This window comes from Buteo buteo, chromosome 13 (assembly GCF_964188355.1).
Source record: "Buteo buteo chromosome 13, bButBut1.hap1.1, whole genome shotgun sequence".
Lineage (NCBI taxonomy): Eukaryota > Metazoa > Chordata > Aves > Accipitriformes > Accipitridae > Buteo > Buteo buteo.
The window spans coordinates 26,746,176-26,889,328 of NC_134183.1; the positions used below are offsets into that span (position 1 = coordinate 26,746,176).

Consider the following 143,153-nt stretch of genomic DNA (forward strand, 5'->3'; position numbering starts at 1 on the left):
GCAAGCATCCAAAATTTTGGATTTCAAGCATTAACTGCTACTTTGGGTCTAAACTCTGTTGATCCAGCCCCTGTATTAAAGACAGAAAGGTACATAGTAAGACTGGTACTTCAATAGCAAGGAGTTAAAAATGCAAGTGTCCTCTACTTTTTAAAAACTAATAGATAAAAAAAGATTTATTCCAAGCAGCCTTGTCTTTAGAAAAACATTCTATTTATGGTTAGTCTTTGTTTTCTGCCCTGAAGCCAATCTGCAATCTAATGAACCAGAAATTTTTTTATTTCAGGACTCCACACCTTTGACATTAACCCTTAGTGTGCGATTCACCTGTCTTACAGATTTTAGAATTCAAAGTCTACCTTCAGGAGCCAGAAACTAGAAGCATAACCTAGTAAACTAGAATACTGCAAGTACTCTTGTTAACTAGTCCTATTGAAGTTTGTTCTCATGAGGAAAGAAGGTACAAATGCTAGGAAGGAAGATCTGGCTTCTACCTTATATTCCCAGCCTGCCTAACTTTATCTGAGTGATTTCATAGTAGTGTCATTACTTGACTAACCAAGTTTGCAGAACCACAAAGTATCTGGAAGCCTTACAGGAACTCACTCACCAGAGATCTTTTTGACACCACTGTAACACAGCAATGTTTTCTTCCGGTAGTTCATCTCGTCTATCTCTACAGTGATTATGAAAGGCAAACAAGATCATTCTTATCTTCAACTGGTGGGTTTTTATGGCAGTGTCACAGTGCTGATGGCAAAGTAAATCCAAACACAGTCAGGAGCAGCCATGTAATCATCTTTCAATGGCAGATTTGTTTGGGTTTTTTTCCCCAGTGTTACTGTATTTAACAACATATAATTAATTTCATAAACATACCTCCATGGAATTTAGCATTGTCAAATTGTGCTTATTCTTGATGGCACAGTAAGATTAAGGGTATTTATTAATCTTTTAAACATTTGTTGTCTATACAGAAGGGAAGCTACAGAAGCACCCGATAGTCCAACATGGCAAGACCGTACAAAGGACTAGTGCTACATGCCTGGGTTGCAAGTTATCATATTACAGGCTAACTTGGAACATAGCATGACACCATATAATTGTTATAAAAGAGGCTCTACAGGAGGTAAAGAGACATATTAGGTTGTGAAAAAGCCAAATACCTTTTCTATATACTGACTGCAGGTTTATGTAGCATTATGGGACAGTCAGTAAAGCCTAGCAGGGACATCAAGGGATAAGACAGACAGTATATAAAATAACTTTTTTTTTTTTGAAGGCAGCAAACAGATACAGTGCTGAGACTCTCCCAGACTACATATGAAAGACTTGATCCTGCTCCACTTGCAAGTTATTTTACTTCCTTCTACCAAAAAACCAACCAAAACCCAAACATAAAACACCATCAAGTCAGAGCAGTAATGTTCCATTACCATGTTGCCTTGATATAAGGTCTTTGCAGCCTACAACATAGATTAAAAAGTTTGATCCTTTGGTCTTTTTTGCTGTATTTTATTCCAGCCAAGCTCAAAAACCACCAAACAAAAAAACCTCAACAAACAAAAAAATGCCACAATGGAGTAATAGCTTGCATAGAACAGACAGAAAAGACCTGATATAAAATTGTTCTCTCTGGTGGAGAAATTTGATTTTTGTGCAATAAAGTCTCAAGACATGCTGATCCATCCACTTAACCAACAGGTTTTCAGTGCAGAGAAAATATCAAGATTTTCCACAATATGAAAAGAGTGCAAGTACCTAGTTCAACATATTTATTATAACCAATATAGGCTTATAGTGAGTTACATGACAGATTACAGCTAGATTTCTAAATATACAACAACAAAAACTCAAGACATGCTTTTATGTTTATTTAGATTTTAGAAGTAATGTCACCCTTAAGGCAATAGCAAAATATTTCCTTTTAATTATGTAAGACTTTAATATGGTCATATATAATAATGTATGTTCTGATGAAAATAGGTTAGTTTTACACCAGATAGTGCTACTTTGTTTACATAATGAAAACTAGGATTTTTCTATAAATAAAGGTTTAATAACAAAATTATCTGTTGATTTATTTTTAGAGAGAAGAACTGATGTGATCACCAACTCCTTTATTTCTAGTTATGCATACACCACCAATTTTAAACATACTGAATGGGTCTTCAGGAAATACCAGCTCCTGTTCAATTTGTTTTCTTACAGTGTTAACAAAATACAACCCATTTTCTACATGACAGCTGCCCTACCACTATCTTTTCTGGGCAGGTATGGACCAATGAATGCATGAACTCAATTTAATAGCAGATGAATGAGGATCTGTTCTTTAAAACAACTTGGCCACTTTATGCTTCCTCAACAGTATACAGGATTTAGCTTCTTTAAAATCTCTATCTTAACTAGGCTGTTGGAATAAATCTGACATTAGAAGACACAAATATGAAAGACTTAAAAAAAGCTAAATGTACATCTAGCTCATGCTAATTTTAAAATATATTAAAATTTGGCATGCATTGTAATTCAAGAGTAAGGATCTAGCAAGACATGGATATTAGATTTCTCTTACGGTTGCAGAACATTATGATCAGCTGTTGACTGTTACAGAAAGTAACATTCTCTCTTCCTCTTTGGCCCTCAAAGATGAAATGGGGGTGGTGGTGTGTTGAATGCATACAGAAACATAGAGCTACCTTTCATGTTTTAAGTTCTCTAGTATACTCACAAAAGGCAACCTAACAATTCAGCAAAGCCAGCAGTCTAGATTTTGGAAGTATCACAAGCCACAAGCAGAATCACACAAGTTAAAAGATTTTCCAGCTAGATGTTTTTTTTAAATGGAAAAAAGTTCGTAATGGATCTTATGCCTAGAGCAAGGAGAGAGTTCCACTGAATTCCAGCAGAACTGGTGCCGATATAGCAGCAATTTAAACACTTGTATTTAGTTAACCCCATGACAGCAAGCAGATTTCCTAAGTTTCTGCACTGGTAGTCATTCAGCATTTAGAGCTGGGGAACAGTTGTCAGTGATTGGGTAAAAGAAAACCCTAGCTCCACTTCAGCAGTTTTGTCATATCACTTAATAGAAAGATGAATACAAACTAAGTAATAAACCATAGTTTGGGTAGGGCTAAATATTTATGCCTATTATTTAAATATTTATGAAGTGCTGGAACTCTGCAAGACACTGTTTCTATTTAATATTCTCCTGCAAGTTTTCACAATATTGTTTAAGTTTTTGTCCTTCACATGGCTGTATCACTTAAACCATACATTTTATTTAAAACATATGCAAGAAAAAATAAATTTCATCTAAAAAAAGTCTTGAAATCAAGGAGCCACAAAGACAAGCACGATATCCCTTGAAGTCCCATGTAGTTACTGTTACAGATAGTTAAGAGAGGGGGTGATCTTAGATATGTTTAGTTTAAAATGCAATAGTAGTCATGCAAAATCAACACACAGTTGTGAGCATATTGGAGCACCACTTGAAGTTAACTGGTACGTATTATTAGCTCTGTTGTAGTAATACATGTCAGTCACACTAGTGCATGTATGGAAGGGAGGCAGCCCAGTAATTGGGAGAAATGTCTGTTTTTCTAAGCCTCATTCAAGAGTGTGTATGTTTGCAAAACCTCAATTTTTAGCTACAAAAGCATTATCACAGCAAGGCAGAAGTTTCACTGGGTTTTGCAGACTCAGGTAAATATATTACGTTACACCATCAAAAAACATTAAAAAAAAACAAAAAACCAAAGCACAGCTCAGTAGATTTATGCATTAGGCTGCAAGCCATCTAAAAAACAGGTCCTAAGTTATATTAGAGGTTACACGATCCTACTTAGCAATTCAGGTTAGCCCACGTAAAAAGTGCAAACCTGTGATATCTTCCAATTAAGTCAACTTCTGCATGTCTTGAGGGGAGAAAAAGACAGAGACCAAAACCCCAGACAATCCATACTGACTTCCAATCCCATCCTACAAGACAACTTTGTGAGGTTTTTGGAACACAGCTAGGAAGCCGTCTACGGTGACAAATTACAGTTGCTACTACAACACTACCATGACAGAGCATTTTAAGGATAATTTACAATAACTCCTTCAGAAGCTATTGAGCAAAGAACACCAAAGCTTGCACTGACCTCTTTATAATTCAAGTACTCTCCCTGCTCCATGATAAAGAGGCTTTAGAGAATATGAAAGCACAGTCCAGGAGGTCCTCGTAAGACAGAGCAGATTCCGGCATCCTCTCAATTTCCTATATCTCAACAGTTGCAGAAGTGCCGTTTGTGTAGCCACCTTTAGACTTCATGTGGTCCTGAATTGATACAGCCTAGAAAAAAAGTTTATTAGAACATGCATCTTATAAAGTCTAGTTGCCAGAACAATTATTAAAAGCATCAATTTGAAGAGGCAGGTGAGCCATATGTTTACACTGTTGGGTCCCAACAGTAGTAGGGAGAAATAACAGCTAAACCCAGGATTGTTAAGGACTATTTTCAGTCAGTGCATGAGATGGGTCCTGCTTTTCAAAATCCACTTATCGTTACATCCTTCACCCTGGCACAGCTTTGACTTCAAGGTGATCTGTTATCTGGACCTAGTATCAAATGTATCCACAGAATCCTTATCCAAAAGGATCTCATCATACGTAAAGATACTGGGGAAATGAGCAGTTCCTGCTGCCTATATCTTCCACAGTATCTTATGTTTACAAACCAAAAGAGAGTTCTGTTCTGATGCTATTCTATTGATGGGGGAGGTGGGGGGGAAGTCAGATTTTTCTCTCTCTTACAGTTATCTAGTACTTTTTTAGCTACCTGCTCTACACGTTACTGAGTGGAGATTTTTGCTTATCAAAGAGGTGCACACTTACTGATGAATAGTCACTACTCATCTCTCTTGCCCCAATATGCGCAGTGTGTACAAAGTTCATTGGTTCTCCTATCATATTCCGGTCCAGTCTCCGACGCCTCTTCTATAAGAGAGAAGATACCTTAGGTCTCTATTCAGAAAACATGAGCAACTTTCAGACAGAAACAAGCAGCTGAGATAAAAGACAGTCAGTACTGACCCCTAATAACTCCTCATGGCAACCAGGCTGAAGTTTCAGACTGTTTGCAATAAGAGAGGGTCAAAGTCACTTTTATTACAGCTCATTGAATTATTGCAAAAACTGTCTTTAATGTTGGAAAGTCAAGGCCTGAGAACTGCAAAGTCACATGGCCAAAGTTTCTGGCAAAACACACATAGCTTAACATGCCCCCTTTTAGCTTTTGCATTACTTAGCCCAAACTAATCAAAACAACATGACAATGGAAGTGTTTTCCACATAAGTGAAAGACAAAATTTCAAATCTGACAAAGGATGGCAGTTGTGCATCTACCTACCGGCTGGGGCTGTTCACCATTGCACCAATTAAAACAAACCAGGAACTCAGTCATTCTATTTTTCAGCAGGTAATAAGGTCTTGCTAAGCGTAATTATTTCTCTGGGAGTTAAAGCAATACGAGGACCAACATGCAGTTCCTAAGGTGAGTTTAGGAAGGAATTGCTTGTGCAGATTCACTGGTAAAGATCATAGAAAGCATCTGATGAGTATACCTGCAAAGAGATTATTATTTAAATTTATACTAAAATATATCAAAGTCTTGTAACAGTTATTGAGCAACAGACATTTCGGAAGACTAAAACAAGACTGTAAAATTCTTAAACACACCTGGACTGAAAAGTAGCATCAATTTGAAATCAGTATGTTTATATCAGAAGTCAGCGTTAAGAACTCTGCACATTTACACCCAGACAGCCAGTAGTATAAGTTCTGGTTTCCTTACAGAAGCGTAATAAAAGAAACGCTAGAATTAAGTTAGGTCTTGTTTAACAGTCTGTGATCTGGTTGTAAGCAGAGCTAGCCAATACTCATGAACTATTTAGTATTTTGAAAGAAAATAGCTTTGAAGCACAACAGATTGAATGCTTAACATTTACAAACTGGTGCAAAAGAAAGTTTCCTTCTTACATCTGACATAGTTACTCTTCTTAGACATAGAAAAGCTCAAAGTAAAGACTATTCTACAACTCCAGAAAGCCCTTAAAAGAGAGGGGGGAAAAAAGCTTTGTATACCAGCAACAGAAACCATTCATCAGAGCCTAGAGCTTCCCAGAATGTATAAAATTATTAACATAGCACTCCTGAACTAGAGACTCAACCAGGAAACTCACTAACTTTAAGTGCCCTGAAGCTATGATAAAAAACAACTTTTTAGTGGTTACCACTCCCCCCCCTTTTTTCCTTTTGTATATCTTCCTTCAAATCAAACCCAGGACTATAGAGTAGCCTTTCATATAAACTTTTTCATACATGAAGTTATTAAAACAATATTATAATGTGTTAATTTATAAAAAAAGGTTTGGGGTTTTTTTTAAAGCTTACAGCTTAACAGAAGTTCCAGCTTCATCAATTCAGTCTTTCTAAGCTTCCACTGAAGTCTACGCAACCAAACAACTAAGATTCCCCCTTCACAGGCATTTCTTATGTAGTCCCACAATTATGTAATTAGCACATCTATTTCTTTCACCTTTGTGGTTTTCTTACACTTCATCACTTCTCACACTTCAAGCAGATTTTTAAAATTTCTGCCATTTATCTTTCAAAGCATTTGTTACATTTGCCTCTTAGCTTTAGGTGGCCTATGTGATACTTATTGCAGAATGTGTCATGTATTATTCCATTTTATCCTGGGTAGTTTTAATACAACTCATTATCTGGCTCAATTACCATTTTTCACCTCACTTTATCTTCTCACAACGGTCTTTATCACCACTGATACCTTGTTTGAGTGCAGCAAAGAAGGGACAGTGGCCCATGCAGCCCTAAGAACACGTAGAAGCCGAAGCTTTTGCCTACACTTCACATTAGTTGCAGAATTTGGGGGTTTATTTCATGTTAAGGAGACAGTATCAAAGCTAAGATTTTCTTAAAAATCGTAAAGTGTGTCGCTGTACGCTAATAGCCTATTTTGAAAGCAGACTGAGATGAGCATCAAATTAGATAGAGAAACAGTCCCATCCCAAAATAATGGTCGAACGCCTACTCTCCTCCTGCCGCACCCCCCAGCATTTGGCCATCTACCTCCGTGGGGCTCCACGCGTACCTGGGTGTTACCTGCTGCTCCCAGGGAGTCCTGACGGGATGGTACGTCCTCATGCAAGCGCTGGCACACAGCCAGCTCCTGTCTTGGCAACTGCAGCGCGTTTACAGTTCATATTCCCGGGTTATAATTAATCCTGATTGCTAAGCAAGAATGCTTCACTGAGATCCCGTACCCTGCGATGGTTCCTTCACTCTGTAAGGTGCTGCAGAATTCTGTTGTGCACTTTGCGCTTACCTACAGGTGTCAGAAAAGCAGAACGGAAACCACAAATAGCACCCTAGTTTGGCGTCAGCTTTGTGCAGCCGTGCAGTTTTCTCAGCACTATCCATACAGCCTGTGGCTCACTTCCACCCCTGCGGCAGCTCTGCAGGTGTCCTCCTGGCACACAGCAGCACTGGACGTCTTCCTGTTGTGTTTTACAACAGAACTCTTCTTTTCCTCTGCGTGAGTCAGAGTATCATCCTCCAGGACAGGAATGTCTGTGCTGGGGCATGGGACACCACCTTCCTCCCACAGACTCAAGGTTTCCACGCTAACTGGAAGAATTTTAAAAACATCTTAATGTGTTCAGGCTCACCCAGAGCTAATAAAAGCTAACAAGAATCCCCAAACCGAGGAGAAAACAACATTTTGTCAGTGTTGGCACGCAGACCAGAATTGGACAATATCCTGTTGTTCTTTCTCTCTATTTTTCACCATAGCAGCAGTATCATCGAGGAGAGAAAGACAAAGGGCCAGGGAAATGGCTAGCACACGCAGACACAGATGTTGAATGCGATGGGCAGGATGCACAGCCATTCTGGAGGCCGTAGCCTTAAAGCACCCGAGAGCTTTATGAATGTTTAGATATACTTTACTGAGCATAACATTCAATTTGTTCTACCATTGCCATGTATTAAACAGTATTCAAAATATTCTTGTATTTTACTTACAGAATATCCATTCTATATGAGTGGAAAAAGTTTGCCTGAATCAAAACAAAAGAGTTCTCTCTTTCCATGGACATGAGAGATGCACTATAATCTTGACAAATAACATCCACTAAATGTATCTGTTCTTCAGAATTGGCCTTTAGACTCGAGGTCTGATCATGACAAATCTTTGACTCTGAGCTATTAGCAAAGGACAATGAGTGTAAAGTTAGCATATATTTTCACACATCGGGTGCAGGCTACCATCACCCTGCCTCAACCAAGCTGCTAAATTGTGGTAACTTCTGAGTCCAGCCACTGTCATTTTCATTCCAGCTCTATCAGTACTGAGTTGAGGTGAGAGCAGCATACTTCAGCCTAATTGCCTTTCTAAAAATCACTGTGCTTCTAATTTGTTCATTATCCTTACTGTGCTCGTTTGGTATTTACAGCATGTTAAAATACGGAAACAGTTGTATGTTTACATATTTGAATGGCAAGGTATGGTAAAAAACAGTGGAACTTGAATTTCCAGATCAAAAATTAGTTTTGAGCATGAAAGTTGAACAGTACATCTTGCTTGGTGAAAGGTGAAGAGTAAAAAAAAAAAAAAAATTCACCAAAACTTTGGAAGAACCTTGGAGCCAAACAGCTGAATTCCTGCTGTAGAGTGAGCTTAACTGCTTTAAAGTAGCATCTGATTTTATTAATACATGTACAGATTACAAATTAAGTTTGAGATGTAGTCCTCAAACTACATAATAACACTAATATGTAGTTTGATTATATATTGGCCTTCTACCATCCTGAAGCTTCATAGGAAGTTGAGAATGGGGTTTTACTTGAGACCTCCATTAATCTAGGTGCATTGGCATTGTTAATCTAAGGAATTTGGGTGTCATCTGAGGAGATGTGAACCTTCTCCATTTAAAAGCTAAAGTAGACACACACATTTAAAAAAAACCCACCCCCAAAAAACCCCAAACCCACCCCCAGATCCTCTACTGCAGATCAGAAATGAGCTCAGTCACAAAGCGGAAAAAAAAAATGCATTTTTAACTAACTGTTCCCCCCTCAAAAAAGAAGAGCCAAGAGACCAAATTATGTGTTCTGTTTGCAAGTTAAAAATAACTCTGAGAGAAATCACCTGAGATTCGGCTGGAGCCTGACCAGAAGAAAATCAGTGAAACTCACAAAAAGATGAGAAAGAAGCTGAATGGTTGGCAACACACCGACCACTGGTATTGTAAACATGCTGAATTGAGTTAGTAGCTTGTAAATGATGGAATTCAACGTTACCAAGAATAAATGCAAACTAGGTAAAAAAAAAAAAAAGCCACGACCATAGATTTTATTTCTTCATAGAAGGGAAAAAAGCCTTAACAAGAAGAGTTAAAGTCCCTCAGGCGTAGCAGATTTTTCCAGCGCTGTGGTTTTCTACCGTTTGCAGGAGTCCAAGCGCCGGCAGCCGAGGGACAAACACCACGGCCAAGGAAACACGTGTGCTCCTCCAGTTGAAGGAGTAGGGAACTGCCCTTCTTTCGAGACCTGGGGCTGCAGGAGACAAACCCTCCACGCTAAGTTTCCCAGTTCAACTTTCTACGCGCCTCTTAGAACTCCCTAATTTCACGGCTCAAGGACAAATTTCGACCTTGAACGCCGACGATGCTTGCCCGACGGCTGGCGCGTTTCCCGCTGGAGACCTGCAGGGGTCACCCTGCCACAGAGCAAACGGCGCCGCTCGCGGGATTCCTCCCCGCCTTTTCCCGCTCCGAGCAGCCCTGCCGTACCGAGTCTCGCCACCCTCCCGCGGCCTTTCCCCTTCCCCGCACGGCGGCGCGGTCGGGCGGGCTGGCCCCGCCAGCGCGGGGAGGCGCTGGGGGCGAGCGCAGCTCCTCGCTACCGGAAGCCAGGCCGCTCTGCGGAGCGGAGGGCCTGTCAGAGACGGGCACTAACGGCTCGGCGAGGTGGAGAACCGCCTCCAGCGTAACGAGGCTAAGGGCACAGCCCGGCGGGGGGCCGCCCGCCGCCTCACCCCGCCCCACGCGGAGGGCAGCGCCGCCTGAAGAGGAGCCGCCACAACCGACACCTGCTCCACCCTCCTCGGGGCGCGGAGCTCCACCTCGCCCCTCCTCAGGCGGAGCCCCCGCTCGGCGGCCCCTCGCTACCACCGCGCAGGAGCCCGACGGCGCCGAGCCGCCCGCCGAGCCCCCCCGGCGGAGCTGTCGCGGCCGTAGCGGGGCCGAGCGCCCGCCCGCTCCCGGCCTCGCGGGGCCTGAGGGGAGCGCGCGGGCCTCGCCGCACAGCGCTGCCGCTGCCGTCGCCGGAACCCGCCCCCTCCGGCGCGCGGCGCCCCTGCCATTGGCGCAGCCGCCCTCCCCCAGCGCGGCGGCCAATGAGCGCCGTCGGGCGGCCGCGCTGTAACCATTTCGGGCGTGAGTGAACGCGCCCTACCCAATAGCTGTGAGGCGTCCGCGTTGCGCGCGCCCCATTGGCTGCGGCGGCGGTGGCAGCTGCCCAATGGGCGCGCAGGAGCGTGAGGGGAAGCCCCATGCGGCGGGTGCTGGCCTCCCTTTGCGGAGCGCTCTGGTGCGGCGCGGGCTAGCTCTGCTGCTGCTCCCTCCTCCTCCGACCATGGCGTTGCCCGGCAGTTGACGTTGGGTTTCTCCCCTTTCTACCTTCTCCTCTTTCTCCAGCCCCTCTCTTCCCCCTTTCCCCGGGTCCCGGCTCAGGCACGTAGGCGGCCGGTACCGGAGACGCCGGGTCCCCATACCCGTTCCCCCCCCCCCGCCCCTCAGGAACAGGCCGTAGGAATCGGGCCGTGCGGCTGCCGGACGCGCCATGAACATCATCATCGGCATCGGCGGGTGAGAACAACGGGCCGGGCCGGGGGGAGGCGGCTCGGGGGAGGGGGCGCCCGCCGGGCTGCGGGGGGGGGGGGGTCCGGGGCCCATCCGAGGCGCGGCCTGGGCACGCATCCCCACCCCCCCCTTGGTGCCGCTGCCGCAGTGGCGCGAGCGCGGGGGACGGGGCGGGGGAGGGGAAGGCGGCAGGGCGCGCGCGCGCACGTGTCCCGCGGCGCTTCCCGACGGCCGGGCCCCTCTCGCTGCAGGGTCACCAACGGGGGCAAGACCACCCTCACCCGCAAGCTGATGCAGGCCCTGCCCAACTGCAGCGTGGTGCACCAGGATGACTTCTTCAAGGTGAGGCGGGCGCCCGCCGGCCCGGCCCGGCCCGGCCCGCCGACGGGCGGCGGAGGGCGAGGGGTGACCCCCGCCTGCTTCCGCCCTGCTCTGCGCGGCGGCCGGCCCAGGGCCCGCGGCGTCCCCCTGCCCTCGGCCGCGGCTCCTCTGCAGCGTTGGCTGCGCTGGGCTGGGCTGGCCGTGCCGCCGGCCCGTGCTGTCGCATGTCCCGATGACTTTCCGTTTTCTCTGGGTGCCGTACGGTGGGAAGATAGAGGAGCAGGCTACTTTATCTTAGCCTCGTTACTCCTTCTTTTTATCGCACGCCAAGAAACCTGGTGGAGGGTTAAGATTCCTCTTTGTAGCTTCAGGGTTCGGATCTTGAATCTTGCTTTGAAATGGGTGAGCTTCCCAGCAGGTGTGCTGACCAAGCAGTTTTTTTCTTATCACTGTTTCAGCCCCAAGATGAAATAGAAGTTGAAGACGGGTTTAAACAGTACGATGGTAAGCTTTTGCTACGCTGTTACCAAAGTGCAACTCAAAAACTTGGATTATTTTGATCCTTTATATGTGCTTTTTTTTGTACTGACTCTATTACTAGATGATACTTGATTACTGCTTAATGCTAGTTGTCTTGATTTGTCTTAGTGATTAGTGCATTAGATATGGAAGCTATGATGAGTACCATAAACGCTTGGATAAAAAACCCAGTCAAATTTGAACGTTCTCACGGGATCAACAACACTCTGGACGTCCCAATCTTACAAGATAAGGAGGGAGGAGACAAAACAATCCACATTCTTATTGTTGAAGGCTTCCTACTTTACACCTACAGGTAATTGAGTGTGACTTCACATATTTTGATTTTTACGTTGTAGGCAAACCTCCAAGGGAATAAAAAGACCTGTTCTAAACCAAGAGTTAGCAGCTAGTATTGACTGCTGGCGAGTTCAGGTGTCAGAAGTCTGAAGATAGCTCTAGATACAGGAAATTAATGTAATTTTACTTTTCCATTTCTTGCTACTAATCAAACAGTCTAGCTGCAACCAAACGTGTATCTTTTTCAGGCCACTGATTGATGTATTCCACCATCGATTTTTTCTTTCCATTCCATATGAAGAGTGTAAAAGGAGAAGAAGGTAAGTTTTATCTTTTGAAGTTCCCTTGCTAGCCCAGTAACATCTTACTCCGTTCAAGACTTTGTTTCTCTAAAGCTTTTAGATAAGAAAGGATAAACACTAATGTAGCTGTTGTTAGTAGACTGTAGCTTCCTTCACCAAACCAACCCAGAAGCTTCCTGCCAAGCTGTTGTGTATGTGAGACTGATGCTCAGTTTCAGCACAGAACTTTCAATAGACTTTTTTCCCCTTCTGGTTTTCCAATGATATGGTTCCCAGATCTCAAACTATCCCGGGGTTTTATATTTGGCTGTATTGTTGTACATGTACACTGTTCTGAACGCAAATGAAACATGTTACACTTGAAAAAGTTGCGTTTCCGAGGAATAAGCAGTCAACTGTTTTACCCAAGTTCTGCTAAAGCTTTAAGAGAAGGCTGTTTGTCACTGTTAAGATCAGTCCGTCTTAGGAATCCTTTCTGCATCTTGAACACTTTGGACCCGCACATCAAATTGCAACTTCTTGGGGGTATCTTTATGCTTGCAGCTTATGCTGAATACTGACTTTTGGTAAGCTCAGAAACTGCATTGGAGGCAACAGGCTCAGGCTAGTATGTAGAGAAACTGAATGAACTGTCATTTCCCTAAACTGTAATTAGGCTACTCTTGAATAACAGTGTCGTAATTTATAGTTCAAGGAATTACACTGTACCGGATCCACCTGGATTGTTTGATGGCCACGTTTGGCCTATGTATGTAAAGCACAGGAAGATAATGGAAGATCTTGGAGTTGATGTGGGTAAGTCTTTAATGACAAAAGCACTTCCGAAAGATTGCTTTATGAGAGTGCTTTTCAAACCTGGGATATACATACTGGTTAAGTGCATGAGAGGAGTTGAAGCAGGTGGATGGAGTATATTTCTCTGATACCAGTCAAGTTCGTGCTCTTTAAATTGGAATCTGGCAGGCTTACAGAAACATTCAATTATAGCTCTCTTATTTTACTTTCTTACTTTAAGTGCACTTGAATGGAACAAAATCAAAGGAGGAGCTGTTTAATGATGTGTATGGACAGATCCAGAATAAGATTGAAGAATTACTTGACATGCAGGTACGTGTTCATGCTTAACTGCAACTCAAAGGCAACCCTTTTAAAGGCTATGTTTAACAAGCATGAAGCTGTAACTTGAAATATGTTCCTGTATATCTTTCTGTTTAGAAATAAGCTGCTGCTGGTGATTCTTGTCAGTGAAGATGATTCCTGTTTGCTCTGTGCTGCCTGCCTGACTGCCACTAAAGTTCCAGCTTCTGTGAAGACTCTAAACTCTTATATTTGACTTTGTTCATATGGTCATAATTAAAAAGCACTTCCCCCTTGTCTGTCATCTTAATTTGTGCTTCAGCCTAGTATGTGACCTCAGATGATCTCAAGTGTTCTCCCACTCTCCAGTCTATGGGGAATTCTTTTCACTATGTTCTTAACCTGTGAGAGTAAAACACTATAGCAGAACTGAAGCAGCATAACTAGCTTATGTACATATACTGCTTTGGGTTCTTTCAATAACTTGCTTGAATTTCTATAATCTAATTAGGCAGTAAGTATGCTTCTTGATGCAGAAATTAGGATTGATTTTGCTTTTCAAAAAATGAGAGAACAATAGGAGCTTTTCAGGCCATTTTACTAGCATTGAATTATTCTGTTATATCCAGTGCACGCATTGATTATGGATGTAGACAATTCAGTTTAGAGTCAGAGAGAAAATTTTACATATACAACAGCTTTAAAATTATTGATTTCTCTAGAAGATTTCGGTAGTGTTCTGTAGCTTAATGCACATTCAAACTCCTGTGTATGTACAGAAGTGGTTAAAGGCCTTGGTTTACATAGAAGAGCAGTGAAAGAGCATATGAAGGCTTAATGACTCATAAAAAAATAAAAGTGAATTTAGAAGAAAAGATTGATTTAAAAAAAAAAATCAGTACTATGTGGTCCAACAGGGAAGATACGCATGGATCCAGTGTGAGACCAGTCCTTTTTCTTCAAAAGGGTTTGACCAACACTGAGAACCAGTAGTTACTTCAAGCCCAGATGCATTAGCTTCCTGACAGGAGCTGGTCCTCCCCAGTATCCCCTAGAAATGGAAAGAAGTTGTTGCATCAAGTTTTCTGTATGTACTATTAAAGTAGGGTTTTAGGGGAGCGTTTTCGTCTTACTCCCATAAGAGACCATACTTGCTAAGAGATGAATGTTAGGGGTTTGTTTTGGAAAATCATCTTTGCTTCAGTGAGGTTTTCAATAGGGCAAGGGCTGCTCTTCTGTGCAATTCAACTCTATTCTGGTTGAACAAATGAACCCCTGTTAATAGCAAAGTGCCCCAAATCCTCAGAAAGTCCAGGTCTTATAGTCATGACTAAGGATGCGCTTCCTTTGCTCCTACTCATATTAAGGAACTAAGCCAGAACAGGTGTCTCTACCTGGCTTTTTTCTGAATGATCACAGCAGCTCTGCCTGCTCAGAATTTAAATACTTACTTAAGTAGCGCGTTCCAATAGAGAAAAGGCATCATATCAGCTTTCATATGGTACATGGTTACTCTCTCCTTGCTCTGGTCAATGGGAAAGGTCTCCAAAGGCTGAGCATTGTAGTCAAATTCTGCCAGAATCACCTTGTTGTAGCCTGTTACTAGTGGGCAGGAAGTATATCCATCATACTGCAATGAAGAATACCCCCTTTTCATTAATCTGAATAAGGTGTAAATGCTGAGGTATTACAAGCCATATTGTTAATATTCATGTTTCAAAATAAGTTACTGGGAGGTTTCTGTGTTTATAGCATTAATACCAGGGAGTGTGGAAGGCTGCTAAGCCAATTACGGTTTAATAAGCATAATACTAAGCCATTTTATTTCAAACAGACTGTAGATTTGGTTAACAATGCTTAAATTAGAACTAACCTAGAACAATAGGGCTTTGTGTCATTAATTGCTGGTTATTATTGTAACCAGCAGAATAGGTGATCAGTAGATAAGGATGAGAGCTGATGCTGGCTTTAACAGTCAGTATATAAATGGGATCTTGAATCTAGTTGTGAGAATTTCCAGAGGATTGCAGCAGTATGGATGATGATACTCAGGTTAGTAGCCCAAGGAATATTAGTTCAGAAGCCATATGTAAAATGAAAGCCAAGTCCCAAAGAGAAATCTGAACGTAGCTATAGGCTTAACATCTTCTGTAGTACAAAAACTTCAATTTAACTCCTTAAAAGATCGTGTTCTGTACAGAGGAGGCATGTTTAACATTGTACAGGTCTATCAAGTTGGCAAGGGTTTTCCTGGAGTAGGGATTATACTAGTCAATGGTTTTACTGTAAATAAGTCACCTGCATTAGTGAAGAACCCAGACTCATCAGCCTTTAAACTTCTTTCAACTCAGATGTCAGGGAATTAAATAGATAGTATTTTTAATGGCAGTATCGAGAATATGAATTGTGCAACAAAATTACTATCATGATATACAGTATTTAGCCACTTAGCACCCCAACTGCTGATGCAAAGTCCTTCCTGCCTTCCAGTTCACACGGTTTAGCTGCTTGCAAGACATCCTGCATAACAATGCAGAAAACATTCAAGGTAACTTTTCCCTAAGATAAGATCTGTAGGTACCTTTTTAGTTGGCAACTGGTTCTTCATTACGAGGGAAATAGTTTTATCAAGCACTCCAGACTGGGCAGCTACATAAGAAAGAAAAAAAAAAAAAGAAAGAAAGAAAAAAAAAAAAAAGAAAAAACGTGTATTAAGGCTTTGTTTTAGGCAGCAATTATTGTCATCACTAGAGCAAACACTAGTAGCCAGGCATTTTGTTGGACAATTCACCTGTAATTGAAGTTACAATGTCAAATCAGTTTGGGAAGTTTACAGTCCCAGCTAAGGAAAAAAAAAAAAAAAAGGAATAATGCTTTAGCCTCACTGTTTCCAACATGCTAAAGCTTAATGAAACTTGAGCTGTATGTTTTTAGCTTATGCCCACTCTCCTATCCTAAATTATACTTGCTCAGTCTTCCCAAACACTAAGATTCTGGGACAGTGAAGTTTTGTTTCATTTTGAGTGCTGTACGGAAAGTATGCTAGACCCATTTGCTGAATAGTTGACTATACCGTTCAAGTTACACCAATAACATACTGTATAGCCTTTCTTTTTTTCCACACTCTTAGTTGCTTTTTTTTCAGTTGTGAGACCATATGCCTAAAGTGGTTTTATATTGGACCCTATGCCTACAAGTACAGAACATGTGATCCTTCAGTAGTGACTTATCAGTTAGCTGACACATACGCATGAGCTGCTGAGATAGAGCAGAAAGTTTTGTTACTGAATGATGACAGAATGCAAGAGTATTACACTCATTTTATGCCATTCTGTGAACACAGAAAATAGCATTAGCTCATCTGTGAGGCATTTGGAACAAGAGAGCTGTGAGTTAATGGCATCAGCGTGGTCTGTAGCTAATTAGTTGGCCCAGGAGACTTACATCTTTTTGAAAGCTGGAAATAATTGAAGTCAAGACCTCAGAAGTAACAAACTAAACAAGAAGCTTACTGTCACTCTCAAACTTTTCATTACACACACAAACACACACGTGCAAGTTTACCTACGGCTGCAGCAGTTTTTGATGTTGGAAGGTTGGTGCAGTCTCCAATACCAAATACATTAGGATACTTTTTGTGTTGTAGAGTTTCCTTATCTACATCCACCCAGCCCACTTCATCTGAGACAGGACTGTTGATGAGTACATCAGGTGGCCCCATTGGGGGTGTGACATGAAGCATTTCATACTAGACAGAAAGAAAAGGCACTCAATGGCTAGTTTATCAGAGCAAGTCATACCCGTGTTGATATAAGGCAACAAGCACAGTGTGGAGAGGGGTTTTCTTGGTTGGTTTGGTGGTTGTGTTTAAAACAAAACAAAACAAAACAAAAACAAGTATATAGAATGAAAATTTGCTCTCAGATTTGAAGTGTATCCTTCTATTAACATGAACCTTATCAGATACCTCCATTTAGACTGGCATAAAAGCAATTTGCCTTCCTGCGTGTACATTGGAGACATTCCCAAATTACACTAACGAGGCATACAGGACTCTAGGCATGGTTTATGAAATACTTTTTTCCTTCTCTCCACCTTAGTTTCAAACTTTTTAACCTTCTGCTAAAGTTAGAGGTGGTACTCTCAGGAGGAAACGGCAGTATACAACGAAGCTAACTTTATGTTATTGTAGTGTGGCAGTTATGTTACAGTATACGAGGAAAAGAAATAAAACCAAACTAGAGGTATGAAAGCTCCTGACCTGATGAACTTCAGTCACTCCAGGTTTGTCCAAGTTTTCAAACACAGCTTCCTGCTTGTCTGCTCGAACTTCTACAAGGTTGCGCTTATAGTTAACAGTAATATTCCTTTCCTTTATTATTTCAAGCAATGCATCAGCGTACTTCTTAACACCAAAAATGACACCAAGTGAAGTGTTGAACATTATGTTTGCTTTGGAACGTTTTCCTGTCTGCACAGAGAGATCAAATTAGCCTTTTCTACTAAGAAACTGTGACAAGCTAGCAGAGACAAGAGAACTATGCTGCACTACTGAAGAGTTGATAGAACTATTAATGCAGTTCAACTATTAATGAAGTATTAACACTAGAACTCTTGATGTACAGCTATTTCACACCATGTTAGATGCTAGACAAGATAATCTTTGCCCTTTCTGAGTGAGGTACTGAAGACACCCCACACAAATTGCTAGGGAGAAGAGGTGGCTGCAATTCGCTGAGGAACTGCTGTATGCAGGTTAAGCACTTATAGCAGCTTAGCATTATATAGCTTTCTGAAACCCTCACTTCTATGCATTATTCAGATACTGGCCTAGTAGATAGCTCATGATACTTAAACACATATGAAGCCTGACACTTCCACTTGAAGTTGTCTTTTGTTTCCACTAAGCTTGCCTTAACAGCCTGGCTGAGACCCCTCCTCATGCCGAGAAAGTGCACCACAAGGGGGAAGCATAGGCACTTTTCAGAATAGCAGAAAGACAAATGGCAACAGGTATTAAGTACTTAAAGCAACAAGAATTACTTAATTCCAGCCAGCGTTATTTTAGCATACCACCTAAAGTTATAAATTAGGCTGAGAACAGTTGGATCTGTAGCTCACCAGAAGCAGGGTAAGCAGTTGTTTCCTTATGAATTCTGAATTCTACAAGTTTCTCCAGTATTGAATACATGCTAAATATTTATGTACAATTCAGTTAGCTTCACTTATTATACATTAATAATAGAAAAAGCAACTCGGTCACTTTAATTTAATAATCCTGAGTCACATTCCTCTCCTGTGGTTTTTGTTCTAAAGAGAATATGAACGCCTTAGAACAAGCTTTCTTTCCAACTGTGGGAACAAGCACTGGCAGAGAGAGTAGAATACTTACTTTCCTCCAGTAGGCCTCTGATAAATACATGATCTTCTGAGGAGCCCCTGCACACTTCACTGGTGTATTGGGAAAAGTGAAGATAGCATTTCCTTCGTTGAAATCTTGTAAAGCTTTCCATGTTTTCTCTACCGTATGAACTGAATAATTGGAACCTATTTTAGGGTGATGAAAACCCTCAGGCAAGCCTTTGATCTAAGAAAATGAAATTAAAGTACAGATGGCAAAAATTTTGTCATCATCACCAAGTATTAAATGTAGACTTGAAAAATAGCTATTTAAGAAGACTCTAGCAAAAAGAAAGCCCATACATACTTGCTAGTTGGCATTTTTGAAAATAAGCCTAGTAATCAAACATATTTCCATTAGAATTTAGTAGATAATTTAGTAGATGTAACATTTACTGAAATGATTCTGGTCTGCAACATCTGTCGCATAAGTGTTCAGTGCAGACCTAGATCCAAGTTTTTGTAGACTAGTGCATGAAATTCAGGGTAAGAATATATAAAGTCACTGCCACATCATCATAAGTAAAAATCATGTTAAAAAAAAAAAGGTGTTATGAACATTTATAAGCTGAATGAAACTCTTCAGTAGTCGGATTACAGATACCTGTACTTCCTAGGGTTATTTTGTTTTAACTCAACTGTCTCCAATAATTATTTCCCTACTACACCTGAGCATCTGCTTTTGAGAAAGGGAGTTGTCCCCATTTCAGAATAACAGATTGCAGAAGTTCTGTGAGAAAACAGACTCATGTTACATGCACTGCAATGTGTTTGGGACATTACAGTCCATACCAGGAAGTATACTGTTGGTGAAGTCAAATAAGAGAAACCATCTCTCTTTTCAAACTGGCCACTTTCATTTTAAAGCCATATGAATCTGTTACTATGAATTTTATTCACTACAGAGTAATAGTGATTAACTGTATCACATGGCTTCTACTTACTGAATACTGAATTTAGTTTTATCAGGTTGTACTGAAGAGAGATATATGAAGACTGAGAGGGTCACTGAACACAATGCAACTCTTCATTCCACAGACCTAACCACCAGAGTTTATCTGGTGTGACTATAGTTAACTAAGATGAGTTCTTGCTTTCCAGATACCTTGGAAGCTTTTCAAAGAGATACTCAAATATATTATCAGGTACTACTACATCATATACAGGTCAGGTTAAAACCACAAGAACCAAATCACTCAAACATCTTGCCTTTATGTTTTCCTCCTCCTACGTATCACTAGGGTCATTCTGCAGGACAGATTTTACTGACTGCTGTGTATTCCTCACTTCTGTTTACATTAGAGATGCTCTGGACTACATCCAGCATACCTTATTATTTTGTTATTACAGACTGCCTTTAAGTTCTGGATTTAACTTGCTGCCCCATCTTCTGATACTGCCACAGAGATGGAACAAAGCTGTCTTAAAAGACCTTCCCAAGGGTAATTTGGGTTATTACATAGAGATCTGTGGAAGGAATAAAGTCATTAGGCTGTCTTCTGGCTCTTTAATTCGTATTAGCGTTCAATATCTTGCAGTAAAAAAAGTGTACTGAAAAGCCATTTACTTTAGTGAATCACAAGGGTACGTAATGCCATTAAAACTAGTAAAAACATGATAACTGTAAAACAAATACCTTTTCATAATGCAGACTAATCCCAAGAGCAATTATCAGATACTTGTAAGATACCTGTTGTGTAAGGGAAAAAAGTATTTTAGACAAAACCCAAATCCCAAAATTACCTCAAAGCAAATTTAAGTTGCCTGACAGCTACAGAGTCATAAGGGAAGGACATGGAGGGTGCATTAGTAACGTAAATGTTAAGCTCTAAGAATAATTTATAGTTAAAATGCTAACTGCATTATGAGTTATACACACAGCCTTGCTATACATAAAACCAAGTGTCTGGAGCAAGATATTCTATCTTTTGTGTTCAGTTCACTATAAACAGGGAAAAGACTTATGATAACGATATTTTAAGTTGATGTTATTCTAACCTAGTTATCTACAACAAATTTTTATTAGGAACAGATTTTAGGATCAAGTACTTCTCATAAGACTAGGGGAATTTCCTGGCCTCCTAGATGCTGGAGGGAGGTCTTGCTCAATAGGCATTTCCAATGGGCTCTGCAGGAAATGGACAGACAACTCATGACATAGGATAAGAAACTAATAAGAATAACTTTTGTTTTGTTTGTTTGTTTTTTACATTATTACCTTAATATCATTCTCCAGCCAGACGCAGTTCTTATCTGGATCCAATGCTGTAACTCGAGATTTGATCCACTCAACACCTTTAGGCATTACACTTCCTGTTGGACGAGCAGAAGTTGCCAGCTGCTTTGCACCACCGCCAACGAGGGTCCACAGTGGCTGATAGTAATGAGTCTGAAAGAAACGTTCAAATGGATGTTTAAGAACTGTTTAAAGGGACTTTAAGATGAAGGCACATCACTCCAAATAGGAAGCAATGTGCTCTTAACATTGTATTATTCTTAACAAAAGAAGCTGCATAAATAAGAATTTTGCATGACAAAGCTGGAGGGATGCATGCATCTCTATCATGGAGCAACAAATTTCTTGCAAAGCCTTCTAAAAGATGGCTAGTTGGCTTCCTCTCCACACTTAAAAACACGTGGGGTTGGAAAAGGGTGAGAATCAGACCAATCTGGTCACACCTGTAAAACGCTTATTCTTTTCAACGCTTTACAGTCAAGGAAGACTTACCTTACTCGGCTCAACAACAGCCACGTTTCCTGCCCCCACTTTCCTCTTCATCCGAGCACTCATGGTGATTCCACCAGCGCCTCCACCCAACACAAGTACTTCATAATAATCCTTGGCAGCACACCTGGCTGCTGTGTGTAAGCTGAAGGAGCTCATCTTCTGCATTCCCGGTTTCCGCAGCCGTACACCAGTACGGAGACAGGAACAGGAAGACACTACTCCAATTGCTGACATCTTTCAGTAAGTGGGAAGCTATAAGATAAGGAAAGGCACCAGTAACAATTACAGAATGTAGAATTTATATTTATTTATATGCCTGGATGAGTATTCAGGGCAAGAATTAGAACACTAAACCTTTGTTGCAGCTAAACCACTAATTTACAAATGCATTGTAATCAATTTGGGGGGGGTATATCATGGCCTCCACCAGGAAACTGAAATTTCATAGAAACAAATGAATTCTAACAAAACATAAGAACATTTTCTGGTTATTGTGGCAGGAACGTGTATCTGATCCTGTAGCACAGGCAATGCATATCCTGTAACTCCAGCTATAATACTACAATCCTGGAGAGGAGTGCCACAAAAAGGAACAAGAATTTGCTAGGCGTTGTAGATCACTGAAATACTGAACAAGGTAGTTGTGAACATACTGAGTGCCTTTCCACTAACTGTAATGTGTCAGCCAAACACATCATTATATTTGTATTTTAATGTTAGGATGTACCAGCACAAACGCACACATCAGACATACCCCTTCTTGCTGCCTCCCAGGGATGCAAGCCATTAGGGTAAGCATGCCAAGTTCTATGGTACTTTGAGCAAGGGCATGTGTATTAGTCTATTCTTGCAGGAGAAGTAGTGAGCCCTAAGCTTGATAGGAAAACAAAGTTCCATGAAACAAGAGATTACATCTTCCTAGATGTGGGATCTTTGAGTATAGCCAAAACACTTAGTTCTCTATCCATGGTCACCTCTTAGCTTTTACATCAGCAAAGTAGCTGGAAACAAAGGTCAGAAACCTACTTATCCTTGCTACAGCTGCACCCTATCGCCTGACAAGCGAAAGCCAGAACACTAAAGCGTGATATATCTCAACAACTGTAGCACTGGATGTGCAATTGTGTTACCTAGAAGACAGTCAGGGCGAACCCACATTTCCCTCCCTCTGCTGGAGTGAACAAGAGCTTCTCCTGTTTTAAATCCATTGGTTTGCACATGCTGAATATCAGTTTTTAGCTTTTCAATGATAAAACAGGTACAAACTCATTTTAGTTCAGTTCCTTATTGCCACGTTGCCAATAAAGAATGAGTAAGCATTATAACAGCAACTTATGACAAGACTTTCCTGTGTTCTATACCTGTTCCCTTTTGTTTGATTTCTTGAGTCATCAGGCAAGAACTCCAGCTTTTTCACTTTAAAAGGGTAGAACTTATTTATGGTATTTACAGGCGGGAGTTTGAAAACTAAACTAGAAACCTTCAATATTTTAAAGAAAATCTTCCAAGGTCAGCTTCAAAAATTCTCCAATTGAGATTCATTCTGCACCTTCATGTGCTATCCTCATCGCCGTGTACCCCAAATTCTTTATGAAGTCCCATTATTAATCCCTACAGTACAATTAATTTGGGACAGAGAGGGAAAATCTCAGAGGTGTCCACTGTAGAAACAATCATTTTGTTTTACAGGAAGTTTCCAAGATGCAGACATATTCTTCCCATCCCCTTTCCCATTCAAAATAAAAACACCCAACTCTAGAATAAGTTAGTTTCAAATAACTTAGTTTCACTTTAGAAGGCTGTTTATCATCTGTCTAGTGCAGGCAGTTATTTAAAGATGTGGAAAGACCACTCAAGCAAGGGGAGGAAGTTGTTCTAGCCCTAGAAATAAAAGTTACCCGACGGAGATGTGTCCTGCTTTCTCCAAGTCAGAGAGAGATGAATGGTGAAGAGTAAGTTTTGCAACTTCTGTTTGCGAAACAGTTTTAAGAGGGACATCCTGTTTCCGGAAGTTCATGAATGCAGGATATTGCTTTGGGTTTTATTAAACACACAGAACAGGCACAGCGGCCTACTGGTTGACAACACACAGCATGTCTGGACCAAGAGAACAAGACTTCATTTTTGTAATGCTAACTAAGGAACAATTATCCTCTCTAACAAAACAGATTTTGAAGTAAGCATGCTTATAAGCACACACAAGATGTGTCTTAACTAACAGCAGCCTAACTGATGAGAATGCAGTATTATGTTGCTTCGAAGTTGCTTCAAAGTATACAGAAACGAACAATCTGAAGTGTCATTTGTAGACAGCTGTTTTAAAAAGAACAGCAAAATTCTTCATATTAAACTCTCAAGTTAGCAGCTGTACGACTGAGTCAGTCAACAACACATCAGCCCTCTACTTTGGACACTGGAGATAAAGGAACAGAGGAATTACAGAACAAAAATGAAGGTAAAGGGGAATATTTGTAATTAGCCTCCTGAACTGAGCTGAAATTTTAAGCTTATATCCGCTTAAGAGATTGAGAAAACAAACCATAAAGAACTATCTTCATTAAGCTGTACAAATAAGTGACATTTCTACAAGCATCATTGAGAAAATGAATTGGTTACCAACTTTTTTTTAAAACTTTTCTTTAAAGAAGCACCTTGCTGAAAATAGGCTTATTAGGTAATGCATTACAATTTGATATTTTTGTGTATTCTAACCAATTCCAATCTCTATCCAAGAAAATAGCAGATTCAACAGAATAAGCGTGCCTCAGCCAGTTCTGTGCAGAACCCAAACCAGAGCAGCTGAAATCCACCTAACTGCATTCATTACACTTTTTGCTATAACCTACCATCCAGCCTATAAACAGGCTCAAAGTGTAAAAGTTATCTTTGGCTACAGTTCTCCACGTATTAATGGCCACAAGTAACTAAAATCAACCTCTATGCAATAAATACACGGACAACAAAATTACAATGCTGAAAAATCACAAGAGAGTGGTTAATTACAAGCACCAAAATTCAACCTCTTCTCACATGCACTTATTAGGTCCACCAGCTGATCTAACATGGAAGGCACTTAGTCACAATTAATTCTGCAGTATTACCCACATAGAGGAGGTATCACAGAACAGGTACATCCTCAGACCCAAGGGAGACACGCAGAATACCAAGAGCTACAAGCCATTCTCTTGTCAGGTCTATAGATTCACATCCAGTAAACAAGCCTTAAGACACACAACTAGTGCCTAGAAGAAACATTTAACTGAAGTGTGCCACAGAGGCACTGCAGACGACTACACGTTCTTCCTTTCTGGAGTATCTATCGTATGCTTAGCTCCCAAGACTGACTACTTCACTGAGCCTGTTTGTGAACCATCTGTTGCAGGGAGTTAGAACAAATGAAGTCGGAGAAGTCTTACTAGCAAGAGTAAAGATCATTGCAACTATCCCCTTAACAGTTGGCCACGGATTAACAGTTCAAATACTCCACCCATGCACAAACGCTCGGCAGCTCCAGTGTGCTAACAGGGCAGGCAGCAGTTTTTCACCCCGATGCAAAGCCTGCGGGCCGTGCCTATCGACCTCACGACAGCCAAACTGCTCCGGCCTCCGAGCCAGCCGCCCAGCGGGTCGAGGCGCACGGGTCTGGCTGTCGCCCGACTCGGACGCCCCGCGGCACCAGGGGCAGCAAACACAGCCCTGGCAGGTGCTGCCTTTCGGTAAACCCAGCTCCGCACCCAAGGTGAGGTACTGCGCACCTCGGCGCCTGCTGCTGCCGGGGTCGCCCCAGTTCTCAACGGCAATGGCTGTGGGTGCCGCAAAGGACGCGCGAGGCCCCTGCCGCACCCCGCTTCTCCTCGCCCATCCCCGAGGCCCCCCGTCCTGCAGGAAACCCCAAAGCAGGGGTGCTTCCCTCGGCCGCGCTCAGCCACGCCACCGCTGCCGCCGCAGAGCCCGAAGCCCGCAGGCTGCCCCGCCGGGCACGGCCGGGCAGGGCCCTCCCGCCCCGGGGCCGAGGGCCGCCTCCCCCTTCGGCCCGCCCGCCTCGGGCGGCCTCGGCCCGGCTCGCCAGGGCGAACCCTGGACCTCCGCTCCCTCACGGCTGGGCTGACCCCTCGGCCCCGAGCGCCAGGGCGGCTCCCCGTCCTCCCCTCTCACGCCAGGGCGGCTCCCCGTCCTCCCCTCTCACGCCAGGGCGGGCGGGCGGGCCGGCCCCGAGCTGCGGCCCCCCACACTTGCCTGCCTGTTGCGCCGAGCGCTGAGGAGAAGGGCGGGGGAAAAGGACCGCGCCGCCGCCCCGTGCGCGATAAGCGCCGGGTCCTGTCAGCGGGAGCGGCGGGGCGGAGCTCGGCGGCGCCGGGCGCTGGCCGGCCGGCGGGAAAAGGCCGGGGTCCGGCCGGAGGGCAGGCGAGACCCGGCCCGGCCCGGCCCGGGCGCAGCAGGCGGTGGTCGTGAAGCTTGTTCGCGCTGCGCCTCCGCGAGGTGCCGTGCCAGCCGGTGCTGCCAACTTTCAGTCGGATATCTGATCTCACTTCAAGATCCAAAACCCGTTACCGCAGCTGCCAGCACTCAAAGGAAAGCTGAGCAGACTTCAGCATCACAGCAGCTTTGCCTGCGGGTTCGCGTTAATCTTTTTTCCCCTAAATGTCCTTCCGTCTTCAAACCAATTGCTCTTGCAGCTTGCCGTCTCAAAAATCAGACCTGAGCCTGGAATCCCATCACGTTAAAAAAAATACATGAAATATTAAGAAACAAAGGTAAGTCAAACTATTAGAGTCCTAAGCTGAAATCAGGGTGCAACTCACCTGCATGCATGGAGAAAGAGGATCCTTCCAGCTGAAGTACAAGCAGAGAGCAGGGCTGCCATCTCTTGTTTCTATCCAGCTAACTGCAGCCCACTGCTGAGCCAAGCTTTAAAATGTTTTTCCCTGAAAACTTTATAGGGCCTTTTGATTTACGGCATGGTGACAGCGTGAAGTAATAACAGCTGTTAATCCACTAAGCCATGTTTGTCAAGCCAAAAAAAGTCATGCGAGATCAGCATGGAAAGTAACATACACAGACAAAATTACTTGTGCCAACTCATATGCATCAAGCAACCAACAGCTCCAAACCATGTGTCAGGCCATTTCCTTCTCAGGCTCAACCTTCCTCTCTTGGCACAAAGCTTCTGCACAGGCAAAACTACTCAGCTGATACACAGCCAACTATGGAAAGCTATAAAGAACGGGGGAAAGGCATTCAGGAGTTAAATGGGAAGATACCACAAGGCTCTTCCATTGTCTGCATGCACCTGAGAAGCAGAAGGGAACAAGACATTCTGCAGGGTGCCCATCTAAAAAGTAGTACCTGTGTCAGTCCCCTGGCACATCCAGGCACGCACACTGCAATCATGTCCTGTGCTTCCGAACAAGAACAGTTTCTCTGTCCCAGCTCCACAGCTGTCATTCGTTCAGCACAAGTGGATTACCACTCCTCATGGCCAGCCAGTGGCAAGCTGGCTAATACTCTTAGCTTGCTGTGCCACTTGCCCTATGCTTTGTGTTACTTTGAGCTTCTAGTTATAGAAAAGAACCTTCAGTTGCTTTTCTCAGCTTACGGCTGAAGGCCAATAATCGTAAAGTCGAGCCTGACAATTTACCTCTGTTCTCACAGACGCTCCCTGCCAGGTACAGAGGTTGCTGGAGATGAGGCCACAGTACCTAACATCTGAATTAGAACAACTCATTTTGCCTGCTTGTAAAAACCCACACTATCAGTGACTGTTCTCACAAAAAATACACAAAGAAGCAGGTTTAGCCAAAAGATATCATTAATTTTGACAGGATACAAGTTACCCTTTCAGAGGAACTTCTCAGTATTTAGTAGTCCCATACAGGTATGTGAGGTTTCTGTAAATGCTTTCCACAGCTACATAGAACCAGCTACACCAGGCTAAAGTGTGTAAACATAAAAGAAAGCAAGCCCAAAGTCAAAAGGCCTCTGAAACAAACTATTTTTTTCCTGTTGCTTGCATAAGACTTGGCACATCTAATAGTAGTTCCACAGAAGATCTGCACAACATTCTACACAAAAGCACTGTCACATAAATAAACCCTCCCTCCCAATTTTTGTCAAATGCCTTCACTTTTCTCACTTCTGAGTGCATCTGAAAACAAAACCCCAATACATGTGCTTCTGTAAGTTTTGAAACAAACTTTGACTCCAATCCTAAATCTGGACCCCTGCCAACCCCCGATCTAAACTCAGCTGCATATTTGGCTGGCACCAGCCTAGAAGTCCCACCTAGATCCACTTGGCATAGGTCACTCACTTCAGGCTGACCTAAACCAAAATCACAACAACTACAGTACCTGTAACCTAATGACCACCAATACTTCGATATCTGAAGTTTATCGGGTTACCTATAAGCAACAACCCTAAACCTTAATCCAGTGGTCCTTTTCTATAGACAGAAAAATAGCAAAATAATTAAATTTGAATTAAAAAACCCCAAACACTTACTAGATCAATAATTAATAATAAATAAATGACCTCTGATAACAGTGCATTCCCATGTAGAGGCAAAGGCTCTTTTTTCAGAGCTGCTGAACACCTACATTTTCACAGATTTTAATGGACAGAAAATATACTGGGAGAAGACACAATCCGTGTCTTTAAAAATACGACACAGAGATTAGACATCTTTGTTAATAAGAGTGACTTCTTGTAAGAGAAAAAAACCCACAGTTTACAGTCACATGTTTTAAAACACCCAGACTGCTCATTTTTCTAATTTCTAAGAACTTCCTGACTTCCTGTTCCCAGCTGCCCTGGTACAGTCAAAGTACAGCCTTTTTTTCCACATTTTTTGTTCTAAGAGACAGCCTAATTTTTTTTTTTTAAACATATATATTTAGGATTGTCTTCAATTATTAAAATACTTTCTTTATGCTCCCGTGCATATTTCCCCACAGACTTCTTACAGAGATAGTCTGCAATTTTAATAAAGAAATTACTTAAATGAATACCTTAACTTCGAAACAGAACACATAAACCAAACATGAAGAAACTACTTGCCTGTAGCACAGAGCCCTCCTGCAGCTGCAGAGAGTGCTCCCTAACCCTCCTGCAACAGCAAAGTCCAGGTAGGACAAGGGAGTGGAAGCTGCTCTGCGAGGGCTGGGCACATGCTGCCTGGTTGCACACCTCCTCAGAGCCACCAGCACCCCACGGGGGCTGTGTGGAAGCTATGGGTAACACTCCCTGCTCACCAGGCAACTGGGCTTTCCTGGGAAGCCCGGAGCATGCACCTCCTGGCCTGTTAATTATACTGACCCCTCCACAGGACAACATCTCCACGTCTGTCTATGCTTAGACTGCGAGTTCTCCAGGATGGGGATTATTCTTCTGCGGAAAGTGCCTACCTGACAGTGAGCACAATCTCAAATGAATTCTAGTAACACTGGGTGATATAGAAGAAAAGCAGTAATTTCCTCACATCATATTTGATTTTTTTTCTTGGAGATATTCTTCTTCTGGCATACCTCTAAATCATAGCATCTATAAGGCTAACAAAAAATAAGCAGTAGCAAAAGCAAAAAAAAGTAGAAGCAAAACAGAGTAAGAAATACATTCTCATGCATAATTTACCAAAATTCTACACAATTTTAAAGACTGGAAAACTAGCAACTTCAGTTGAGCGCTGAAGGGTTGAAACATTGGTTTCAGGTAGCGGGGTGGCAAAGAGTTCATATTAACTGTTCTATTATTACTCTGGCAGGCTGTATTTACATGGGAGGATATTACTCTTTACATGAGTTCCAGGTGACAGAAGAAAAGTCTTGCTTATCAAGGCAATAAACTTTATTGCTAATTTACAGATACAGTGCTTTCCTGACCAGTACATGTAGAGATGGTCCTGCTTTCACAGTAGCGCTGGGATGTATTTTCACTGCAACACATGAAACAAAATAGATCGGCCTTATCTTTTGTCTTACATCTCGGTGTGAATGACAGTGCAAAATTCATTACTTCTGCGAATTACTGCTTTAGAGACTACTGCCTTTGCATGGGTATAAATTTTGAAATTATTCTTCATCAAGCTTTAAATTATCTGCTTCATTAAGTTGCAAGTCTGTCAAAGCTTAATAAATTTGTTGCAGCTTTTCCAGTTGCCATGCAGGGTGTTCCATTTCAACCCCATGGCTTGACATCACCGACATAAACAGATAGACAGGAGCAAAACCAAGAAGGAAATATTGAGTTATCAGGTATGGCCGACATCTGTGCTTTAAAGCTATGCAAGACTTCATGATTATGGACTTGAGTTAATCATAACCTCCCAGATCTGCAGTTGCCAACAGTTACTGCCTGGAGGAAAACTTAAAATTCTCCACACCAGCACTGTTGTGACACTGTCAGGTACCAATAACAGAGCTGTTCTTTCCATCAGTTTTAGTTTGATCACCTACATAGAGAATATTTGAGAAAACTAAACTCATCACACCATAAGAGTTCTTGGCTGCGCTGGTATCACAAAGGGATGGTTTGAAGACATAAATTGGTGATGGTGGGGATGTGACTGTCCAGTTTTGGTGCCCATTTTTCTACAAATCACTTTGCCAAGGACTGAGAAAAGTAAAGTAAGTACAAGTGTACTTCAAATTACTGGAAAGCAACAATATTTGTGCCAAAACCAATTGTTTACTTCAACTTAAGCTTACACTTTGATTTAAAAATAAATAAATGAATAAATAAATAAATCAAATCATCTTTGCTACCTTCACATGCTTCCTTACTAAGAAACTTAGTGCATACTCTTTTGCCTAGCATGAATAGCCGTATTAATATTTATGCTGCTACAGTCTGTATTCTTAGAGATTTACATCACTAACTCCAAGTCCTGCAAAAGTTTTAGCAGTAATTTAGTTATATTCATACAACTAATCCAACAAAGATCAAATAACCAATCAGATTTAATGAGACTTAAAAAAAATTGACCCCTGCAAGGTAAAGCATTAAAGCGCCAAGCTCAGAATTAAAATAAAGAACAGCCAACAGTGTTGCAAAGCAAGCAGTAGGTAGCAGAAGTGTCTACTGAAGCATAATTTGGAATAAACCAGCCAGAGAACTCTCTCAGCTGCTAGAATCTCAACAGAACAGCTATAGAAACAACCTTTACATTATTATTTACGCTATTATCACTTAGATTACAGCACACAGACTAAAACAAGATAAAATAATTCTGTAGCCATTTTGCAAAAGGAAACAGATATTTGTCTTATGAGCATGGCAAAACTACCACTATTAGTGAAAAAGCCAGATTTCACTGGATTAAAAATCAGCTCACATAAAGCTGTATGGCTATAGGTGGGGGAACCCAAATTAAGCATCCAAGTTAACAGCAGCAAAGATAAAAGCATGGGAAACCAAGATTCCCCAGTTAGCAGTGGTAATTCCTAAATTTGTAGAATCTTACAAAATAAAAATTCAAAGAGTTATTGCACAGTTAAGCATCTTACTTCTGCTGCTATAACTTGATAGTTTAAAAACAAGTGAGTACACTGGGTATGAAACAGTAAAAAAAATACTGTTTTAAAGCTGTCATTTTATCTATTTCTAAAACAGATGCAGCTAGCCGCACCTCCATGTGGATGGAATAAAAAGTAAGAAAATGTCTAACGCTACCACATTTATCTACTTGATCAGGAATTCTTTATAAAATCAAGCAAGACTAAACGCATACAGTAATAGAATTACTCTAGCTGTGCATATTAATGCAAACATACAATTTTAGATGCCAGTATCATTAAATTAATCCAATGCAGCATTTACTTTTTATGCATTAAGATGCAAGAGGAGTATTTGGAAGAACAACATCCTATGGAGATAATGAATTGTAGTTGTGACTGAAATAAGTTAAGAGCTTATTAATTAAAAAAAAAAAGTTATATAAACTGACCAAACTTCCCCCTATATATGTTAATTAATTTTTTCCCCTTTATAACAGAAAGGTCATTTAGTAAAATTGGTTCCTTATTCATACAAAACCAAGATTTTAATACAATTTTATGGGAAAAGTTATAATTACATTTTTACATACGTCTATGTGATTCCTCAGGCAAGCACTGCAAGCTTTTATTCATTTGATCAGAAATTATTCCAAAGAAACACTGAAATATGCAATTGCAAAAGCATCAATTTCTAAGCATAGAATTCTGTATTTTCAGTAAAAGTAGCCATGATTTTTGAAGCAAAACAAAAAAAAAACAACCACAGTTCTCCACAGAAACAGACCACAACTTGAAACTCTACACTGGATTCTAGATGAGGGAACACAAATCAAGAAATACCACAGGAATTTAATCCTGATTTGGATACTGAGGCATCTAGTTTCATGCTATACTTTAATAAGAACTGTTTAAATTCCCAGAATCTAATTTTGCGATTACATTACAAAATAAAATATTTAAACAAAATCTAGTTATGTACATTCTGCTCCAAAAATGGACTGTGGAAATTCTTTACATTTCTCTTAGAAATACATACAAACCACAGCACAGGTCAACAATCCACCGGCAATTAACAGGCACAAGTCAACTTAAAGGAAAAATACCTGTGGAAAGTTTTTATCTATTACTGCTTCAGTAACAGCATTTCAGTGTCTTTTCAGACTACTTCAAGTAGTTTGTTCTCCTTGCCCCAAAACATTATTATCCCAGTTTACCTTGCATGTTGGATGATTACTCATTAGAGTACATCTTTCACAGAAAAAGATGACAAATATTAAGAACAGGAAAGTAGTTCAGAAAATTACAATACAGAAGAGCCCAGGCAGGTGCACACTGTGTAAGTCATCTAAAATGGAAGAAAAAGTAAAAATGATTGTGCCCCTCTGATACCTTACCATACATATTTTATGGAAAACTTTACATTGCTTACCCTTCATCTTACTTCAAAACACACCACTTACATTACTACTTAAAAAATAACATAGATATAAAATAACTAGTTTGTTAAAGCTCTTTTACCAGTCTAGACAACATGTACATTCATTTGAATGGGAGTTCACACCAAGTGCTGCAAGAAAGCATTTACATTCAGAGAAATGGATATCAACCTCCATTCCACATTTATCATCAGTATACACTAATAATCATCAATTTGGGTGAGGATAGCACAACAAAAATTCTCTTACATAACCCCAAAGTGCAAATGAATCATTTGTTAAGGAAAAAAATGTAGTAGTTTTTCCTACAGGTAACTGGATTTGACATGAAGGGGAAATTGTTTAGTTTTGGTTGTGTTTTATTTTGTCACACAAAATGAAGAAACTACAACTTCTAATTCCACAGAAATCTGCTTTGACCACACAGTCTTCCTGCTGGACCATTACAGGAGCAACAGTTCCCTCATTTGACTCAAATATTTGGGGAAGTACAAATTCATTAGTCTTTGCACTGTGCACACATCAATTTTGAGAATCTTTAGTGTTCTGCTTCCCCCCTGGAACCAATTCAGCTGGGAACTTATTCGGAAGTTACATTAAAACTGTTGTTAAAGTTACTTGATGACAAATAAATAAGACTGCTGCAATAAAGTGAGCTTTCAGGCAAATACACTGGAAGTTTCTTCAGTTCATTAGAGATGGACCAAACTAAGGCTGCACAAAAAGTCAGTATTTATGAACCACGCCATCAAAAAAAGATCCCAACTGCCTGAATCAAAGCAGTTTCAGTGAAATAGGTGGCCACTGAAGTCCAGTGATGAGAACTGAACTTCTAACTAGTATTCTGTATTTTGTCTGAAAAACATGTATGCCAGTCACCAAATATCTCTCAGAATTCTAAACACCAAAAGAACAGATGAAAAAAATGGATAGGTATTTAAAACTGTGATGCCTAAGTTCTCCTATATACATATATATAAAATTTAACTTACATTGTAATAATATCAAACTGCATAGCATTACAAAAGAAGGCAACTTGAATGGCTGAAATGAAAAAATTTGAACGTTACCAACGCTATTATTACCATTTTGGAATTTACAGTATCAGAGAGTAGACTGTTGCTAGTAAAAGCTATAGCCTAGTTTAAGCAAAGTCTGCCTTAATCCCAGAGAATGCAGGCAGGAATGATTAATTCGGACAAGTTGTTGCATGCTCTGCTTTCACGTCCTCCTAGCAGGTTTTGCTGTTAACTGCTTCTCTCTTTCAAGTTCCTTCTCACGTTGCTGTTCTCGTTCTAGTTCTTCCTTCTGCCTCTTTTGTTGCAGCTTAAGTGCTCTTTTCTAAAAAGACAAGAAAATAAGGAAGTTTTATAGCTGCTTTTAAGTTGGAGCTACCAACAAAATCCCTCCCATTCTCTTATCTTCTCCAATTCACCCTGCTTATGACTGAATGCTGCATAAACTGTTCATTTTTTCTTCTTCCCTCCCACTTGCATCTTACCATTCAGAAATGGCAAGTCTGTGATCTACACAGGGGAAATACAAACTGGATTCCCTTCAGTCTCACTAAAACTCATCCTTTGCATGTACCAGACAAGGTGCATACTATGCGATTTATTGCCTCCAAGAGAAAATCCTTTTGTTGAACATACTGAAGGACTGGTCTTGCCAGAATGCAACCAGAGACTGCCTATATAGCACGAAGTCAGTGAACGTATGCCACTGTTTATATTACATTAAATAGAAGAAATGCTTACATTTATGACAATCTAGTTTTCATTAAAAAGGCACAGAAACTGAAACAACAGAGAGAACTAGTTGGAATGGAGTGGATTAAGCGACAGAAGAAAGCATGATTCTTATAGCACCTAAACATGATGATGACACTGAGATTTACTAGTAGTTCAGATGCGTAAGTTGCTTGAGCACAGATAGGAGTAAGTGGAAGTTTGAAAACATACATGGCTTGGTGCTACTGAAAACATCCATTTAAGATAAGGATTGAAGAGTCTATTTTAATCAGAACTTCCAGCATGCATCCAAAATAAAAGTTGGAAGTCAATAATACATAATTAAATATCTATGTTGGAAAGTAAAAATATTTATCCCACTCACTTTTAACTTTGATGTCTTCTCATGGAGCATCATCATTTCATTTCTAATATTCACTAACTTGTTGTGATAGTGTTTAGCTTCTGAAAACTTAAAAAACATAACTGTTAAAGCAGCAACTGTCAAGTTTGAACAGTTGTTTTCTACAGCTACACAACAAAACAGCCATCAAAAACAGTGATTACCGGAACAGTTTGATAATGGATTAAACACGTTCAACATATTACATGTATTAATATAGAACACTAACATATCTCAACAGATACACCCAGTAATCTACTGAATTATGATTTATTAAACAGAATAAAAATATTACCATTTTATGCACCATATATCAGTGTTTGACGCACCCTTCCTGCTAGCCTGGATAAGGTGCACACAGCTCACGTTGGAGCCTCAGTCCTGCCGAAAAATGGCATACATTTGCTTTAGCTACCGGTTTTGAACAACTAGGCTTACTACCACTGAGCCTGCTGTTTTTTCCCAGTGCCTTTCCTATTTAAGGGAAATATGCTGGTTCCGCACCCTCTCCAGCAACAATTTGTCCTGAATATCTGAACTGGTTGGTTCTCTTTCTGTAGGTTATTGAGAACAAGGAAAAAACTCTACACTAATAGAGATTTAAGAAAGCATTATTAGTACTTACCAAAGCATTGATATCAAGAATGGAGTTACACTCTTTGAATTTTGAAATTTCTTGTTCTAATGTTTCTAATAATACCACTTGGTTCTGCCTGAAACAAAAAAAGATGCATAAAACCAAAGTAATGCAGCACATATGCTTTTCAACCAGCCCTTTATATAAATACTACTTTTGATTGTAACAATATACATACACGCTTCCCAATATCAGATTCCTCTTATGCATTGCTAGGTGATTTCAATAAAGACACAAGTAAATTGTTTTAGAAAAATCCCAGCTGAGTACACACAAATTCAGCATGCATCATACAGCATGAATATTCAGGATGACTATCCAAAAACCCTGAACAGGCATTCTGCAGGCTGCAGTGAGTAAACACCCCAGGTTGAATGAAGGGGCAAACAATTAGCTCTTGACTTTCCACTCAGGTGCCTCTACGTCACACTGCAGGACTAAGTTATTTCTGTATAGAACTTGCATGGATCCTTGGTGCTTATTAAGGATCCTCCATCCCACACAAATCAGCTAAAGCCTTTCCAGACACAGGCTGTCCTTGGCAGCAGCGTGACCATATCATGCATCGTGAAACCCAAACCAATGTACCCTGCAAAACCTGAGATGGATCTGTGTAAAGCCCTTTCCAGTATCTCTGCATCCACGGCAGATCCAGCCTGCATTTGAAATAAACTATTCTCAGTTATCAGTGAGATGCCAATGTACAAAGAATTCTTATCTGTTTACCTCCTTAATTATATTTTCCGAGTGTTATCTTTCACAACACAATTTAGAGACTGGACAACAAACTACAAGCTGCCCTGAATGTGAACTGCATCTCTGCAAGCAAAATAACTCCAGCTTTCAGCAGACTTTCCACTACAGAAGTGAACAAGCATTTAAGAAATCTATATGTCTTCTGCTATACCTGGCTTAGGGGATTTTAGTGTTCTAGTGTTATACATTCTTCAGTCAAAGTTCCGATAGGCTACATCACAGCTTATACACCCCCAAGTACTCCTGCAAATCACTTAGCTATTCAGGGTGCTATAGTCAGAACACAGAAATGCTACAATAAACTATATTCCAGTTAAGGGTAACTAGAACATTATCCTGAAAGAAGTGGCAAAGCATGCACACATAAGAAGTTGGGGTTAAAAATTTACTTACGTAAGTTCCTGGAGTGCTGATTTTGATCGCTGAAGATCAGGCAGATAATGAGAAATCAATCCTTCAGTTAGCTGCTCCACAGCTTTCTCATCTATTAAAGGCAGATCTTCTACTACTCCTTCGTCTGGAGATGCATCACTAGGACCTACACGAAAGAATAGCAAGGTTGGATGTGACAGGTCAGCACGCACTTCAGGTTTCACCTAGGGCAACTATACTTTCCCGTGTAAAAACTAAAAGCATTTCAACAATGAAATTATAATTCTTTGCACTTTATTAACTAAACAGCACTTCCTTTTTCTTTCCCCTTTTTATCCCTCCCTTATTCCCAGTCCTGTATCATGAGCTTCCTGGTGGAACAGTTTTATCTGAACACAAGCACAACAGAGAGCGGGAACTAGAGTAGTCTAAAGACACCTTATAAAAAAAAGAAAATTCCACGTACTCCAGTCTATTGAGGAAAAAAAAGGGGCAATATCAGTTGTTCTGGCTATGCATCAAGAATACCTGAACATTAACACACTCCCACCCTTTGGTTTCAAAGTTCGAGAAAAAAACTAGGCCCACCAAATAAAGGTCTTAGCCTGTCACCCAAAACATATGAAAAACTCATTAAAACAGCACACGCTGAACTCTGAAAGTTTGCAAGAGTTAGTTAACAGCTACTGTAAATTTCATACGGGCAAGCTGTGATTATTTATTGCGCGCAGAGCTCTCGGAAAACAGAAGACTTTAATCTACAAGCCACACCGCGTGGGAGAAAACGGCGACAGCGGCTCGCATTTCGTTTCCGAGCGAACCCAGCCGTAACACTTTTGACTGCCCTCCCCGGGGACGGGCGCCGGGGCCAAAGCCCGGTCCCACGGCGGCGTGCCCCGCTCCCCGCGGGCGCTCAGCTCTGACCGGGGCCGGGGGCGGCCGCCTGCGGCCCCGGCTCCAGCCCCAGCCCCCTCCTCGGGCCTCGCTGCACCCGCCTTCCGCCCAGCCCGGCCGCCCCTCACGTACCAAGCCAGCGCTCGGGGCTGGCCGCGGCCGCCGCCGCCGCCGTCTCCCTCTCCTCGGGCCGCTCCGCGACGCTCATCGCTGCCGCTCCCCGCGCCGCCCCTCTCGCAGGGTAGGAGGCCGCCCGGGGCGGAGTCCGGGACCGCGGCGGAAGGCGGCGGGGGCCCAGCTGCCCTCACCGAGCGGGGCGGCACGGCACCGGCCGCCCCAGGCCCCAGCGTCTCACCATAGAGCCGCCTCAGCGCCCACCTGGCTAGAAGGGCCGCCGCGCCGGATGCGGAAAGCACGTAGTGAGTGACGTTCCCAGCCCCAGCGGCGGGGCGGTGTCGCCGATCGGGGCGGCGGTCTGCTTCGCTCCGCTCCCCTCCGCGGGCTCAGGGCCACCCCCGAATGCCCCGGGGCGGCGCGACAGGCCGCGTGGTCCCGGAAGGAGCCGCCGGGGCCGGGGCCCGGGCCCAGCAACACGGGCGGCCGTCTGTGCTGCGGCTAGAGCCGATACGGGGGGGCGAGGCGGGAGGCGGTGGGGGGTACGGGACAGCGGGGCCCAGGGCGGAATTCGGCCGCGGAGGCAGGGTTAGCTGGTGGTACCGGGCGGGAGCGGCGGCGGGCGGACGGGCGGGCAGCTGGGGGGTTCGGCTCTCTGCGAAGGCTGGCTCCCCGGCTGCTTGGGTGCGAGGGACCTGACAAAGGCGGAGGTAATAGCGGCAAGGAGTAATTCGGTCAGCAGCGGGCAATGCGTTCACGGTACTGGGAGTTCTGTCTCCAAGGGAAAACAAACAAACAGCTAAAATCACTGCAGGGTGGTCTTTCTATGGGACATGCTTTCTCCTGTACTTAATAAATCTGTATTTTATTCTCCAGAAATCATGCAGGTTATTCACAACTTGTAGCTTTTGTTCCGTAGGAAATAAGGTTCTGAGGGCTAGTTTATGGGTATGTATCTGTCTCTGCATCTCCTAAGAGTAATAATAACTTGCAAGTGTATATTTTTTAATTTTTTAATGAAAAAACACCTTTATATGGTATGGTAGGATTTACAGGTCTTTTTCTCTTTTATCTGTAAAGGTCTTTTCAGGAAAGGCAGGCACAACTATGGAATGAAACTAATGAAGGAAGTACTCTGAAAGTGTTTGAAACCAATATTTCCGTAAAACCCCAAACATTCCAGATTGAATTAAATTCAGGTAGTCCCACTAATGCTTTTCAGAAAGAGTCTGAGGCAAAAACCAGACTTTTGAGATCACGGAATCATAGAATGGTTTGGGTTGGAAGGGACGTTAAAGATCATCTAGTTCCAACCCCCCTGCCATGGGCAGGGACACCTTCCACTAGACCAGGTTGCTCAAAGCCCCATCCAACCTGGCCTTGAACACTTCCAGGGATGGGGCATCCACAGCCTCTCTGGGCAACCTGTTCCAGTGCCTCACCGCCCTCTGTCATTGTTAAAATTGACATTTTTGGCAAGATTGTTGCAAATTTGTTTATATTTTCTTTTTAAGTATATTCTAATTATTGATCACAATTATGTCACGGTTTTGTCATCGGATTAAAAACTTATCTGTTTTTCTTTCTTTTTCTGCTTTTGCTTTAAAAAAGAAGCATCAAAGGCCTGGTCTGAAGCTGGACTGCAGCAACACGAACTTGTCAATTAACTTAGACTGGAATCAAATTCTCAATTACAGTTGGTTAGCAATTTTTCTTAAAGTTTCTTTCAGTGAGAAAAAAACTTTTTTGGCAGGTTTCACTGGGAAAGACTTCTCAGCTTCCAGATGGAATTTCTAGTACGAACAAGTGAGATAATCACTCTGAAATAGTCTCACTTGAGATGTGGGAGTTTGAGATTTGTGCTCCTGCTCTGCCTGTTCCAGGCCCTCCCACGTCTTGCAGAAATAGACCAAGGACTGGAATATAAAATTGGTATCTGTTTTTCTAGAGAAGTTAAATTTTAACTATTTATCAACCCAAACGCTCCCATAAAGAGATTGATAGAAAGCCTCTCTGGTTCCTTTTCCTCTACAAAATGTTCTCTGTTTCACGGTAACAGTTTCCCAAGTGCATTACCAAGTTCATTAACCCGTGAAGGATTAGTTAAGGTTTTATTCTAAGAGGAAAAGATGTTTGAAAAGGAAGTAAAGTGAACCCTATAATAAGGAACATAAACATTTGGTTAAACTAACAAAAAGCACAGTTACCTGCTGGTCTAAATATTTCATTTCAAGGAGTTGTGCAAAATCAGTACTAACATTACCATTGTTATCTAAAAATAAGATACCCCTCAACAACAAACTTTATAACCCATGCTGCCATGCAATGAAACAACTTCAATCAGAGAGAAAATCATGCTGAGGACATCTCTATACAATTAGCTGAATTGGATTTATAGTCCCTACACAGCAACAGAACTACCCCAAGAAGACTGTGAAGAACCCAGACTCTTTAGCGGATGGCTCTTCTACCCATCCACGGGCAGCAATATTCATGAATCTGTGTTTAATGTCCTCATGCACTTCCTTTCTTTCTCTCCTGTTCTCTTACAGTCCTCTGTTGTATTCCTGCAGTTACTTGCTACTCCTAATCCTACAACAATTCCACACTTAATCTCTGTCTCCAGGTGCTTGCCCAAAGTTTGTATACAACTTTCTAGTTTTCTTCCTGAGTTCTTACCCTCTCAGCAAGATTGCAGGCTCATATGCTGGAAAGCTGTTAAATTTCAAACTACTGGCAAGACAAGTGCCTGTGTATGTGACACTAACAGCAAATAATCATGTTTCCTTTTCATTTTATATTGTGGCAACTGTGTTCAGAAACTTTTAATGCAACACTGTCACACATTCTGGATTTTATTGTAACTGATTTAAGCAGTTACATATGCAGTACCCCCCCCCCCCGCCCTAGAAATCTGAGTAAAAATGGAATAAGTTACCTTGAATTCTATAGCAAATAGCAGGTTTTAAACCATCAGCTTTGAAAGTGCTGTATGACTTCAGGGATGACAGTATGGAAAGGAAATATTTCACATTAATAGTTAACTTCTTTAAGACTCTCTATTCTTATTAAGTAAACAAGACTACAGAGAGAGTACAGCCTTGGCTGTCATAATAAAGACATGGGAGTGTATCAGGCTGTTACAAAAGGCTCTGTTCAACCAAGATTCATCTTGACAACATATGAGTTGGTTCTTGACTTGGCAACGTTTCAGAAAAATCTGGTCTTAGTTATTCAGTAAAAGGCAAGCTGGCAAACCTTGGTGCACTGGTTTAGGGTGTTAAGCCCCCCAACTTACTACCCTTCCTCAGTGCTAGAAGTTTCTGTTCCTGTAGAAGGGGCAGCAGAACAGAGCATGAGCCTATTCCTCAATCCCCCAGTGCAAAGCCCAACATTTTAAGACAAGAGTTTTACAAGCAGTTGTTTTGGCAGCTACTACCAGCTAGTCGTTCACGCCTGCGTCCTTGCTCACTTGTGCCGGTACAAGTGGTGAAACTGGTGAAACAGAGTGAGTTAAATCACCCAGAGAGAAAAAAAAACATTAAGAATGTCTGAACTGGAACACAGCTGGGAGCCCTTCCCTAGGCGGCAAGGCTGGCTTAACAGGTTCCCAGCCTCCACTGCTCGTTCTGACTCCCACACTGTTAGCTGCCCCCTCAGTTGTCATATGGATGTCTATGCAAGTTGTGATCACGGAAGCAGTCTCAGTTACACATACAAATATATCTCAACCCCCTCCAATATGTATTTTTTAATTCTGGCCCATTTCAGGGACCCAGTTCATCATCTGGCCCCAAAATAATTGTGCTGGTAACCCTGCTGGGGAATTACGAGGTGGGTGAAAGGGCTGGGGATAGGAAAATGGCCACATTGTAAAGTGGCAAAGGAGCTCAGACAAAGCAAAATACTGCTTTTTTTTGGACATCATTATGGAGAACAACAGTAAGCAATCTCCACCCAAGGCCAGTCTACAACACACGACTCCCCTCCTGTAGGGCCTGTTCCAAGAAGGGGCTCGCTCGCTCCACGACCTGCAGTGCTGCCCCGATGCGTGCCAGAATCTGCTATCAGCCCGTCACCAGAAAGGGAGTGCCCTTCTCGAAAATTTGCAGTTCTGTAAAACTGGTCTTTACTTGGTAATTTCTTTCAGCCAGGTCAAAAACCAGGCTACGTACTCTCCCTCAGGCAGGCCTGTTTTTCCAGAAAAGTTTATGACTTAGGGAACTGACTGACACAGTAACAAAATTTGGCCATGGGTACAAACTGGCCCTGAATACGTGTAGGGTGCAAATTAGAAGAAAATTGCTAGTACTCAGGCCAGTGAGGAGGGGGAATAACCACTCAAGAGCATTAATAAAGGTGAAAACCTAATGACTTCTAAGTTAGAGCATGGTTCTGAAAGGAATTACATGACAGCAGGGCCTCTGAGGTTTGTTTCTCCCTACACCCTTCAAGGAATACTCAGAAAGGCGCATGTGACTTCCTAAAACACCACACTGCCCTAACGGGAGGTCCTGGCAACAGTGTGAAGAACCGTGCTTTTGACAGGGAGAGAAAGAAAAAACGCTACACGATGCAAACTCGTGGCTTTTAAAATCTGAAGCCGGAGCACGGATCTATGCGGTTCAGGCTTCCAGCGTACATTAAAACTGTTGCTCGCCTGTCGACAGCCCGTCTGTGGATTCTACGCCTTTTACAGTTAGCAGTCTCTACCTCGCGTGACGTTTACCCACCGAAGGCGAACGCAAACGCACGTAGGGACGGGAACGGCCTGTCGGGCTACCGCGAAGGAAGCGCGGGAGCCGCAAGGCCGGCCGCTGCTAACCGCCACCGCACCGGGCGACCCCCCGCCGCCCTCCGAGCTCCGCGCCCGGCGCCGCGCCGCGCAGCCCCACCACCCCCGCCGTCGGCGCAGGGCGCGGCGAGCCGGCGGGAGCGGGGCTCGAACCTGCGGCCCTCCCGCGCGGGCGGCGCAGCCGCAGTGCCGGCGGGGGCCGCGGCAGTCCGCGGGCGCGCAGGGGATGCCGGCTCCCGTCTGCCGGCCCGGCCCCTCCGCGCCCACCGCTGCCGTCCTCCGCGGGGGCGTCCCGGGTGCAGCGCCGGGCGCGGGAGCGCGCAGGGATTTCGGCTGAGGCGCGGTCGCCACCCGCGGCGATGCCCGCAGCGCGGCGCCGATAGAGGTGACGCGCATGGCGGCGGCGGCGGCGGCGGCGCTCCCCCTGCGCCGGCAGGGAGGCGGCCCTGCGCCCGGCGCCGCCTGCCCGGCCGCGGCGTGACCGGGGCTGCGCCGGCCGAGCGCGGCGAGGAGACGGGCTCCGCGGGGCGGCCCGGGGCTCCGGCGGTGACAGCGCCCGCGGCGCCTCGCAGCTGGGGGCCGGGCGCGGCGGCGGCGGGGGGCGGCCCGCCAGCGTCGGGCGCTCCGCGGCAGAGCCTCGCGTTGCGTTCCGCCCGGCCCGCGCAGGGCCCGGCGGGGCGATGTAGGGGACATGCCCTGACGGGACGGCGAGCGGACGGGCGCCGCCTGCGACCGGGAGCTGCGCCAGCGGGGGCCGCCCGCCGCGGATCGGCCGCGGACCGGCGAGGCCACCCCCCCCCACCCCGGGCACCGCCGCTATGGCTGGGCCCGGCCTCTGGACGAGCATCAAGTCCCTGCTGCGGAGGGGCGAGGACCCCTTGTTCCTGAACGACTCCAGTGCCTTTGACTTCTCGGACGAGGTGGGGGACGAGGACTTCCCCCGGTTTAACAAGCTGCGAGTGGTGGTGTCGGACGACGCCTCGGAGGCGGCCCCGGAGACGCCGGTGAACGGGACGCCCCTGGGCCTGCCCTCCGACGACGACTCCCTGCTGGACCGGGACATCGCCCTGCGCAGCGCCCGGGCCGGCCGGCCGGACCCCTGCAGCAGCTGCAGCAGCCGGCGGGAGCGCTCCAAGCAGAGGAAGGTGAAGAAGCGGCTGACGCTCGCTGCCCTCCTCTACCTCCTCTTCATGACGGGGGAGCTCATAGGTGAGTGGGGGGCTTCTCGTGCCGTCTCTCCGGCCCGCGTGCCTCTCAGCCTGCTCCGGCCTTGGTTTTAAACGCTTACTGAGAGAAACTATCTGTCACGTAGAGAGGTCGGGGAGATTAGCTGCAAGTTCAGAGAGCGAGAAGGAGCAAAGTCCACCTGTATTTTCCACGCAAGAAAAGAAAGAGGAATTTGCAACTCCCCTTACCTGAACCTCATCAGTCCCCCCAAATGGCATAAAACACGCTTTTTTTTTTTTTTTGGTATGTCTAATGGCTTTTTATTTCTCCTTTTAAGTTCCTCTTGTAAGTTTGTAAGGTGTTTTTAGCAAGGGAGAAGCTGCGTTTTATTACAGACATAAATAAAAGACGAACAATTTCATCCTCGGTATTTTTTAATTACTGCCATAATATCTTGCTGTGTTTGCAACAAGAGAAGAGGAGGGAAATAGAGTTTCTAAGTGTGACATTTACCGTAATAACAAAACTAATATCGGGCGGGTATTCGTCCTTATTCACCAGGTACAGCAATATACTCTGTTACTTACAACTGAAAAGACAAATCCTGAGCTATCAGTAACAAGTTAGTGAAGAAGCCACTCCCTTGACAACTTCCTCATGTCCTGCTGTGCTCTGGACTAGCATATGCTCTGTCCAGACATAAATCATACGACCAAAGTCAATTAAAATAATAGGTATTGTAACACTTCCCATTACAATGCATAAGAACACCAGCTTGTTTGATTAAATTCTTTATCTTTTTTGTTTGTTAGTACTTGCAGAAGGTTTTTACCTGGGAATTTTTTCCTATATAAGTGTCTGATTGTTGTTGGTCAGAAGAATGAATCTGGTGCTCAAGTTCAGCTTTTATTGCTCCCTCATAAAGGCACGCTGTCATTTGCTATTCAGGTTGGAGAGAACCTGTGCATTATACAGCAGTCTACAAAAGGACTGTGCTTTATTTAATAGGCTATAGCAGCATAGGCTTGAAATAAAATTAAATTTGAAGGTCCCTTGGATGCGCAGGTGAGCTATTAAACATTATACCTTTGCCATTATCTAATCATTTTTACAAAGGATAGTATTTATCTTTTAATCTCTGTTCATTTATCAGTATAAGTGTCCTGTTACCATCTGTCTTCTGGGTACATCCATGCCATTCAGTGCAAGTGTCTGCTTGGTGCTACTCAGCATCCTGAAGAACGCTTAAACTCTCTCATCTGCTTTCCCCTGAAGTAGTGGAGTGCATTACACAGTGCCAGTACATTGATGTGCGTGTTGAGCCAGGTCTCTAGCAACTATAATAATTAATGGCTTTTAAATTGCTTTCATTTTAACACACAAGTCTAAATCAGAGCTAATCAGACAAACTATTGGCTGTAATTCACCAGGAAGAAAAAAAAAGGAGAAATCAAGTCACAAAAACTTTCTGGAAGAACAGAGATGCCTCAGGTATAGTAACATGGGACCTACATCCTCCTCCTCACCTATGCAAATTTGGTCAGTAATGACTGAAGATCTGATGTTTGCTGGTGTGAAGTGAGCTCATGCTCTTGGATCACCTGTCCTAGGACAGTTGTGAATTATATCTTTAAGACAGAAACTTCTGCAAGATGGATAGGGAGCAAAATCACTGCCCGAGTATAATACATTTTGTCCCACATATGTAGAAAAAAAATCCCTAGGAGAAATGGTCCGTTTTTCAGAGAGAGACCAGAACACTGACTGTATCTGCACTAGTTTTATTTGTGGCCTTATTTCAGGAACGCTGGTTAATGGAAAAAAGTGGTTTTGTCCTTCAGCATCTCTCAGTGTGTGGTTAGTCATTAATAACACTGCTACAATACATCAGCTTATCATGGATAAGGCACTTCACATCAAACCTGTTGCAGGGATCTGGTTGAATGCCTCCATTTGCCCCTTGGCTCCATTTTTTGTCTCTGGCTGAGATTTTGGTTCAGCATGAACTAGGGTGAATTTGATAAGCAACATAGTGTTGTATCTCAGACATAGACATCCTTTAACATGACAGTGATTTTATTTGATTGTATTCATATCAGAGTTCTAATATATGCTGAACTGAGTTCGTTTGAAGGGGCCCTTGCTGAATAATATGTCTGAGCTGTTGGCAGCTTGATGCTGAAGTCACTATGAGTGTATCTGTTAGGGGCTTTGGATCTGATTCATGCTATTGTAGACCTCTCCATAGCTAGTGCAGGGAGAGCTCTAGAAATAATAGGTGTTGAGAGTAAAAATACTCCCTCATCACTGTCACATCATCTGTTGTTTCTCCCTTACAGCCAGGACTTCTGCAGGCTCAGCTCAGGGTGGTGGATTTGTCTATGCAAAGCATTAGTACTGTAGTGTGGGCTCATCCTCCTCGGGTTTATGTATGCTGTTACCAGCCCTATTTCATTATCTGGGCAGACAGCACTAAGGGCCAGACCTATAAAATATTCAGGCATACAGCCTCCACAGAGAATAAATAGAGGACTTGGGTATCTCTGTACTTTTGTGGATCTTGACCTGAATGACTTGTCATAGGGCAAGTAATCAGCAGCAGAACAAGTAATTAAAGATGGAGCCCTCAAGTCCTGAGTCAGTGCCCTACCTGTTTAATTTATTTAACTCCAGCCCTGTGTTCTGTCTGGTTGGTTTCAAATTTTGGAACTCTTTGAATTAATCTGTAGCTCAGGTGTTTGGGAAACTTTGTTTGATCACATAGGACATTTTAACTGACTTCTTTGTACGATCTTTGACAGATTTGAGTTTCTGAAAAAAAGGCAATCAGAGAATTGATTTGTTCAGTAAAAATCTTTCCGCTGTCTGTTACCGATGTCAAGATGAAGGAAATCTTGTTTCAGCACCTTTTTTATGAAATCTTGATTGGCCTATTTTTTCCAAAGTATAGTCAAGCTCATTACCCCAGCCCACCTCAGTGTTTGTTATTTAATTTGATGAACAGTCATTGTAAAAGTCAGGTAACAACTTACACTTTGTGGGAACCATTTAGCATCAAGAAATGAAAAACATATTGCAAGTCCTAGTTACCTTTTCTGACAGGATTTTGATGTTTTCAGCTATGTTTAGAGATTTCTAATTGATCTTCCATGAGGAGGACTGCTGTCCTTCATGGGTCACTGAAAACAGTGGTGAGCCATCAAGCTGGCTATTTGTGAAGGTTATAGATGTCTTTTTTTTCCAAGTTGCCAGTCATGTTTAAACAGCCCTTAGGCAGTACCTTTAACCAAGCAATGAACTGATACATTTGGAAACAGAGCGCCTTTGATTTCAGAATTTCATAAATCTCAATTATGTTTTCTTAATCCACATGCTGCATTATGATTAGCTTCAGTACCTGAATTCCTTCTTTATGATTTTATTTTTAAAATCTTCAAGTGAGAGGCTAGCTGAAATAGAATTGACTCATCCTGCACTGAAGTGATTCTCAAAATTAATACATGTGAATTAACATAGATACTTTAAATGATCATACATGTAAACTACTAAATTAAATGTCCTTAGAAATAAATTACTGTTTCTTCTACGTTGGCTATAAAAGAGGCTGAGTTGCACATTTCTAAGTCATACTTTTTAAAATCATGTGAGAACACAAATTAATTCAGAAAGGAAAGGCATAACTCATTTTACTTGAAAAGCTGCTGAATTGCTAAATCTTAAAAACTCATTATTTTTGAGCTGTGGTGGCCTTTGGAAAACTGCAGCCTCAGAAGAATGTGACTTGGAAACTTTGGAACAACTGAAGAAAGGGGGATGGAGGAAAGGAACTGGTTGAAATGGGGTGTATTTGGTAGTTACCCACAGTACAAGCAATACTAGAGTATCAGCCATGCTGTCTGCAGGTGTGTACACATAGAAACACCCACAGCCACCCACCCACCCGTGTTTTATAACTAGTCTTGAAAGCAATCAGCCATTTGTGAATTTCCTGTTGCTATTACCTCGTGGTCAGCCTCTTCACTAAGACAGTTTTAATTGTATATGAAGATACCTTTACTCAGAATGTTAGTTGGAGCCTCAAACCTGCCAAATGGCACGCCAGCTGCATGCTTGTGCTCAGTAGAATTTACAGGCTGAATGACAATCTCAAGGTAAAAAGAGAAACTAAATCACAGCTGAGCTGACGCTAAAGATGTGATCTTTCTGAGAAAACGGGCTTACCTTCATGCATATGGAAGACAACGCAGCCTGTCCTTGATTCCCCTTTGGATAAGGGATGTTTAAGAGACAGGTGTGTTGTTTAAATCTCACCCATCCCATAGTAGCATTAGCAATTGAATTGCAACAGAGATATTAACCTTTGATCTGAGGTTATTTATCTCAATGCAGCTCATAATTATGAGAAAAAATTATGGTAATAAATAACAAAGGAAAACGCTGTGCAAGTGAAAGTCATTGTCTGCAATATATATTGGCAGAACTTATACACCCTTGCCAGGACAGGGAATAATGAAGGTTAAAAGATAATGTAATGAGAATAAAAAGGGGGCAGGGTAAATTTCCTTGCCATTGAGTAATTGGATTTCTGTCCCTGTTCCATAATGTCAAAATATTTAACAGACATAGCTTAATAAAAGAATCAGCTGATTAAGCACATAAGCAATAATATATAGAGAAAAGATAGAAAAGTATTTGGGGCCTGATCTTGCAAATGTTATGATGCAAGTAGTCTCTGTGAGAATAACAGGAGTGAATACTTTCTATGTTACTCTTAATAGAACATTTCACTGCACTTGTAACTATGGTAGCTTTAAATTATAGCATGGCATTTTGATTGTAATGGCAGAAAACCCCGTTCAGTGATTGTAAGAAAGGCTCTCATGCACTTAATGCTCTGTTCTGGAAAAAAAACCCACCACCACCCCCCCCCCCCAAACTGTAAGCTATGCCAAGAGGATATTATCTAGAATCATTAATGTAATGTGTCCTGACTTTTCCAACTTTGTTTTCAGGTGGATATGTTGCTAACAGTCTAGCAATTATGACAGATGCACTTCATATGTTAACTGACCTTAGCGGTATTATTTTGACCCTGCTTGCTCTCTGGCTGTCTGCAAAATCTCCCACAAAGAGGTTCACTTTTGGATTTCATCGTTTAGGTATGTAGATACCAGCTTTTGTTATTAACAGAGTATTTTAAGCAACAATTTTAAAGGTCACCTAATTCTAGAAGAATAGGTAACTAGAAAGAAAGTAGCAACAAACCTAAAAGTTGCTTTATGGTTAACACCCTGACTCTAATGTCCTTTTCACTGGCCATTGTGGATCCACTATATATAGGTTGTATTGCCACAAGGGAATAGATAATAAAAAAATAAATTTTTAAATGTTAAACCTCAGCCAAAAGTGAAGTTTGATGGCAGCATTTTACTCACTGGGAGCAGGATGAGTCTCTCCATCTCTGTGGAACTAGGACTTAGCAGATTCAGAGTTAAATTCTGAATGCTTGATCCATCTTCCATCTTAAAGAAGAAGGTTAGGGAACTGGATGCATGATGACATTGTAAATATGACTTCCTACATATGAACCATGGCCTAAGAAGTTTAAAAAGGGTTCAGAGGAGGGAAGCTGTCCCCAGCAAGAACAAGGGTGGATATGCAGCTGTGTTTCACAGCCCATCCATAGTTACTGGGTTGTTGCATTAGGCCAGGCCCCTGTGCACCTTTGTGCTTTGGAATTGAGGCTGTTGAGCAGAAGAGGGGCACATTCTTTGGTCACTCACTGCTGTACCACTGTTACTGCTTGTGTGACACACTGAGGAGCTTGTTGGTGCAGGAGCTGTACATGTCAGTCAGTTATTGTTCACAACAGATTATTGCCAGTGCCTAGGATTTATGAAGTCCCATTGACTTCAATAGAATTACGACAGTGGAAAAAGGTCCTATTCAATGTGAAAAATGACATCTTAATCCAGAACTAAAAATTTCTGTAGAGCATATTATCAGAGAGCTCTGCCCTACCAGAAGCCACATAAATCAGTATTCCTCTTGCACTCCCCAAACCACACAAAGCAGAGGTCAAAATGTCCCACGGTTTGCAATACAGTAAGTTACTTGACCTCTGCTCATTTTAGGTGTCTGTTAAAAGAAATATAAACAGAATTATGTATTAAACCTTGAAAGGGTATTTTCAGGATTCATTACTTCATATTTGGAAACATAATGATGATAAAGGGTGTCTTCATGTGGTTGCTAACTGGATATAGTAATTCATAATGTACAGCTTCAGGTCTTGTAGACATTTTACCAAAAGCTTCAACATTTACTCTTCATGAAATAGATAATTTCTAGTGTCACAGTTTGCTACCTCTGCTCTATACATTCTATAGTGTATATTTTTCAAGGAATTTCAAAGTCTTGTGTAGTCATTATTTGCAATTCTTATTTTGGCTGCTAGAACAGAAGTAGAATTCAACAACTCCATCACTTCTAGTCATTTGTCATCGGTTAGTCACTAATGCATGAATGCATAACTCTATACACTAGCAAAGATCTTTGGGGCTTTAGCAAGAAAGCATTAACAATGCCAGCATTTCCCATTACAAACTTTTCTTTCAAGAAGTTTTAATTTTGCGATAGGAGCTCCCCTCATACTGAAACCTGACCTTGCAGATATGCCCCTCGCATTTGCTCATGCTCCCCAGAAGGATGTTTGCTAGCATTTATACATATTTTAACCCTATTTAAAAATCATTTGAGTACTTTATGTGTCTTTGTAACTTTTCTAAAACCAAATAGTATATACATTGAACATGCCATGGCCTAGCTTAAAAGAGGAGTTAATCTTAAGAAAAATAGAAGAAACTTACTTAGCCATTAAAATCTTACTCAGTTCTGTAATTTTTCACTGACTTTTCAATTAATTTGAGGACTCCATAGCACTTTGCAAGCACAAATCCCTGAGGATTCCTGCCACCTCACTTTTTTTTTTTTTTTTTTTTTTTTTTTCATTTACTGCCAATGAAAATACTACCCAGACTGATCAAGTGGTGGCCCATGGGTCAGATCTGGCCCATAGAATTAGTCTGTATCACCCACCATCTTCTCCCTGGGAGAAGCTACAGGGAGCAGCTTCTCTGTTCTGCAACAATTACTCCTTCTTTTCTGCTGCCCAGTGCCAGCAGGTAGTCAAACACTAGAATGCGTTGCGCAGTTGGAAATACTCAAAACCCAACTGGACACAGCCCTGAGCAACTTGCTATAGTTAACCTTGCTTTGAGCTGGACTACACAGTTTCCAGGGGTTCCTTTCTACCTCAACCATTCTGCATGAGTAGCAGCAGTGCAGCTTTCTCTGTAGGAGGAGGAGGACTAGAGGCTGGGGGTGGGAGGAAGAGTTTTCTGTGGCTGCAGTGAGGAAGGGGAAGCAGGTAAAGGCCCTGCAAGAGACCCCCAAACCTTGACCTAGGCTCTGCAAGTACAGAAGATGGAATGGTTCAAAATTACTATACACAGATTTTCTAAAGTCACATTTGTGAAATTTATTTGCCTGATTTTAGGCACCTAGTCTGGATGCCATGGCCAGGGGCCCAGTTTCACACATCAGTGAATGTTGGCAATGGAACAAAGCTGCTTCTAGGGTATATCCTCACTGTAACATGTTTTTCCAAATAACCTATATGTAAGAAGCTTGTCAGCAAATATAAGCTCAACAATAGCTTGAATTTCATGAGAGAGATGTTAAAACATGACAGAATGTTAAAGATAGGGTACAGATTGAGCATCTGTCACAGAAAAAATGGGGAGCATTTGTTTAAAACTGGGAATACATGCAAGAACTGTCTCATCACTGACCTGCTTTTCATTAAGTTTTAAGATAATGTAAGCATGAAAACATTCTAATGAACAATGTTTCTGGTGCTCATTGCAACTTTTGTTTGCAGAATGATGACTTTTCAAACTCATTCCCATAAACGCTGCATTGTAAAGACAACAGACCCATTAGTTGTCTAGTCAAATTCCAGAAGGAAATTAGCACTAGTTTTCATTTATTTGAATTCTCTTTGAATACATAATATGTATGTTCCATCTTCAGTTTTATTCCATTTTCAGTGGTGAAAAGGAAGCTGACAGATTCAGGAATGGGTTAGAAAAGTGAAGACAAAATAATGGAGATTGCAGTCTTGTCTAAGAAGGATTATATTCTTGAAGCCAAAAATAGTTCTGTTTCACCACCAAGTGGAGATACCTCCTTCTCAGCAAGACGCTGAGCAGATTTAAGCATAGATATGGAACTTGGCATTTTTCCATTGCTGCGGAGACAATGTTAGTAATGACAGAATCAGTCAGTCCACTGAGACAGTGCACAGTTCATTTCACAGGAAGTGAAAGATCTCAGCACAAATCTACAATTCTGACATGACAATGACTCTGAAAGAAACTGCAAGGAAAACGCTAGTTTCCGTTGCAGAAAATACATTTTTAGATTGTAAAACCAAAATATGTTATTTCTTTGGTAAATGCTAATGTGCTATGGCTTCACAATTTTTTTAAAAAGCATTCTGGAAAATCTTCTAAGCAATGTACTGGGTTTTTTTAAGGCTGTTGCCCTGAATAATCTGCCTGCTTTGTAAAGAACGCTACCACTTGCATGGATATTTCCAGGATTTTCATGTTGCTCTGCAATCATCTGAGATTGTGACAATTGCCTTTCAGAGCCTTGTTACTGCCTGGTAATGCTGGTACTTATCCAGGCACTGACACACTACTGAGCAGCTGAATGCGTTGGTGTGAGTTTCTTCTCCCATAATGATGTTAAAAATTCAGTGTATGGATGAAGTGATTTTAGTGATATTAAAATGCTTATATAGCTGCATGCTTTTTACTGTAATATTCAATAAATAAAATTAAGGCAGTTCTGTGTTAGAAATTACACCTTCTGCAGTAACCAAAGTTATACTACACGCTGACAGATTCAAATCAGAGGGAAAAGCAAGGCCATTCTCAGATCAGTATTCTTAGAGCTATGGTAGAGCCAAGAGCGGAATTTTGCCCTTACTGGGGAATAAATCAGGGCAACATGTGTGGAACAAGGGGGAAGAACAACCATTACAATTCCAAGTAAATTAATTCCAACTCTGATCTTTGAATTCACACAAGAAGGCTAAGATCCCAGGGGTCCATCTGGCAAGTGACAGTCCAGAGCATTATGCATAATGATTACTGGTTACTCAGGCATGGCTGCAGATTTACATGCAATACAATGGAGCTAGCATTAAGGTTTTCCCAGTGCTTTTTGTAAAGCCCTGTATTAACTTGTTTATAACTGAGACAGTCTTTTAACTGGGCCAGTGTTTTCTCTGTCAGGTATCTTGCCCCCCCCCCCCCCCTTTTTTTTTTTAAGTTTCAGCTGCAATAGGGCAATCATTTTCACAATATGAATCTAGAGGGTAAAAGTATGTTTATGTTAAAAGGAATCTAGTGACCCATTTGGAAATACCTATATTCTTTATAGTAGGACCTTAAAACTGTAGTGTGGACTCATCCTCCTCAGGTTTATGTATGCTATTACTAGCCCGATTTCATGACTTGTGTACTGAGGCAGACAGCACTAAGGTCCTGACCCGTAAAATATTCAGGCCTATTTACCTCACATCAGAACAGCAGGAACCTTATAGAGAGCTGTAACCAATTTCCACAGATGTAAATGGCAGTGGAAGGTGCAGGACAATTAAATACTTAGTTTTTATTAACTTTCTGATTTTCTCTTTATTTTGATGTATGTGCCCTTTTGAAAGTCCCAGCTGATCAGATAAAATTCCTACACCAAAATGTTAGTCGTAACATTCTTACTTTTGTGAAATACGAGTATTTGGTAAACATTAGCTAATGCTAAAACAGCGTATTACAGCAATACAGGAACTTATATTAAGCAATCCTTCATAGCTGAAATCTGCAATGAGTAACATGTAGGTACACATATGTCAAGAAGCTTAGGAGTAATATGTCTGACAAGTTTGTACTGTTCAGTTTCTTAATATTTTTATAATTTTTTCTCCATCCTAAATACAAAGGGATATACAAAAGTCCTATCTAAATCCAGCTTAATACTGTGGACACTTGAAATCAAGTTTTCTCTTATTTGTAGGTGGGCTGGTGATGTTTGAGAACACCCATCTTCCTCTCCTGTGAACAGGGCCTTTGTTTGTGACTTGCCAGGCAAAAGTTCTGGGATGCCTGAAGAAGTCACAGTCATCACCCGTGCAGAAATTTTCAGAGAAAACATAATTTGAGGGATATACTGACAGGGAAGTGTGAAGGAATTGATTAGAACAGACTCCATTTGTTAATCCTATTTTATGAGTTTTATTTACTGCACAACTTGTTAGTTGTGCATAAGGGTTATAACACGCATTATATACTTAAAATAACTAAGGCTCTGTCCACATTCTAATTTGGAAATAGAAATAGATCTGAGACTCACTTTTGTAATGTTGTTTCCTTTCTGTTTGCAGAAGTATTGTCAGCCATCATCAGTGTATTGCTGGTCTATATCCTTATGGCATTCCTCTTGTATGAAGCTGTTCAAAGAACTATCCATATGGACTATGAAATAAATGGCGATATCATGCTGATTACAGCAGCGGTTGGTGTTGCAGTTAACTTAATGTAAGATCTTCCTTTCTCTCCATTAACACTTATAAATGTATTTCTGAATAAGCTGGTAATTCATTCATGCCCCGTAACTTTCTGATGGGATGTAATTTTGCTGGACCTCTTCATTTTCATAACTAAGACAAGAAATGATACTGAGTATTACTTTTTCAATTATTTGGTTCAAAACGAAAGAAAAAAAGCAACAAAAAAACCCCACCCACCAAAACTTAAAGCCCGTTTCTTGGAGTGTTTTTCTTCTTTCATTTTCAGAATGGGTTTTTTGCTGAATCAATCTGGCCACCTTCACTCCCACTCCCATTCCCACCCTCACTCTCACGTACCTCAGTCGAACTCTCCTAACACAGCCCACAGCAGTAGCCATGGACACAGCAGCCTTGCCGTGAGAGCAGCATTTGTACATGCCCTTGGGGACCTGGTACAAAGTATTGGTGTGCTCGTAGCTGCATATATCATACGCTTTAAGGTAAGGAATGGCTAGTCTTTGAGGCAGGGTGGAATTTTTTTAATTTCAACTCCAGTGATTAAATTAAAAAGGGACTTGTTTTTTTAAGTTATTAAAAAAAATACTTTGTGATATTCTATTATAAGCTTCATACATTCATGCAAAATAAGCAAAGGCTATATCTATTATGTATTTTGTAACTATTCAAACAAAAAGAAATATTCATGAAAGTTGTAGCTGGAAGTAACTGCATTTTCTAAGTGAGCTTATTTTCATACATCCTTTAACACTTTGGAACTTCCCTTGCAGCCAGAATACAAGATTGCTGATCCTATATGTACATACATATTCTCCATACTGGTGGTTTTGACAACAGTTCGAATTCTGTGTGACACAGGAGTTATTATTCTGGAAGGTAAGATCTGTGCACAGTCTGCAGTACTTTACATGTCAAATACCAGTGAGCATTGGCACTTTTTTTGACATCACGATCACCATCTCTAACAATGTGAATTGTGTCTGGAGACTTGTTTATCCTGCTGCTGCTTAGTCTGTTGGTTCTTGATGGCTCATCTAAGTTGCAGCAGTCTTTAGGTGTCTTTGACCTCTGCCAGAATGACACAAGTCCTAGCTCTGCTCACCCTTTCCCATCAGGAGATGGTAAAGTGAAATGTACAGAACTTTCTTGTGCGTCTGCAGTGCCTATCAGCTAAACTAAGTGAACATTTGCCCACGCTCAGCTCTACACTTTAATTACTCGTAAAGTTAAAAGTGAATGTGAACACATGTAAAAGGAGGAAGCAAGCTTAGGCCAAATGGCTGGACAGGTAGTTCATGCCTGTACTGTCTTCCCCTTTTCCACAAGTGCTGTTGTATTACTTGTGTGCTTCTACTGTTACTGTAGGGGAATCTACAAGTAAAGAGTGGTGTAAAAAGGAAGAAGAAAAAAAAAGGAAAGAAAAAGCTGAACACAAGCTCAAGAATCTTATCTCATGTGGTGACTTAGAGGGAAAGATGCCAGCAACATTCTTTGCATTATCATAGCTAACATGCCAACTATTACTGCTTTATTTAGTACTTTTACCTTATGAAAGTGAAGATGTTGGGGATGGGAGAAAAATCCTAGGTTTTAACTGCACCTTCCTAGGTGTCTCATGTGAGCTATTACTGACTTTACTTTTATTATGTTACGAGGTTAAATCAAGGACCTCAAAATCTTCAGTGTCAGGTGCTTTTGCTGTCATTTAGGGGAAAAAAACCCAACAAACTCCCCCCCCAAACAACAAAATGGAAGTCCACTGAGAAGGCAAAAATGGTGATATTTGCTTAAGAAACCTCAATTAGCTCCAATGCAATAGCTAAGATTTAGCTGAACAGATAAGGAACTATTGCTGTATCAGATTCCAGATATTTTGACTTGTAGCTCTTTGCAGAGGTAGTCTAGTTGTCATAAGAATCTCCAAATTAATGATGTTATTAAAAGTGATGATAGGTGGGCTTTATGTCCTTGGAGTTGTATCAGTTTTCAGTATTAATTTTAACTTAAGTTTCATCATTATACTCGGAATGCTAAATTAAAAACTTAAATTATTATCTAATACAAGCAATGAGATTCTAGCTTTTAATACAGATTTATAAGGCAGCATGGAAGCCTATCAATAGCATGATGTGAGATATCAAAATTTGAGTCCATGTTTCCTGGGGAGAAGGCGGCTGTAGAAATAACATCTCGCAGTTAGCTAGTTATTTATCAGCTAAATAATTTTTTATGGTCTTCACTAGAAGGAAAATTTTGTTTAATATGAGACAATCCTAAACACTGACCTTTCAAAAGAGATGGTACTGGAACGAACATAATTTTAAAAGACAGTAAGGCATCGGATTCAGAGAGAAGTCATCCAAAAATTCTGAAGAAATTTGAGAAGCAAGTGGCTGAACTCTTCATAGTACATATAATCAAACTCCATAAAACTGGAAGATAAGCAGTAAAAAGCTATGATAGAAACAAAACTGTTCAGAAACAGAGTTTATTCAGTATTTTTGTACTAGTTTTTGACCCATGTTGATCGTCTAAAATTTTGTTTCTGCCCTTTGTACAGCTAAAGGGTGGAGTAGGGAAGCATTAGAGGTGCTGTAGCTGCTGAAAATACTACGTCCAGAAGGACTTTATCAGTGCAATCATTGATTTGCAAAGACGTCATGCTATAAGACAAAGTCATGTGTTAACCACTGTAGATGGATTACTATGAGCACTTGAAAATGATACCAGTTACCTGAAGAGAGAAGTTTCAGGAGACAGCAGGATACAGGCCCTAGCATTATTATTTTTTTAGATTCTGACCTTAAGAGTCTGGTCTAAGCAGTTACTAGGTGTTAGAAGCTGCAGTAAAGTTGTCTACACAAGTACATCGCTCTAAATGATCTAATGCTGGCTACTACCAGAGAGCAGATTCTGGACAGGACAAACGACATTTGAGACAACATTGCAATTCCTGTACAACTTCTGTACCCATATTGGACTTAATATGCCAATTTGCATATTCTTCTCTATTGATAACTTGGAAGTTACTAATGACTTCCAACAGCACAAATTATAAACTCTTTTGACACGGAGAACTGTCATGACATTTTAAAGGCTACTGAGAGTTTGCAGAAGACAGAATTAATTTTATCTCATGTTTGGTATTGCAGGAGTTCCAAGGCATTTAAATGTGGATCGCATTAAGGAAGACTTGATGAAAATTGAAGATGTTTATTCTATAGAAGATTTAAATGTTTGGTCTCTCACTGCAGGAAAAACAACTGCCATAGTCCACTTGCAACTAGGTAACCTGCTGTATAGCATAATTCTAAATTAAATCTAAGTGTAGAACCGTCCCGTCCCCCCCGCTTCTCTTCATATTGTTATTTAAATTGAACCTGGAAATACCATTCTGGGGGAAAAAAAAAATCTACTAATTATGGTTTTGTACAGCAAGGTATAGAATGCATTGGCCCAGAAGGACACACTGTAAATGAAAACTGTGCAAAGAAAATATAGTTGTGTTGAAACATTCAATACAGATTCTTGGGGGGTGGCTTGGGGGGGAAGAAAAAGAAATTTCTCTCAGAAATTCCCTTATTTTGTCCAGGGAAAGACAGGGTGAAGTTCTAATGCGGAACAATCTGACATATGAATAATAAATATGTTTTGTCAAAACGTGCTGATTTAGATATCTAATGGTACCATGAATATTAATTCTTAGTAAGAAAGCTCAATTTTTTGGATGGGGTGGGGGGTGGTGACAAACACACACACTTTTATCAAGAGGTGATTCTAGTTAAAGGACACAGACCTAAAAGGTGTAAAATAATATATAGAGAGTACATAGTGACCACAGAACAATATTAAATTAATGAGTGTGAAAAACAATTATTCTAGTTGGTAACACTGTGATAAATTTGAGAAGAGCTGGATTGTCCAGGTTTCTTGAGGATTTAATTCTATTAATTATTTTCTTGACATTCCAGTTCCTGGTAGTTCATCTAAATGGGAGGAAGTTCAGTCCAAGGCCCGACACCTGCTGCTGAACACATTTGGAATGTACAAGTGCTCTGTCCAGCTTCAGAGTTACAAACAGGAAACGAGCAAAACCTGCGCAAGTTGTCAGAGTTCCAGTGCCTAATTTCATATGTTTTGGGAACTGCTGCCTTATTCTTTATCTTGTAGTCAAAGACTGAGAGCAATAAATGCAAAATGAAAATGATCAAATAGAAATCATTAATATGTGGATTTGTACCATGTAACGTGCAGCAGGGAGAACTGGTGCTGCAAAAAGTGCAGTGGTTGCCCTACAGAACATGCATTTCACTCTATCCCTTGTACTGGTTTATCCAATTTATTATGATTTTGAGACAAAGCTGTTTTCAGATTATTGTTTACAAACTGCAACGTGGCTCTGCAGATACCTCACAAATTACAGTCCATATTGTCCTTCAGTAATATGTACCACAAAGTACCTGCACTCCAAATGGAGCATCAAGTATTCAGTATTTCAATTAAAGTCTCTAATGTTGATCATGCCAGGGTTCCATAATATATCATGATCCCTGAATTCATTATACAGTATTTTTGCAATAGTAATTTTCATACAGTATCTTAAACCATAATGCATACAGTGCTAGTTGAATTCTTTTGGAAACTGTCTCTTTAGAGACACTGCAAAATACAGAATTCATTATACCCAGACCAGAAAGTTAGCTTTAATCTGGGCACTCAGAGATCCAGACAGGAAGATCCTTGCCCAGACTTCTGGTATTTAACTGGAGACCCGACACTGGACCCAAAGTGTTTTAAGTGATCAGTTATCTTTAATGTATTTTAGAATAGGGTTTATACATTAGAAACAGGTTATTTATTTTACAAAGTTTTGACTTGCAAGATGAATTTATTATTAATAATATCTTGAATTTCAACATTTGATTCACATTAAAAGGCCAGTTGATTAGCACGCATTCTAATTATAATTAATAAATGTCCTGTAATTGATCATTTTTCCATGATTGTTTTGTTTTAAAAGTCAAATGATAGAAACTATGCTTGATGTGGAGATACTCCCAAACACAATCTACAGACATGTAAAATACATGCATCTAACAGGAAAGTGGGGAGCAGAAGTTTTAGATATGTACTATTCCCTCAGTCACAGATCTCTGACCTTTTTTCATCTTTGCTTTGAGCACAGGATGGCAGTATCCCAACAGGAATGCCACTGCAATAGCAGTCCCCACTACTTGGCTTTATGAATAAAGCAAAATCCAAGCAAGCTCAGTAACCTAATGGTGCTGGACAACAATATCATAATATTGTTTTTGACAATAATATAACGACCTACAGAGGTAGAAAGGCCTTTTCTTATTCATAGAGAGATGAGGCAATTTGAAAAGACTATTTATTCATCCGGACACCTTGAAGTTCACAAAACTGAATTGCTTAGCCTCATGGTGGAATCCCTGTACTTTGAATGTACATGGGATGATAAAACCTGACACTGAGCTATTATCAAGCTCCAATTTACACCTGCTTCTGAAGTCATTTCCATTGAAGAAGCTAAGCGCAACAAGAATATGACCTGCAAAGTTCAGAAGATGGGAAGAACTTGGCTTCAAATATTTTTTGCTTATCTGTACTTTGATCTTTATGCAGAACTTCCACTGACATAAAAAGTAGTTCTCTATGTGGATCAGAAAGGAAAATTTTTGCCGAATAATGGATATTGTGATACTCAGCTGTGAATACTTAAGCTGTTGCCTGTTTTGAAACTTGCTAGGGTTTCACATATTCATCAGGCTGGTTTATACCTGCAATTGGTGGTAAAAATCTTGGCTTCTTTTCTCCCCTTTTTTGAGGTAGGGGTCACATGATGAGTTTTTATTGGTGAAAACTGACAGCACAGTATTAATTTGGACAAAGTACACATAACACTGGATTATGTTTATGTCTGTTCTGGTAAGAAATGGGAACACTTGAGTACAGCATGAGAGCACATACAGCTCAGAGGCAAAGTAGCACTGTACTTGGGAAGTTAATGCTTCAATACAAACACTATCATTAATTAAGTCATATCACAGTTAATGAAAAATGTGCATCCTGTCCTTACAAACTTACTGGAAAAAAATACCACAAACAAACAACAGGTGTTTTGCACATACTAATACTCAGATAGGTTTTAATTAAATTGGGGTTTACAATTGATGTAATTAGAAGTTGAAGTACAGTAGACATGTATTGTATTTGGAGTTTTTTAAGAATTTACTACACATTTGTTTAATTGAAGAAAAAAGCAGAAGTGTGTTGCTTTATTGTGGGTTTTATTAAATCAATTATTAAACTTCACATTGCTGTCTTACATTTATTTGTATTGCTGTCTCTTGTCATCATCTTTGATTCTTACAGCAGCTGTTTTTTGAAATGTCTGAACACTCAAGCTTAACTCTGTTTGGAGATGCTATATATAGAATGAATTATGTCTCCCTCTTCAGTCAGAAGAATTTAAGTCTTGTTATTTCCCAAGCAATAATTGCACTTTAGAAAATATAAGCTGACAAAGTATGGTGAAGGATCAGCCATAAAGCGACTGGCAAAACATTCTTGAAACCCTACATTAACCCTTGAGGGGCCCTTGTTACCAAGGTCTATAGACTGGAAGGAGTTCAGAGAAAAAGAAACAGAAGATGAAATGAGAATAAAGAATAAAAGAGTCAGTGCTCAGGGAGGCTCTGAAGCATACATTCCCTGTATTAAGGTCTAACTAAACTCACATGGAAATGTGTATCTGTGTGGCCTACCTCTAATCCTTTTCTTATTCTTTTTGAATTATTCAGGGCACAGGTTGTCTGGCACTGCGATGTTTAATGTAAGAATCCAGTATTCTTCTGAATCTGCTATTAATCAGCATCAAAAGGAATATGCATATTTTCACTTATAATACTCCAAGTGATGGAATAAATGAGCACAACAGAACTATAAAAATAACCAAGTAGAAATAATCAGTACACTTACTTATAAGGCTAGAGAAATACTCAGAAAATAACACTGATTTGCAAACAAACTACCAGGAATTTATGATCTAATACACAGTAACAGTACTCTGGAAGCATAAGTGACTATAAAAGAAGTTATTTTTATAGACATTGCAAGGTCATTTTCAGTACCAGCTTAGAGGAGAGGGGCCTTAGTATAAATAAGAATAAGGTCTAATGTCTTTCCAAGCAGCTCTCCAGCACATCCAGATTATTTTACATGGCAAAGATCATCTACACTCTTACACCATTCTTTTCCTTCTACAAAATCCTCTGCTTGAAATGAAAATGCATTTACTTAATGGGATTTCTCTCTAACCAAGAGACTTGTAAGATTGGAGCAGGTTTCCACAAGTAGTATCCCTGCTTTCCACAGCAGTGCTGCAATGCTCTTGCTGACTGAACAGCTGAAATCCTGTGAAAATTCTGCCACCTCTAACAGTCTACATTGGGAAGAGATTTTTCCTTTCTTAATCTCTGATTGTCACCCATCCTTTTCTAAAGCATAGATACAGCTTTGATGACAACCTACTCCTATGAGTCAATGAAGCATTTTTATATTGAGTAGACTGCAAACCCTCACATCCCACTCTTCTATTCTGAAATGTTCTTATCCTAAGAAGAAAATTAACAGAAACCCATCTTGTTTCTTAATGTTTTCCTTGCTTAATTCTGTGGGTTTTTTTGTTTGGGTGGTTTTTGTTTTTGTTTTTTTAAACTGTGTTAACATTTAGTCTCTTCAATACCAGCAGCATTTCTTTCTACACCAGCAGAATTACCATTTAAAATGTCATACCTGAATCTCATCTTCAATTACTTTACTACTGTACGTATCTGCTATTTCTTGCAGAATCACTCCCAACTGGCAGAATGACTAAGAAAAGCAGTAGGCTAGCCTTTAAAAGTAGTTTTCTGACATAAAATAAAAAAAACCCATAAGACACCCACCAACTAATGAGCGGTAAGTCTTTTGTTCAGGTATTTGGCAGAATCTCATGACAACACTGTGGTGATGCTGCCTAGAGCAGGGCTGTTAAGTATTATTTCTCTCTACAGATACAAGAATTTCATAAATGAAGATAGGTTGTTGGTTAATTAGATATGATACGTACTGCAGCAGCTTTCTATACTTCAATAAGCTAGTCCATTGCCAGAGAAGTTCCCTTGAGTTCTCAAGGGGAGGGGACAATTCACTGTAAATACCCAGCTCATTTCCCTCTATCCATCCAAAACTGCATTGTCAAGCTCTTTTTTCTTTCTGGTTGCTCCAAGCACATTTGGTTGTTACAGGAGTTAGCACACCTAGCTCAAATGTCATGTTCCATCAGCACTTCGCATTACGCCACCACTCTCTGCTTCTCTCACCTTATTTTCTTGCGATACTCTACCCTCTCCACAGTTTCACTAATAATGTCCAGCTTGCACCCTGTGCACCTGCTGTTTACGTGGTCACTAGGAGCTTCTCATGCAGCACGGGGTGTGAAACACCCCCAAACAACTTGTAAGGCCTGTTCTATTCAAATACATGCTTGCCCAAAGTCCGTTTCCTCTTTGATCTCTAGATGAAAAAAAACTTCTAGCCATCAAGTTGCTAACTCACAAGGAAGACCTAATCTGAAAGCCTCTAGATTCACTTTCTACCTTAAAAAAAATAAAACAAATGTCCTTCATCTTCCACACCCTTAATCCCCTTTCCAGCTTCACCTCATTTTCCCCGTCTTTGTAACACATCATGCTGGGCACTAATGGATACTCTCTGTGCTCTGGAGCTAGCAAATCCCCTTCTGTTCTACTCTTCTCATTCCATTTTCCATGGCTGAATGCTCTGGGAAGGACCATACATGCTCTTTCGTTCTATGAAATACCTGACACAACTTTGGAAGCTGCTAGAATAAATACTTACCTTTTCTATTTGCTGCTATCCAGCTACCACAGCAATCTGCTCTTTTAGTGCACGCATACCTGCCTTCTATGTTTACAGCTGTAAAATAATGACATCCAAATCAATATTTTTGCTCTTCTATCTCTATTTTCCTTTTCTCCATCGTGTTCTGCTTTTTTGTCTCAGTATCACACAGTTTCAAAATGACTAGCGCTAAATGTACGGGATAAAATAACTTAATTGCTTTTATTACAGTTATGAAGCATTTACACCTTTTATGGCATCAATTTCTGTAGGAAAAAAGTATTTCATAAACACAAGCATAATTTTATCCATATGATGACTGCTTTATGATTTCCTTACTATTATACCTGGTGAAAAGATAAGTTGTTTTTCTGATTGTGACTAGCCAGTACATGAGTGTACATAAAACCAGTTAATGCTATCTGTCCAGAGCGTGTTTCACATTAAACTCAGTACTGATATATACAGGGATTTTTTATTAAGCTGATGAATACATAAAAGCAGCCAGATGCCAAGCAGACAAGAAATATGCTTTTGTCTCAGGTGCATTATAAAAGCACCAAAGTCCCTGCACTCTTCCTATTTCTTTTTCCCCAAAACACAAACACAGAAATTATCTAATAAATGCCTAAATAAATTGATGAGATGTAAATGTAAAAAATAGCTATTTAATTCTAGTAACTGGCCTTTTGAATTACAATAGATTTTTTGCAAAAAACACCATAAACAAACATTTTCATAGTTAAGATGATGCTACATATTTGAACCTAGCATACAATTACTCTTGATTTTTTTTATAGATTTCATGTGTTCCCTCTTTCTAAGCCCACTGTAAGAACAAGTCTGACACAAAACTACAAATACTCTCCCCTCTGAACTGTCAGCCTTCAAGGCCTTTCCCGAGTTTACCAGGAGATGGTGCACTAGTCCCAGCTTTAATAAAAAGAGCTGTGTACTGAGTGTAACTATTCAAACTTCTACTTGTCAAAGGAATATACTTTGTTGCAAATTTTAAAAAAGTCTTATTAGTAAGTAAAAAAAAGTCTTAATTTTTCCTAAGGATAACACACGGGATTTAACTTTATCATGGATGCAATAAGGAAAAGCACAAACCTAGCACAGATTTGCTAATCAATTACTGGGAAGGGCTTAAGATACTTCTTAAAGGCCTATACAGGTAAATATCATGGAATACAACGTGCAAATGCCTCCCTCCAGTTCCAAGTATGTAATAAAAAAATTGTATGAGTGGAAATCAGTCGTAGCTGTGGGCATCTGAAATGCAATTAGAACAAATCATATTCATTAATGTAAACAATATAAGTTATCATACAAGCCCTTTGTTTCTATGAAAATAAGTATTGCTTCTTTGGGGCGCTGAATTCATGTTTCCAGGACAACAGATACGTCCATGTGAAACTGTCTGTCTGCTTTTTTATAAAGGATCTGATGACACTTCCAATCAGAAACATACACAGAGGGAAGCAATTTTGTTTCAAAATAGGCAGATACAATTATAAATGTAGAATATCATTGTGTTTACACACTGCTGCAATTGCAAGTATAATGTTGTCTTTTGATCTAGTTGAACAGGCTTCACAGAGAGAAAATACAGATGACAGAGGCTGAAAAACTCAGAACCACAACTTCCTTCCAGTAAGTCTTCTTTCATTTCTTCAAGCTATTAAGCAATTCTGTATTTTCTAAGCTTCTGCAGAAGACACACACCTCCAATTGGAAACGGAAATTGCCCAACCAATTACAGACACTGGTTTCTTTCTGCTTAGATATTTGCTTTAAACGTAACTTAGATGGAACAAATTATGATGGTTTTCAGGCAGCCTAGCTGCTTGGACTTGCCACAGAGCAAAGGTCAAGTCATATCATAGGAAATTTAAAAGAAAGTATTTCTTTGCATACCAAAAAGTTAAAGGGCCATGTGCAGTGATCTGTAAATGAAGATATGTTTTAGATACACTCACTTGTGGATAGCTATGCAGGATATCACATTAAATTAGATCTATTATCTGTCTTTGTAAAGCAGCAATGAAAGCAGAATATTATTCTTCCACACTTGGACTTACTACATCCGAAGTTGCTCTGGAGGAATGATCGAGGGAAGAGGTAATCCCTGATTTTAGCTATCAGAGATAGAAAGAAACAGCTCACAGAGCAGGAGTAATAACAAAATTAAATCCTACTAATAGGCCCACCAACTGCTACGGCTAAGTAAGAGTATTCATACTGCAGTTTGGTTGTGGTGGTTTTTCTTGATATTTTGTTGATGTTACAAGGTGTGTTTGTGTACAAAAGAGGAAGGAGGAAAGAAAACAGATAAAGACAGATCATGTGGGTACTGGAGCAACTGAAAAACATTAGGCTCCATTACATTACCATGCAGCCAACTATGGAGCATACTTATATTTCTGGATCAAATTGTGGTGGTCACAAATGAAGTCAGTACCAATTTCTTTTATAGATTGCAGCATTAGTTGATCTGTTGTGCAGTTCAACTAGGATGTCTGATGTTAGTCATTTTTCTCTTAAGCAAGGTACGTTTTACCCATCTAGCCCACACCACACACATACATTACTGATGTTAAGAAAAAAAAAAAATAAAAAAAATTGGAGCGTTACCCCCATCTCCCTTCTTTGTCAGGTTGCCATATTTTTATCTCCTTAGTGAAGAAGAAAAAAAGCCCAATAGGTAAAGAAGTTCTCTTAGCTTTTGACTTTTGTAACTCTGATTACACATTTCTTCAACAAATGCTCATCTCTAGCTGCAGTAATACCTTTGTGCTTTAGTGTTTGTTATTGAGGAATGTACATTACATGTGTGGTACAGCCAAACAGACAACTGTGAGGATTTCTAAAAACAGATAGGAAGGTCAAACACTTTGGTTCTTTATTGAGTGAATCAATCTATGACTTAGGCGGCAATTTTGTTTATTTAAAGCACTCGCCCACAGAGGATATATACAATTTGTCCTTTACACCTATCAAAAAGTGATACACTCAACACACACCTCAAACAGAAACTTCCATGTATCACCCTGTTCTGCATACTACAAAAGCTTCCGCTTTGAACTAATACACATAGAGGAACTTGAGCAAAGACATGCCTGATCCTTAAATGTTTTTATTTCTCTTAAGGAGAGAATTTTCAAAAAACACATACTAGTACATATACATCAACCACTAGAAGTTTTGTTATGTTAATTCCATGCCCCCCTGAAATCAGTATAAAAACATTCCCATAACTTCAAACTAATTTTATTTTACATCTACTTTGCACAACATGGTATTGTAATATTAAAATTATGGCTAAGAGTTTGGCAATGAGGTAATGAACAGGACTGCAAGTCATCATGACTGGAATTTTGCTGTGTATTTCTGCTTTTGGGAGTAAGGTGGATACCGCAGTCTAAGCCAAACTCTTTTCTGACCATAGCAGGTTTCATTCAAAGCACTTCACAAGAGGAAAAATAAAAGACAGTAAAGGCAGCATAATGCTAATGTATCATTTAATAATGCTAACAGCATTGGCAGCATAATGCTAACAGTAATTTTAAAAAATATTCAGGCTTTACTGAATTTGAAAGAAAGTCATACAGCAGGAGGGAGAGATGCATCATTAAATGAAACATTCTTAACAGCTTTAATAGAAAAACTGCTTTCCCTTTGTTTTGATATAGTGAATCAGTGATTTATTACAAGTAGATGACTTTGCTTTTCTTTGGCAAACTGATAAGATTTTCCTGTTACTACGGGGGATTACAACTATCTGGATTTTCTGCATTTACTTCCTTGTTCGTGCAGTAGCAGCAAGTCTGGTAAAGGATGGTGTTATTAGTTACCTGCCTACTGCAAATACATTTATTTCAATTAAAGAAATGCCAACAGGAAATCAAGAATGAGAAAGTTTTCCTAAAGTTGAAAGCTTAAACATATTTATTTACACTTAAGAAATTTTTCAAATTCGTGTGGCTTTCTGACCTCTCAGCTAATCTGTTTGTATCCACAGCTACCCCCATTTACCCTCTATACATCACACAATGTAATATTGTGTTGAAATAAACTGCATCTGTTAATGCATCGTGTTGACCCTACATGAATTTTGCAATTAAAAATCCACATATTCTACAATACTGAAACAGGAAGACAAAGAACTTCAGCTTTTCACAAACACTGTGCTGTTAACAATCAGTTTAACAATCTAGTGGGGTGATAAGGTGGGCATTCCTCACTTACACTCACAATGTGCATCAGTCCTTTCCAAAGATGAAATACAGCTCTGTGCAAAAGGCCAATGAAGCACTCGAGCCCACAGTCACTAGCAGTCCACTTCTGGTCTACCAGAACAGATTGGTCTCATGCCAAATACCAAACAAAAGAGTAAAATGATAAAAAGTAGCTTGAAAACCAAAGAGTCCTGGAGAACAGCTGTAACCATAAAGTGGAATGGCAGGCAGCTCTGCCTTGTGACTGCATCATTTAATACATGTTCCTTTATGCAATGCCGACTGGATTGCTACAGAGCTCTGGTCCCCACAGTCTATTTTTAGTGCTGTATCCTATTGACTTTTCCTCCTGAATCTGTAGATCCTCAGTTTGCCACCATCTGGTAACAACAGTGCCTGTGCAGAATTCCCACTCACTTCAGCAGGGAATTCTGCTAAAAAAAAAAAAAAAAAAAAAAAAAAAAAAAAAATCAATTGCTGTGAAAAAGTCCCAAGTTTAAGAGCTATCATCTCCTGGCCCTGCTTCAGCAACACATGGGGTCAGTGAAGTCAGCAAGTCTGGCTGACTGAGAGCTAAGTGAGTTTGAATTTAAAGAAATTACATTTTCCAATTTACTCAAAAAGCGAAAGAAAATACACAAATGAAAAAGCTGTTTCACAGCTGTTGCCTGGACTGCAACTATCATGGTCTGCAAGGCTACAGGAACCCTGATGATTTATAGTGCTTAGGATTAAAAACTGCCAGACCACTTCAGGTTTGGAGTTACAGAACACGAACAAGTTATTTTGCCATTTTCTTGTAAGGAAACAACCAGATGAATCAAATTTCAGTAACAGAACAGCTCTTACTCAAAGCAAGAAATATTTTGATGGACATGGGTAGGGAAAACACAGTCTCCCATAATATTATTAGCAGACACGGCCTTTATTTTTCTGCAGTAGCAAAATTAAGAGATAGTTTTCAAAGCAATGGACCCTACCAACGAACATAACGTTAATATGTTAACAAATTTAAAGAAAAACTGCAAATGTTTTTATGTGAGTCTACTAAAAGACAATGCATGCTTGTGCATGTGACCCAAATTTCTTTTTTTTTTGAAATGGAAAGATAATTCTTAAGTATTTACTGTTATTTATGCATATACTGAAAATCTATCGACTCCTGCTTGAAGAGTTTACAGACTATGCATCCTTACTGTTACTAGTAAGGCTCCTCTTTTTTTTTTTTTTTAAGAATCATCCCCATGGTGCATTTATTACAATACCATCAGCATAAATAAAACAAAGCAGAACAGGGTGGAAGGAGAAGGAAAACACACATTACAAGCAGGGACTTTTTTGCTTAATTTCTGAGTTTAAATCACCAGCCTAATTATATTCTGATCTACTCATTTTACATGTGTAACTTCCTAGAACACAGTGCAGGTGTACTAATAAATAGTAGTAACAATAAAAATAAATTAGGCCAAGAAAATTCTAAGATTTCTTGATGTGTTTGTTTTGGTGGGCAAGGCAGAACGAGATTTGGCAAGAAGAAGAGATGTGTCAGCAAGGGAAAGAAGGAAGGATTCTCAGTAGAAAACAGGGAGGAGGGTGTGGGAGACAGAGAGCAAGTAATACCAGAGTCTAGTACAGTCCAGATCAAATACTTCAAGTTGAAGAAACTGATTTTCTCTGCTTCTCAGCTAGTAAAACTGGAAGCACATTTATCTGAATTTTAGCAGACATGCACAAGCACTTTCGAAACTTTATAGAAACAAGGTCACAAAGATGACTAGCTTTATATTAAAAATGCTGCATCACGAAGTCCAAATTATTTATACAGAACACTTTTTAGGGAACTTTACATGTGGTCAAATCTTGGCCAAGAGCAGCAGAAATGTATCATCACCCAGGACAGGCACACACCTCCAAGCCCAGCACCAAGGTACCGCTGCGGCAGGAGGCCCAGCACCACACACGGCCTGACTCTGGCCCTTGCTGTCACTGGCTGCTATGCAACCCGTCCGGTTCACCAGAAGCCACAAACTATAAGTGCACAAGCCAGGACACTTGACTGATGCATCCCAGAGACTACAGACATGCAGCCTGAAGAGCAGCGGCCTGCCATGAACAAGGCAGTGTTCAGCACCACCTGAACGGGAGGGCCATGGCCATGGCCCACAGCACCTGCGTGACGCATCGGGCCAAACCTTGCAAGCCTTAAATGAAGAGAAAACCAAACCGAACCTTTTGTGCATGCTCCCACTGCTAACAGATGAGGGTTTTTTAAAATTATTTTTCCAGACTGGCTGCGTCACCTAGTATGTGGCCTATATGCTGAAGGCCAGGCAAATTATTTCTAGGACTTTCACTTGCTAACACAGCCCCACGTCAATTAAAGCTCTGCCATCCCCCAACACCCGAGTTACAGTTTTCTTACAACTCCCTCATTCGCCACACAAATCCTTTACCTTGCAGACTGTTGAGTACCTAGGCAGCACACTAACACAGGAAGAGCGCTCAACTCCTCTAACCACACACCTGGAAATCTGACATTAACACAAAACCCGGAGCGGGAGGTTTGCTTTGCTTGTACCTGTTTTTTCTTAGCAAGAGAGAGGCCTTCTCCCCGCTGCAATAACCAGCGCTGCTGAAGGCTCACAGGCTTCAGGCGGCCCCACAGGTGCTCTGACAGAGATGCCCGGCGGGGCTCGCTCCCCTCGGCCCCGGGACGCGAGGGAGCGGCCCCCGCCGCGCTCCTCAGCACCGGCCCGGGGGGGTGAGGGGGGGGGAAGGGAGATGAGGCGCTGAGAAAAGCCCCCCGCCCCCGCGGGCGGCCCGGCGCCCCCTCCAATGAGAGGCCGCGGGGGGAGACGGCAAGGGCGGGAAAAGCGGTGGAGCGGCCGCCTCGCGCTGCCTCACAGCCCCGTGGCCGCGGGCGGCGGCGGGTGGGGGCCGCGGGGCAGCTTTTCCGTCCTGACGGCGCCGTTCGTCACAGGCCCCTGCGTGTCCGCGTTGTATGACCGCATGTCCCTCGTGAGCCCTGCAGAGGGACACTACATCCCCATTAACAGCTCTGCCCAGAACATACGTGACAAGGTTATCTAAAAGTAAAAGCTAATTAAACCAAAATCCTTCGGTCACCAGGTCAAGGTACAGCATAAATAGGGTTGGTACAGCCGCCGTGAAGTGCGCTGTAAAGGTGTGGGATCTTTGATCGGGGCGAGGCGCCACAGGAGAACGGGTCTTTGGACTTCCCTTGAAGGGTGCAGTTGGCGGTGATGGCTGTTTGACGGTGGGAGATCGCTTTCAGCAAACAACCTGCCCGCTCTCTATTCCCATCGGCACCTGGAGGTCGATAGTCACTTAGTCCAGCTGCAGGGAGCTGAGTCCACTGCCTTGCGAACGCTTTACTTCCATCTCAGTTGTACTTTCAGGTGATCTCGTTATCTTGTGCTCTCCCCGCCCGGCAGGGATGTGCTGTACAGCAAAGACTGCAGACGGCGAATTAGAACTGTGCTGAGTAGCGTGGCTGTTTGTTTAATCTGAAAGCTTTTTTGGGAAATGTCCAACACCAAATATTGGCTGGATCCAGCGAATCATTCCCATTACTCTTGTTTGTTTTCTACACCTAGTCCTAGGGACAACCACCCTCTGCACCAAGGGAGACAGATGATAACTGCGGGATGAACAATTTTCTTTAATGATTACATCAGGCCCCTCTGTAAGTTACTATTTTCTACAGAAACCACACGCACCAATGAAGTAACTAGATAGTATAGTACTATACTAATAGCATCTTGCAATAGAGAAATGCAGGGGGTAGGGGACATCAGACACAGAAATGCTGACACCAGGGCTATCAGATGCAAAAAAACCCAAATCAAAACTACAACATGGCTCTTGGATAACCACAATGATACCAGATCTGTGGTTAAGGCCTTTAAGTACTATTGTAGTAACAAAAATTAGTAATTAATGATTGCATGTATACTGCATAAAGTAACCTTCTATTCTTCCAGAAAGTTATTTTACAGACTACTTGACAGCCACCTGCAGTTAGAAAAGCATGACCATAGATTCTAATAATGCATTTCTAATGGTGATTAGAACCATTAAAAAACATTTCTAATGGTTTCTAATCTATATTTGAAACTCTAACAAGCCAGTGAGCATTTTAATTTAACTTTTTAATTAATATTAAAGTTGGAAGTGATACAGTTCCACGGAAAACTACTAGACAGTGTAAGCAAAGATAGTGATTGTTAAAAACAAACAAACAAAACAAAACCAAAACCAAAAAGAGAATGGAGTAGGAGACAAAATGGAGAGAACAGAATGGAGAGAAGGAAGAAAGTTGCTGTATTATTTCAACAGCCTTAAATTGTCCATGGAATAAAAAGTCATGGGTTTGCCTAAGACAGGACATGGAAGTCTTACTGTTCTCATAAAAGTCAGCTCATAAAATTCAGCTAATTAAGTCTTTACTGTCTTAACTCTGACGTTTGTAGAATAAGGAAACAATTGGTATATTGCTTTATAGATTTATGTTGAGTAGTTGGGGGGGAGATACAGTAATTTTTCTTGGTGTGCTCTACTTCCAGGAAAAAAACCTCATCTATGCAGGAGACAGTATTTTTAGGGACAGTATAAGAACGCACAAAATTGTCCCAAGAACTTTAACAATACTCAATCTTTTTGAAGTGCAGAAAAACTTTTTGATTTCTCACATTAGGTGAAAACCCTCCCCACAAATCTACATTAAAAAAAAAAAAGGAGCAGCTAACAAAGCAAAACATTCTATTACCTTAGCTATTATGCTTCAGGACAGGATGAGAGAAGCAACAACCTGTGACTGATGGCAGTCACACTGCTTAATGTGCTACTGCAAGACACCACTGGAAAATAGTTAAGTACAAAAATTACATAAAAATGACTTACATTTATTTCCCTAATGTTGACAGATACTTAGGTCATAGTATTTACAGACCATACAAGTGATTTACTGAAGAACAAACTAATTTAATTCATGCATCAACTCAAGAGCACAGCACTTTTTATTTGATACAGTCCAGTAAAAATACGGAAATACAGAATAACTTACAGAAAATATTTAAAAATGTTTCTCTATTAAGACACTCAAAACTTGTATTCTGTGGAGCACTGGATTTTTGTGGTTATACGCTGTCCAATCATCTTGTAATGTCATTCCTTAACATGAAAGCTAAGAACATATTCTCAAGTCTTGTAGTTCCTCTTACTCTTAAACATAAATACTGCTGAGTCATCCTTACTCGATAAACAAATATTTACGCTGCATCTGCACACAAGTATGGGATAAAATAGGATTTAAACTTTTTTTTTCCCCAGCATCAACAAAGCTGAATAAAACAAAGCTTCTGAAGCCAAGCTACCTTAAAATTCATGAGATAGCTTTACTAGTTTAAGTTTTGTCTTTGCTGCAGCAGAGTAATCTAAAGCACTTCACTATTTCCCACTTACAGGGACTTTCTCCAATTAGGAGCTGTTTCACTTTTGCTTTCTTCCTCAAAGAAAGTAATATGCATTCTGCAGATCCATTGTAAAAGAAACTGTGTAATATATTGTGAAACTGCTTGGAAGGGGACACATACTGAAAATATCCACAAAAGGACTGTTCTACCACTGGATGCATGTATTGCCTTATTAATTTACTGGGGGTCTGCCCATTACATTCTTTCCCTGGCCAACCCATAAGAAAACACACATATGCTTAAAGAGGAACTGTCTCTTCATAGAATCATTGTAATTTTAACCTGTTATTTTCTCTTTGTTAAAGCAATTGTCCCTAATAGCATGTATCTAGAAATGTTTAAAAATATTGCTAGCTGCGCAGTACATTTGAGCTTGCACATGAACTACCTTGCATAAAAAGAAATTAACATTATGTAATTAGTTTTGGATAATGCAAGTTTCCTAATTCTAGTAACTTTTTCTAAATTTAAACACTATCAATATTTAAACACAACAGAAATTATCTGATTTCCAATTCCCTTTTAGCCACGCTTAATTCTTGTGTTCTAATCCTGCAGTCTCAAATATACTCTTAAATAACCTATTGGACTCCTCAGTGGGTTAAGGTGAGCGCAAGTATAAGTTTTAGAATTAGCAGCAGAACACTAGTTTTGACTTAAATTGTCATCACATCTAATGTAGAAAATTAATTCAAGTATACTTTATGACCATGTATGTTGCCATACAAAGGCATCATCTGGCTATGATGACTATTTGGTCTGTATACAGCATTGAAATACAGTATAGAGAGGGAGCACACCAGGAATCCTAATGTAGAAGGGCTTTGGGGTAATTTCCATTTATGGAATTTACATGGAATGTTGTAAAAATTTTAAATATATTTTAATAAAAAGATATAAAACTACAAAATTAATGTATTTTGAGAAAAACTAAATTCTACAAAAAGTCTGAATGCTTTTTCCATCTATAATTGCCATCTGAATATTCAACATTTGACATCATGCCTACTGAAAATGATTATTTGAGACAGATTTTTGGACTATGTGGATGTTGTATGCCAACTTCTAAAGCAACATGAAACTCCTCATCCAGAGTCCAAAAAATGTAGGGAGACCCTAAAAATGTAGCAGAAGCATTTCCGCACACTGATTTCAGTAGTCAAGTTTGTGCAGAAGTGATTCCACTAGATTCATAGGGTACCTTTTTTGAGGCAACAGAAGCTTGTTACTTCGTAAGCTTTCTGACACTTTCCAGCTCTTCTATGGGTTTCCATTTCTGATGGATTGTTAATAGCTGGAAGAAATTAAAAGGAAAATACGAATGAAATTAGCAAAATCCCAGTGAGCATTTGCTCTACTCCCACCCCCCTGTATCATACATCAATTTATCAGTGAAGAAGGATTTCTACTAGTTTTACATTTTCCTTTAGAAGTACGCAAAAATAGCAACTGATGACATATTAAATAATTTGTTGAAGAAAATAACTTGGATATTAAATATGTAATAATGGCAAATAATTTTATTTTTCCTTATCCTAGATGCTCCACTAAACTAAGATTTTTTTTCCTTCAGGCTGCAGTACTCAAAAGCATTCTTAGTCAATTTCATAGTTCAGGAACAAGGCAAAGGTAAACAGCATTTCCTCTACACTCCAAGTTTCCACTGTTATCAATGGAATTGAGTAAACGGATGTTGGGGGAGGGGGGGGGGCGGGGGGTACACCAACCAGAAGTACGTCATAAATTCAGGATCAGACCTAGAATGTAATAGCTGAATCCCTATCATTAATACAGGGAAGATACTTTACATAAAGTTATGAATTAAGCAGTTCCACTTTTAAATAGATAATACGTCAGCTTCACATTTGTTTCCTCACTAATATTTTGCTAGTTCTTACACATTTAAACAAAGTTATTGTGTTTGAAATATATGCTGTTTGTACTGACTATATTATTTGTACATGTTACCTTCTGAGGCTTGGTAGGCTCGACAGTTTCCCATGGTTCTGGATTGCCAGTCTTGTTAATGCTGTAAGAGAAGATAAACCAAAACAGGTACTATGTTTTAGGGTGTGATCTTGCATACATTTTTCTTATATGAGCAGTCTATTGTCAGCAGAACTATTCATGTAAGTAAGTAGTTTCCTGAAACACAACTTTACAAGTTTGGGCATTTCTTTTTTAAATTTTGGGTAGGAATCAATGATGGCTTGCTTTATTTGCAGCTTCCAAAGCACCAAACAAGCCAACATTGTTCAAGTATAATGTGTTATCATAAGAGAAGCAAGCTGAAAAACCAAAACTGAATAAAGACACAGAGAAAAAGTAAGGAGATTCTTAGCCTGACAGCTAAAATGCCTATTCCAATCACTTTAAAGTAAATATAAAAATTCCCCAAAGCTTAAAGAGTATAGGACTTAGCTCCAATTATCAGCCAAGCCATTAAAATATTAACTTATTGTAAGTTCAAACGCTGTTCTTCATATACAAGTCAATAGCCTGGCTGCAACATATCTGCATGTCATCTACCTATCTGATTATTTGAAGTTCTTCAGAAGAACATTTAAAACCTATTACACCTAAAGCAAAGAAAAAAGATTAAATAAAAAGTTAGGAAAAAATTTGGACTATGCTCCAAATGAATTAATTTTTTTCAGTATTCACAATCTGCAGATATCTTAGTCATTACTAGTAGTAGTCTGGAACATCGCCACGGATTTTTTTTTTTTTTCCTTTTGGTGCAAAACATGATGCTCCGATACCTCCATTGAACAAAAAACGGTTAGGGTAAACTCCAAGCAATAAGTATTTTGCTTACATCACATCGGATTTGCTGAACAGGGAATAGACAGAAAAAGAGAGCGCCCCAACTGCTGCAAAGGACACGACTCCAACCAGCGGAATGAGCTGAAAGACAAAAAACGGAGAGCTGAAGAACTAGTGTCCTGGCTACAGAGCCATGAATAGGGGCAGCGAGGGTTACAAGGAGCTAAGGTGTGATCACCTGTTGCGGTACATTACCCCTATATCACTGTTTGCACCACCTCACTCCCAACGCGTGGATTTCAACTTACACGCGTCCCCCGCTCTCACCATTTCCTCTATAAGGTGCCCGTGATTACATGGCAACCCCGGCGCGCCTGCTTCAGCCAGCCGGCACCCCCTCACCGACGGGGTTCTCACAGACCCAACGCCTCCGACAAACTTACTTCTTTTTTTGCTTTTAGTATCTGGAAGAAGCTCGCGTTCATCCTCGCTGCGGGCTGCGGACCTGGAACAAACGGTTCCCTGTTACCGCACCCCGGCTGCGGGGCCACCCCGGCTGCGGGGCCGCCGGCCCGGGGGAGAGGGAGGACGCCTCCGTTACCTGGCAGAGCGGAGAAGAACCGGCAGCGCTTCGGACGGGCACCAGCGCCGGGGCAGCGCGCCCTCCGCCTTTTATACGCCCGGCAGCGCTGCCTATGCCCCAACGCAGGGAGGCGGGACGCCCGCCCGCCCGCCGTGCCGCCCCGCAGCCCGCGCCCCGCGCAGCCAGGGCGCCCCCAAGCGGCCAAGGCGGGGAGCCGCCCGCGGGCCAGTAGAGCCGCCCGCGGGCCAGCAGCGCCGCCCTGCGGCCCGCGGCGGGCGGGCCAGCTCCGGGTCTCACATCGGAGCTGCCCGGAGGCAGCGGGGGATGCGGCGTGCGCTCTTCCCGCAACGCTTCTCTCCGTTACCGCGTTTCTCAGACCCTGCTTCTCCGTTTCCCCTTGGTCTTCTTGTTTGTCTCCTTCTCCAGGCAGTTGCCTGAAGAACACCGTAGCTAGGCAAATGCACAGGCAAGGCCTCGGCCTGCCTCTTTTCAGAGCTCGGCAAGGTGCGCGTAGTGACCAAAACAGGAGCCCGATGTCACTCCGTCCCCTTCTGCTGCAACAAAAGCTTAACCCTGGCACAGGCTCTTGTCACCCTACTGTGTTACGCAGCTCCTGTCACTTCCCAATACCCCACAGTCTGAGAAAAACTCCTACCACAGGCAGGCTGGAGGTACACGGTGCCAGCAGACTGCTCCTGTCAATCTCTTCCTACCTTTCCCTCTTGCCCACCAGAAAGCAGTAAGGGGAAGGAGAGGCTGCCTTTACTGCATGCTCTGCTGGCTTCCTGTAGCAAGGAGGGGACATGACAGGGCACAATTAGCGCGGCTGGTCCTTTTAGGGAACAAGTACAGAAGTTAAGCAGCAGCATCTTTGAAACAAAGGAGCTGACAGCATTTTGCTGTCCTAACAGCTTCCAGGTCTGGCAATTCTAAAGCAATGCTCTCAAGCACTGGAAAGCAAAATAGAGAGTTACCCTGAAGGTCTTCATACTTTATCTCCAGCACTACTGCTGAGAAACCTTTGGGTGTTTGGGAAGTTCACTGGCACTGGCCTACTTGTTGCCAGCAATAAAGCAGCAAGGTGGTCCTTCCTTAGGAAATGGTGATCAAAGCCACCGAGCTGGAGGACAGTCGTTTATATCTGAACCCTTTCCTAAGTTACAACAGCTTCTACTACTACCCTTTGCCCTCTGCAGTCGCTAACTGCCTTGGAACTTCCTTTTGTGATCCTTCTCACTGTAAATGGCACTGCAGCGTAGGCCCTAGTGTCCCTGTTACGAGAAAGAAGTATTTGCTAATGGGTTTATAACTTAAGAACCTCAGCTGAAATAAGAAACTATCTTTGACAGTGGAGTGTTTTGTTCACAAGCATTTTCATGGGGAAAAGGAAAAAATAATTAAAAAACTACCTACCCTGGTAAAGTTAAAATGCACAGTTAGATACATGTAGTAACAATTTCCTTTGACTTATCTGTGTATTTAGAAGATGACCTACAAAAATATATTGTCAAAGAACGGTTGGGTGGGGAAAAGAATTCTGCAGAAAGTGTTATAAAGCAAACTCCCTTCTCTAAAGAAGAAATTATTATAATTTGAGTTGATTACAGACTTAGTATCTGCTTACTCAATCCAAATCTTTGTACAGTAAGCAGTAACTGATCTAACATTAGTCCCAAAACCCCAGACTCCCAAACTTACAACAAGGTATTACTAAGTTACTGACAACCTTTTCACTGCCACTATATTTTGGAATCTGCTTCTAAGAAAGCAAGCCTGTGGATACACATATATAAAACACCTTACATTTTATATAGTATGGGACTTACTTCCTCCTATTTAACATTCTGAAAGCTTTTCTATTTGTTAAATATTCATTGTCCTTTGGAGACTTCACAACACATTTTAAATTAAATACTCTTATTATGCCAGTGTTTGTTCTGAAAAGTGGGACATCTACAGTAACTAAGCTGTTCCACAGTGCTTTATCTAAGTATCTCAATTACTCATTTCATCAGATGGAAACCTAGCCAAAGCAAACAAGATTTTAATTTATTCTCCATTGTTGAAATCACAGATTTTTCACAAGTGAAATTTTACTCTATTTCATATACACTGAAAACTACAGTAAGTACAGTATTAAAAAGCAGGAAAGATGTAAGCCATTGCAAAATCTTTGCAATATATTTTACAATACCTATGCCACATCACTCCTTTTTGATTCAAGAGGCTAATTCTTGATTATAAAATTTTTCATAAAATTCCAAGTCTTTTACGTTTAAGGATGGTTTTACAGTCCTCAATGATTTTACAAAATGCTCATGTTTTACAGCAGTTGCTTCAAGTCCATTCTCCTGCAGTGCCAACAAAGCAGCCTTCAAAAAGAAGAAGAAGAAAAAAGAAACAACTTGAAGTCTTATCATTTTTTAAGTTGCAAAGAAGTTATTGTCAGTATTCTAAAATATTTTACATGAAACAAAATTTTAGGTAAAGCATCTGAAAACAGCGTTATATAATTTATGGTTATTTAACAATAGATAAACATCAAATAAGATTACTATAACTTTTTCATTCACTTCTTTCTCTAGATTAGACAATACATCCTTGATCACTTATATACTTGGATTTTCTTCCTAGTCTTCTCTCTTTTATACAACTTATTTCAAATACTTACGGATTTCTCTTCTCAATTTTTTTCTCTCTAGCCTTGACAGTATGTGCTAGTTTCAGCCAAAAATGCTGCAGTTGCTTGCAGTACACAGAATACAATTCATCTAGGTGTGAGCTTGGATTAGAAAGGGCAATGTGAAACACAGGGTAGTCCACTTCCTTAACTTCTTGTAAATTATCACAGAAAGCTTCTATTCTTATTTGGCTTTTTTATTTAAAGAATTAACCCATGTTCAGTTCTTCTGTTTTACTCAGTCTGTTTATATTTTCATTACAAACTGTGAAAGAATCTGTACTACAGATGGCTTGGTAATATCTATGAGTTAGCTCTCTCCTTCCATTGAAAGGTTTCATTTACAGTTTGTTTCACAGATTAACCATCAATATTTTCTTACCTCCTTGCACAGATTCTCAATATCGGCTCCAGAGAAGAGGTCTGTTAGGACTGCCACATCTTGTAATGACACGTCAGTATCTAATGGAATTTTTTCTGTGCAGATTTTTAAAATGGAAAGCCTTCCCTGTAAATTGGTGCATATTATACAAGAAAACAAAACCAAACAAACCAGTAATTAATCCCTCTTCAAAGCAGTACCAAATTTGAAATAAGAACTAAGGAAAATCCAAAAAAGTACCAAAACCAAAACTACACATTTTTGGTGGAAGAGTGAATAAAACGCTATTAATGGAGATGATAATTACTCTTACGGTTATGGTTATCTCATATATTAGTCTGTTATTCACAGTTACTCGTTACTTCATGAAAACACAGTATTTTAGACTGAAGAGTCCATATTTGGCCTGCTTTGGATCAACTCCTTTTTGGGGAGGAGGCTCAGGACAAGCAGCTACACTACCCTTGGGAACAGGGCACAAGAATGATTTGAAGCAAGGACAGACAACTTGTTACAGTACTTCCTAAACTGCAGCTAGATTTTGTAAATACAGAATTATTCCACATTTTATCTGTTTTCTATATGCTATAGTATAACTACATATACCAGTTAAAGTGTTACTGGTGTTTAAATTACAGATGTAATTATTCCTTTCTAGACTTCTTCATTGTACCTTGAGTCTGGTGACTGACCTTCAGTGAATCAACCATCAATTATTGAATGCATTATAGGAATATGCCCCCTTTGCTCTTAAAGTATGCTGGCAATTAATATCTCTCCTTTTAAAGCCAAGTATGGATTTGTAATACATCACCTTCAGATCTGGAGGTGGAATATAGATCATCTTGTCTAGCCTTCCAGGACGCAATAAGGCATCATCCAACACATCTGGTCTATTTGTTGCAGCAACTACCACAAAATCTTTGTTCAAAGTTTCCTGACACTCTAGCTGAGTAAGAGATGATATAAACAAATTAGTGCAACATGGTTAAGATAGGTATTATCTAAAGATATTAGTTAACTGCTAATGAGAAAAGGGGAAAGGCAAAAAGATTATGTATCTTTACATGTAGTTATAGTCCTTTCAATATTAATATTTTTTCTCTTAAGGTAAAAAAATGCCTTGGCGCAGGCCAGATCAGGTGACAGGGAAGAAATATAGTTAGTATCTGCCTTGACAATAAATATAGACTTTTCTTTGGCCAGATTGTAACAAAGACCTTTTATAGGAAAAATTCAGTATCTTATAATTCCAAAACTGTTTTCTTCAATTTTCCCCCAGAGAGTATCATAATATTAAGACAGAAATTTAAATACAGAAAAGCTAATTATTAAATGTTGTGAACAATTCACTGAAAAGTCCAGCTGCAACTTTTTGTTTAAATAAGTAACTGATCATAACTGTACTGGTTTTGTATAAAGTATGTATGAGAAAGCACTGCAAATGAAGTAGGGGAAATGCTTATAAAAAGTAAGTTCAGGAAGGAACCTGTGTAATAGTAAAAATAGCACAATTAGTCTAAAAAATTACCTTAGTGTCAAGCAAGAGTTTTTTTGTGACAGAAGATGAACACCAACTAGCAATGCTCATTAGCCTGTGTAGATATTTTGTTCAAACAAAGTCCCATTGAGGAACAGTGTATGTAAAAACAGCTAGCAGCCTATATAGGGTTGTGCTGCTTTTGGCTGGGGTAGAGCTAATTTTCTTCATAGTAGCTAGTATGGGGCTATGTTTTGGATTTGTGTTGGAAACAGTGTTGGTAATACACGGATGTTTTCGTCATTGCTGAGCAGTGCTCACTCAGCGTCAAAGCCTTTTCTGCTTCTCACCCCACCCCACCAGCGAGTAGGCTCTGGGTGCACAAGAAGCTGGGAGGGGACACAGCTGGGACAGCTGACCCCAACTGACCAAAGGGATATCCCATACCATATGACGTCATGCTCAGTATCTAAAGCTGCAAGGAGGAGGAGAAAGGGAGGAGCGTTCGGAGTTACAGCATTTGTCTTCCCAAGTAACTGTTACACATGATGGAGCCCTGCTTTCCTGGAGATGGCTGAACACCTGCCTGCCCATGGGAAGTGGTGAATGAATTCCTTGTTTTGCTTTGCTTGTGTGTGTGGCTTTTGCTTTACCTATTAAACTGTCTTTATCTCAGCCCATGAGTCTTCTCACTTTTACCCTTCTGATTCTCTCTGCCATCCCACTGTGAGGGGACTGAGTGAGCGGCTGCGGTGGTGCTTAGTTGCTGGCTGGGGTTAAACCACGACAATGGTATTTTCTAAAAACTGGAAATTATGACAGAGTAGAAGAGCATCTTGTATATTTTTAAGCTTGAGGATTTTAAGTTTAGAAAGTATGAATGCCACCAACTAAAATTTTTGGAACAATTGGACAGCATTTATCATTCTTCCTATATGGAAAAGTGAACATAAATACCTTTCTTTCCTCATCACTTTGTTCTTGACATTGGCCCTCAAGCTGTAGTTTGCTTCCTCTTCTTTCTGTGACTTTCAGCCCAATACCATCCAACTCATTAAGCAGAACAGAAAGAACCCGCTCTGAGACACCATGGCCAGTTTTGCGGTGTGACCGAGATCCCAAGATAGAATCAATCTCATCTAGGAATATTATTGCTGGAGTATTTGCTCTTGCTTGGCGAAAAACCTTTTATTTAAATATCAATAAAGTAAATATCAATAAATAAGTAAATATCAATAAAGTAAAAAGTTAATGCATACACTCTACCAGGTAAGGTGAAAACATCTATTTACATACACTCTGTATTTACATACTTAACTTTAAAGATAGATTCATAAATATTCACAAGAGCTGTTCTGGCTTACATTTACTACAGGCAAATTCTGCTTCTTATTTAAATTCTTAAGTGAACTGAAAACAAAAGGGTAGAAATACTTTCAGAGTTTAAAACTGGTATAATTTTAGGGCTAGATTCTCAGTTCATATAAATGTGAATCTGTTAAGTTACTTCTATTTAATAATCAGATGAGAGCTTTAACTATCATCTTTTCAGTAACAAAATTTAGGCCTAACTAGTACTTTACAAAAATCAAGCAAAAATAAACTACAGACTTCAAACAAATTAAAAACTGTACCTGAGACAAAATCTTCTCTGAATCTCCAACATAAGGTGAGAAAAGGTCAGCACCACTTACAGAGAGAAAGGAACAGTGACAACTTGTGGCCACAGCCTTCACCAGTGTGGTTTTGGCACATCCGGATGGCCCATAGAGAAGAATACCCTTTGGATGAGACAGGCCCATCCTAGCAAACGCCTGAGGAAATTTCATAGGCCACTCAATACTCTGTCAATACATAAAAAAGGGATGAAATTCTTACTAACAAAACTGAAGTGCATAGGCAATCAATAAAATTACTGAGCACATTAATTCCTATCCTTGGTACGAACATTAATTTGAAATCAGAGAATACTAATTTGGTCTTCCTTCATGTAATGCCCTTCTTCTTAAAGTTTCCTCTCTGTCTCAAACAGAAAAGGCAATCCTTGAAAAATGATACGTGAGAGCCATCACTGGCTACAAGTTCAGGAATGGACAAATTATCTGGCTACGAGTTAAGTTTTTTTCAGCTACTAAGAAACATGCTTATTTTCGCACGATATTATGCTTGGTGGTGATATCCTGTGACTGGAAGATTTCTAACTCACAAACATTGTAATAACTTAATGTAGTATAAAAAGTGTTTAAAACAGAATTTATAATCAGGTAATTTGCAGGAGAATTCATTTCCGTAATGTAGCATACAGAATACCTCAGAGGACACAGTTATTAGAAACTAGCTGTTTATCTAAATTTGTTTTATACGTTACCTGTTTTAACTTTAATTTCACATCTTCAAGACCACCAATTTGCTCCCAAGTGACAGGTTTACACTCTGTTAGTCCAACTGCATTTCGAAATGAGGATGGTTGAATTTTTTTAAAAGCTTCTTGGAAATCTGCCATGTTAATCACCGTTTCAGCTGAATCCTGAAGAAACCCAGATAAAGCATATTAACAATATTTTATCATAATAACTTATAATGCTGCATTAGTATGCAAAACACTTCACAAAAGGCCAAATGCAACTAATAAAGAAGCAAATACCTGCCCTAACAAACTTAAGCACTGCAGACACAAAGATGTAAGATAAAGTAGCATATATTCTCTTTAACAGCAAGTTTTTACACAGGGAAAACCAATTTTAACAGAAACTAATGTTTTAGAGAAAACTACTGTTTTGCCCTAAAGTATAGCTTCCCTAAATTATAGCTCCATTACACAGTGATCTGCTAAATCAAATGGGTGCTAGTGTCAGGGTTACTACACACGAAATTCTAGAACCTCTTGAATACAAATAAAAATGTTCTAACATCCATTTTCACCACATACTCAAGAAAGTAAGGCACTTTATCTCAAATAGGCTATAAAATACTATTATTAAACTACAGATGCAGTAACAGAACTAAGATGTATTTTACAAAGGTGCTTGCAGTTCTCGAGCCAAATAGGCCATCTACTTATTCATTATTTTCATTTGTCCACCTATTTCTTTATGGCATACCATGCTCAAATTATTTTGTTTATTACTTTCAATATTTGTGAGGTTATCTGGAGGAGATGGAAGTTACAGAAATACGATGCTCTCTTTTTTCTACCCCTGAGTGAAGACAGAAGGTTCTACCATTCTCTGTAGATGCTCTGACTGGAAATTTTGCAAATACGGCTTTAAATTTCCACTCAGCCATTCCAGATGAAAAACCACAGCAAACAGATCTCAAAAATCTTGTAAAAGTCAGAATACAGAGAAGGAATATTAAGAAATAGATATAGATATGGAATTAGACAATCGCTAAAAAGTTAAATTTCTGCACACTGGGCAGTTGTATACCTTGTGTCTACAGCAATGTCATATCCAGCCATACAAACCAAATGATAATAGTTATTATCACTAGCAGTTATATACTCACGTGTCAACCTAAACTTTAATTTGCAGTTATTATTAAGAAGTAGAATTTTAAATCAAAAGCTTCAAAAGCTTGGAGGACATTATAGTTTAGTTTGCCAAAAAGGACTAAAATCTCTGCTTTGCACAATCCTAAAAAGATAAGGATGAGGATAAAAACTTTTGGCAAAGCTTTCCACCCAGAAAGGAGAAAACAGTCTTTTCAGGTGAGAACTGAAAGGACAAGCAAAGTGGTCTATTTACATTTATAACACATTTGGCGCTTTTCAGTATTTTAATTCGTGAGTTCTTCAACTTGTTGAGCTTTCCAAGTAAAGCCGAGTATAATGGGGAAAGGGTGGTACACATGTTAATGATATTCTTCTTGACTTATTTGCAACCATACCAAAGAGCTGTGGAACACAGCCTGCATAGCAGCTTCTCTGCAGAGTGCTGTAAGGTCAGCTCCAACATACCCAGTTGTCATTTCTGCCAGTTTAACCAAATCAACATCTGTAGAAATCGGCATACTAGATGTAAGCAACTGCAGGATGGATCTTCTTTGCATAAGTGTTGGGGTCCCGATAATAACCTAAACCGAATATAATAAACAAAAGTTAAGTAGATATTTTGCTTTATTGCTCTTATTTTATAGACCTAGGTAAGCAACTTTGTCTCTGCTTTATACTGTTTACTGAAGATTTATATATACTCATACTGCAACAAGAGAATTTTACAAGAAACTTATTACTAGAACTATACAAACAACAAATATTTAAAATACCCTTCATTTACACTTACTTTCCAAGTGAACAGTGTTTGTATGAACAGTTGTTCATAAGACACTGTCAGCTAGTGTCCATCAAGTCCTATTTTAAGGTAATTTCAACATAAGACATAACACTTAAATAATAATTTCCTTGGATCACAAGGACTGAATTAGATTCATCCAAAAGAAAAAAAAATCAATTAGATAAATGTTCATATATTATTAAAAACCTGGTAAAATACTGCCATAAAATATATCTCAACAATCTACAAATCTTGGAAAGTAATGAAAATTGTAATTTTGAAAGCATTAGAGAACTTGACTAAACTGGATGACCCAGGAGCACATCTAGCCAGCAAAAGAAACAACACAAGCAGAAGTATTGTGCGTTGCATAACTGCATGTATTCTTTCTTCTTTTGACCATTAGGCTAGCAGAAGTTTTCCAGAGTTGACCTAGCTTCTGTTACTGAAATCTGAACAGAATTTTTGACAAAACAGGTTACTAGTTCTCTGTCACAATAAAATTCTAAGGAGAGATGCATAAATCTTTGATCTGTGATTTAAATGAGAAAAATCTAAATCTGTAATGCTAAGCATCTGCAAGCAAAAGAAAACCCTCAAAAACAGGTTCATGTCTTTATGATAAAGAAGCATAAAGACTCCCCTTGTCCATTTTCAAGTATTTGGAGCTCTCGGTTTCCTGAGTAAAATGTGCTCCCTACCTTACCCAAGCTGCAGCAAACTAAAGAAACAGGACACGTCTCAAGCCTGTAGAATCCTCCTAGGAAAAATGACTAGTAGGCATTAAAAAAAAAAAAAAAAAATTTACTTCCCCCTGCTCAACCTCAAAAAGGAAACAAAAAAGAGAGCGTATGAATAACAGGGTTTGCTTACCTCTCTGTCAAATCTGCCAGGTCTTCTCAGTGCGGGGTCTAAGGCATCAGGCCTGTTTGTTGCTGCTACAATGACCATCTTACCCTCACTACCTACACCATCCAGTAGTGTCAGCAACTGAGCAACAATACGATCTTCAGGAGCACTGTTTGAACTTCCTCGCTTTGGGCATAAAGAGTCAACTTCATCAATAAAGAGAATGGTTGGGCCTTCACATGACATTTCTCTGCCCTTTTCAAAGACTCTTCGCAAATTCTCTTCACCTTCCCCTGGTCTTGAACCATAGAGGGCTGGGCCACTGATGCAAACCAGAAATGCACCCACTTCTTTTGCTACCGCCTTTACCATAAGAGTTTTCCCTACACCTGGGGGCCCTATTAATAGCACTCCATTAGGGAGAGAAAGTCCTAGCTTCTTAAGAGTTCTTGGAAAGCGGAAAGGCAGATCAATCATTTCTTTCAAAGACCTTCCCACATCATCTAGTCCTGCAATGGAAGTTTTTGCCGTGTCTTCTGATAAATGTCTGTACCATTCAAAAGTGACCACCTCCTTAATTTTTATGCTCGTTTGGGGGGTTATCTGCCCAGCTTCATCCATCAGAGGGTCTACAGACAGTATTTCAATATACACCACGGGATTTTCAAGATTTGGGGCAACAGTAACAACATAATGCAGTGAAACATAAACATTTCTTAGCAGTTCTCTGATTGTCTCCTGCAACACGGCTCTAGGAGTCGACTTTTTCAGCGCAGAGCTCTTCAGGACCACTTTCACAGTTGCCTTTTTTAACTGGCGACAGGCCAGAAGCTTCAGCTGGCCGACATCCAGCGTGAGGCCCTGCAGGTCCCTTGCAGTCACACCCGCCGTCCTGCAGGTCAGATCGACCTGCAGGTACCCGTCCGCCAAATCGTGCCGGGGCCACGCCGTGCACAAGCAGCGGCCGGTAGGCAGAGAGATCCTCAGCGGGGCACCGATCCTGGCTCCCAGGAAGGCGAGGGTGGCAGGTCCTATCCTGCACCGCTGGGTGCCTTCATCTCCCGGGTCCAGGAGGAGCACCTTTAAGGCTGACGCCTCCATCGCGGACTTGCGCGGCGTTCCCTCCGCGAGAGAGGGCAGCAACCCCCCCTCCCTGCTCCTCTGCGGGGCCCCCTCCAGCTCCTTACTCACCCCGCCTCGCCCTCCCGCGGGCCCCCCGCTCCGCCACCGCCAGGCCCGCCAGACCTACCGCGGCCGTCCGCCACTCCCACCCCCGCGGCTAACCCGCCGGCCGGCCGCAGCAGCCCCCGCGCAAGAGTCCCGCCGCGCCGCGCTGACAGGCGGACACGCCGCCCCCCTGCGCATGCGCCCGCGGCGGAGCACGCGCACTGGGAGGGAGCGCCCTCAGCGGGGCGGGGTGGGGCGTCGCCTTCCCTCACGCACCCGCCTCCGCCGCCGCTGAGGGCCTTCCGTTGTGAGGGGCCGTCAAACCGCCGTCCGTGAGGGGAACGCTGTCCCCTAGCGACGGGCCGCCCAGCTGCGAGCCCTCTCTCGACTTCAAATACCCTCTTCCCACAGACGAAATGGATTCACCCCCCTCCTCGTTGCCGCTCGGTTTGTTCTCCACAGAGCTGGTCTTGGTGGGGCTCGCTCGCCTCCCGTATCTCGTCACCTCAGCGCCTCTCGCTTGTCGGGTTGGTGCTTCTTAAACGTATCCCCAAAAGTTGGGCTTCCGCTTTCCGGTGTCCCTTGTCAGTGCCTTCCTTGACTCAGAGTAGCGGTTTTTCCACCAGCAGTTGGGGTTAAGTGAACTGTAGGTGCTGCTTGAGAAAAACAAGTGGGCAGCCACACAGCTGACTTGAGAAGCTGCTGATACAAGTAATCAGGACGCAGATATTTATTCAAAGATTGGTGAAAGTGTAGTAGTATGTTACTCTGGCAAATGTTCAGTCAGGGTCTAAGAAAAATTAATTGTATACCTTTTTGGTCCACCGCTTTCTTAAATTGTGCCATGAATTGTGCGGTACTTTTATAAAACCCTTCCAGAAGATCTGTCAGCATTGTGGGATACAAGGTAACATCATGATCTATAAAACTCAGTATGTGCCTAATTTTGTTCTTGCAAGTAGCTTCATTGTAAGTAAAGTGACAGGCATACTGAATACATAGAGACTTCACTTGAGACCGCATATGTACAAGAATTGGGATCTCAAATAGACGACACGGATCAGACATAGTTATGTTCACAGAAAACGCAGAGGGTGGTTTACAGCACGACTACAAACTGTCCAGCATGTATTTTGAAGGCCTCTGGAGGGGAAGCAAAAGGAAATATTTTTGATGGTATCCTGCTTAATCACATTCCTTACTGAACCAAGGGCTGTACACAAAATGTTGTAGTAAGTCATATGCACAGGCAGGGTTAATAGAGCCAGTTCAGCTAATTTTAAATACTGACTAGGAACTCAGCAGAAAGTGTAGGGCTGAGCAGTGTGAAAACCAACAAGCCGTCTCTTTATGCCTAATTATGTGCAAAAGGGCCTATATTCTATTTCCTTTCAATTCATAACCAAATTTTCTCCTTTCAGTGTTTATTTTCTGTTCCTTTTTTCCTGGATATCTACTTAATATTTCTTTTCCTAGCACGTTTTTATACTGCACATGCATGGAATATGCTTATATAGAATTTGCAGACTTATTAGATATTTGGTGTGGGACAGACTAATGTCTGTCCAGAGAATGTACAGACAAAAAATTATAAGGAGCTTTCATTCCAAGAAGGAGAATGTATTTTCAAGCCAATGTGTTATAAACACATTCTCTTGTTTTAGTTCTTTCCATCAAAGGTTCTCGTAAACAGGAGTGCCCTCGAGTATGTACTCGATTAAACAAAAAACATTCTCTGTTTAAAATGGCAGATTTGTGTTTCAGAGTTCCAAACTGTAAGTGGTAGATACTCTGCTTGGTTTTAGAAAGTTGTGTTTAGGAAAGAAAAGTATGGAAAAGTGCATATTTGAAATGAGCTCTGTGGTTTATATTCATATATAGTTGTGCTTTGTAAGAGACTTTTTGTAACATCTGGAAAATCTGATTTCTTATGAGAAGGAAAACACCTGCAAATCTAATCTTGAGTGACAAAGAATTCCAAATAATAGTTGTTAGAATTATTGATTTGAGCCTCTGTTGCTTTAATAAGGACAAGTTTAGATCTTCTTGCTGATTTTTTTTAATGACAAATGCATGGAAGAGGTGCTTTGCAGCAGCCCATCTATTTTTCCAAACAAAAATTTACTTTGATACAGATTTGCATAAATATAATTGGATGAGTAGCACAGTACAGTCACTTTTCCTTCCTGCCTCCTGTTTATCATAATTCCATCATCAGTTTAGGCAGTAAAAGAGGGGGTTTCACCCTTTATCAGCTTCATTATATAATTCCTGTCCTTCCTTTTAATAAGAAAGGTATCAGTATGGCAAAGATGACGAGCTTGTTTGGTGTAGTAGTATTATTTTTTTTTTCTTGGTGAGTTAGTTAACTGGCACTTGATTTTGTGCATTGCACTGCCATAGAAATGCTTGTGTCAGTGCAAAGAATGGCTTGAAATGGGCAGCTGGAAGAGGAGGGAGGGCTGTGACCTCTTTTGGTGGCAGTTCCAGCTTGTGTCATCACATTGATTGTGGAAATGCAGGTGATGGTTTAGGGGAAAAACAAGACAAAGCTACCAGCCTGCTTGGCAGGTATCTACCAGTAATAATTTCTGAAATATGAAGGGAATACTTCTTGCTTCACAAAAATGTGAAACGGGAATGAACTACTTACTAATTCATGCAACACAGTAGTCTTACATAAGAATAGCAAATTTGACAGTGTTGATGCACACTGGTAATATTTTGGTTTTATTCTAGTTATCCATAAATTAGTTACTAAGTGTAAAACGTACATATAACAATAACACACATGGTGTCCTACATAAAAACTATGATGTTGTTGCTTGATAAGCACATCTCAGTCAGTGAATTTTAACTTAAACTTCTTCAATTTTTAAATGTAGTATATTGTTGTAATACTGAATATTTTACTTTAAGAGACTGATAGTTCAGTTCTTTTTACTATAATGAAGTGGAGCCCAAAAAAACCTAATATGACTTTTTGAAAGTGCTCAGGATTGGGTTTTTTGGAGCAAGCTGTGGGATCGAGACCTGATTTATATATTTTAATAGAAAACATTGCTGAGTGACATTGCTCTGCTTTGGAATGCATACCTTTTAATAGCAATAGTCCTGAACAGTTTACAGACCACAAAATTAACAGTGACAAAATGACAAAAAGGTATTCCACCAAGAAACTAATTTAAACTGTCAAAAAAAAAAAAAAAGCTTTAAACAGTTTTTGTACCATTCACTAGATGGCAGCTGGTCTTCAAGAATGGCTGTATTTCTCCTTTCAGATCTGATAATTTGACGGGAGTAGTCATCAGTTCATGGAGAAATCAAATATTGCCTATCATTGTCTTCACTCCGTTTCTAATATGAAACTGAAAAAAACAGCACAGTAAGTGTTCAGATAATTTTCAGCTTCATTACTGTTTTGGCTTTTTCATGTTGAGTTTGTTGCTGTTTATTTCTGGGGAAGAATGGTCCTTTATTCTTTGCTTTCATATTTAGCAGGCCAGATTAACTTCTTTTTAAGGAGAACATACAATACTCTAATAATATTCTAAAAAGAAAGAATAGTATTTCTGGTTTTTATATACATATTGGGTTTTGGTAGAATAAAATAATGTTCAAAATTCTCAATTATTATAACTCACAAAATAAAAATGACTGTGTCTTGTTACAATAATTCCCTGCATACAAAGTGAAGAAGATATTAAGCTGATTATATTTTTTGTAAGTTTGACTATATCTAGTATCAGAACTGAAATTTTTGTTTAAAACTGTCAAATTAACAGTGTCTCTAATATGGTCTTTTTTAATGGTAAATGGATTTGAAAATGTGCTGTGATTGTCTGTTAATCAGGTAAAGATAGCTCTAAGTAAGTAGACAGCATATATATACTTTAGGGCAGGATTTTAGCATTTGTGGAGATTCTGTGACTAAATATAAATGCTGTATTATACTTATGCTAAATATTACACATTTCAAACACCAGGCTCTGTTATAACAAACCTTCATACATAAATTGTAAAGACATGCTTAGAAAAGTAGTGGAAAGAGCATTTGGATGTCTGCATGCCTTTATGGGAGGGCCACCCTCAATGTGTTTACTTAATTTTCTAGTGAACATGCAGTCTTGTATCTTTACATGGAAAAAGTTCCCATTGCAGTTAGTAGGAATTTTGGATGTGCAAAGCATGTGAGGTTAGGCCCTGCATTTCTCAAAGAGTGTGGAAAATCTCTGCCAGCTGCCAGAAAACTATGGTGAAGTTACTGTACCTTAGATAACATTCATGCTGCAACTCTGCTGGAAGTTAACTGCCATCACTGCAGATGCATCAGAAGAAAATGTGTGCCTGTATTTGAAACCTTCCGATGGAAACTCAGTTGTCTTAGCTTAAGTTGCCAAGGAAATTATTTTATGCTAAGACACTACATTTTCTTGGGAGTGACTTGAGGCCCAACTGCACATTGCATTCTCTTGACACTTCTTTGGGGTGGTAGCCTTTCCAAGAGGGGAAAAACAGACAGCAGCAGATAATTTAACAAGACACATTTATCAATTTGTCAATATTTGTCTTTAGCACCTTTTGATTACTGCTTAGAGATGCTTGGTTATCTGTTTCAGCATAATATATAATCCAGTGGTTCACTAGATCTTATTTTGGATATGGAATAGTGAGATCCTTGTGTGGTATTCAATATAGGAATGAGAGCAGTCTGTGGAGAATTACAGAAGGACCATACAAGACTGAGGTACGTAGCAGTAAAATGGCAGATGAAATTCAGAATACAAAAATGTGAAATGATGCACGGAGGGAAGAGTGATCAAAGGGAAGGGTCACTTTTATAGCATCAAGACAGATGATTCCATGAAGATGTCAGCTCAGTGCTTGATGTGCAAAAAGCAAATCAAATGTTAACATTAAAAAAGGAACAGAGAACATAACAAAAACCATCTCAGTCCCACTGTGTAAGTCTGTGGTTGTCATGGGTTAGGCCCAGCCAGCAACAAAGCACCATGTGGCTGCTCGCTTACTCCCCCCTGGTGGGATGGGGAGGGGAAAATATAATGAAAGGCTCGTGGGTCGAGACAAGGACAGGGAGGGATCACTCACTAATTATGGTCACAGGCAAAAACCAGACTCAACTTGGGGGGAAAAATAAAATAATTAATTTGTTACCAATCAAATCAGAGCAGGATAATGAGAATTAAAACCAAATCTTAAAACACCTTGTGGTCAGTTTGTCACACGTTGCCTCTGCCGCTCCTTCCTCCTCAGTGGGACGACTCCTCACACTTTTCCCCAGCTCCAGTGTGGGTCCCTTCCCACGGGAGACAGTCCTCCATGAACTTCTCCAATGTGAATCCTTCCCATGGGGTGTAGTTCTTCATGAACTGCTCCAGCGTGGGTCCCTTCCACAGGCTGCAGTCCTTCAGGCACAGACTGCTCCAGCGCAGGCTTTCCAACGGAGTCACGGCCATCTTCGGGGGCACCCACCTGCTCCGGCACGGGGTCCTCCACAGGCTGCAGGTGGATATCTGCTCCACTGTTCACCTCCATGGGCTGCAGGAGGACAGCCTGCCTCACCACGGTCTTCCCCACGGGCTGCAGGAGAATCTCTGCTCTGGCGACCGGAGCACCTCTTCCCCCTCCTTCTTCACTGACCTTGGTGTCTGCACAGGTGTTTCTCTCACATCCCACTCCTCTCTCTGCTGCAGGTCTCCCCTATTAAATCTGTTATCCCAGGGGCACTACCGTTGTCACTGACTGGCTTGGCCTTGGCCAGAGGTGCGTCCGACTTCGAGCTCAGGAAGCTTCTAGCAGCTTCTCACAGGAGCCACCCCTGCAGGCCCTCCCCCGCTACCAAAACCCCGCCATACAAACCCAATACAGTGGTTCACCTGTACATTAGATATTGTGTGTACTTCTGATCTCTCCCCAAAAATCTGTATTAGAACTGGGAAAGGTTCAGAGAAGGCAGCAAGAATGATCAAAGGTATGGAATGGCTTCAGTGCAAGGAATGACTAAAAGTAGGCTGTGTCTCCTCAACACAGAAAGAAAACTCTGGGGTGGCTATGGAAGAGATTTGCAAAATTGTAATTTGGATAGGAAATGCCTGTTTTAAGGGTCTCTTGCAATGCCAGAACAACTGATGCTACTCAGACTTGTGTTCAAAACAAAGAAAAAGAGGTAATCCATCACACAGTGGTTAGTAGATCTGTAGAACGTCAATGAAGGGTGCTGTGGATGCAAAATTGTATGTAAGTGAAAGGGGAGACTGGACAAGTACTTAGAAAAGGATGCTGTTCATGAGAGTTCTCAGGATTGAGGATGTCTGCATGAGAAGAGAGCTCAAAGAGGATTGCTGAAGAGCCACGCTCCCATTGGTGTCAGAACACGCTGCAAGTTGAAATCGTTGGAAACTGGGAGTGTATGACAGATGAAGTGTCGTGCATGGTTATTCTGTCTATTTCTGACCACTGTTCTCAGTTTTCTCTTTTTAAAGGCACATTCTTAAAGCATCACGTGCTTGTTTCTTAAATTATACAAAGAATTCTATAAAAATAATTGGTTTCAGGCATACAAAATGTTAGGTATGTGTTTTGTATTCACGTTTTCCCTCTTAGAAAATCCCACATAGCAGTTATACAGATTAGTGTATAGTTTAAATAGAATTGTCTTGCAGCTTTCTAGGGATTTTCCCTGTGCTTTATAGGAATTTTCCAAATGTTTTCAAGGAATTCCCACAGTGATTTCTAGGAATTTCCCTTGTACTTTTAAAGAATTGTCAAGGATTCTCCTTAGACTTGATAGGAATTTTCCCGATGCTTTCTGGAAGTTTTCCTTCCTTGCTTTGTAGGGATTTCTGCGAATGCTTTCTAGGAATGTTCTATTTTCTGCTTTCTAGGGATTTCCTGAGTGTATCCTGGGAATTTGTCTGGTGATCCAGCATGTTCCCCATTGTATTGGTTTTATGTGGCAAGGTTTTGGTAGCGAGGGGGGTTACAGGGGCGGCTTCTGTAAGAAGCTGCTGGAAGCTTCCCCTGTGTTCGAGAGAGAGCGAGCCCATACCAGTCGGCTCTGAGACGGACCCGCCGCCGGCCAAGGCCGAGCCAATCAGTGATAGTGGTAACGCCTCTGTGATAACATTTTTAAGAAGGAAAAAAGTTGGGAGAGTGAGAAACAGCCGCTGGAGAGAGGAGTGAGAACATGTAAGAGAAACAAGCCTGCGGACACCAAGGTCAGTGCAGAAGGAGGGGGAGGAGATGCTCCAGGCGCCGGAGCGAAGATTCCCCTGCAGCCCGTGGTGAAGACCCTGGTGAGGCAGGCTGTCCCCCTGCAGTCCAGGGAGGTCCACGGTGGAGCAGATCTCCACCTGCAGCCCGTGGAGGACCCCACGCCGGAGCAGGTGGGTTCCCAAAGGAGGCTGTGACCCCGTGGGAACCCTGCGCTGGAGCAGGTTCCTGGCGGGACCTGCGGATCTGCGGAGAGAGGAGCCCGTGGAGCAGGTTTTCTGGCAGGACTTGTGACCCCGTGGGGGACCCGCGCTGGAGCAGTGTGCTCCTGAAGGACTGCACACCGTGGAAAGGACCCATGCTGGAGCAGTTCGTGAAGAGCTGCAGCCCGTGGGAATGGCCCACGTTGGAGAAGTTCGTGGAGGACTGACCCCGTGGGTGGGACCCCACGCTGGAGCGGGGGAAGAGTGTGATGAGCCCTCACCCTGAGGAGGTGAAGCGGCAGAAAATAACGTGTGATGACCGTAAACCCCATCCCTGTCCCCCTTGTGCCGCTGGGGGGGTTTGGTGGAGAAATCCGGGAGTGAAGTTGTGCCCGAGAAGAAGGGAGGGGTGGTGGGAAGGTGTTCTGAGATTTCGTTTTATTTCTCATTACCTTACTCTGGCTGATTTGTAATAAATTGAGTTAATTTTCCCTAAGCTGAGTCTGTTTTGCCCGTGACGGTAATTAGTGAATGATCTCTCCTGTCCTTATCTCGACCCGCAAGTTTTTGTTATATTTTTCTCTCCCCTGTCCAGCTGAGGATGGGGGAGTGATAGAACGGCTTTGGTGGGCACCTGGCGTCCAGCCAGAGTCAACCCATCACACCCATGCTTTCCAGGAATTTTCCAGGTGCGTCCAGGAATCCTCTCTGTGCTTTCTAGCAGAAGAATTTCCAGGACCTGTGCTTTGCTCTCTGTGCTTTGTAGAAACATTCCTACATTCCACGAACGTACCCAAAACCATCTAAGGATTCTCCCCAAGCCATCTAGGAATCCTTGCCATGCCTGCTTTGAAGAGCTGGTTGAGCAGGAGCAAAACTTGAAGTACTTGGGTATGAAGCTAGTTGTTCAGCAGATCTGTTTTTCCACTCGGAACTTAGCTTGAAAAATGTTTAACACTTTTTTTTAGACTTCCCTTCCTCCATGCCACAGCTATTTATTGTACTTTCTTCTGTCTGTTCTTTCCTTTGGTTCAGATAGATAGATTTTCTTTTTTTTTCTTTTTCAGGTTTTATGATAGATCATATTGTTTTCTTCAGAACAATTATATCAATTCTTCACACATTAATGGAGTATTCATGGCAGACTCTGATTTAGACTGATTTTTAGAGCAGGACTGTATATATCATGAAGTCTTGAAAACTTCAGATAAGATCATGTAATTTACAACTTTTATTGATAGAACATCAGTAAAAGACATTGATCTACAAACCAATATTTGTAATACAGTGATAGCACAAAGATTAAGTACTGAACCATAGGGTAATTAAAGTAATTAAGAATGAGTTGCATGTGAAACAGCTGTATTACCCTAGCTAGCATCACCAGCACTCAGGTTGTCATTTTTCAAGTACTTGCTTTGCTTAATCCACTAGTCAGTATACCTTTGGCTCCTGATAATCAGTTTTTATATTTGGGTTCAATGCTGTAAGGAAAACAATCTTTTGACCTTATTTGAAGTATTTTTATGAAATTTGAAATCCATTTTCTTTGGAGACAGTAGAATTAGAGAAATGCGTTAGCAATGAATCTAGTTGTGTTAGCATGGGAAACAATCTGCTTTTAGGAAGGGAAGCTCAGTGGTTAACTATGTTGGAAAGACTTTGGTGGGTTTGTTTTTGTTTCCTTTATTTTTGTTCCTAAAACCTGTCAGGGCTCAGAGTGCACTGACAGACCTTAATTACCCTGACCAGTCTCACCTGAGGCTTCCACCCACACCTCTGCCCATGAGCCTGCAGCTGTATGTAAGCCCAGGCCTGGGCCTTCCCTCTGTGATGGTCTGAGGTATGTTGTAGGTGTGCCTGCCTTCAGTGATAGCTGTGGTGTAGCCTATGGGCCTTGTTGTATGGAACTGGCATCCTAACTTGACTGTGGACCTTGCAAGTTTGTCTGATGATCTGGGCTCTTGGTTATTCTTCCTGGGCCTTGGAAACCTGGACCCTGCTTGAGTTTAGGCTTGTGAGGCTGTACCTTGCCAGCCTTGTTATTAAGTCTGGCTACTAGTTTCCTGTCCCTTACAGAGCTGCTGCTTCCTGCTGTTCTTTGGCAAGACCTTTTTCACAGCATTGCTGATATACCAATATTATGTAGTAATGTGTACATTGGAATTGTTCTTTATGAATATGGACTTTCTTGTTTGGGAACTCTGTTACCTCTAAGGTTTTATATTTTATTTGCTTGTTATAAAAGTTCTCAATAAACAGCTGTCAGTTTGTATAGGTGTCTGCAACTATATTGGAGTTCCTGAGTAGATACCCCATACTGTCATCTCTTGTTACTTATTGTTGCAGTCTCCAGTTTGTATGCCTTTATTGAAGCTTTTAAGAATTTCTTGTATTTGTACATAAGTGATTTTTCTGCTGTCTTTAGGTGGCTAAATTATGTAAGTTATGGTAATGCACAATGGTATGTGCTGGTTTTTTTTGTTTTGTTTTTTTTCTCATGAGCTCTGACTTGCTTGATGTAAAATTGTGCCTATGGTGCTGGCTAAGTCTTACTTAAACAATTTGAGATGAAGAACCACATTTTTTTAATCAGCTGTTGATAGCATCAGAAGTAGAAATGTAAACAGAAGTTCTTTATCTGAGGATGATCCTCTTGAAGAATAACCATGAGCAGCATTCCCTTAAAACTGACTGAAAATCTTAAGAAAATTATACCTTATGTATAGCAATATTGACCATTAATAATGAGACTAAACAAAGTTTAAAGAAAATGTAAAAGCTACTACAAATTATTGTCATTCTATCTTTTGACAAAAGATACTTATACAAAGACCTGCGATGCATAAATAGTTATTAAAATATATATAATATTAAAAACTGTTCAGCAAAGAAAAACAGAATTATAAAGAGGGAGATGGTTGACACTATATACAGAGAATGTGAGAAAAATAATCTAATACAATTATGAACATCAGTTAAACTTCATTTGGATTGCTAAAAGCTGGTCCCTATAGTTATTCTTCATCTTCCCCTTTTCATTCTCTTTGCTTTTACATAAAGAGCCTGTGAAGCTTCTCATATTTCACTCCCATAAAGAGCAGGGATGTGAACCATAAATTATCTTTTTTGTTATTTTCTTTCAACTATTTGAAGAAGTACTTAATTAGTAAGCAACAGTTTCATGAGATGAGCTATTTTGAGGTTAATATCTTTCCATGGTTGAAGGGGAGGCAGTCCTGTTCCCATCTGCGTTCTCCCACTGCTTGCTTTGGTCAGCCTTAATACATGTCTAACTCCTTTGTCACTTGATTCAACATGCTAAACTGACAAAGTTTTTCCTTAACTTTCTTTTGTGTGTGTGTGTGTGTGGTGCTGGTGATGAATTGGCTCACTAAAGAACAAGGTCAGTGCATGGATGAAAGCTGGGAGGTGAGAAAGGCACAATTGTTCCTTTTGGTAGCAGTGAGCTGTTGGACTGGCTTTAGCTACTCACTGGGCAGTACCCAAGAGCCTGAATGGGTATCTCCTCTTCCTCATTTTTTTTCATTCCTTCCCTTTTCCCTTCTAATAGCTCAATATCTTGAATGAGAGAAAGCAAGCAGAACTGACTGAAACATGCCGAGTAGGTGAATAACAGCTCCATTTTGTTGCAACTTGTGACATTTAAAAGGAACACATAAAAAAAAAAAAAATCAACTTTCTTACAGGAGAATATTAAATTCAGAATTGCAGCTCAGAAAAGATAAGCACAAATCTTGGGCTCTTCTGTTCCAGATGTTTATTGCCCAATATTCTGTCTGTCTGTCTGTTTCACTTGTTCTAAAGCTGTCCCAGGAACAGTTTTGTGAAAATGGATACTTTTCATGGAATACTTTTAATTCAGTAAATGTATTTTTGTAGTAATGTCTGACCAGGTATATAGATGGTTTATGTAGAATAAGCTTTTTAATCTGGAGTTTTATTTTGGACACTTGTCTAATTCGTGAATGCATTTATTTAAACTGTAATATTAAATAGTGAGTCTTGTTACCACATTTTCATTGCATACTTGGGAAAGGTAGCCTCTCCAATACTTACATATTATTTTTGTAGTCCTTGTCAGAGAAACAGCTTTGGACAGCAAAGGGGTGGTATTTTCTGCTTGAAAGTAATTGGTTTAATTATCTTATTGAATGGAATGCAGAATATTTTATTCCATCTTAAAAATAAGGAAACAAGCACACTCTGAACACCACTTGTGCTTAAAGGTTATTAGTATTTTTGGAGATGCACTGGAACTTGTGTGATTTCCGTAATGTACAGTGTCCTTACAAAGCATGTTAATATTGTCATAGCAATCCTTTAGCGTTTTAGTTATGCTTTTATATAAATGTTTAGGAAAAGTACAAGAAACAAAGCATTAGTGTAATAATTCTTCTCTTGGAAGGGAGTGTTATTGTGTAAGGACCATAATCAGAAGTTGCATCTAGATCATAGTTTTGATTAAACCCTGGATGGAACTATTCATTACAAATCAACAAATTCTCTCTTTGAACTGCTTTATTATACTTTTGGCCTCTACAAGTTCTGGAACTTAGGCGAGTTCTGTGCTCACGTGTGTAACTGTTTTTTACTTCTTGAATTCGTCTGCATGTGAAGTTCTACAAAATTTTTTTCCACTACTCTCTGAAGTTATCTGTTGCCAAATAATAAATTTCTAATAAATTTTAGCAAGAGTAAAACATCAGCTTAATAGTATTAAAATGATGATTACATGTCCAAACACCATAGGTCAGTTTAATTTATAGTTCCTAATGTGTGAAGTGTTTTTAAGAATATATTTAATTGTCTGAAATTCTGAAAGAGAAGAATGGTGCTATATTCCATTACTTAGTAAATTTTCTAAGTGTTTTGTTTTTCACTTATGCAGGTTGTCAGGGTCTGTTTCTGTAAAAACTCACTTGATGCAATAATGCCTTGTAGAGAAGAAATTTTTAGGTAAGTTCTTTCCCATGAGCGATTTCTGTACAGGGTGAACAAATACTGTGTGTTCAGTTTCGATTACTGGATGGTAAGCAGTTAAACTTATTGCTGATATATATTTGCATTAAAAATGGATAAGCTGGTTTCTTTTATAAAACAATATGCTGGCTGAAAATGCTAACGTAGATTCTATTTGGTTTAAGGATCATTGTATCATAGAAATGTACTGCTGGAAAAAATATTTATTCTGTCATTGCCTGGAAATTCAGTTATAAATTACTTCCCTCATTCTCGTTTTGGTGGATCAAACAGGAACATATTAAAACATCTATTAGAATGGTTCTAAACTGAATAAGATTAAACAGAACATTCTTCATATGCTTTCCACTTTTTTCTTGTAAAAGGAAGACAAGATTTCTAGGAGAGGTAATACTATGATTTAGTTTTATAAATGCTTATTTATGTATTAAGTATACTTGGTCACAAGCATAGTTGATTAAAGGTAGCTACATTAATTCATAGCAGCCTATTATTGAAAGAGTCAAAAAGGAGAACTTATTAAGCTGGCATTGCTGCCATATATAATAATCAAAGGAAATGAGGCCACAGTTGCTCATGCAGGAAGAGAATTAAGCATGCTGTTTAGAAAAAAAAATACAAACTAAAAAAAATCCAAGCAGCCTAATTGTGGGAAGTATATGAGCACCTCCAACTTCCTGAGACAACTTAGGTCTTGGCATTACCTAAGAAATGCTGATTATGTTGGAAAAAACTGACTTAAATTTAGTACCAGTAATTTGATACAGATATACCACATAAAAAAATGTGGTAAATCTTTAATTCTGTTAGTTAAATTATTGTGTTCCCAACTGAGTACAATGTATCTGTTTTTTCTGCTATACCAATTGTCTTTCAAGCATCAAATACTCTACAGTATTAATAGAAGTCATCTGTGTTCCTTAAGAGGAACAAATAGCAGTCAAAGTAGAAAAGGACCAAGACAGCAAAGAAAGGTCGGGAATCTTGGAATAAGTTCCATGAGAGTAGTATAAAATAGGAAAGACAGAATGAGGGGAAAAGCAGGAGTTCTTTGAACAAAGACCTGCAATTTTTCTGTCCTTACTGATGCATGTATTATTTATGGAAGTGTGAATGATTCTACAGGTATTATCAGGTTGTTATATAACAACAGAAAAATTGTGTATGTTTTATCCACATTTCTGCACATCTCTCTTGCTTTAGCTGAGAGAAATGTTTGAAACTCTGGAGAGACAGTCAGTCCAACTGCTGGTAGGAGCAATTGTCTTTGAGTAGTATAATAGTTTTACCCTCTGCCTTTGGGAGGAGTCTTATGCCTTCAGCATTCCTCTTTCTTAAAACAAAGATCTTGGAACATAGTCATGACCAAATATCAACATTTTTTCCCTTGTCATCATCCCTTAAAATTAGATTAATTATTCTAGGCTTGTATGAATTTTCACTTCTGTGTCTGCGTTTTTGCATTTCTGTTTTTGAGTTGTGTTATTTTCTCTTATTGCTGTTTTAAATTTTAATGCTTCTGGAATAAGTCACCTTTTCTACTTCCCACCCTAACCTTTGATTACTGAACTTACTGATGTGACACTGTTATGACTTACAGAGGAAGCGGGAATGATTTCAGAAGAGTTCCATATCAGAAAATATTACAATGAAAAATATTTTGGAAAATAAAATACTCTTAAAACATAGCTGACTTTCAAATGCTGGCAGTTAAGTAATGTCTACTAAGTGCTGTAATGAACAGTAACGAAAGAAGACCGTAGCAAGAATTTTCAGTGGCTGACTTCCTTACCTTCTGCTAGGCCTTACTATGGAAGTTTTTCTTTCTGAAGAACGTGAGGTTGAAGACTCACACGGAAATAATGACTAATTCATATTTCCAGATTTCTAGGTGTCATGTGAAGTTCAGTAGAGTGGGCCTGAATGGCAAGTGGTTAAATTATTGCTCATGCTGCTCCATCTTTAATGTCTTTGTTTCTGTTTGTGCTTTTAGCACTTGTATCCAGCTGTGTAGGTGGATGGATATATACTGAAATTTTCCTTGATGAGAAGTATTTGCTTTTTCACTTTAAAGTTAGATACCAAGTAGCAGTAATTTGAATCTTTGCTGTTTGCTTTTCTTACTGAAGTTGGTATAATCTGTGCTGGCTATGTTTCCTTAGTGTTTCACATGGGCATTCTTGTTGTTGCATCACAAAATATACTTTCTGTAAAAGCTTTAAAGCATGAGTATTGGCAGATGCTGATATAATCAATCTGACTTAATTCAACTATTGTGAGCTATGAAGTTGTTCATTGTAGTGATGATTCCTAGATATTTGCTGAGATGCAAAGATCCATTACTGTCCAAATACCAGAAATGGTTTCAAGTTGAAGATACCAAGCTAAATAATAACCCAAACCACAGGATAGTCTCTCTAGTTTTGATGTGATCCAAAACAAGAGATCACTTGAAAAATTCAGCATCAGATCTTGAAATGTCCAAAGCTAGGTTTGAGTACTCTTAGGAAGTCATAACATCATTGTCTTGTCTAATAGAATTCTTCCTATTGAAAAATAAACCAACATTCTCAATAGTTATAAACTTTGTATGGTTTTTCTTGTTTTAAAAATCCTTTGTATGGGCTCCAAGGGACTTAATCTCTGGCTGGGATATTATCTACAAAACAAGTTAAACTAAAAATCAAAAATAATGCTTTACAACTTTCTTACTGGTTAACATACCACTCTGGGTACATGATGCAGCATGTTCAAACAGTTATATGTTCTTTGGTTGATATTTCAGAAAACATTGTTTTATAAAATATTATTGTTTTATGTGTCGTTCAAACAGAACACTGCAGGAAAATGATGAACCAGGTAAGATAAGTAATGTCTGTATACTGCACTTCTAAAAATTGATTTAAATTGTCAGTCTCTTAGTGAAAATTGGTCATGTTTGGTTTCTCAGGCTGTGTACAACATTTGTCTTGAATGTTCTTCTCTTTTGATGAGAGAATCTGTTGCTTGCTGTACTGTGTTTCCACCTTTGTAATCTTTGGGGATGTGACAACAGAATTTTTTCAAACATCATTACATCTAGCAAAAGTCAACTAGTATATATGAGCTTGGTTGCTTAGAAGCAGCCTGGTATCAGTATGGGTTTGGAAAAAGGATAGAACCGTATTTAAAGGGTCAACTGGCAGTACCAGGAGAGATAAAATTCCAAAATCTATAGCAATTTTCTTTGTTAAAATTTCCCTGTGAAAACTGAGAGGGCTAGGCAGATGCTTCCTGGTGACAGGACAGCTCAAACAGTTATGAATAAAAAGTCCAGATATACTGCTCTGTTTTTCAAAATATAGCTATTAGCTAGACTTGTACATTACTTCTGGTTAGAATTGGGTGTTGATTAGATGCACTTTTGTTTACTTACAAAGAACACAGTTATTTTTCTGAATACAGGAGTCACCTAACATTTAGAGATGGTGTTTATAGCACCTACAATTAGTATATAAGGGACAGAGCTTTTGGATTTATTTGAAGCCACACAAAGAATTCTTACTACTTAGTGATATCCCTCAAGAAACCTGGCAAACCCTGGCTAATAGCAATAATTTGATTTCATGGGCAGCTTACTCTGGCCTGGATTTTAGGGTAGTGACAGGTACTTAAATGTCTTTTATTGTAACCTTAACTGGAAGGTAACAGTGGATGTGCCTCAGCTAAACCTAGTCCAGTCTAATATAGGTTCAGTGTAACCTTTCATTACCTTTCACAGTGAGTTAATGTCATCATGGTATTGTGAACAAAATGACATCTTTTTCTTTTAAAATGGCATTCTCTTCTCTGCATCCATAATGCTCTAGTTCTGTCAGCCGTAGGTATACAGTACAGTGTACAGCACATATTAAAAGAAATCATCTTGTTTATTTACATTATGTTGCCCTAAGGTGATCATTCAAACTGTTCCTTTGAAACATTATCTATAGCATAAAATAGACTTTTCAAACTTAAAATAGTGACATTACATATAATAACTATTATATCATCTAATGTAATGTTCCTGGTTATTATTGGATTTCTAGCTATTGCATCAGTAGTAGATGTAACCAAATACTTAAGTGCATAATTTAGCAATGGCTGATACCTTTTAGAAGATTATCAAGTCTGCCAGGTCCTCAGTACTTGGGAATGTTGCTTAAAATTAGTTCCCTTTCCTTTAGTGCTGTGGAAGCTGAATTGAATTTCTTAGCTACCAAATAATTGGAAACAGATGTTTAGGTTTGTAAATCAGCATCATCACTGGATATAAAAAAAGTATTTAAGGCATTGGGAATAACCTGAAATCTGTGTGTATGTTTCCCTGGCCTTTGAGAGAGCAAATCCGAACTTGGAGACATTTCCCAGAATAAAAGAGCTACTACCTGCATTAATAACTTAGAGATGTTGATGACTGTAAGGGATCAAGTATGCAATTACCTTGAATTTGCGTCAGCTTTCAGGTGTTACCAAGACCACCCCTGTTCCTTTGTAAATACCGTAGCTGTGTCTTATTTTGAAAAATTGCTGCCAGGATCTCTTTTTCTGAATGAAGTAATGTTCTTTTTCTTTGACTTTTCCTGATGGAAGAATTACAAATTCGTCCTGTCTATGATGAGGTCAACTTAGTGCTATGATGCAGATGTCATAATTAGACTTTGATCTTAAGTTAAATACCTTTTTCATTGAAGTAACTAAGCAACATTCTACTGATAGTGTCTGTCTGGAGATCTTACCTTGTGCTTTAAAGGTGCTTTAGGGAGTTAGCTAACTATAAACCTGTACAGAAGATTATTTGATTTAGATATCTACCTTGTTGTTTTGAAATTTCAACTTAACTGTGTATTCAAGTAGGCATAGAATTAGCAGAACTGAAAAAGGGAAAGGCTAGAAGTATTTGCAAAAGAAATACTTTTCTTCAAAGGTTTAGGCCTCTCTAACTTCTTGTGCAATGAATGATCTCATTGAAGTAGGTCAGAAGTATAAGAATACTTTTCCAAATTCATGTTACATTGATCCATACTATAGCAGTCATTGGCAGTGAAAATAATATGTACTACTTGTGTTTTGGTTAGCACCCCAAAGAAAACAGAAAAGAAAAGGGGGACTGATTTTTGTGTTTCACCTTATCAAGCTAACAACATAAGTGAAGGCGTAGTTTATTACATCACCCAAATTGCTGTTGCAGCTTGAAAAGCATCATGAATGTCGGTAGCCTGAAGGAAATGTTTTATTTCCAGATTCTCTCCCAAAGGAGGTTCCTGTCAAATATAGTTTCAATTGTAATTGAGAATGATGATTAAAGTTTGTGAAAGATTAAAGTGCATAATTAAAAAGTAATAAAGCCACTTGTCAAATAGAATCTTGCTAATGGTAAACAGCTGTTTGTTATTGTGGTGAACTATGGTCTCTGAAGCAACATTGGTGAAATAATTAACCTATTGAGGTTGGTGGAGCTGCATCCAGTCACAGTAGATCTGATTATGACTTCAAATATACTTGTATTTGATGGTTAGCAGAGTATGAATGTATTCCTTTCTAGAATGCAATAGGTTAAAACTTCTAGTTCTTTAGTTCATAAAGGTGTAGCATTAAAAGAAGAACTAATTAAAATTGTCAGTGCGTTAATAAAAACTTACCTTTGCTATCCATCTCTGTTCTCTTGAATAAGACAGATTCTTTAGTTAGGAAATTCTTGGCAGTCTCTGCCCTTCAAATAAAGAAACTATACAACATCTAAATTAATCTTAAAGGAAACTAACTTCAGGGAATTCTATAAAATCGGAACTTCTGAGATAAATAACTTACAAATTAAACTTAGCTTTCACATGAACCACAGTTCAAAGTCCAGAGTGGTAATCTGGTGAATCAAGTTGGTATAATCACACATAGCTGAGTACACTGTTAGTAAAGTAATTTTTAGTGAAAAGGTCCAGAAAGAATCCTCAAAGCATGTCAGGTCATGTAAACCATGACTAAGGAGTTACACTCATGAGACATGTGATGCTTCTCTCCCTTTGAAAAGACTGAAAGTGACTATAGATTCAATAGATCTGAAGATGAATTCTTTTACTCTGAATGTTCTAAGTAAATCTGGTTCTTGAACAAATGCTTTCATAAAACTAAAGATTCTGTTCTTATTTTTCCAATTTTTTATGACATGAAGGATCTCAGTAGAAACACTTTTCCTTAAGACATGCAGTGTATGTGTTTTACCCACTTAATGCTTTGTTTCTTAACTTTCTTTGGCTTTGTTTTGTCAGTCTCTTTCAAAGTTATTAGAAGTTGTGCTAGTCTTGCTATGATCTTCATTTTCACTGAAGGTGAAAACCGGGGATCAGACTCCTTCCAAGTTATAAGTTCACTTCATTGAACTCCAAAGCTGGATAAGCCATAGTTGCTTAATTGAAATAAGAGGCTGAGTAAGAGCTTGCATGTAGATCCAAGCCAGCCATTGACTGTATTACCTTTACCACACCCAGCAGGAGGTTGAGAGTTAAGGTCCAAATTTGTAGATTTCTATTTGTTCTATTGCTTATAGATTATAGACAACTTCTTTACAGTAGAAGCAGCTGCTCAGTAGCGGATCAGTTATCTCCCAGAGCATTAATTTGAAAAATCCTACCAAATTTAGTGCAAGTTGGACAGACCCCTGGCAGCCAATCTAGGAACAGTGCATACTTTGCACAGAACAGAATGGAACTGTTAAAAGCATATTTGCATGAAGATTGTGGAGTCCTACTGTGGAAGCACCTGTGGAAAAATTACTATATGCATTTGTTTCTCAAATTAGTGTCTCCTGATCAAATTATTTTTTTACTTTAAGAAAGCATTTTTAACTATTTTCCCTGCTAAAGGCTCTGTTCTAGAGTTTGAGATTTGAAAGCTGGAATACTTCCAGCCTGTGAAGTCACTAGTAGTCATGATTTTACTTTTGAATTCCTATAAATGTGTTGTCCTCCACTTGGTTTAATTTTTTCATCTGAAATATTGCCTTTGTATTTACAAAAGAAGGAAATAATCTTGAAAAAAGTGAAAACAGGGAGATATAAGTGATAAAAATTTTCATATACTTACTTGTTTTTAAACAAGCTGAGGACCTGCTCCATTAATCATGTGAGATCTCTCTATTAGAATGACATTGAATAGAGAAGAGGGGAATGAGTAGCTAGCTGGTACAAACCTATTGCAATAGTGCCTACCCGGAGTATATGCCTATGTTTTTGCTACGTCCCAAGTTTTGTATAGAGTGAAGTGGATACATAGTCTCCCAGTTTCAGATTCCCCTATATCTCTTAAAGATTGATTAAAAAATATACCTCTGCTAAGTAAAATGAAACATATTTCATAGTAATTTAGACACTTTTGTGCTGCTTCTTTGTATTATGCATTGCATTATCTGAGGTTAATTTAAAACAGATCTTTACTAGCATAACTTTCTATAAAAATAACTTACAATGGAGGTTAAAGAGCAGTATTAAAAATTGCCAACTGTAGTTGACTTCTAGAACAAAATGTCTCCAAAACAGTAATACTCTGAAGTTTTAGAAGTCACAGAATATTTCACCCATATTCCGACTTTCAGCTGCTCTTTGGATAAGTTGCTCTCTGATCAGATAATTTATCTTCTTTATACCTGTAAGGAAGCTTTTTCTCCTCTCATCATATGCTTTCTCCATTTTTTTTTTTTGTGAGGTCAGTACCTCTGCACATTTGATCAAAATGTTTGTGCACCTTTACTGTTTCTTTCAGCGTTAATGGTCAACTGGAATAATGTTGCAGATAAGTAATTTAAATTTCTGGTAAGTATTATTAAATAATATACATGGATGAAGTTTAGCAATGAAGCAACATGCAAACCTTCCACTTTAATGAGGTGTGCTTCAGGCTGTGCTAATAGTGTAATAAAGAACATCCAGTAGGGACATCAAGTGGGTCCTGATGAAAAGCCTGTGTTAGTAGGGAAAGGTGTGGTGAAAACTATCATTGTGACAGTGACTATCTCCTGCTGTGCTGCAGAATGTGCCAGAGGGAGGGTGCTTGTTTGAGAATGCCTATTGCTTCGCTTGCCAGCTGGCCCCAGGAGAGACTGCTTTGTTGTGTTCTCACGCCACCCCTGCCTTCCCATCCTGTAACTTAATGGCCAATGTATGGTGTCAGTTCAGGGACAGCGCAAATAAAACTTCATACATGTGAACCTATCTCAACATCCTTTATGCAACAGACGTGGAATAGAAAAATGTTGTAAGGCCTATGGAGTTTGACAAAGGAAAGTCATCCATGTGAAAATGCTTGACAAAATACCACAATTTAGCAGCTCAGAACCAGATGTGTTTAAATATTCTGAACCAAGAATATACAGGATCCAGAGTGTTACCATTGGAGACATGCTGGTGCCTCACCAGCAGAGTGTAACAATTTGTTCAGGGCTTCTGTGTCTTATTTCCTCTTCATAGTGATAGCTTGGATGAGGCTTTTGTATGTTGTAACAGACACACTTTTGCAAGAATTGGAAAAGAGCAAATTTGAGATCAACTTTTTTATTTTGTCTCTAATATGCACTGTAAAAGGATTTGCGAATAACTTATTGAGATTTTTTCATTTTTATGGCTTAGACTTGAAAGGACTTTTTTTTTAAAAAAATATAAAATTACAGTAGTGAGGATAATATGTAGTAGCATAGTTAGATAAATCAAATGTATATTCTAAAAGGAAATGGAAAGAAGTTTTATTTTCGGGTATCTCATCCTTTCCTACAAATCAGAATTATAGCTGTTGTAGCAGTTAAGCTAAAGTTATCTTGTAAAAAGTTATACTGAATTTAAATGATCCACAAAGTGCTTTTTTGTATGGGCAAGTGAACCTGTGCAGTGCTTGCGCTGCACTTCACAATTCTTTCAACCTATGTGCCTTCTCTGCACCTGCCTTGCAGTGACATCTGCTGGGAAAAGCAGGAAGCCCTTATTGTAATGACAACAGTTTGGAATGAAAGAGTTAATCTTAAAGAGTGTAAGTATCCTTTTTCCAAGCATGTGTATGTTTTCCTATGCAAAAATCTGGTACTGATGATAAATGTAGGCAATATGGAGCACTCCAATACTAATTTTTTAAATGATACTCAAATCAGTTAGAATTGCAGTTGTTTCTTAGCTATAGCCATATATTCTTGACATATTAAGGGATAATTACAAAATACCCATAATGCTAAACTTGTGGCTTAAAATATTTTAACTGCCATACTGATGTATATTCCAAAGAAATGCTTATTTCTTTTTTCTTCAAATCTTACAGGTAATATACAACTCCTTTTTTTTTTTTTTTTTAAAGTATTTTGATGAAACTTTTCTTTCTGAACAAATTTTGATCTGTGTTTTATATCTGTCAGTTAATGCAGTAGCTTTAAACAAATGAAGTGAAATATTTCTGTGTTCATGATATTCAATTCAATGATTTTCAAAGGTAGTTTATAGACGACTGAATATATGGTGAGTCTTTCTGGTATGTGGTGGTACTTGTGCCAAGTTAACACTGGAAACATTTGAGAAGTGTGTGTGTGTGAAATTTAGGTGATGTAGAGGAGAAACTGCATTTTCTTTTAGGAGAATTTCAGAAGTGAAAAATGCCATGTTTGGTAGTCAGGCATTGTGTGGAGATGGAGACAGGACAAGAAGTTGAGTGGTCCCTGTCCTCAAGTAACCCAATGAAATGAAAGTGGTATTATAAATATTTGAAAAGAATACTTTAAAGGGGGAAGTATTATGGAAGATAATAAAGTAAATATTTTCAATAATGTTACCTTGTAACATTATTGAAAATACTTTGACCATGCATACTTCTATTCAAGCATATCAAAGAGCTTTGCAGATATTTTTTTCTATCAGCTGATGAGAGATGAATAGTATATTTATTTTATGGGTGGTAAGAACTCTAGGTTTGGACTATTCAGTAACTCAGGACAGCCATGTGCTAGTCACATGATTTAGCCCCATTATTAGAGCTTCACTTGCACTGCTTGAAGGTTGCATGGGGCTCAAGAACCACAAATTAGCCATGTCTACATTATGTGATCATAATGGAGCTTTCTGTACTTTATATAAACAGATAACTCGAATTTACTCCAATTTTTAAAAATGCTTGAAATATTTTTAACAACTGAGCTTGCTTTTCCCTTGTTTCCCCTCGAATGCCTCTGAAAACCAGTAAAATATGTAATAAAACACAGCAAGATGTAAGAAAAGTCAAACATAAGATATTAGGGGGAAGAAAAAAATGTGTTCATTCTCTCGTGTTCATGGAGAATTTGTGCTTTTTCTTCAGTGTGGGCAAACCTGTCATGCCCATGGAAAGAGACAAAGTAATTATTCTTGGCAGCAATGCAAGTAGTTAGGAGTTGGGGTCTCAAAGGTGTAGTGTAAACAAACTCAAGCTAGCTTTAATCTTAGGCAAAATATGTAGAAGTAGCAGGTTGGCTGTGGCAGCATAGAGCTCAGAGTGCATGAAATTAAACCCAGAAACAGTTCTCTGGGCTCGTATCCTTACAGGTGGTGTAGATGCATATGAATTTAATGAGAAACAATCTTGTCTCCAAATCCACAACATATTTTAAAAAGTTTATTGTTCATTATAGAAATTCAGCTACCATAGCTACCTAAACAGAGTTCTACTCTATCAGTGCCTACTACATAAGCATTATGTTGGCTCAGAACATACTAATGCAACTTACTTGACAGGAAACTAAAATAAGCTCCTTCTCATACAAGTGCAATTGCTGTGGTATCAGAGTGCTACATAGTCATTAATGTATTTATCTCACATTATGTAGCTCACAATCATAGAGCTTAATCTGTCTAACATTATCATTTCAGTGCAAAACTTAAGTACTGAATTAAATCTATAATGTAGACTTCCCTTAGGACCTTTCAATGTACATGGTGGGATGTCATGAATAAGTGGAAGTAGCAGCATTGTTGTTCATGCAGGAGACAGGAAAAATATATACATTGAAATACTAAAGTTGTTTGTCTCTAGAATCTATGGAAATGCTTTGTAAATGTTGCTAAACAACTACAAATGACAAACATCACTTCACAGAAATAACATTCTTCTGAGCTGACAGCCAAAAGGCTAGATTCTGAAAGAAATACTGCAGTAGTATTGCTGATCTCCTCACTGCTGTTGTCAAGTTTCTAGTTCAAGGCTTTGCTTAAAGTCACTAACAAAATGTTATCATTCTAATAACTGTAAACAAACACTATTTTTAGAATTATGTCAAAGACAAATTTTCTGACACATCACATGAAAAGTATTCCTGGGGAATTTGAGTCATTGATTTTGAAGGGAATCATTTAAATGAAAACCAATAAATTAAAGGAAGCCATTTTCTTTGTATGGCTTATTTAAAGGAAGACATCTGATTGGAAAAGCTGGGCTGTTTTCCATTTTGTTAATGTGTAACAGTAATGTAGAAAGATTGACAGTAACAGATCACTTTGAATGGGGGAAAAAACTTGTTTTAGCAAACGGTTTCTCAAAAATAAGTTATTTAATGTATACCAGCTTCAAAGAAAGTCATAAAAATGTAATGGTTATTGGATGTTGGGCTGAGAATGTGGGTTTTGTTTGTTTGTTTGGGTTTTTTTAAGTAAGTATTGACTATATTTATGTTAGAAATGAAAAGAGCTTACTGTAGCCAAAGAGTTCAAACCCAAGAATGCTGGACAATGTTCTTCAAACTTATATGGAGCAGTATATTTATTCAGAAAATAAGCTTATAGTCTGAATAATTACAGGATTTAGCCCTTTAACCTGTAACTGGGCTGCTTGATCAATGCAAAACTGCTTCTGAGAAATGTCAAGAGGTTTTTAAGTAATAGTGGTAAACTGTAGTTTGGAAAATATGTAGAATAGACATATTTTTCATAGAAAACTTCAGATGTGTTCCAAATACTTTGTAAACTGGAGTAATGAATCAGAATATTATAAACATTGAAGAAAGTATAGACAATTGACTTATACAGGTAATCAACATTTTTTTTAGTTGGAAACTAGATGAAGGACTGCAAACAATTTATTAACTCTAACTGGATGTACATGGAATTGGTGGAAGCTGCAGCAGCATTTCTGAGACTGGCAGACTTAGGGACTTTAAACAATAGCTTGGAGTTGTTTATATGTGAGTTCAAATCAGATATGCTTTTTAATGACCTGAAAAATGCTAAATAGTCTTATAGAACACTTAATGCCATTAGGCTTACATTCAGAATTAACTTTTTTCATCCCAAAGGATGGGGTTTTGTGGCAAGACAGTTTCTTTAATGAAGATGCTATATATTCCTCAAATGTTTTGCTGATGCTCAGTTATCTTCATGTTGGATGTTGCAGTTTTGCCATAAAAGTGATAACCAGGTGAACAACTGACAATCTGAAGTGTCCATTGGTGACAAGTAAGAAAATATTGCAGTTGATTACTTAATTTTTAACTGTGAGATTATTTTGCCAAAGTCTAACTGTTTACTTGCATTTGATACTGTTGAGTTATACATTTGAAATGCCAAGTGGTATTTTCTCAATTTTGCTTTTGAAGAAGTTTAGAAAAACATTGTCCTGTGAACTAGCTTCATATGATTACAATTTGGGATCTTTAGTCATTTGTTTCTATGTGACCATGCTACTCCTGAACAGAGTGGTTAAAGCAACACTGAATATCGTTATGTCCTGATGTGGTCCTGTGGAGCTATGGTACTTTTCTGTGCTGTTTGTATTGCCCTACCTTATTCTCTTCTAAAAGCTAAAACCATCCTGATTTTGTTCAGTATATACTGCAATGTAGCTTAGTGCTTGGCTTTCTGAATTTAATGGTCCTTTATCAGGCAGTTAACGAATTCCTACAAAAATGAGCATCTCAAACACAGATGTGTGTGATACAATGCCCATCTTAGCAAGTGTGTAATGTAGTGGTAAAAACAAAGAAAGGAGAATGCATTTGGGGAGATGTGAATTCTTATCTTGCTGTTTATGTGGTGGTCCTCATCTAACAAATCATTTTGTATGTGTATCTGTGTGTGGAATTTTGTAAGAAGGGTGGCAAACTGTTCAGTGATTAGTACTGTAACCTGGAAGTTGTAAGGCCTGGTTCAGTTTTGTGTTCTGCTACAAATTTTTCACCATGTCTGAGCAAGCTGATAAGTGGATATTGATTGACATTATTTCAAAATAACGCAGATTGTTCTGAATAAAAGACTACATGGAGTTTTACACAAAGATAACTGGAATTGTGAATTGCAGCTAATACATTTACTTTGTTTCCAATTACTATATTGAAAATCCTTAAACTAAATCAAAACTAAAGGTCAGATTTCTGCAATCCATATAGAATATATTTTTTTGTTAAAACTCAATCATCTGGTTGATTTCCTGTTTTTTCCTTTTTAAACCAAGCCTGGTAAAAAATGCATGGAAATTCTTCTAGAAATGTGTAACTTTTACAGGATAAAACTGTGTTCCACTTAAAAATAACAAGATGGTTGCTGCTAACCTCAAGAGTTTATATCTTTTCTTACATAGTACTATTTAGAGAAAAGAAAATATTATCCCAAGCTGTTTGTAGCTGCTTTTTTATTTATGGGCCATTGCTAATCTTGATTATGACATTTCATATCCTGTCATATGTAGAAATCCATGCAGTAGTGGTACTTAAACTCAGGTATTTCAGTGTGCTCTAAAGGGGGAACTCTTAGAAGCTGTGGAGCAAACTTCTTGAAAGAGATCACATCACCAGTCCTTTTTCAGCTGTCCTTGATTCTTTGACTTTTGTGTGTAATAATGACTGTTAGGGCTCTCTGAAGATCTAGTAAATAAAAGTACTGATATTAGCTGCCATATTTGTGTGTTTATATATTTTTAAAGAGAGGAGATTAAACCTCACAGGATTACAGCCCTAATTATGCAGTGTTAAATTCATAGTCAGCAAAGAATTTATTTTTATTCCTTAAATTGGATATAAAAAACCTAACATACCCCATCTTTAGTGATACTGAAGAAGCCTGGGCTTAAATATAAACTGAAACTCCTGCTTTGTCTTGCTGTGTTTTAAGTGAAACAGTGTATCTAAAGAGAATTCACAGAAGCCTTAAATGTGTATTAGTAAGTAGAATTTGAAACTGCTTTTTAGGTGACACAATTGCTGAAGCAGACTAAAATTTGGCCTCTTAGTTACTTGATAATATCTGTTGTATGGCCAAAGCAGATGGACTGCTTGATGCTCAACATTTTTTTCCTGTCCTTTCTGATGTCTTGCCCTTAATCTTTCACCACTTGTACACCACATGCACTAGACAAAGCATCTGTCGATGCAGTTAGTCATAACCAGATAAACGAGATCAAAATTCCTGACTTCAGCTCTACTCTATTTGCAAAATTTCTGCTTATAAACAGATGCTAGCAGTTCTCATTCAAATCTTCTCATAAAATGTCTTTGCGTAGCACATCATATTAAAATCATGCTGCTGTTATTATTGACACATGTAAGTCACACGGCAGTAATGAAAAGCAGTGCACTTTTGAATTTTGTATGCTGTCATAATTACAATTATATCCTTTGCATCATACAAGTGAAATTTGAATAAATAGGATCCTTACTGGGAAGAATATTATAGGCAGCTTCTATTCTTGTACTTTTCTTTTTTTGAGTGTCCCTCAAACATCTCTTCTAACAGATTTGACAAAAATGGCAACACATTCACTTTTTCATTAGCAACAGATTCTGTTATTTAAAAGTTTGAAAATCAAATAATACAGAGCTTAGATCCACTGTCCTTATATAGTAAATGATGTGGGTAGTTCTCAATCTTCAAAAGCAGTTCTATATTTGAATATCTGTCCATATCCATTTATGCTGTAAGTGCATCTGCCCAGACATTCAAGACAGAATTTCTTTCCTTTAACTCTCTTACTTCTCATTCAATGCATGAAGATAGTGGTACTACCATGTTTTATTTCTACTGTCAGACAGATTATTCCATTGTTCAAATTAAAAAAAAAGTAAAAAAAAAAAAGTTGCTTTTTCCTTTCATATTTTAGACATGCAAACTCGGTAAGATATTATATAAAGAGTGATCCCATGCATTTGATAGAGTTCTCTTTTCCCATTCTTGTTATGACTGAGGATATGCCTGATGTCAGGGTGATTCTCCTTGGCTGGGACTTTCCTCATTATTTTTTCCTTCCAGATGCAGAAGTATTGTGTTAAGGAGCTGATGGATCTTCAATCAGTCTGTAATTTGTAAGATACTCAGGTCATCTCTGGTATGAGGTACCTTTACAGTTGAAGACAGTTAAAATGTTGTATTTTTTTAGTTTTTTGTCTTAATTCTAATATTTAACACAGTTCCTGTGTAGACAAAACAGAACTTCATAATTTCATTTATTTCATGTCTTGTAAGAAGCAGTATAATTTTTGTTATTGTTCTACAGAATTTAACTGCTGGAAGACTGTGGGAGATGTGTGTGTTTTTGTCCTGGTTTCAGCTGGGATAGAGTTGATTGTCTTCCTAGTAGCTGGTACAGTGCTATGTTTTGAGTTCAGTATAAGAAGAATGTTGGTAACACTGACATTTTCAGTTGTTGCTAAGTAGTGTTTAGACTAAAGTCAAGGATTTTTCAGCTTTTCAAAGCCCAGCCAGTGAGAAAGCTGGAGGAGCACAAGAAGCTGGCACAGGACACAGCCAGGGCACCTGACCCAAACGGGCCAACGGGGTATTCCATACCATGTGATGTCCCATCTAGTATAGGAACTGGGGGGAGTGGGGGGTGGGGGGATCGCCGCTCGGGGACTAACTGGGTGTCGATCGGTGGGTCGTGAGCAATTGCACTGTGCATCATTTGTACATTCTGATCCTTTTATTATTACTGTTGTCATTTTATTAGTGTTATCATTATCATTATTAGTTTCTTCTTTTCTGTTCTATTAAACCATTCTTATCTCAACCCATGAGTTTTACTACTTTTCCTGATTTTCTCCCCCATCCCACTGGGTGTGGGGGGGAGTGAGTGAGTGGGCTGCATGGTGCTTAGTTGCTGCCTGGGGTTAAACCATGACAGTTTTATAATGGAAAATGACCATGTAACAGAGGGATGCTACTAGTGGGCTTCATACCCAGCAAAGATGATATAATGTAGGGCCCCAAAACTTTCTGGAAATAAGCAATGGAGTCATTGCACAGACCAACTAGGTGTTACTATTGAGAAGGTAAGCCCTTAACATCTACCCTAACCTTATCAGTTATCTGCAGTAGTTCACTTTAGCTGTTGAAGTGATTACATTTTATTTTATGACAAAAAGTTCAGTCTACATTGGCTCCTGACTTTTACCCATCAGGACACAAAAAAGTGAGCATTGTAAATTTGATGCTTAGTAGTTTAAGATGACTCTATGCTCATTCAGTTGAGGGACTTCCTCTATGTTAAGGTTGTTCTCAGTGAGAGAACATTGTCAATTTCTTTGGATTTCTCCTTCTGTGTGGCACCCAGTCATTGCTGATGGAAGGGTGCTAAAGTAGAGGTGTACATCTCTTCGACTTTCAGTGTGAGCAAATTTTATTTTATCCATATACAATGTTATTGGCAATGGGCATCTATTTGATATGTATATAAACTTATGACTGTATATGGATTAAGTTTGATTCTCATCATCAGTTTTGTATCTGTCGCAGGATTATGATAGATATGTAATAATCTGAGATTGAGGCTCCCTTTCTGGTCTGCTTTTCTCTTTTTATGAGGAATGATGTGGGTTACCATATCTATGTTTGAAAGCTGAACTGATTATTGTCTGTTACAATGACCAAGGATTCTTACAGGAGCTCTTTCTATGTTGTCCTGTCCCCCTGTATACTTTCACAGGGTTTGAATCGGTTTATACTTGGCAGTGTGTTCTTAAGTGCCTTACTGGTGAAGGTGTCTCTATTTGATTCAGAAAGGTAAAACTAAAGCAGAATCACTGATGTTTTACATTGCTGGTTCTCCAGTATCTCAGCAGACACTTTATGCAATGCCAAGGTGACTGATCATGAACTTAGGAAAATAATGCCTCAATTTGCACAATTAAAGTTCAACATGATGATTTTTGGCTTCACAGAAAGGGAATGGATTTATAATTCCTGATTTTCAGGATTCCTGTTTCTAAGTCATCTTTGATTTTAAATAAAGATATCTTAGAAATTTTAATTTTACAATGACCTGGAAACAAACATGACCAGAACCAAGTAATTCCCTTGGAGAAACAAGATACTTTGTGAGGTTACTGAGTTCAGTTCATTTGGACATTAGATTTCACATGAAACATCTAGAATTAGTATGAGAGAGTCCTTCTGCTGTGGGACTGTGTTCAGACAATCAGGCAACCTCAACACTGATGGTCGCAGTCTTTGTTTCATTCAATGATTGGATTAAAATGTCATAAGACCATGAGATCCTCTGAGATCAGAATGCAGTCAAGCAAGTAAAGCTGTCACTGACAATATCAAAGAAAATGTGTGTGCATTCTTTGCATCTGAAGAAGAGCCTACTAGAGCTCATGAAAATTTTCATAAGGCATTGTAATGGCAGAGATGCACAGAAATGATTTTGTATTTGGAGAAGTGGTTCAGCAGTTTCTGTTCACATGGAGGACTCAATACCACCTAAAATAATTTTGACAATGTGAGGGGTTATTTCTTGGTTGTCAGTCACAGTCCATGTGTACAACCACTTAAAGATAAAAATGAAACTTACTAGTTACAGGAATCCTTCGAGATGTTGTACATATGTATGCTCCACTTTGATTGTCCTTCAGAGTCTTTCAGAGTCTTACTCAGATCTTTTTGTTTTCAAATCTTGCTTTGGGGAGAGACCTGAGGGTGGTGCCTGGTTCACTTCACCCTAATATGCTCAACATGGGGAAAGAATTCACCTGGGTAACTGGGCAGAGCACGTCTCTGAGAACCACTGACTGGGGTAAGCAGTTCTCTTTTCATGACCAAAGTTTTTCTGTTGGTAAAGTTGTAGTTTTTTTGGTATTCTTGGTTTGTATTTTTGTGTTTCTTTTTAATATGCATGTAAAACCTCTAGGAAACACTTACAAATGAAGTACCCAATTTAGTATGCAAGTAATGTTTACATGTTTTTTGGTGGACTTCATAATAGGCTAGAAAACCAAGCGAGAGAAGTGTATTAACACTGTCAGAACAACAATATATTTTGTATAATTTTTCACAATAAATTCTATATATAAAGGGCAGAGCTAGATTCTACAAAAAAAGGTATCATGCCAAAAGTGTATCTAGGAAAGGCAATGGAAAAATTTGCTACCTTTTTTGCATTCAAAATTTTGTACTGTAGGCTACCTGTGGAGCGTTAATATAGTTCAGATACACAGATATAGTAGCAAATACTTATTTTGACTTAGCAATTTTGCAATATTGGATGTCGCTTGTGGTGCATATTGACGGTGTCTGGCATCACTGTCATACTTCAGGGATAAGAGGATGATCTCTGTACTGCACAGCTAACTTCCTTTTGATTTATTTTCCCTACTATTCTGCTCACAGTGGAATATACAGTAGCCTAAAAGTAAGTGTGGTTCTTTTCTGGACAAGCATCTTTCCCCAGCCTCACAACATATCCAATAAACAAATTCATTTTACAGGATTATGAGTTTCTTGATTTCTTTTCAGTGTTCACAGTAGCTTCCTTTGGGTTTGCCTAAGAATCTTCATACTGAGGGCATACGTTGAATGGAGGGTTATTCATATCAGTTTCCCTGAATGTTTCTGTTTTTTAAAAAACCCTTTGAATTAAACTACAGGTATTTAAAAAAAAAATTTAAATACCTTTAAGTTTTTTTTGTCATGGCTTTCTCTCAATTAAGAACCCTAAAATATAAAAGGGTGTGATTATGTGGCAATTTGTGAATAAATTTGCTAGTATTTAAAACTTATTTTTTGTTCTTTTTAAAATTAGATATTTTTACAACCTCAGCATAACTGAAAATTGTCACCCTTTATCACTTTGTATTTGTATTAAAAGTTTTTCTCCAAAATGTAAGTATTATTGACAGTTTTGAGTATATTTCTGTAATAATCTCCCATAGCTCTTCTGATATGCTGAGAAATTTTATTTTACAATTATTTTGCCTTAAAATACAAATATACAAAATATGTAGCTCACTTTTCTGATTGTAAAAGTATGCTCAAAAAAGGAAAGCTGAAGTAATGTCCTGTTGATCATCTCAAAGCCAGAAACCTTGTAGAATGCCTGTTAAAGGGCATCTGGCATTAAAGAGAAATGAGGAAAGGTGAGAGAATTCAGTCTGGAATTGATTACTGAACTGGAAAAACTTAAACTGTTTTTTGATGTATTTTATTCCATTGCTATTTTGTATTTCCTCCAGTTTTATTTTCATGTCTCAAAAATGACCATTTGCAAACCTTTTGAGTGTTGCACTCTTTGGCACTTAGTACATACAGAATAGGTTCTCTTGTACTAATACCAGATGACAATACTTTCCTGACTTGTCCCATTTCAAACTAAAAGGTCCAAGTTGTTCAATTGCCTTTAAGTATTCCTGTTCTGCAAAAAAAAAATTAAATTCCTTGCCCTTGTATTACTAGGACCCGGATGCCTGGTAACACCAGTCCTGCTTTGACTGGCATATATATAGTAAGGCATTTGATTTGGCATAAGTTTTTTTGCATAGCTTAGAGTTTATTGCCATACTTTTTCTATATGACTGTAGGGAAGATAGTGGTTTGGGGAAAGACAGAATCATTGTACAAATCTGCTTGGTACACAAGATGAAGTGTAGGGGGCAGATTTCCAGCTGAGGATCTGCTCATAGGAATCTTGATGATACACAGACAACTTTGCTGATACTTTTGGGTTCTCTTTGATCCAAATTCTTAGCTCATGAGACATCAACACTTATTTTTCATTTTCACATCAACTGTTATGTTTTCACTCCAACTCCCTGACAGCTTTAGACTGTCTGGTTATGCTATAGGAGGAATGAAAAGAACAGCTTTATCATGGACAGAATATCACTGGTACTGTCTCCTACTGCTTTTCCTGTTTGTTTTGGAATGGAGGACCTATTTTAGTGGTTTGTAGGAGGTTGATTGGCCCCAGATATCTTTGGGGAATTAATAATAAAACACAGAAAATATAGCCTGTCTTGGAAACTTAGGAGAAAAGTGTTTTGTCTTATGAAAGTGATGCTTTTTCTTGTAAATTCAGATCCTGCTCTCACTGTACTAGAGTAGGTTTGTTCAAAGCAATAGGAGGAATTGTATTTGTAATGTGAATGAAAATAGACCCAAAAAAAGGCATGAAGCCTTTTTATTCCTTTTACCAGAAAAGGAATAAAAGATTGTTCTGCATCCTTTTAATTTTCTGACTGTTTAGATACTGGAACATTATAATTTCATTAACATTCATGAAGTTGTATTTTGCTTATTGCTACTTTTTAGTAGAATCCTGGCTGGAAGAGAATCTTGGCTGGAGTAAATAGTAGTGTCACTTGAACTACAAACAGATGGAAGATTTAAGAATTGGTCTGCTGCATATATTTAATATATATGCAGTTAGTTAAAAGCTATAAACTATTGGAATGCATCAAGTGTGTGTTATAGAACTTTTCAGTTTAATTTATTTGAACATATTCTATAAGCCCTGTGGACAGGGAAGTGCTTATAGTCAGTTGTGATTCCATTCTATTTAGGAATGGAGAAGAATGACAATTAAGGATCTTTTGGATATAGCTAGTGCCCCAGGATTATAACTACAAAGCAGTCAAAGTATTATATGGTGCCAAAAGTTATCAATAAGTTTGCCAAACTAATCAAGGAAAAATTATTAGCTTTACTATGAACAAAAGTCTTTAATAATCAGAGGTCACAGTATTTAGGTAGATTTCTAAAGGCTTGTTTAGAACTCCTCTGTCTGTGGATGCCTAGCACATTTATATTCCTTAATGATTTAAAGGAACATGGTTTAAAACAATGTTTACTGAAAACCAACTTGCTTAGAAAGAATTTTTAGTGGCAGGAGGTGTAAAGAAGCTTTTGAAGCTTTGAAAGTCATACTAGATGTGGGAAGTGAAACTTCAGATGCTGTGATGAGGGTATCTGTATACAGCACAGTGTGAATGGGCTAACCAGCCTGTGCAGGTCATTCCACCAATTCAACTTTACTGCTTCTAAATATGGGTCAGCTCATCATCAGTTAATTAAGATGTCTCATACTTGGCACTGTATTGTGCTGTCCCTTACCAAAAGTAATGGATGGTTTGTGTTGAGCTATGAATGTCTTATTCAAGAGCCTATTAGTTTCCTGTATGGAAAAACTCAAAGTATTTGTGGTATTTCACATGTATTAATACTTATTTTCTGTTTACTTAAGCTGCTGTGTCTGACACTATTCTCAGTCAATGTGGATGCTTTAGTGATGCAGTGCTTTCCAGGCGGAATCTTATGTGGAATTTTATGTTATAAAGGGAAGATAAAATGTTATGAAATAGATTTCATAATAAACTTCAGACTTGGCCTTTTTTATGTTGAAGTCACATATTTATAGTTTCCTTATGAACCTGCTTGGTGCCTACCTTTCAATACTCTCCCCATTCCTGCCAAACTTGCTGAAAATATGAGTTAGGTGACTTCTGACAAAAGCGTGTGTAGATGGGAAAGAGCACAAAAGCAGTAGTCCCGGCAATGTTATACAGAATGTGCCAAGACCAGGCTTGCTCATTTCCAAAAGAATATTTACAGCTTCAAAAAAAAAGACTCCTAATAATGCTAGACACTTAGCTTTGTCAGTTAGAGAGACTGAAATATGGGAAATCCTATAGAATACTGTATAGAAGCATATTGTTACAACTTAATGTTGGGTTTAGATATGTTTTGATATGTAAATTTATTTTTAAATTTATGCACAAATGAAATGAATATTTCCTGTATAAAGCTACTGTATATAACATTTCTTAATTTTATATGACCAAGATCAATTTATGAGCACCCAAACGCATGTACAAGGAGCACATACTTTTTAATGTGAACTTAAGGTATGTGGCACAAAATATTGCACATATAAAAACATGTTAGTTTTATGGAAGTGAGTTTTGAAACTTGTGGATTCAACAGGCATCATTTCCACATCATGAGAGGAGTTTACTTGCTTCTTGAGTGACCATCATTGTTTGCCTCTTATAGTTGTAACACTGAATTTGTGCATGTAAAGGTTTTATGTCGATTCCTTCTACTGTTACTAGTTTAAAAGGCCTTGAAAGAGAAAGTTCTTTTTCATAGATGGAAAGTCACAGTAAAAATTTTTAGCATTGTGTTTATTAACAGAAGGGTCAGACCAATTTATTAGTACCTGAAAATTTTTAAAAATCTTCCTCAGGCTGGATTCTTTAGAAATCAAAAGCAAGGCTTTGTAAGTCATGATGATGTGTAACTGTTTGCAAAACCTATTGAGGTGAAGCCAGACACTGTTTCTTTCCTTAAGAGCTGTCTTTCCACTTCCATCCATAAGAAAATAATTTCAGCATCAAATATGGAACCACAACTTTGACTTACCTGACTCTCTTTCACAGGGTGTCATAGATACCTGTTGCTAGCAAGTAGTAGCTGGGGTTTTTAATAGTGCTTATTGGTTTTTCTTGAATGTTGCTTGTCAGGTTTCATGGTGACTCATTACTTCCAAGGAAGGCAGTCCACAATTCAGTATATCTTCATACTGATTAACTGGAACAGGATTGTGCTTAATGTTTGTATTGAGCATAACTTGGTAGCCAAAGTCCTGTTGGGATTAGTACTTGTTAATAGTTGATTTCATACTTAATAGATGAACAGTAGATTGTCTAGGCAGTGTCATTTAGATGTGGGTCAACTATGATATATAGCATTTGTTTGGGATATAAAACTGAAGACTGTGGATCTAAGATTCCATTTAGATTGCTAGTAAAGATTAAAACTTCCATCTTGATCAACTTCTATCTTGACCTAAGCTTTGTTCTACAAATTAACTGGAGAAATAATACTGAAGATAATTACATTTCCTACAACTGTTTTCTTTAAAGATTATCCAAATGCATTAGCACACCTGTAAAATGAAATAAAATTAAGTTAAATATGCTGCAACTAATATACATTTCCCCACTTAAGATAAAGTACAGAAGACAATAGAAATGGAAAACTAGTGCATTCTGGCTCTAGATGAAAATGCTGCTATTGAACTCTTTCCAGAACAACATGTACTTGGATCAGTATTAAAGGGAAGTATTGTGCATGTCTAAGCCAAATGACCTAGTACATTGATAGTGCAGAGCATATTTCACAGTTATACAAATACCTAACTGTTTTTTCAGCCCATAAAACAAGTAAATTAGAATTTAAGCTAAAAGCAAAGCAAACCTGTCTGCCTTAAGTATTTTTTGTTCTGAAATTGACTCTAGCTCAGTACTGCTATATTACTGCTATAGAGAAGCACTCTGAACTCTTAATGATTTCAGGAAACAAGGTATGTGACACGCTCCTCTTTGACATTGAAAAAAAAACCCCTCAAGGCTGCATTGTTACACCCACTGTGCCTTTAGGTAAAAATTTCAAAAGGCTTCCACTTTATTTCAGTTCTTCAAGTTAAAGTAATATTTATTAATGAACAGGTCTTTTTCCTCTATTATAATGAATGCCAATATAGAAGATCATTGCAAATGCTGGCAACAGGAAATATTTTTCAAGGAAGTGAAAAAGAGCCTATTGTCTTATTTCTGCTTCATTTCATTTATCTACGTCTTCCACATTGCTTTGCTTGTTTTAATTTCCTTTCTCTGTCAACCACTATTTTTGCTCTACTCATGCATGCAGTGGTTTGTCAAAGACTGTTCTAGTCTATATAAATCATTGAGGAATCTTGTGAAAAAGTTAAATACTTATGTCATCAGTACCACCCCCCCCTCCAAATTTCATACCTTCTCTTAAAGAAAGTTTGTTAATAAAGGAACACACTGTCAACTTCATTAGACGATCTTAAGCATCTATTTTGTTAATGCTAGCGTTTTTATACCACTAAGTTTAAATATTTATCTGTAACTTAAAGCATTATTAATTGTGAATGTGTTTTTACATAGATTACAGAATTAAAAATGGATGAATATAAGAGTTAGTGACATGATTAAACTTCAAAATATATATGTATTCTGCAGTGCTTGTGGCAAAAAAAGGTATTTTGATGAAACACCAATATGATCTGGATAAAATTTAAGGTGCTACATGGAGGTATAGAAAATTTACTAATTTGTGCAGATCTACCTTAAACAGGTTAAAAAGACTGCAGGTCTGCTCACAAACATAGCTCTATATTAAAGCAATCATTTTTATTAACACAACATTTCTGTTATGCACATCACAAAATCAGGGTGTCTTAGTAAATTGGTATCACTGATGCCAATTTTTGGCCCCATCTTTACACTAGGCAAGTATTTATTATTGTCAGAATTTTCACCTTATTTTTCTTTTCTTTCCTTTTGTTTTCCTTCTGGTTTATTTTCATTTTATAGCTAGGAGTGAAGGGATGAATGATTCTAAATATTAAAAGCCACTTTTCTTTCTTATTGTGAAGCTTAAGAATTATTGCTTGAGAAGACTGCTTAAGAACTAATATTCTTGCATCCTAGGGTATTGTATTTGGTTTTATTATTTTGTAAGTATCTAATATTATGTTACGTTATCAAACTATGTTTTGAAAACCTAGTAAGCTTTTGGAAATGACAATACTGTAGTCTATAGGTCAGTCAACTGATGAAGGGATTTTTTCCACATCAACACTGGAGGATAATAAAATTGAGGAATTCTCACACGTTCTATTCCTTTCCATTGTCTTCAGCCTTAATCCCCCTATTTGTTTTCCATTAATAATCTGAAGCAACCTTCCCTTGATTCAAGTGCAGCTCCTTAAAACACTTGAGCTATAACTGTGTGGCCCTGAGAAGAAGTAGGAAACAAACCTGTTGGCTTTCACTGCTCTAGAGTCCCTGAGCATTGTAAGTACATTTTGAAATATGACCTATTGCTCTGTCAACACACAGGATTTTGTTATTCTTTAAATTAAAACATTTAAGCAATACTTTTGTTAATTTTTTGTCCTCTACCCTCAGTTATATTAGCTCCTAGTGTTTTTTTAGACAAACAGTACAAACAAGAAATCTTTAATTTGTAGTTAAGTTTAAAGTTTTGGAATGTCTCCAGTCTAGGTTGTAGTCTTATGTTTGTTATATATTATATGTCAACTTGAAACTGTTTTCTAGAATGTTTGATGATCTTTCGCTCTAACAATATTTAACACAAGTAGTATTTATTATTCAAATTTGGAATGTTTTTAATTCTAAAGAGAACCAATTGCTTAGAGTAGTAGCCATCTGTTTTATGACAGCCAGCTGATACTTTGTCATTTTTTTTCCACAGAAGATGTGACACTTCTAGTATTTTCCAGACAATACAGTACTAATTTTAAATTAAAACTAATTTTATATGCATCAAATACATTATACTGGAGTACAATTATACTACAACCCTCTAGTATAGCCACAAAAATATGTATCACTTTTCTTCCACACTAAATATTTTATATCTTATCTGTAAAATATATGTGTGTATTTTTTCCAGGTAGGATCAAAATTCTTGGTCAGGAGATTATATTTTGATTGAAAGAATTGGGTTCTCATGCTGGTCTGTTACACAAACTCATGATGGCATGAATTTATACATTTTTACATACATATGCCATGAACATATACCTCAGTTAACCCTTAACATATTAAAACCAGTCTAGCTGTGTTGGTACAGCTCTACCTCACGTACTTAGTTGTAATGAAAAGCAAGGTCATATTACTTGAGTGGGGAATTGCTGTTTTAATTTTCAGACTCTTTTACATAGTTCTGCATTACACTGCTCTGTGGGATATGGATGTTTTCTAAATTTCTTGAATAGCTTGAAATTTCATGCTCTGAAGCCAGAAAAGAACATGATATAACTCCTATTGTTCAACTCTAACTTTAAAACGTTACTCGTTCCATTTATAGCTTTTGCACTACTGCTCTGACCACGGAAAGTATTTGCTAGGCCCTCCTACAATCATTCTCTAAAACATGTCTGTTTTTAACTGTGAAATGCAAAAGGTAGATTTAAATGATAGCTGGTAGTTTCTTTTGAGTCCCCTTCTGGTATTCCTGTTAAGTTTCCTGTTTGTTTACATATGGGCTACACTGAAAATTCTTTAACTTATGAAATAAATTTTAAACAAAGATATAAAAATTTAAATGGATTAATGATAACTAAAAGCCTGGTTATTTCTTGAATATCATAACATAAAAATAGTTCTATTACTTTTCTGAACTGATTTTTGACAGATTCTGATTGGGGTCATAGTACAATAGTTTATTATAAGATCCACTCATAAACCTCAATTTTTGAAGGTCTGACACCCTCTTAAATACTGCTGCTTATTAATTGCTGGAAGATGAAAGTTGTTCTGGAAGTTGCTAAGGAAAAGGGCAGGAAGTGGCAAGTGTGTTGTTTGGCTGGGTAGATATAGATGCCAGTGGAATTGAAGTTTGACTTTTGGATTGACTCTCAATTGGTCCCACTTGTGGCAGAAAGATCATTATGAACATATAATCTGGATGGACAGATTAAGGTAGTTGATGTTTAGGGGTCTGAGTATCAGAAACTTACTTCCTGACATGGAGGTCTTGGCGAGAATACCAAAGTTCCTGCTCTGAAGGACTAGGGAAAGTCAATGTAGCCATTAGGGAATATGATAGAGGGTTGATTTCCTTGCAGGTGATTTCTATAGAGTGCTTGGAAATAGAACTTGTTAGCATCTTGTTGTTTTTATGTATTGTAAAGTTCTGCCCAACACTTTAGGAGTCTTACTCCTTTTAATAAGGCTCTCCCTTGTTCCTGTTGCTTGTAGGGTTTAGATTTTGTTCTTTTAAGATGCTAAGTAATCTCCTTTTGTGGGAGGGGGGGCCAGGAGATTTTTCGCCACAGACTAAACTGGGACTTGCATTTTGTTTTTTTTCTTTCCCGTTTCATATGGACAGAAGGGTTTTGCTGTTAGTACAAGCAAGTTAATGCCCAATGCAGGTAAAAATGATATGTGAATTCTAGAACTGAAGCTGAGTTAAAGTTTGCTCTAACAGAAGTTGTACCAATGGGAGAAGATATTGGAAGTCTTCACAAATGTGTTTGGTACCCTTCTTCCTTTAGAAGAGAAAGAGGGTTTCTATGATGTCCATTCAAATGCATGAACTGAATCTGTTTAGGCTTAAAACAGTCTACTTGGAGTTATGGTGTATTTTTTAGAGGCCAGTTAAATGTAATAAAATTGTGGCATGCTGCTTAATCTGTGTTTATTTTCATTCAGTTGAGTATTTTGATAAACAGGGAGATTGCTACAGTTGTTTAATAAGCAGTCAAGGAGGATGTAGCAGGAGAACAGTGTGGCATAGGTGAGTTTTAAAATTAATTTAAAGGATTATGGTAATTCATTACATGCTTATAATAAGTATAAGGACTTGATTTGATTCATCTAGGAAGTTTAAAAAAATTCTTTTACATTATCATGAATTTATGGTAGCAAATATGGGCTTTCTAATTGCTTTTGTTTCATTGTGTTGGGGATGCTTGTAGCTTGAATGAAACATTGTTTTCCTGTGTTTTTGTAAAAGTTGTTTGATGTTAACTAGGATGAATTTCAGGGAATATTATGGCCTTTCTTGGAATATAGAAAAGGGTTTCTTAAGGCTCTGTTTATACAATACATGGCACTTATTTCTAAACTCATGCATGACTTCACAAACAAGTTTTGTGGGAAGAATATTAAAATATTAGTCTCCAAAACTTTAAGCTTTGTTTTCAGGACCTAATAAGCACAGAGGCTATGCTGGACAGTACAAAAGGTCTTTATGTAATGGTATATTTACAAGCTTTTAATAACAATGAAAATATGAGCTTGATATCTTGAATAAATCTCATTCTTTGGTCTACAAAACAAAAAGGGATAGTTTTGCCTAAAGAATTTATACAATTCTTATACTCATGCAAATACTTTTAACATTGGAACAAATATTTATACTGAACAGGGGTTCATTTCTTCAGTTTCTTATTAGAATTTTATAGGTATTACAATTTTTCCAAGTAAGGGTAATCTAAAAACATCAGAAGCTCCACATACTTTGGTCTTATTCCTGGATGAAAGTACAGTATATGCTATTTTGCTTTTAATACAGTCTTGCCTAGCAGTCTGACTTTTGACTGCTGTTGTGATCTGTTTTGTGTAACTTATGGCAAGTTTACATATTTTCTTGACTGTTAATATTAAATTCTATACTAGCAAAAGGTTTAGGAGTCCTTTACAAGGAAACATCCAATACCATGTGGTCATTTTGACAACTTATCATAAAATAGAAAAGGAGAAAAAGAAAATATCTGTTTAGCGAAATATCCATGTTTTAGTACTTAGTTCTCCTGTTAGCATACAGGACTGGAAGCGTATTTGTGTTTATCTTAATTTAAAACAGTTCACAAAATGAAGAACTCAAATCAAAGACTTCAGATACAAATCCTTATTTTAAAAAATTAAACCATAGGGTAGCCAAACTCAAGTGTGGATTTAGCAAGGAATTAGTTGTAAATCCTACTACTTTGTCATCATCCCTGCCCTGTTATCATTGGTCACTGTGGTGTTCCGTGCTCTTTTAAGTAACATGGGTGAGACTGGACAAACTATACTTTGTGTTAACGTTGCAGTCCCTGACATGCAAGAGTTAATTGTTAATTCTTTGCTTTCCTATGGTGAAAGACTTAGCTGCTTATGTGCAGTGTCTTCTGGGCAATAAATCAGTAAAACCATTTTACAAGTGAATAATCTAGAGGAAAAAAAAAAGGTAAGGTAAGTTACTCATATAACACTTAAGAATGGGGATGAAATTCAGGAAATCTTGCTTGCAGTCAGCCTGAGGTAGCTGTGGATAGACCCCATTACATTTATTCTACTATACTATAGAATCTTCTAGTGTTGAGATCTTAAATTATTTGTTTTCACATAACACTGGATAACTGAGTCTTATTTCTGTGTACCAAATGGCAGTTACTTTTAAGGTTTTTTTTTTTTTTTTTTTTTTTTTTACTGTGACAAAATAGACAACCAAACTTAGAATTGCTGAGAAGTCAGCTGCTCAGTCTTACCCAACAACAGCTCCATGAAATCTTGAAAGACTTTTGGTTTTCTTTTTACTGTAATTAGCCAGTGTAAATTGAAATATATGAGAAATACAGTGATATGTTAACAGGTTGACTAGCACAGGCAAATGGGTAAATGATAGAGCAAGTAGATCAAAGCAGTATGTTCATCTTGCTCAACTCCAGTTTGTCTCCATAGATTACTTTTTATGGTCAAAAAATCAAAATAGGTTATTCCAAAGGGCTATTCAGTGCATACAGGTTAAGCACCATATCTGAATGTAATTCTCTAGAGAATTTCATTGATTGTGGAGAGATGGAGATTTTAAAGACAGGCATGTTACAGGCCAATTTAGCCAGACAATGCAGATGTCTAAAACTGAATGGTGTGGCATAGACCCTAAAACTAAAGCTCTAAACTTGTGCTTTATATTCAGATTTGACTCTGCTAAGTGTGAGATACATAGACTGTATCAATGAAATAGACTAAATTATGAATTACACTTAAAATCAATCAGATCAACCTGCTAAAAGTTCTTAGTAATTTTTCTGAAATATTTACTTATTAAATAGTTATTTCATGTGAATTATGTATATATTAATCTAATATCAGCCTAGAGGAAAATTTTTACGATCAACTTTAAAACATTGAAAATAGTAATGAAGAAAATAAGTAACCAGTGGTGTACATATAATACAAAACATATAGCTCATGGTAAAGGATTTTTGTCTAAGTGAAAATAAAATCTGCCAGGAAAAGAAATGTTTGTGTGATATATTGCAGTCTGATGGGAGATCTTAGATGACATCTCCAGTAACAATTTTAATATGAAAGAACTTATTTCTGTCAAAACTAAATACATACTTTTGGGGGGGTGGTGGTGAAACCAAATGTGCTTTAGATTGCATAACAGGCAATTATTGCACATTTCATTGAGCTGCACAGTTTAGCAATCTTATATTAACCAGTGTAGTTCAGTTTGACACTTTATATTGCACTTCACTCTTAACCTTCAGGATATGCGAATCAAGGACAAATGCCTTGTTAATGTGGAACCAGTGACCAAACTTGGGGTACTTTATATCACCTCTATATATGTTGGTGGCCTGTGATTTCACTCTCAGCTTTCTGTTCCTGCAAGCTGTAGGTTGCCACCTCTGTTATCACTGTAGAAGAATTGATTCTAGTTGGCTGCTACAAGTGTTTGCTTTTGTCTTGTATTATATGATGTCCAAGATGCTGTTAACGGAATCTCTTTAGAATATCTTACCATCTGCTGCACAGTACTGTATGTTTGATGGTTTTTCCAAATTTGAGCACTGCCTAATTAGGACCATGGAAAAAATTAAACAAAAGTGGGGGGGAAGTAATGGGACAGCTGAAAAGAATCACTGACATTCCAATACACTCTTTAAATAAACACAAGCTGTATTCCATAGTTAAACATGCACTGTACTTGTCTTGAGCCTCAGTTTTCTGTCTGCGGTATACAGTATTTAGCCAGAGGATCATTTCTATTTTTGCCAAAACATTTAGAGAAAAAAAGAGTGTTCTAGCATAATGCCACTGAAAATGCAACCTGGCTTTATAGCACAACAGAATTAGGAGCTCAAGCACAAGCAGAATACTAGAAATGTGAATTTTTTCACTCCTCTCATATTTTCTTGAAAATCCGAATATTTCACTGTGAAAAAGTTTTAGGGAAATGCTTGGTAGGTGGATGTTTCGAAGGACAGGTAGCATCATTTTACTCTTAATGCTGTCCATTTGATCCTGAAAGTGGGTTTGGTTTACTGTGATAAGCTATCACAGTGATGTTTCTCTATAGGGGAAAAACAATTAGCAGGTGAATCTGGAACCTGAGCTATACAGAGTAACAAGACATGTTCTTTGCTATGAGTAATATTTCTTTAAAAGCAAAGATATGGATCTTATTGGCCAGTTTTCTGTTCATTAGTCTTATAATCTGTGGGTTTAGAGTTCTTTATTGTAGTGCATAAGGTTGTCTTCTCGGAGCCAACCAATGCAAGGAGCCGAGAAGGTATTCACATGGGTCAAATTTGGCACCTGATGTAATTGGCTAAAATTAAGCTAGGAAGTCTGTTCGGTTTCCCCCTGGAGTCAGTGGAGATAAATATTAAGATACCTTAACAAGTGATTCAGAGAAGTCTCGCGTGTCAGCTGACTTCTCTTTAATGGCTATAATCGGATCTTGGAGAACCTGCCTGACAAATTCAGGTGCCTAAAGTTGTTGTGAATATTTCTTTCTCTCCTCTCATTCATAGATACTCAGCTTATATGTTTACAAGCCCCCAGCAGCTGAAATGCAGTGACAGTCCTGCCACAGGACAATAAGATAACTACTTCATGTTGTAAGATTAATGTCAATATTGCTTTCTTCATTCATGACAGGCAATCTAAAATTTTGATATAGCTCATCTCAGCAGCACTTGTGTGATATGAGCAACAAATTCTACCTTTTACCTTTGTTAACCTGCTTTGTCTCTCCCTTATGTATTTGGACTGCTGAATTTTTCACAATGTCTTTAGAAAATGCCTGGCTGTCAGCACTACCACTACGAAAATAAATTTAATAATTATATTTGTATCTACAGAATACCACTTCATAAGTTTTAGTCAAACTTGATTCTTATGATATGGAAAGGGTTGCCTGTCTTCTGCTTAGAGGGAGGAATGTTATTCCGGAGAGGTAGTGTTAAAAAAAAAAAAGTTACACCCAGTCCTTATTGGATGTCAGTCCTAAGAACTCTCTCTCCCTCTTTTATTTTTGAGGGGAAGTTGCTAGTGAAACTCCTAAAAACAAGTTAGGTAAATTCATAGGAGTTTTCCTTTGGGAAGTGAGTGAGTACTCACTGAATAATGAACATATGCTACTTCAAGGTTATGTCTTGAGAAACAGTGGTGTTTTGGGATGGTGGTTTTTACGTGTTGAGGGGAACACCCCCAAACCCACTTTGATTTCTTATCAATATTTCAACTCCTTACATATGCACATTTTGTATTTTTTATGAGTGTCTAACAGCTGTGTGTTACCAGTTCTGTGCCTCTGAGCAGAGGATAATTGGTATTAGCAGTGCAGGTACCTAGCTTAGTGTGTATGCATGAATTTTTGAAGGTAAACCTGATAAATCAGCCTTCTACACAGAGGGTTAAATCAGTGGGTGGAATCCTATGAATAATCAAAGATAATAAACTCCAGGAGGTTGTGTTACCCTTCCTACCACAGTACTGAAATAATTGGCATTTCAGAATCTGTGGCTCTTATATTTGATTATATCATCTCAATTTGCTTCAAAGGGATTGAAACAAGTTTATTGTACTTAGAATGAAGGACTACTACTCCTATGGACTGCAATTGACATTCTTGTTATACTTGCACCTTTTATTCTAAACTCTAATCACAAATACAGTTGCTATTATAAGCTTGATTATTTTTTAAAATGTTTTTAAGATTTTTGAAGAGTGTTTTTTGTCTTATTCTCAGCATGGAAATTATTTGTCTTGGTCACATGTGCTTCATAAATTGGGAATGTCAAATGTATTACTAGGGAAGAGGCATACTTGTTGAAGTTCTAGTTATGACACTCAATGAAGAATTGGGGCACACTTGGATATATTTTCTCAGACAAAACAAGAACTCTAACTCAAAACGTGATGCCACAACAAGTGCTCCATTAATGTGAAAATACATGGAAAGTTAATCAGTGCTGATTTACCAGCTGTTCCACAAATAGGATTGTGTTTATAATCGTGATGTTGAATTTTACTTACATTGTGTTCTTTTAATCTTGTTGCAGTACTTGTTCCCTGTTTGTCTACTTGAGTCTGAAACTACCCAAGAAACATTTATTATAAAATTGAGTTCTATTTTTATGTTTTTGATAACTTTTGTTTTGTAGCTGAAATATATGATACCCTTGGCTGGAAAACAGAAATTAATGAGGTGTAGAATGATACTTAGAAATCACAAAGTTGTATTAAAGGCTAGTCCTTATTAAATAAGCATTTACTATTAAAAATTGACTAATAGGTAATTTTATAACTAATTTTTCTGAGCTTTCAAGATAACATAATAAAATTAATTGCTCTGGAATAGTAAACTATTAGTTTTTTCTGTGAATGTGTTTTCTGGGTGAGCTATTTCAGTAAATTCTAATTGGATATAAATCTTTACATCTCTTATGGCTCTACTTTTTTTTGCTCTTGCCAGCAATGTTGCATGCTAATCTCACAGCACACAGTACGAACATTACTATTTTGTATAATTTATGTACTTACTGTTTTACTCCATTATAAAAGAATGTGGAAAGCATGATTATCAAGGCAAAACCTACAGATACAAGTGCTATGTACTAGGTGATGTTTATTTTTTAAGTGCTCAGATTGCTTTGCTTTGGGTTTCTACTCAAAAAAGATCAGATATTCTGTCTTGGTTTTGCATCATCTAAGTCAACTGGAGGTAGCTTTTTATAATCTACTATATATCCTGACAAAATTCAGGTGGGCCATTTTAGTTCCTTTATTCATCCTGCTTGTTTTAATTAAAAATAATAATTAAAAAATCTTTATCATAACAACATTTGTGGAAGGAGCAGTTTCATTGCTGCTGCTATGCTTCTTACCTAGGATGATGTAAAGACTACACCAGTAATTAAGTGGTTCCCTTTTGAACTTTAATTACCATCGATTTTGGAAGGTATTCTGAAAAAAGTTGTTATAGGTAAGGCTCCAACATTTTATTGAAAATTCCTATAGATAAACATGTCTAAAAAAAATCCTTTCCATAGTATTAATCTATTATGGAGAAATAAGTGTAAGAACAACATCTGTTTAATACATATTCATTAACATATAAAGATTTTTATTCACTTGTGACTTCAGTCTGTCTTTCTAGAGCTTTTGCTCTCTTGCTTTCAGGGAAACAAATGACTGATTCAAGAAAAACTGTCTAATCTCTATCAACAGGAAAGAGAACAGAAAGAGGAATATAGGAAAAGTAGGGAGGAAATACTCAAGAAAGGAAATAAGACTTTTGAAAGCAAGGCCTGTAGGGAAACTAAGATGGTCTGAGCCTCATTATTTGGTTTGAAAGTGAAATAAGCTTAAGCTAAAGTTAAGTTCTCGGACTTGAGATTTAAAAAGGCCCAGAGTCATGCGAAGATTAGCTATGCCTTGCAACTTGTGAAATTACAACCCAAAATATTGATAAATTTGTGAGATTATATACTTTTAATGAAACTTTGAAACAAATAATATGGACTGAGAAAACTGGATCTGTAAGTGAAACTGGACTGGAAGATTCACGGCATGTTACACATCCTTTCTCATAATGAAATAATGTTGTTTTTCATAATGATATCTTCTTTTCCTTTTAAAAATATACTTGGACTGTTTCTGTGTAATGGCTATTTTTTTATTAGTATGTACAATAAAACTGTAATTAGACCTGGGAGATCAAACAACCCTTTAAAAAAAAACCCCACACACGAACCCTCCAAAAAAAATTATTACATTTTTGTTTTAAATTCTTGTTTCAGTTAGAAATCCAGATGATCAGATAAAGCTTTATTGTTAAGGGACAGATACCATTGTATTTGAACATCTTCATCTATTCAATGGAGTATTAATGTCTTTGGCATCCAACTGTCTTTGGTGTATGTGCTTCTAACTGAGATATTAATTCAGAAACCCCTTTAAACAGTCAACATATTCAACTTTGAGGCTTAAAATTACATTGTTTGAATATTCTTCTTAGTGTAAACATATGCAAATGCAGAAGGACTTTCTGAATCAGGACTAGAATGTTTTCTTTCTGTGAAGTTAGCCAAATATTCTAAGTATTTTTGTTCCCAGAGCTGATTAGAGAACTGAATCGACTTAAATAATATGGATTCTGAGGTTTTATGCTAATATTTGAAACACTTAGGGTATTTACATTGTGCAAGTAATCCATATCTCAGAATTCCCAGCTTGAAATCAGTGCAAGTCTATGAATGTGAATACAAATTACCCAGTTTCATGTTAAAGTTCATGCTCTCCGCTTGTTTTCAGGGGTCTACCCGTGTGAACTTAAAGGAAAACTGGATAAAAGTCTCATTTCTTTCTTTAAGTATTCATGTTCTCTGTAAGTGTCCATGTTTAATACAAACCATCCTGTGATTTTTAAAATATGTCTGTGACACTACTAAACCATCATAACATATACTTAATACGGGTTACAAACATAACTATTGTTTTCCTCTCTGTAATACAGCTTTCTTGGCTTTCTTTTAATCTTTTCCAGAAGGCCAACATGTTTTATATGAAAGCAAAGCTGGAATTATAAGCATCTGATCTTTTTTTACAGTTCCTTAGATGCTAAAACCTTGAGTTTCCATACTTACTCTGTAAGGTTAAGAGGGGGCTGCATGTTTGTGTGTGTGGCCAGGGTACAGCTGCCATCTGGATAAGGGAACACAGTGGTATGGCTGAAACCACAGTGTATTGTAGAGCATGCACACACTGAATTAGGTGATGATGGCTGGCAAGACGTGTTCCTTTAACCTCTTTCTGTCAGCTTGCACCTGTGTCTTCAAAGTCAGTCTCTCTCCTTTCTCTTTCTCTGTCTCTTCCACTCTTCCTTCCTTCCACTCTCTCCCCCAAACTCCTGCAAATTTTTTTCCCCAAACAAGTATGGTTTTCCCTTAATATTTCATTTATTCAGTTACAAAACTTTCTTACTTTGTAGTCTATCAATTTTTGATGTTTAAGGTTCCTCTTTGTTTTTTCATTGTAATATCTTATACCAGAATACAGGGAATGATCAAGCTACATTGTTAGTGGTAAACCATACAACAGCTTGCTTTGTTGACATCTGTTTAAGGTGAAAACGTTTCCTGATATACTTTTGCCTTTTAACAATGAAATTGCTCATGATCTTTGCACTTCAAAGGCATTTCCTCACTGAAATGTTAAGTTATAAATAATGCAGTATATTTTGCTTAATAAAAATGCCTCGTGCAGAAGAGTGCAGTAAAAGTTTTGAATCTCATCATGTGCGTAGTAACCTTGATATTCAGGAAAAGTTATCTGTGGATTTTTGAGTCCAGTGGTTGGTCTTAGGACTTTCCCCAGTGCAGTTGTAATGGGCATGGGTCTTTGGAATATTAACATAAAGGATGAAAATCATAATCACATCTATTTTTTAATATGTTTGGAATTCTTGTGATTTGGCAGAAAAGTATACATATCTATGTGTACTGGCCAATATTTACCTAATTATATCCTTATTTTCCTAGGTGTTAACTAAAGCTCAAAATGATCTTGGGGCTTATTGCAAGGAAAACATAATTCACTTGTACATGAAACAGTAATGTGGATGTGTTTTAATTGCAGACTGTTTTGTCTTTCCCAAACATTTAATATAATTTCTTGTAGTTCTAATACTAATGAATTTGGACATCAGACTTATTTTGATGATATCTACATTAAAGTTCCTCTTTTTTGCTTATATTCTAGTAACAATTTCCCAATTTTCAAAGTTAAGGTAACAGTTATGATGAACATCAAGTGAATAGAAACTATATTTCCCTGAATAATTTCATCATTATGGTAACTGCTATTATTGTAGCATAGTTTGATTAAAGAGTAACTCTGAAGGATCTGATACAGAATAGTGGCCATATTGTGCTTTACTTAGGTATCTTTGGAGAAAGGTAACAGTGTAAATGGTTCTACTGATGGGCATGTATAATACTTGCAGAGGCTATTCATCTGTGCTTTGGGAGGTTGTTCTTTGTGTATGATTGTAATATATCTTTAGAGAATATATATGATATTAAGTGAGATTTAATGGGACAGTACATTTAGTCATTTTGAATGTTGCTACAAACTTTGTGTTATATGTTCTCTGGATATTATGTTGATACTGGTTTATGATGAAAGTTCTTGGAACTCGTATTCTAAATTGAATATTAATCCTTCATAACAAACTCTAAATCTCCAAACTTAGAGAAGTATGCAATTTATTGTAAAACTGATTCCATAGAATTTTGCTTTTTGATTCTGAGTAACACTGACAAGACAGTGTGTTCTGTAACAAAGAATGGAGCTTGTGATGTCCCTAAACAGAACTATGAGGATATCTGGGTTTTAATCTGTTATTCTCTTGATTTTCATTTTCCTCTCAATGCCATTCTTGCTGCTTCTTTACTCTGCTGATTTGTGTATTTAGACTGAAAATTTCTTAACCTTTTGCAGATTAGTTTGTACAGTCAATACCATAATAGGAACCTAATTTCAATGGTGTACTTTAAAGTGCTGTACTACAAATAATAATTATGTATTTCAGGTGAAAGAGCATCTTCAGTCCTAAAATAAGTATCAAAAATGGTGTAACTATATTGGACAATTTATAGTGTTATGATAATGAAACATTGTCAGGATAAATTACCAGTGAAACGAAGTCACTTTAATTGGCGTCACATTAAACTGTCGTTAATATCTCAAACTGTCATGAACATCAGTTACTTCCATAATATGCTGACAGGTGTGATGGAGACTTTCACAATGATTGGTCACACAGTGATGAAGCACATGAAGAATTCTGGTAAATAAATATGAGCAATGCTGTTTCTGTCCTTCCAGACTAAATAGTCCAAATGAATTCCTTTCTTTTAGAGGAAAAAAAAAAAATTCCTTTCAGTAAGCGTCTGTTAGTTCTGCCAGTTGAACTAGAACTATGCAGACTTGTTTTGTCTTATTTTGCTTTGTAGAGAAAATTTCCTTTTCCACTGTTTTAAATCTATGAAAAAAAATTGCATAAGTTTTGAAGCGTCTTGAAGCCCATATAGTCCCAAGGGTTTGGTTATTTGCCAGTCTTCTTAGAAGTATACACAAAAACTATGTTCAAAGGAGGATATTAATGATGTAAAGACAGCTTCAAGAATTGTCAGCCTTTGTCATTGCCTAAATGAAGTTTGAGTTCTACCTCTTTCTAAATACAATCTTTAATTACTTGGCTACAACTTTTGTCTGTAAGATTTTTTTGAATTATTAATTTTGAAGGATAGGACAGTGCCACAAGTGGATTGTGGCTTTTTCATATAATAAGCTTTTATCTCCAGGGGTGTACCTCACTGCAAAAGAAGAAATAAATGTAAGGAGTGATTACCCCTTTTTTGGGAGTTAGTGTGAATAGGAATTCCTTAATATAAATGGTGCTGAGATACTGTAGTAATAAATTATAGAAAACTCTAAAAAGGAAATAGATCATATTGTTTTCAGAATATTTCGATCAGTGCTTGTACTTGCATATTGACTGCTTCCGTGTCTGCATCTATTGCCATTTGCCATCCTAGAGAGATTTTTGCATTTCATTCACTTGGCTTTCTTTTCACCATCAGAAAGGGCATGGGTTGCTGACAGGCAGTATAAGTAAGACTGCTCCTTTTCAGTCTGTTTGGGTCCACCTTAGCTCTGAAGAAGAGTGTTTCAGGAAGAGTGTAGTTCTTACTTGACTAGAGCTCAAGAAGTCACCATCTGTTGTTGCTATAGCTGCTGTCTGGTCATGCTGTGGGCCCTGAGTACTACTAGCTAGTCTAATTGTATGCGCAGGGAGGCAGACTTAGTTTGCTTGTACAACAGTCAGTTGTGCAGCATGTGTATGGTAGATGCTGTCTGTGCATGTCAAACAGTGTGTGCAGTTGCAGTTGGCTGCTGAAGCCACTTCCTAACTGTTTTAAAATGACAGTGTGCTTATTTGTTCTTTGGAGATGGTATGTGAGCATTCTCATCGGTGCAGACGATGACATCTGAAAAGCGACAAGTACCACAAACAACAAAGATTCCTAGACACTATAATATTCAACTTTGCCATGCCTAACAGTCCAGAAGCCTCTTAACAGCCCACCCATGCATACACAAAGAACCTCTGTAATTCTACAGGTGTTATATTGATAATAGATTCCTGAAGAGTAGTCAAGTGCCTTTGAATAGCCTGTTGTGGGAGCTCTAAGACTCAGGTATACTCAGAGAGTAGACTCTTCAGATCTTATAACCCCCAGAGCATAACCAATCTCTTACCAGCATGTGATTTTTTGAAGGTTTTTAACTGAACTAAGTACTATAGGCATTTCAAGTCTTAGTTTTATAGTTTATATACTAGAAATCTAAAAGCGGAAAATACATACTTGCAAGATTTACTGTTTCATTTCTGCTTGCAATGTATATGTGATATTGATATGTTATATCAAAATGCATAGTTTAGACTGAAAATCAGTTTTACTAAATCAATTTTATTGTTTCATAATTTATTTGAAATAGTTGGACAAGCAGATGCAAAATACAGGAGGAAAATCTGGATGAATACTAATCATGGAGGATTAGGACTTGAGGGAACATATTGTCAGAATGAGATAAGAGCAGTATAAAATAAGTATAATGATTCTCTTTCTCTTGCAAATATGTGAGTAAAAGATTCATGGGGGTACAATACGTATTATCACAGTCTTTTTCTCTATATAATATAGTGACCTGAATGCTAGTGATGTTTATTATTTTACCAAGCAACATGATGCAGTTTAACAAATGATACATAGGAAAATTTAAAATTATTAGTGGTCGCTGCTACCATCAGGTATTTTAATCCACTTAAATTCCACCATTTCTATGAAGTCATCTGCAAACATACAAGTGAGCCTGATTTGCATTTCACTCCTCTTCAGAATGAATACCTTTCAAAGAAAAATGAAAAGGAAAAGAAAAAGAAAGAAAGATTCATCTGCACTAAATATAAGAGCTGAATTAAGTAAGAAATCCAGAATTCATCCTAGTTATTTCTGAGGAATAATTTAGGCAATTTTTGTATAAATGAAACTTAAATATTTAGAATCATTGACGATGGAGAGACTTTCTGGTGAATGAGTGGACAAATGACTGCTGGCTTGAGTCTTACCAATTCCCTTTTCTACCTCATTCACTGTGAGGCTTTTAATAATGTTTTTGTAATCCTGTAGTAATTTCCACTGTTAGAGTTGCCAGAAAGACTGTTTTTACACACTGAAAGATCCATCTCAAACTTGTTATTAGTGAATGTGCATCTTCCTTGGATGTGAAATTGCTTACTTTAATAAGTAACTTTTACTACAATATTCTCTCTTATTCAAGACTGCAAATACGTGAAAATTTTAAAAAGTAGTTTCCTCCTTTAGCTGATAACTTTCTGATACACTTTTGTGTATCAAGGCATGTCTAACTGTTCACCTTCATACAGAGGTCAGTTTTTTAATTTCTATTTTAGCACATTGTCTCTCACCTTAAGTTGATATTGAACTGGAATGCACTTGCTATCTCTAATCACAAATTCAACCACCAGGTGGCCTGCAAAGAACAGAAGTCGCCTTTCCCTGGGCAGTCACTACTTCACTGCTGTGGGCCCCTTCCTGGGCTCCCGTACCTAACAGTCAGATTGCTGTCCCATTTACCATACGGCATCATCGTGCCTTGCAAATACGCACTAAATACTGGTTCTCAATGAAAAGTTTAAAGTCTTCCTGAAAAAACTGGTTGGGGGGGGGGGGGGGGGGGAGAAAAAGCTCCCCTTTGCTCACCAACGTTTATTTTAGGGTTTCTTGACTGTTGTTGCTACTACCGTTACAGCAGTTGCTGTTGACTGCTGCTATTACTGTTGATACTGCCTACTTTTGTACAAGCTTATTCGTTGAATCAGTAACTGAGGAGTCTCTTGAGAAACATACACAAATTTTTGGAATAGAGCATCAAGATGTGATCTATGAAGATTGGATCTACATAGTGTTGTGGTCATTTTTTTAGAATTTGGATATGCTGAGACTAGTTTCCTTTAAGTCTATATTAAAATTTTAAAAAGTAAGCTGAGTAATTTCTAAAATAAAATAACTAAAATTAAATAATAGATATGTGTAACATTAATTATTCCAATACTAAGAGTTACTAAAAGTGCAAAAAAGGTAGAATAACAGATATCAATTTAATTTAATAAAGAGCTCCCTTCATGAGATATATGAGCACTCTCAGATGTGCCCTACTGCTATAATATTCTACCAACTAATTGTCTATATAGTAGGTCAGCTAGCATGTATTGTGACAAAACATTCCTAAATAAGTGTCATGCCATAGGAATAAGACATTTAGAAAATACTTATAAAAAACTCCCTGTGCATGTTCTATCTGTAATAGTGTCCCATCCAAGGAGAGCTTCTAAATAACACTTTAATTTGCAGCTTTATCAGCATGACTTTGTAGAACAACTTACCAATAAGTGTTTCCTTTCTCTTGAGAGAGAAAATTTCCTGTCAAAAAGCAATCCAGTAGGCTCAGAAGGATGTCAAGTAAGCTCATGTAGCCCAGTGCTTGTTCTATTGTCCTTATTTTAATTTATAATTTTGTCTTCATATTCCTTTTCTACTTATAGAGCATTACAGTATATTCATCCAACAAACATCCTGACAATGAGATTAACATTCAGTTTTAGTAAATTTCCACTGAACAGCATTATCTCAGCCACAAATTTAAACTTACACAAAACATTTAGAAAGCAAAACCAAAGAGATTCCATGCCAAAAAAAAAATATTCTAATACTAAACTAAAAAATAACTTCAAAGTTAAAGGTGAGCCAGATCTGTACAGACAACTCTCTGGTGACAGATGGACATGTTCCTTTCTCCTCCCCTTGTTTTCTTTAAAGGTAGCAAAAGAATACCTATTTGGACAAACCGAAGAACTTTACGGTTCTCAACTACTCTGTGGAAAAAGTGCAAAAGTCAAACCAGGGCTCATTTTGGGACAAGTCTGTAAATGGTAGTTAATTAATTAACACCTTAGTAGTTAATGGTTATGGCCTCGTAAGTAGGTTTATCATGTTTTGTCCTTTCATTCCTGCTCCAATTGTATATGTGTTCTGCTCCAGGAAAGCCAGGTTTTTTTCCAGAACTGCTCCAAACTTAAAAAAAATAAAGTTTTTTAGATTATTTGGAAAAGAAACAAAACTAGTATTCTGTACAGCTCTTTAAAATAAATTTTACTAAAGAGGGTCTTGTAGTCAAAAATGTTTCACACAATCTTACCCATTCTTAATTTAAATATACTATTGCTGCTATTAAGTGCTTATGTGGGAGTAGCAGGACAGGACCAATGCCAATTAACTGAAATGCAAGTAGGCAGATGTAGTACAACTATTTTTTCTCATTTTGCTTAAGAGCACAACTTGACCTTAAAATCATTACTACATCAAATTAATGTCACTAAGTTACCTCCAGTGGATTTTCTAAATATTAGCATTTTATGGGAATGCCAAAACAATTTGCTTTGATTAGAAAATCTGGTTCCTGTCATAAGAACAAGCTTGTGTTCCTTTCATGTACTTGGGGTTTGAACTCTTGAACAAAAATCAAAGGTTTTTTTGTTTACTAATTTAACAGAGCTTCAGGCTTCATTCATGAGAACATAACTGCATTAGAAGATACAAGTTAGCAGTTCTAGTTTCCACCTGTTCTTCTGACTCTTCTTGAGTCTGCAATGCATGCTTTTCCTTGTTTCTGTGTATTTTTTCCTCATATTTCACTGCTATATCCTGTGATTTACAGCACTCAAATTTTTGAGATTCCATGATATATATGCAGATGCTACAGAATTTGTGTTCTTGGCCATATTCCCTCTATGGTTAGCTGTAGTATTAAATAAAAATCCAACAGAGAACTGTCTGAGGGTACGGCTGAACATTATGTAATAATTGCAAAAGTTAACGAGACATTCTTCCCAGTACTGAATCAGAGAAACACACATTCCTGTACTAAATGCCTATTTTGTTGATAGTTCAATTTAGGAAGTCTTTTTGTTTACTCCTCAATTCTCACAGTGTCAGCTGGAAAGCTGAATGCTTTTCTCCAGTAGCCAATTTTAGGGATTTGTGTTCTTTTTAGCATTTAGTAGGTAAAAGTAAAATAAAATAGTTTTGCAAGAAAATGTGTTTTATAATCTTATTGTATGTGTTGAGAATTAGATATGCTATATATGTTTACATACACATAAGAGGACAATTTATAATGCTAAATAGGAATGAGGTTTTCTGCTGAATGCTTCAGTTGCTTAAAATTCCTTTGTCTTTGCTACAAAAGAAGATACCCTACTCATTAAATGCAAGTAATGACCAACATCATGTCATCTTATAACAGTTATGAAACCAGCTGACTTACCAGAAGTTTTCAGGCTCTTGCTATGGAGGCTGATTTGGAGAAAATTCTTGGAACTTGTCTATATGTGTAAAACTGTGACTTGCTGTTGAGTCACTCCTTTACAAAAAGCATGAGTTTCAGAGTTGATTAGGAAACACAGGAAGGCAGTCATGTTGGCAGTAGGAGATGGAGCTAATGACATCAGCATGATCAAAAGTAAGGGGAAATTTAGAAATTAAAATGTCAATAAAAATGATGGTTTATTAATGAATTTGTATTTATAGCAGGCCCATTACTTAGACCTTTTTTATTTGAAGAATTGTTTTTCCT

At 38.9% G+C, this 143,153-nt stretch overlaps 7 protein-coding genes across 12 annotated transcripts; 2 read left to right on the forward strand and 5 right to left on the reverse strand.

Annotated features, from left to right (window-relative positions):
• Nucleotides 1-1,768: 1,768 nt before the first annotated feature.
• On the reverse strand, nt 1,769-10,379 carry LOC142038508 (CDC42 small effector protein 2-B-like). Its single transcript, XM_075043966.1, has 5 exons — nt 9,216-10,379; nt 7,158-7,391; nt 5,394-5,607; nt 4,880-4,981; nt 1,769-4,336 (listed from the first exon to the last, which is right to left on the reverse strand). Exons 3-5 carry the CDS (start codon nt 5,445-5,447, stop codon nt 4,262-4,264), a joined length of 231 nt encoding a protein of 76 aa, XP_074900067.1. The 5' UTR covers nt 5,448-5,607; nt 7,158-7,391; nt 9,216-10,379; the 3' UTR covers nt 1,769-4,261.
• A 242-nt stretch (nt 10,380-10,621) lies between these two features.
• On the forward strand, nt 10,622-13,758 carry LOC142039060 (nicotinamide riboside kinase 2-like). Of its 2 annotated transcripts, none has more exons than XM_075045207.1 (8): nt 10,622-10,935; nt 11,181-11,271; nt 11,709-11,754; nt 11,899-12,085; nt 12,318-12,389; nt 13,045-13,166; nt 13,387-13,478; nt 13,587-13,758. In XM_075045207.1, the coding sequence occupies exons 1-8, from the start codon at nt 10,910-10,912 to the stop codon at nt 13,590-13,592; spliced, it is 642 nt and encodes a 213-aa protein (XP_074901308.1). In that variant the 5' UTR covers nt 10,622-10,909; the 3' UTR covers nt 13,593-13,758. The 2 variants fall into 2 exon arrangements, with proteins under 2 accessions (XP_074901308.1, XP_074901309.1); XM_075045208.1 differs by having other exon boundaries at nt 10,623-10,935; nt 13,060-13,166.
• Nucleotides 13,759-14,029: 271 nt separating this feature from the next.
• On the reverse strand, nt 14,030-27,415 carry SQOR (sulfide quinone oxidoreductase). 4 transcript variants are annotated; one of them, XM_075045203.1, is made up of 10 exons: nt 26,379-27,415; nt 21,577-21,828; nt 21,067-21,237; nt 20,485-20,538; nt 18,841-19,035; nt 17,710-17,919; nt 17,013-17,196; nt 16,030-16,097; nt 14,900-15,078; nt 14,030-14,499 (listed from the first exon to the last, which is right to left on the reverse strand). In XM_075045203.1, the coding sequence occupies exons 2-10, from the start codon at nt 21,808-21,810 to the stop codon at nt 14,442-14,444; spliced, it is 1,353 nt and encodes a 450-aa protein (XP_074901304.1). In that variant the 5' UTR covers nt 21,811-21,828; nt 26,379-27,415; the 3' UTR covers nt 14,030-14,441. The 4 variants fall into 4 exon arrangements, with proteins under 4 accessions (XP_074901304.1, XP_074901302.1, XP_074901305.1 ...); XM_075045201.1 differs by lacking the exon at nt 26,379-27,415 and adding an exon at nt 25,813-26,122; XM_075045204.1 differs by lacking the exon at nt 26,379-27,415 and adding an exon at nt 25,686-25,706.
• A 3,097-nt stretch (nt 27,416-30,512) lies between these two features.
• Nucleotides 30,513-37,712, reverse strand: BLOC1S6 (biogenesis of lysosomal organelles complex 1 subunit 6). The gene is made up of 5 exons (XM_075045209.1): nt 37,428-37,712; nt 36,423-36,567; nt 35,262-35,349; nt 34,619-34,705; nt 30,513-33,844 (listed from the first exon to the last, which is right to left on the reverse strand). Exons 1-5 carry the CDS (start codon nt 37,501-37,503, stop codon nt 33,725-33,727), a joined length of 516 nt encoding a protein of 171 aa, XP_074901310.1. The 5' UTR covers nt 37,504-37,712; the 3' UTR covers nt 30,513-33,724.
• A 4,707-nt stretch (nt 37,713-42,419) lies between these two features.
• Nucleotides 42,420-60,364, forward strand: SLC30A4 (solute carrier family 30 member 4). 2 transcript variants are annotated; one of them, XM_075045205.1, is made up of 7 exons: nt 42,420-43,413; nt 48,384-48,530; nt 53,885-54,038; nt 54,297-54,510; nt 54,799-54,904; nt 57,181-57,315; nt 58,000-60,364. In XM_075045205.1, exons 1-7 carry the CDS (start codon nt 43,023-43,025, stop codon nt 58,152-58,154), a joined length of 1,302 nt encoding a protein of 433 aa, XP_074901306.1. In that variant the 5' UTR covers nt 42,420-43,022; the 3' UTR covers nt 58,155-60,364. The 2 variants fall into 2 exon arrangements, with proteins under 2 accessions (XP_074901306.1, XP_074901307.1); XM_075045206.1 differs by lacking the exon at nt 48,384-48,530.
• An 11,854-nt stretch (nt 60,365-72,218) lies between these two features.
• C13H15orf48 (chromosome 13 C15orf48 homolog) lies at nt 72,219-76,168 on the reverse strand. Its single transcript, XM_075045210.1, has 5 exons — nt 76,060-76,168; nt 75,902-75,963; nt 75,511-75,599; nt 74,661-74,721; nt 72,219-73,986 (listed from the first exon to the last, which is right to left on the reverse strand). Exons 2-5 carry the CDS (start codon nt 75,941-75,943, stop codon nt 73,918-73,920), a joined length of 261 nt encoding a protein of 86 aa, XP_074901311.1. The 5' UTR covers nt 75,944-75,963; nt 76,060-76,168; the 3' UTR covers nt 72,219-73,917.
• Nucleotides 76,169-78,047: 1,879 nt separating this feature from the next.
• On the reverse strand, nt 78,048-86,891 carry AFG2B (AAA ATPase AFG2B). The gene is made up of 8 exons (XM_075045211.1): nt 85,731-86,891; nt 84,472-84,657; nt 82,952-83,110; nt 82,218-82,427; nt 81,541-81,768; nt 79,918-80,052; nt 79,104-79,229; nt 78,048-78,413 (listed from the first exon to the last, which is right to left on the reverse strand). The coding sequence occupies exons 1-8, from the start codon at nt 86,805-86,807 to the stop codon at nt 78,261-78,263; spliced, it is 2,274 nt and encodes a 757-aa protein (XP_074901312.1). The 5' UTR covers nt 86,808-86,891; the 3' UTR covers nt 78,048-78,260.
• Nucleotides 86,892-143,153: the final 56,262 nt, after the last annotated feature.

Excerpts from the sequence above, each read along its gene's own strand:
- LOC142038508 (XM_075043966.1), bottom strand. The coding sequence starts at position 5,447 with ATGACTGAGTTCCTGGTTTGTTTTAATTGGTGCAATGGTGAACAGCCC. Across the intron at positions 4,982-5,393 it reads ATGGTGAACAGCCCCAGCCG|AAGAGGCGTCGGAGACTGGA; the intron begins GTAGGTAGATGC and ends TCTCTCTTATAG. Across the intron at positions 4,337-4,879 it reads TGAGTAGTGACTATTCATCA|GCTGTATCAATTCAGGACCA; the intron begins GTAAGTGTGCAC and ends CTTTTTTTCTAG.
- LOC142039060 (XM_075045207.1), top strand. The coding sequence starts at position 10,910 with ATGAACATCATCATCGGCATCGGCGG. Across the intron at positions 10,936-11,180 it reads ATCATCATCGGCATCGGCGG|GGTCACCAACGGGGGCAAGA; the intron begins GTGAGAACAACG and ends CTCTCGCTGCAG. Across the intron at positions 11,272-11,708 it reads ACCAGGATGACTTCTTCAAG|CCCCAAGATGAAATAGAAGT; the intron begins GTGAGGCGGGCG and ends TCACTGTTTCAG.
- SQOR (XM_075045203.1), bottom strand. The coding sequence starts at position 21,810 with ATGTCAGCAATTGGAGTAGTGTCTTCCTGTTCCTGTCTCCGTACTGGT. Across the intron at positions 19,036-20,484 it reads TTAGTCTGCATTATGAAAAG|ATCAAAGGCTTGCCTGAGGG; the intron begins GTATTTGTTTTA and ends TCATTTTCTTAG. Across the intron at positions 15,079-16,029 it reads ACCAGTTGCCAACTAAAAAG|TATGATGGATATACTTCCTG; the intron begins GTACCTACAGAT and ends TCTTCATTGCAG.
- BLOC1S6 (XM_075045209.1), bottom strand. The coding sequence starts at position 37,503 with ATGAGCGTCGCGGAGCGGCCCGAGGAGAGGGAGACGGCGGCGGCGGCG. Across the intron at positions 34,706-35,261 it reads TTCTTGATATCAATGCTTTG|TTTTCAGAAGCTAAACACTA; the intron begins GTAAGTACTAAT and ends ATGTTTTTTAAG. Across the intron at positions 33,845-34,618 it reads AGAAGACATCAAAGTTAAAA|AAAAGAGCACTTAAGCTGCA; the intron begins GTGAGTGGGATA and ends TTGTCTTTTTAG.
- SLC30A4 (XM_075045205.1), top strand. The coding sequence starts at position 43,023 with ATGGCTGGGCCCGGCCTCTGGACGAGCATCAAGTCCCTGCTGCGGAGG. Across the intron at positions 54,511-54,798 it reads CATATATCATACGCTTTAAG|CCAGAATACAAGATTGCTGA; the intron begins GTAAGGAATGGC and ends CTTCCCTTGCAG. Across the intron at positions 57,316-57,999 it reads CATAGTCCACTTGCAACTAG|TTCCTGGTAGTTCATCTAAA; the intron begins GTAACCTGCTGT and ends TTGACATTCCAG.
- C13H15orf48 (XM_075045210.1), bottom strand. The coding sequence starts at position 75,943 with ATGAACGCGAGCTTCTTCCAGATACTAAAAGCAAAAAAAGAA. Across the intron at positions 74,722-75,510 it reads TTCAGCAAATCCGATGTGAT|CATTAACAAGACTGGCAATC; the intron begins GTAAGCAAAATA and ends CTTCTCTTACAG. Across the intron at positions 73,987-74,660 it reads AGCCTACCAAGCCTCAGAAG|CTATTAACAATCCATCAGAA; the intron begins GTAACATGTACA and ends AATTTCTTCCAG.
- AFG2B (XM_075045211.1), bottom strand. The coding sequence starts at position 86,807 with ATGGAGGCGTCAGCCTTAAAGGTGCTCCTCCTGGACCCGGGAGATGAA. Across the intron at positions 84,658-85,730 it reads CTGGCAGATTTGACAGAGAG|GTTATTATCGGGACCCCAAC; the intron begins GTAAGCAAACCC and ends TATTCGGTTTAG. Across the intron at positions 79,230-79,917 it reads TTCCACCTCCAGATCTGAAG|GGAAGGCTTTCCATTTTAAA; the intron begins GTGATGTATTAC and ends ACCAATTTACAG.